General features: G+C 31.8%; 10 protein-coding genes, 2 long non-coding RNA genes and 2 pseudogenes across 16 annotated transcripts; 6 read left to right on the top strand and 8 right to left on the bottom strand.

Annotated features, from left to right (window-relative positions):
• Positions 1–1,510: 1,510 nt before the first annotated feature.
• On the top strand, positions 1,511–2,104 carry LOC114398306. The gene is made up of 3 exons (XR_003663573.1): positions 1,511–1,566; positions 1,707–1,758; positions 1,853–2,104. It is a non-coding gene; the product is annotated as an uncharacterized LOC114398306 (long non-coding RNA).
• Positions 2,105–13,766: 11,662 nt separating this feature from the next.
• LOC114398489 (probable receptor-like protein kinase At5g59700) lies at positions 13,767–16,432 on the bottom strand. The gene is made up of 2 exons (XM_028360694.1): positions 14,689–16,432; positions 13,767–14,526 (listed from the first exon to the last, which is right to left on the bottom strand). The coding sequence occupies exons 1-2, from the start codon at positions 15,336–15,338 to the stop codon at positions 13,767–13,769; spliced, it is 1,410 nt and encodes a 469-aa protein (XP_028216495.1). The 5' UTR covers positions 15,339–16,432.
• A 7,132-nt stretch (positions 16,433–23,564) lies between these two features.
• On the bottom strand, positions 23,565–25,497 carry LOC114398305 (reticulon-like protein B17). The gene is made up of 6 exons (XM_028360488.1): positions 25,274–25,497; positions 25,029–25,182; positions 24,872–24,946; positions 24,643–24,784; positions 23,965–24,100; positions 23,565–23,631 (listed from the first exon to the last, which is right to left on the bottom strand). Exons 2-5 carry the CDS (start codon positions 25,118–25,120, stop codon positions 24,035–24,037), a joined length of 375 nt encoding a protein of 124 aa, XP_028216289.1. The 5' UTR covers positions 25,121–25,182; positions 25,274–25,497; the 3' UTR covers positions 23,565–23,631; positions 23,965–24,034.
• Positions 25,498–26,106: 609 nt separating this feature from the next.
• LOC114398490 lies at positions 26,107–32,742 on the bottom strand (annotated as a pseudogene).
• A 2,800-nt stretch (positions 32,743–35,542) lies between these two features.
• Positions 35,543–43,509, bottom strand: LOC114398952 (receptor-like protein kinase FERONIA). Its single transcript, XM_028361043.1, has 6 exons — positions 42,954–43,509; positions 42,338–42,520; positions 41,985–42,283; positions 41,737–41,953; positions 40,643–40,787; positions 35,543–38,359 (listed from the first exon to the last, which is right to left on the bottom strand). The coding sequence occupies exons 1-6, from the start codon at positions 43,063–43,065 to the stop codon at positions 35,755–35,757; spliced, it is 3,561 nt and encodes a 1,186-aa protein (XP_028216844.1). The 5' UTR covers positions 43,066–43,509; the 3' UTR covers positions 35,543–35,754.
• Positions 37,440–38,949, top strand: LOC114398953. Its single transcript, XR_003663618.1, has 2 exons — positions 37,440–37,556; positions 37,647–38,949. It is a non-coding gene; the product is annotated as an uncharacterized LOC114398953 (long non-coding RNA).
• Positions 43,510–63,232: 19,723 nt separating the features above from the next.
• LOC114398968 (uncharacterized protein C9orf85 homolog) lies at positions 63,233–65,624 on the top strand. Of its 2 annotated transcripts, XM_028361059.1 has the most exons (8): positions 63,233–63,445; positions 63,554–63,675; positions 63,807–63,859; positions 64,161–64,224; positions 64,383–64,425; positions 64,515–64,562; positions 64,997–65,048; positions 65,160–65,624. In XM_028361059.1, the coding sequence occupies exons 1-8, from the start codon at positions 63,353–63,355 to the stop codon at positions 65,360–65,362; spliced, it is 678 nt and encodes a 225-aa protein (XP_028216860.1). In that variant the 5' UTR covers positions 63,233–63,352; the 3' UTR covers positions 65,363–65,624. The 2 variants fall into 2 exon arrangements, with proteins under 2 accessions (XP_028216860.1, XP_028216859.1); XM_028361058.1 differs by having other exon boundaries at positions 63,236–63,445; positions 64,997–65,624.
• Positions 65,625–66,292: 668 nt separating this feature from the next.
• Positions 66,293–71,816, bottom strand: LOC114399510 (solute carrier family 25 member 44-like). 2 transcript variants are annotated; one of them, XM_028361708.1, is made up of 6 exons: positions 71,684–71,816; positions 70,454–70,800; positions 69,123–69,319; positions 68,485–68,623; positions 67,394–67,547; positions 66,293–66,646 (listed from the first exon to the last, which is right to left on the bottom strand). In XM_028361708.1, the coding sequence occupies exons 1-6, from the start codon at positions 71,715–71,717 to the stop codon at positions 66,612–66,614; spliced, it is 906 nt and encodes a 301-aa protein (XP_028217509.1). In that variant the 5' UTR covers positions 71,718–71,816; the 3' UTR covers positions 66,293–66,611. The 2 variants fall into 2 exon arrangements, with proteins under 2 accessions (XP_028217509.1, XP_028217508.1); XM_028361707.1 differs by having other exon boundaries at positions 70,454–70,835.
• Positions 71,817–73,216: 1,400 nt separating this feature from the next.
• Positions 73,217–74,323, top strand: LOC114398491 (annotated as a pseudogene).
• A 9,878-nt stretch (positions 74,324–84,201) lies between these two features.
• Positions 84,202–88,841, top strand: LOC114399175 (protein COBRA-like). Its single transcript, XM_028361304.1, has 6 exons — positions 84,202–84,446; positions 85,440–85,519; positions 86,180–86,636; positions 87,071–87,230; positions 87,322–87,608; positions 88,183–88,841. The coding sequence occupies exons 1-6, from the start codon at positions 84,356–84,358 to the stop codon at positions 88,470–88,472; spliced, it is 1,365 nt and encodes a 454-aa protein (XP_028217105.1). The 5' UTR covers positions 84,202–84,355; the 3' UTR covers positions 88,473–88,841.
• A 273-nt stretch (positions 88,842–89,114) lies between these two features.
• On the bottom strand, positions 89,115–92,194 carry LOC114398452 (COBRA-like protein 4). The gene is made up of 6 exons (XM_028360648.1): positions 91,950–92,194; positions 91,770–91,849; positions 90,764–91,220; positions 90,524–90,671; positions 89,908–90,185; positions 89,115–89,652 (listed from the first exon to the last, which is right to left on the bottom strand). Exons 1-6 carry the CDS (start codon positions 91,999–92,001, stop codon positions 89,372–89,374), a joined length of 1,296 nt encoding a protein of 431 aa, XP_028216449.1. The 5' UTR covers positions 92,002–92,194; the 3' UTR covers positions 89,115–89,371.
• A 5,302-nt stretch (positions 92,195–97,496) lies between these two features.
• On the top strand, positions 97,497–104,686 carry LOC114400326 (probable tRNA (guanine(26)-N(2))-dimethyltransferase 2). Of its 3 annotated transcripts, none has more exons than XM_028362742.1 (13): positions 97,497–97,860; positions 98,270–98,617; positions 98,804–98,891; positions 99,086–99,207; positions 99,299–99,438; positions 99,516–99,588; positions 100,268–100,356; positions 100,485–100,590; positions 101,983–102,195; positions 102,304–102,498; positions 102,720–102,797; positions 103,952–104,147; positions 104,664–104,686. In XM_028362742.1, exons 1-13 carry the CDS (start codon positions 97,570–97,572, stop codon positions 104,669–104,671), a joined length of 1,947 nt encoding a protein of 648 aa, XP_028218543.1. In that variant the 5' UTR covers positions 97,497–97,569; the 3' UTR covers positions 104,672–104,686. The 3 variants fall into 3 exon arrangements, with proteins under 3 accessions (XP_028218543.1, XP_028218542.1, XP_028218541.1); XM_028362741.1 differs by lacking the exon at positions 104,664–104,686 and adding an exon at positions 104,289–104,538 and having other exon boundaries at positions 103,952–104,197; XM_028362740.1 differs by lacking the exon at positions 104,664–104,686 and adding an exon at positions 104,289–104,538.
• Positions 104,687–117,341: 12,655 nt separating this feature from the next.
• On the bottom strand, positions 117,342–120,773 carry LOC114399212 (probable UDP-arabinopyranose mutase 2). The gene is made up of 4 exons (XM_028361347.1): positions 120,054–120,773; positions 118,774–119,024; positions 118,491–118,659; positions 117,342–117,976 (listed from the first exon to the last, which is right to left on the bottom strand). Exons 1-4 carry the CDS (start codon positions 120,375–120,377, stop codon positions 117,647–117,649), a joined length of 1,074 nt encoding a protein of 357 aa, XP_028217148.1. The 5' UTR covers positions 120,378–120,773; the 3' UTR covers positions 117,342–117,646.
• Positions 120,774–129,034: 8,261 nt separating this feature from the next.
• On the bottom strand, positions 129,035–132,940 carry LOC114399240 (cytochrome P450 85A-like). The gene is made up of 9 exons (XM_028361382.1): positions 132,670–132,940; positions 131,694–132,015; positions 131,419–131,568; positions 130,946–131,191; positions 130,759–130,845; positions 130,516–130,594; positions 129,915–130,021; positions 129,687–129,811; positions 129,035–129,252 (listed from the first exon to the last, which is right to left on the bottom strand). The coding sequence occupies exons 1-9, from the start codon at positions 132,861–132,863 to the stop codon at positions 129,165–129,167; spliced, it is 1,398 nt and encodes a 465-aa protein (XP_028217183.1). The 5' UTR covers positions 132,864–132,940; the 3' UTR covers positions 129,035–129,164.
• Between the last annotated feature and the right edge of the window lie 11,239 nt (positions 132,941–144,179).

Below are 144,179 nucleotides of genomic sequence, written 5' to 3' on the forward strand. Positions count from 1 at the left end.
ACATTAAGTTATAATCTTAAAGGAACACAACTTTTTTATCCTCCGATTCTTCCTGGTGCTGTTTATGTATCTTATGTTGTGTAAGGTTGTTATTGGGCTATGGTGGCTGCTATTTTCTCCTTGATCTTGTTGAGTGAGGAAAATGGTGTGATTCATTCTTAAGGTTAGGTTTGGATGTAGTTGCTGGTCTGAGTTAATCTTTTAATATTTCTTTGTTTAATATTATCTAGGACACTGATTTTTCCTCCTTTGTTGTATTTTCCCCTTTTTTATATCTTTTTTCATTTCTTCAACTAAATCAAATTCAATATCTTATGCATACTGTAGCACTACACTCTACACTTAGTGTTTTCTTTCTATTTGGCTCCTTAACCTTGTGGCCACTGCCTCTGCTTCACTCACATTGATGTGGCTTTTCAGGTTACACTACTAAAAAAAGGCTTTTTACGACACCTAATTTACGACGGTTGTACAAGGAACCACTTTAGAAAGTGGTGCAGTGGTATTTTTGTAATTATTGTATAACAAATCGCATTTTACTACGCACATTCTAAGGCGGTTATTGAAAACCACCTTAGAATGTTATGCGTTATAAAATTTATGCCACTTTTTAGTAAAAAACCGTCGTAATTGTAAAATTGTAAAATAAAAAAAGCAAAACCGCGCACTGTTGCTTACCTAGCGCCACACTCCAGTCCTCCCCTCCAAACCCTCCCCGCCACACACAAAACCTAAAGCGTAGATTACTCACTCGGCAAAAGAGAAGCGTGGATGGTTAATTTGGACGGTGGGTGCTTCATCGATGGTAGTGACCTGTGCGTATTGTGTCATACCATGGATCCTCCAAGGAAGAAGAAAAAAGGACGATACGACATTGCAGAGGAGGCTCGTAACAAGGAACACCCGGTTCCAATAGGCCACGATGTCGCTGTCTTGGATCTGAAAACGCCATAAGATCTGGAACGCATGCTCCTCCTTCTGACTCACCTGGAATGCGAACTGCACGTTCACGGACTACGCCAGCTCGGCGAGTCTCAGCCCGATCTCACAGAGATTGTCGCAGTTTTCCATCGAGGAAGTCCCACGCCGGTGAGCCTCAGCAGTGGCGGTTTGTCGGGACGGAGTGCCAGTGCCTGTATCAGCACTGGCCACTAGAGCCCTTGCACGAGGTTGAAGTCGATGACATGGACGCAATCGTAGCCGTTGAAGGCCTCTAAGATTGTTTGGTTCACGGTGAAGTGTGCGAACTTCAAGTAAGGACACGCTTCGTGGTAGTTGTGGTAGAGAATGTCGTTCTCGTAGGTGGATGATGACGTTGGAAGCGTGTTCGAGATGCGGCGGCATAAGGCATCGAACCACTAGCGAGTTCTTCTTCTTCGCAAAATTCATATGCGAACAAGGGTTTGATCTCTCTTTCTCTCTCTCTCTCTCTCTTTCTTACTTGTTTATTTAATTTTGTGTAATTTTACGAGGTTGAATTTGAGTTGATGTGCATTTTTTGTGTGTTTTGTGCAGAGGTAGGAATTCACGCTCCTGCATTCTCGGACCGTTAGGATTCCAATTGTGGTTTGTGAATTTCTTCTGTGTTGTTTGAATTTGTAATCGGTGATGAACCCGTTTGTTTAGGGTTTGGCATGATTTTAGGTTTGTGTTTGATAACTCAGTTTTTGTGTGATGCTAATTCTCTTACTTATGTGCTTGGGCAGCCTAAATATATCTTGTATTCTGCGAAGAAGAAGCTGAGAGAGGTTGAAGATGGTATGAGCATATTTTGGTTCTTTACGTGTCCTCATTGTTAGTTTTCTTTAGGAGAATATGTGGATCAAAAAAACCTTTTTATTTTGATTGGCAGGGAGGAGATGATTTTGATTAGAATGCTGATGATGAGCTTGAAATTGAGAACTATAACTCTTCATCTTCATGTTTAACCCTTCCTAATGGGGATGTTGGAGAGGTAAACTTTTAGACACTTTATTCTTTTTCTTTGTGTTCTGAGTGGTTGAATATTAAGAATTCAGAGGATATATAACAAGAAAGTTTAAGATAATGCAAATACTTTGTCTTTGACAAGAAAGTTTAAGAATTCAGAGGATATATAACAAGAAAGTCAAGCTCATATTTAAACGCCAAACTCACTCAGTATTTTTCTGAGATAGGAAAAGATAAAAATAGGCTTAATATATTTTTTCCTGATCACAAACTTTATTGGTGAATTAAGAATGCTCTACCCGATTTGCCTTCCTTTTCCTCTGCTATTCAAATTAAGGTCAATCTTCTTTTTCTCATATTGGTGCTAATAGATCATTAAATTCATGATCATGACTGATAGTTTTTTCCTCTTATACGGTTAAAAATTTGACATACTAAAACCTTTGTTTATACCTATCTAGTTTCTGTTATAAACTTATTCATTTCCCTCTGGAAATCCTTGTTTCATTCTTTTGTATTACAAAATCAATGTTGTTTATGGTGGTGACGATGATGATATATAAATAGTCAATTAAACTTAACCTATCTATAATTAGTTTATTATGTTTAATAAGCTGTAATGTAATACATTTATATTTAACCTTTCTTCTCATCTTTAAGTTTAGGTTGTTTGGTTATCACAGTTAAAAAGATGAAAAAGCAATGACAGCTTTAGAAGAATGACAGAAAAGGAATCTAGTCGATGACATTAATAACTCTTTCTCTATGAAAACTAATTTAAGCGGCCACACTATTGATGCTCTATCACATGAAAAAGCAAGTGAACTTGTTCTTAAAAAGGTACAGGATCGGTTTTAGAAATGTGAAGCATATTATTTTAGTCTCACTACTGTTTCACTGTCTATGCTGTGTTTATGACTTCATATATGTAGTCACCTTCTTTATAATCTTTCATGTACAGCCAAATAAGACAAGTTCTACTCTTGAAGGTGAGAAAAATCATATGTTTGATTGATGTACCTTCCTTCAGATAACATCTACTATTAAATTTTTGGTTTCCTAAACGTCCATAACTTTGTCCAGTCAACATTCAATGCATTAACTATGGACAAAGTTAAAGGTATGAATCCTTCAATTCTCTTACTTTGCTTCAAACTCACAGTACTGAAATACTATTATTATCAGCTTTACTATGCCTGAAATGAATATACTTCTTTCTCATAACAAAAAAAAAGATAGACAGGATTCATCATGCCTTTTCAGAAACTGTTTTTCCTTCGCCACCCTTCAAAAGGGTGCTACTTAATAAGGATGAACCTCTCATAGATTCATGTAAGCTCCAAAAAATTTGAACTGTTATTTTGGGGTGTCTATAAATGAATGAGAACAGGATTGATTCATGTGTAGGACGGATTCAACAAAGCTATGGTCTAAAAGGTGATTCTATAAATGAATGAGAACATGATTGATTCATGTGTAGGACGGATTCAACAAAGCTATGGTCTAAATGGTGATTGGAACAGAGAAGGTCTGAGTCTATGGATAATATTGACTTTGCTTTGTTACAATCCTACTTGAATAGTCAAATCAGAGTGATTCCTTTTCCCAATGAGGTAACAGGTAAAAGCCCAATTTTTTTGTGAGTTTTCTCTTTCTATATATATCAGTGGAATTCTCACACAGAAGTTATGTACGACTTCTTATACACTTTTTTTTTTTTTTTTTACCAAGATTGCTATTTGTCTTTACAATGATTTTTTGGAACTAAAATTTATCCCTCTCTCTACTATTTTATTTGTGACCATGGATAGTTATGTTTCATCCTTGTTTTGGTTGGTATGTTAAGACACATTTGATCCTTTTTTTACCTATTTTATTGGAAATATGGTTGGGTGTATATCTTATAATTGTTTTCTTGGACCGGAGTAGGATTTTATTTTCTGGGTAAGAATGTATGTTATGCCATAGCCTAAGCCATTGGTTTGTTAATCAATTTGATAACTTGATATATTTTAGCTCCAATTTCTTTAGGATACTCAAGTTGTGTAGATGCAACATCTATGATGGATGGTACTGGAATAATGCTGGAAATAGCGATCACCCAACTTTTTCATGCATCAAGTTTGGCATATTTTTTCATCTTGTAACTAGTAAATATTCAATATTATCATGTCTTATTTACTGTAACTAGTAAAAATTCCTCAACAATTATCTATGTCTTATTTATTATCATTTCACTTGAATAAATTAATATTATTCAATATTTTATTTTATCGAAACAAAATTTATTTTTTCTTTTATTTTACATTTATATTGTATGTCTCTGTGTTCCCCCGTAAGGATACTAATACTAGTTACTCATAAAACTTGTAAAGTTGTAATACTTCGTCTTTTGATAAAACTTGGTTTATAAAAAAAGAAAAAGAAAGTTTGTTTTAATTTATAAAAGTGTAAATCTTTTAGTGGCAGCCAATATTGACTTTTGATCCTTGTGGCTATTATTTGTGCAGTTTAAGTTCTTGGTCATCTCCTTTGCTTGTTCCCCAAATATAGTAGCCGCTGCAACTTTTTTTTTGTAAGAGTATATATAATAATTTTTTTTTTTTTGTTCCCATAACAAATTTACTGTATTCCTATAAGATAATTATTTTATAAATCGATGAAAAAAGTTATAAAAAATAAAAGAGAGAATAAATTGGTATTAATTTTATAATTTTTTCTTTTTAATTTTTTAAAATTTGACAATGAAAAATCAATAATATTTTTTACAATATTAAAATGTGTAAAAATAATTATAATCTATAAAAGTATAGATATTTTGAATTTTTTTGTTATGATATATGTATTTTGTAAAAAAATAATAATTTTTTCTATGAAATTATTGCAAACATTTTTTGTCTTCACTAAATAAAATTTTTGCATCTGTCTATATATGAATTATTATAATTTTTTATATTAGCTTTAGTTCTTATAGATAAAAAATATAAATTAATTAAATTATTAGTCTTTTCTTAATTTTCATTGGTATATGTAATGATTGGTTTATTTTTCTATATGTTAAGGTTGATTGCTTTGACCTAGCCTGTTTTGAATTTCATTTTGTCCACTTTCTTGTATTGTTTCATGCATGGAGTTTTTAAATTATGATTTGTCATCCAATCCATAATTGCATTTTAATGTTTGATAATTTTAGTACGTACTAAGTTGGATATCAATTTTAGTACCTGGATATCAATTTTAATGTCTGATAAATTTTCACTTTCAATGTCCTTTTCAAAACGGTTATTACGAAATAACCGTGTTTGAAAATTTATACTTTTGACATTTAAAGACGGTTATTATGAAATAACCGTTTTTTTAAAAGTTTCTTCTTTTTGACATTTAAAGACGGTTATTAAAAAAAACCATTTTTGAAAGGTTTCTTCGTTCGACATTCAAAGACAGTTATTTCATAATAACCGTTTTTGACAGATTTTTTTATTTTCACATTCAAAAATAGTTATTACGAAATAACCGTCTTTGAATATAAACGTTGACACAACATACAAAGACGATTATTATGAAATAACCATCTTTGAAAGATTTTTGATTTTCACATTCAAAGACTGTTATTAGCTAATAACCGTCTTTGAAAGATTCGTACATTCAAAGACGATTATTATAATAACCATCGTAAAAACTGATTTTGTTTTAACGACGTTTTAAATAACGACGGTTGATAATCATCGTTAAATGCACTTATTAATCATTGTAAAAAGCCTTTTTTTAGTAGTGTTATTAGATTAGGTATCTTTTTTCATTTCACTCACATTGATCTGCCTCTGACTGGGCCCATGTAGTAATTTCAATTTAATTTGGGCCCATCTATTAGGGATTGAGCAATACTGCAAGAATTATGATGAAACCATAAATTTTACCTTTTTAGGTTAATTTAGGATGTTTTCATTTGAAGGTACTAATATAATATTTATTTAAGAGGTTGACATCTTCTATCATATTATCAACTACAATTATGTGTATCAAAATTAAAAAAAAGTTATACATATTTAAACAATTTTAAAAATGCTAGATAAGATAAGAATGATATTAAGATTGATGTTGTTATTTCATTTTGTTTTTTTCTCTCAAGAAAGTGAGGTAGAGGAACACTCACTTTTTTGCATCAATTTCTAATTCCACTCTTTACTCTTCTACACTCACTTTTTAATTTCTCTGTAGGGTACTGGTCTTTCTCCTAAGGAAATTGAGATATGCGACTTTTTTGGAGGTGACATTGCTTCCTTGAATGTTACTGTAGCTGCTTCCATTGTTGTCCATAATTTTGGAGGTTTCTTTTCCCCCTCATTAGTTTGTATTAAAATAAGGATTGACTTATTTTATTTATAATTTGCCCTTCTTTGTTGCTTATGCCAACCCTATTTCCATTAGTAGGTTAAACTATTTATTTCATCCTTATATTTCTTTTCCCATTTTAAGTTTTAGTCTCTATATGAGAATCTGCAAGTTTATGCATGTCTAACTAAGTTCTGGTCTCCTTCACTAATATGGGAAAACTTTCCTACAGTATAAAATGGCTACGAAAATTTTCTGGGTGATAAAGGTTGTTTCTTTTTGTTGAATGCCCTATTTGGAAAGGAAACCAAAACAATTGTGTTTATTGATTGTGCATGCACTTTGTATTTGCGGCCACCTCATTCTATCTACCTCTTGCCTGAGTACGTGATCATCAATTGAGAATTTATTTATGTGAAGGACCAATTATCTCTTAAAAAGTTAAACATTGGAGAAGGTCTAGGAATGATTTTATATCTCTTAAAAATGTTTGAAATAAAGGTTGGTTTCAAACAATATATTGATCACTCCAGCCTCATTCAATCCATTCGTATTCGCGACCTTGCATTCAACCTTTGATTTTACATCAATGTAGATGCACTTTGTTACATCTCCTTGCACTTCATATCTTTTGTTTTCTCTAGTGTTGACTCAGATGTGAATAAAAGGTTTAGGATACCATAGCAGTATAAAATTGACCTTAGGGAACAGAACATTGTTGTTACAAAATGAAAAGAAGGAATACCTACCTCTCCATGTTCCCGAATATTATTTATCAATGAATTAATGAGTATTGAGGTGGTTGTTTATGTGCTAAGCATCTTTAGTGTGTAATTTTTTTTGTTACCTTGTCTGATATGTTTGCTCGATTGTGAGTACTGACTTATAGAGAGTCTTGTATCTTTTACTGTATAAAGGTCACTGATGTAAATTGATTCTCATTCTTTTACCATACTTCACCTATTGATGGAAAATTCTTTCTGGGTCTCGCAGGTTATCTTCACGAGTAAGTGAAAGAAGTTGTGATGAAATTGTTTTGAAAGAAGCAGTTGTGGAACTTGAGTTCTATTTCAGCTAAGCTGACTGAGGATATTATTGTGGAGGAAGAAGTTGAACCGGAATTCAATCCAGAACCTAGATGTTTCGATGATCCTTTGTCGGAATCTGCGAATAACCTTTACCTTAGCTATCGTGAGCCTTTGAAGAGAAAGACTTCTTTGGAGTTGTTATGAAACATCATAGACAGTCGAGGCCGCTGCATTCCTGGTATTCTGAAAAAGATTTGTTGAAGAAGTGGAGAATTTGAGCCATGTAGAGGCTTCAAAGATTGTATTTATTCTCTGGAAGCGTCACATGTATTACAAGGCGTTGCAGGTGCTTTATGCATTTTTCTCTTATATTGCTTATCCATGTTTTCTTCAAATTTCATGAGTGGATTAATAATGGTAAATAAAAATGCTAGGATGGGGAATTATTCTACTATTATTCTTTTAACGTGCTTGTTAAACCAAGACGTTTATATGTATTAAAATGATTTTAATGATAAACTTCTGGGGTCAAGTGTCTTCTTGGAGTTCAATATGCTTAGAATAACGAATTTGTTTTGTTTTTCTTCATTTAGGGGTTTGAGAGACTTGATGGTATTTTTGCCAATGACTGCATTTTCTATTTAATACATTGTATTGGATTTCATACTACACATAAAATACATGCCTTGTCAAATAGCTTAAGTTTGTGAAAGAATTGATTCTTGACTTTATATTATAGCATCTACTAGTAGCTGTCAGGAATTCAATTCTTGCCACCTTCATTATTTTGAATAAAAGTTGATTTAGCATAAGACAGGGTGGGACTTCAAGCCCAAAAGTCTTTCTTGTACAGGGATCTGTTAGAGGCATGGCAAAATTCATGTGCTTTCTCCCAACAACTTAATACTTTTGAGATAGTTGGTATATAACATGCTATATTTACATTTTTCATGCATACAACCTATTACACTTTGTCACAATTGGAATTGGTAGCTTTTATGGTCTGCATAGCTATGAATAATTATTTGTGCCCATTAAAAAGGGAATCAGGTTACTTGTAAAAGGGACAAGAACAAAATTTGTCTAGTTTTGTAATGGTTCTACACATGATTCAATACATTTACAATTATATTGTGATACTACCTTCAATAAATAAGATTTGCAGAATTAGTTGTAGGTTGGCGCATTGTGTTTCCGATTCTACTTTATGATTTATATTATTAATCCCTTTAATAGGCTAAAAATATGATTTTTTTTTTGTAATTTTTTTCAATTTGATTGACGAATAACTTGTAGGATCTCTTGAATGAAATAGTGTTGAAGCAATAGTATCTTAGTGTTTGGTCATCTTTGTATTTGGTGTTGCCATGCTGGAGCTATCATTTTGTCTCAAATATATCCTGTTTTAAAGGGCATTCATTTTATACTAATAATAGGATACTGATGGTAAATTTAGCTGTAGGGGTTAAGAGAGAAGAAGAGAAGCTTACTTTTTTATTTTTAAATTGAGAAAGCAATAAAAGGTTTATAAAAATGAATTAAGGGTTATTGAAGGGTTACAAACATGAACACTCATATTTTATTCCTTTTGCTTTTGAAAAAAAGAAAAAACTCAAATATGAGAGTATTTACTTAGAATGAAAGTTTTACCTTCTGTTCCCGTTTCTCTCTAACTATTCCATCCAAACATATCCATGGTGTCTTTGCTATCTAGTTGTATGTTGGAGCTTTCAGTTTTTTTACCTTAAATAATATTATATTAATGCCTGTTATAGAAGGCAAATTTTTGTTGACCAATCGAATACGCTTAAGTAATAATACTTGAACTTACACTTGTCATGTTAATATACGTAGTTTTGCTGGATTTTATTATAATAAAATCACTTGTCATGTTTTAATATACGTAAGTTCAAGTATTAAGTAATAATACTTGAACTTACACTTTATTTAGTGAAGGTAAAATGTATAAAGTGTTTAATATATGTATTTTAAAATAATTGAATGTGTTTAAATGAATAATTACGTACTATTACTTAACTGGTATTTTTAGAACAAAAGTATTCTATTGTTCTTCCATTAGAATTAGAGGATCATATTGTTAAGAAAAATGTTATTTATATAATAAGTTGTAAAACAAATTTTACAATTAATAATAATAATAATAATAATAATAATAATAATAATAATAATAGTGTTACATGAATTCTTATGTTTCATATTTAAAAAATTAAAATCAAATTTTTACATATTTAGAGAAATTAACATCATTTTTCAATACAACATTAACAAAATTAAATTCAAACAATAAATCCAGTCCCAGATAAATTATAGGGTAACTGTAATTGTTTATTTATTTTAATTTAAAAATAACTAAAATATTATAATTTAAATTGGGAGATGATATTTGTCTTCTAAAGATTAGTCTATGTATTTGGTTGGACAATTTCTTATTAATATTATTGTCAGTAAATAAATATTTATTAAAAATTTCAAATATTATTTATATATTTAAAAATATTATCTGGTTGGGTTGTGACATAGTTGCCAACACGCTTGTAGTTGCACACAAAAAATATTATTTGTACCTGTTTCTGTTTGTTTCACCTGCACATAGCTGTAGGGTCAAATTTATAGCAACACTTTTTTGACTCTTGGTACCATACACATACACTGTCCAACTTGCGTGCAGTACATGGTGAAGGAGGGTCTCTTAACATATGTTACAAAAATTGGCCAATTGATCATGTAAATGCAATAATGTTCACTTTTTTATATAAAGTGTAGATCGAGTGTTACACTTGGACAAGTGGAGTATACCTAGCTTATGCTTATTTGGTGATCTCACTATGGCTGTGTCGGAGCAACACACAACCTATGTTTACCCAAATAATAAAGTGTCCCCTAATAGATAAATACATAGAATACAGCCCTGACATAAGTAAAAGGGACATCACAATCGTATTTTGTAACCACAAATTTAAGGGCCTCTCATCCTACCCCTTTACATGGATTTTCTTCCATCATAGTATGTAATTTAGATCTCATATTTAATATGGTATACTTCCCAAGAGAGGTAATAGTATCAATAACAAATCTTATGACCACCAACATGATGTGACATGATTGACAGATAACCTTGTCACTCAACTCAAGCATGTGGTTATGAATTTGATCCCTAGGTTTGTCTGCATTTACCTTAGCAAGCATTGCAAGTTTATTGGTAAATGAGAAAATATTAATTTTCAATAAGACCTGTTTCGAAATGTCATTCTATTTGTGGTTTTATTCTTTTCTATTATTTTGACAGGCATTATGTAGAAGGATTGAAGCTGGTCTTCAACAGTTTATTGCTCTTCCACGGGATTCCTACCTTCAGGTATAAGTTTCTATTTGTTTCCCATGTTCCATTTTGTACTATCCATGGGATTCCTACCTTTAAGTATAAGTTTCTATTTGTTTCCCATGTTTCATTTTTTATTTCAGGGTTATTTCAATAACATATATGAGTACCTTAGAGTAGGACCACATTGCTATTTTGTTGTAAAGGATTACAACTACAGGTTGGTTAATTTTATTGTTCTTACTGTACTTTCTATAGCTATTAATTGATGTAATTGTCTTTTAAGAAGTATCAATTAATTGTATTGTCTGAACTTTTGAACTAATTTCCTGTGAGTCTCTTGTACACTTTGGAATCCAAAGACACAAACCAGCTATGCTCCAATATTAGCCACTATGATTCAAATTCTCTTTTAAATGAGGTAATTCAATGGTGAAGTTCTTCAACAAATGATTATTATTGTCAACCTTGTTATGCACTTGTTCTTACTTTACTTGCATGTGCAAGACATTTTATAATGAGAAGCACACATGTCTCCAACAATGGTGGTATGAAGTGGTGAGAAGGGTGAAAGTGATACACCAGGAAATCAATGTTAGAAAGGAGTGATAAACCACTACAAAAAGTTGTATAGAAACTAAATTTTACAGTTTTCTTCATTGGGACTGAAATTTAAAATCAAGACAATTGTATTAGATACCGGTTTAACTATTGTAATATACATCTTCTGATGACTCTCACAAAATGATTGCTTTAGTGGTACATCCCGTGTATATTTTTTTAGTTACCGTTAGCTTTTGGAAAACTATATTCCACCATCTTTATGGAAGGTTCATTCCAACTCTAAACATTTGCTTCTAACAAAGAAACACAGACAGTAAGGCAGTTAAATCAACTAAAGTATCTGAACTACCTTAATTTGTTACACAATCTAACTGATTTTTGTTATGATATTTAGTTCTGCATAGTATTGTAGTTTCTAAATTCTTTTTTATTTTTGCCAGTTTAGGCAGGTTTTATTGAGAGATCTCGTGATGGAAGGCCTGCATAAAACTAGCTGAGGGGACTCAACAAGTCACTTATAGAAGGCTTGCATGGGTCTGTCCGACGCTTGTATCACCACATATGGAGCATTTCATGCAATCTTGGCGCACTGCTTTGTCAATGTAAGAAAATGTTTAGAAATTCATAGATGATTTTGCAATTTTTGGTGCATGATAAATTTTGTGAATAAATTACTCATCATTATAGAAGTTTGTCTTCAACATAAGATGAGAAATTGGTTTTAGTGTTGTTTCCTTGGGAGTGTGATCAATTCAGTTTCAATGGAGGTGGCTAAGATAAAAGATGAATGTTTTGCTTTCGAAAAAAAAGATGGAGAATATTTGATTGAGTGGCCTCAAAAGCATTTGAGATTCATAATGACATTGTGTTCTATTTCTCTGAAACTTGACTTTGGGTCATGTTGAATAGAATTTACAATAAAACAGTGCAATATACTGCAACCATTAATTACTATTGAAATCCCATATCCATTATAGATATGACTAAAGTAGAGCTTATTTAGATGATTTTATTTTGGTCCCTTTAATGTTAGTGACATAGTTTCATTGCATTGAGTTATTAGAAGTTTACAACAATATTGGGTTGAAGAGTAAGAAAGTTGTGTTATGTTTGACTCACATTCATGGAATGATGCTATGATAACATCAATGCATTCATGATATCAACTTTTTAGCATACTATTTATTTATGCTCTTGAGTGCCTCAAGTGTGCCTCTGGGGTGTAAAAAAAAACTCCTACCTTCTAAGACTTGAAAGCATACATTCTAAGACGGTTATTACATTAGAACCGTCTTAGAAAGTCTGTCAGACCCTACTTTCTAATACGGTCCTCATGTAATAACCGTCTTAGAATGTCTGCTCTTCTAAGACGATTCTTAAACAACTGTCATAGAATGTCAGCTTTTTAAGACAGTTATGATGTAACAACCATCTTAGAAAATTCACGTTTTTGATGATGATGTTTTTTAGAATCATCATTAATTGAAATTCACTTTTAACGACAATTGAAAACCGTCGTTGAAAGCCCAATTTAACTGTTGTTAAAAAGCTTTATTGTAGTAGTGAATGGTGGGAAAGAAATTCACATTGTATATACCTATTGGAAGAGCAAGGAGTATAATTGACAGGGCTTTGGTATCATGTGAATGATTTTGAGAACAAATTACATTAAACTTTTTTTTTTTGGAGTACAAAAGAGAACAAAGTAGTATGTGTAAACCTGTAAGTGAAAATTGTAGCAAACCTTTGGTGTTTATAGTTGTTTTTGGAAGATTGAAAACTATTTTAAGGTTTGCATTGAGCATAGAAATTTAAACAAATCATTATTCCACGTCATTGCTCTACTTTCCAACCTCCAAGGCCTCCACCTACAATGATAAACCTTTTATTTTTTAATACCATAATCCTTGCATATTCATATAAAGTGACTACTAGTTTGAGATAAAGATGACCAAATTAGGTGTAACATATTAAACAACCTTTTTAGTTAGTAAAAAAAGCTAGAAGTTAGCTAATATGTCATGCCGAACATAGTCTTAATCAACATGAATAACAATATCCAACTAATTGTCACTAATTTCCTCTTTCTTCATTAATTCATTCAATAAGGTAACAATACCAGCGTTTTCACATTGCTTTGCACTAGGTATAGCAATCAAATTCGAACCTATAGATACTGATCCAACTTGATTTTGACGGGAAAAAAAACACACTTGGGGCCGAGCTTGATTTTCCCAACCTATGAAAGCGTAGTTAGAGTTAGATTTAAGTATATAAACTCGATATTTGTTATTAATTAACCTTCATATATTATTTGCATTTTAATATAATTACTAATCTAATAGATAATTTATTTAAAAATACATAAGTAAATATGTACCATATCGGGCCCACGAGAGCTCGGACGTGGTAGTAATCGGCCTCCATTACCTGGTACTGCTCTTAGTAGGTGTCGTGGAAGGTTATCATGTCCAAGCTATTGTCTCATGGGAGGAGACACTAGAAGAAGGTAAGTAATATTCTATCCTTACTACGCTCTTGACTTATACTGATTTGAGCGTCAGAGTCATTTATTAGGTATTCACCCCCACCATCAGCAAAGGAGCCGATATGCACAAAGAGAAAAAAAGAGACAAATCAGAGCAGGTCGAGAGACATTGAACCTGGTAAGAACAAAATATATTTTTGAAAAAGGTGAATTTGATTCCTAGTGAGTTTTTGTTAACCCCAAAAGAGTACATGTCAGACTTCTCTGTCAAACGCTGTCGGTTACAATACTTTGGGTCTAAATACCCAAAACTGCCCTTAACAACTATGACTATATGGGCCTTTGACATACTCGTAGGCCTAATGCTTGAAAACCCAAAGTCCGAAACCTTGGTCACCCACTTGTCATCCAACAAGATATTTGTAGTTTTCTCGTCGTGGTGGATGATCATGTGCTTCATGCCTGCGTAAAGATAATGCAACCCGCGAGCGATGCCAATACAAATTTGCAAACGTTGCTTCCATGAGAGAGGGGGGTTATCACTGTTGTAGAGATGGTCACGGAGGTTGCCACGTGCCATGAAGTCGTAGACGATGATCATTTCTGTGTTATCATTGCAGTAGCCAAGAAGAGTGGTGAGATGAAGGTGGTGGAGCTGCAAGAGCATCTCGATCTCGCTCATGAACTCATGCACACCCTGCTTGGAACCCGGTTTGAGGTGCTTGATGGCGACTGTGGTGGAACCGCTGTTGATGTAGCCCTTGTACACATGGCCGAATCCCCCGATTCCAACAATGAAGGCATCGACAAAGTTGTTGGTGGCGGCCTTGATCTTGACGAGGGAGAATCAATGGTAGAGATTAGGCGACTGCAAATAATTGTGTTTGTTGATTGAATTGGTCGTTGAGAACAAGATAGATTTGGAAATCGTCCACATGAAGATCAAGAAAGCAACATAGGAGATGGAAAATACGTCGGCTACCCCCAACACGATGAAATCAGATAGCTAAGTTTTGTCAATGTTGTTGCTCTTTCCCTCAGTTACGATGTGTTGTGGCTTACTGATTTTGAAGATCTCGAGGTCGTTCAAGAATAAGTCATTGTGTTTCCTATGATTATCACTTTCATAAGGGAAAATTTGGAGTGAGAGATTAAACTTTTTCTGAGCATCATTCCCATGAATTAAAATGATGTAATCTTTGTACAAAGGGAGACCTTTAATTTTGGTTTTTGACTCCATCTCATAACGTCCTTCACATTTCCTATGTAAATGGAGAACATCAATCCTTTCATTGATATCATGAATATTTGGGCCAAGTTCACAAAAGTGGAGCCTGACCATGTGGCAGCAGCCAAAAATGGGGAACTCCAAAGTTAACTTGGGACTTTTGTTCAGAGTGGTGTTTATGCTCATGTCACGTGTTGTTCTGTACAGTTCCTTGGGTGCCATGTAATATGGATTCACTGTTATGTTCCTACCACTATTGTCAAGTGGTAGATTATCCTTTAGATTTTGTGTCATTAAATAATTTTCATCGTGACCAGTGTAGACCCTGAACAAACCAGTATTGTTTCGTGTTGAGATTTCTTTCCCTCCTACATTGATTCTATGCTCCGTCTCAAGGGCATAGCTCGGGTTGACCAAAGTCAATTCCATTTCATTTGCTGACGTGTAATGCAGATTGTTTGGCACATAAAATATCTCAATTTTGTTGACAAAAGCATAGGAGTTTGGTTGCGATGGAATGAAGCTGAGGTTTAGAGAGGCGTTGAAACCATCGAGGAAGGTGAGTTCATTAGATTGGAAGGTGAATTCACTGCATAAGGATGAAATATCATAAAAATTTAATACATATGCATATGAAGGAACTTAGAGGTTATTATTGTTGTTTATCAGTAGTTTTATGGGATCTCATTTTGAAGTATTCTACTAATATTCTCACACTTGACAAAAAGTACTTGAGATTTTTGTTGTGTCATTGTTGTTTTTTTTTTTGCCAACATCTCTTTTATTAAACTCCTTAGATTGTCTAACTTAAGGTTTTCTTCCTTGCTCATGTCTTTGTCTGATATTAGGTAATCTCCTCTTGCAATGCATTTATAATATTTTTTTCCAAATTGTCACACACTATACAAGGAGCATATATGTTTGAGAATTTTTTTTTATTAGATTATGCAACAAAAGATAGCAAAGAGTACTTTATGATTTGCAGTTGTCACCCTTCCCCATTTCAGTTGTGTTTTTTGCAACATCCTACTCGTGCAAGTATATAATAAAATATTACAAACAAATATTAATATAATTTTACTTGCGATTTTGCAGCATTCTACTCATGCAAATTGTTATTTTGGCCATAGAGAATAAGCAACCTCATGTTTACAACCTCCTGAATAAGAGGAATTTAATTAAGGAACAAGAGTTCATTTGAAGAAACAAGATCATTTAAAGACAGACAGAGAAAACGAGAAAGTATGGGAAATTTAGCCAAGAAAATAAAAAAAGAAAGAAAATGGATGCAATTTAAAGGCAGAAAGAGAAAGTACGAAAGATTAATATAATATTACAAGCTTTTTGTAGCATTCTATTCATGCAAAATGCTATTTACAATGATAATTATGGTACCTTGTTATTCTGGATGACATGGGAGTGAGCAATTGATGGGAGATACTTAATTAAAATCAAAGATAAAAAGATTCATCAAAAAGTGTATACTAAAATGAGATATCCCGATTGTAATAGTTATAGATGAGGATGTTCTATATTTCCCATGCATAAAAAAAATATGAGAATGTTCTGCTGGTTGTTTGTTTAGTTTTCGTCGACCGTAGGTCCTCCTCTTTTTGCAAATAAATAAATAAATAAATAAATATTTTGTATTTACCAACTAGATTATTTTGTATGAGAATATTTTGTTTGATAAGAATCTAACGACGAACCTACTAATTAGATTCAAACATAATAACTGAATATTTTGTATTTACCAACTAGTGAATATTACTACATAAAAAAAGAAAAAAAAGAACAAAAGTGTACTTTTTGTATATTATAATTCTGGAAAAGGGTAATTGGTCTAAAATTTCAAGGTACTTCAAAAAGGTACTCACAATCTCCAACTGAGATCACAAAACATGCTTCCTAGTTCCTAGTTCCTTCCTGCACAAAACCTCCAACATAAGTGTACACATCAAATTTGTCTGATAACCATATATCCAGTAAGATGTAGAAGTAAAGCTTTATGGTGAATCAAAGGTGATTCAAAGGTGTTTTGATGATAACAAAAGATGATGACAAAGGTGATGACAAAAAGCTCAAAGATCAATTAAAGAACAACTCAAGTGAATCAATGATCAATCAAAGAACAACTCAAGTGAATCAAGAACAATTCAAGAGTTCAAGATAAGAATCAAGAAGAATTCAAGACTCAAGAAGAAAGTTTAGAGTCAAGAATCAAGATTCAAGGTTCAAGATCTCAAGAATCAAGATCAAGATTCAAGACTTAAGATTCAAGAATCAAGAGAAGGCTTAATCAAGATAAGTATGAAAAGATTTTTCTCAAAAATTGAATAGCACATGGTTTTTCTCAAAACATGTTTACCAAAGAGTTTTTACTCTCTGGTAATCGATTACCAGATTGTTGTAATCGATTACCAGTAGCAAAATGGATTTGAAAAAGTTTTTAAATTGAATTTGCAACGTTCCAATTAATTTCAAAAAGTTGTAATCAATTACAATGTTTTGGTATTCGATTACCAGTGTCTTTGAATGTTGAAATTCAAATTCAAATGTGAAGAGTCACATCCTTTCACACAAAAGCTTTGTGTAATCGATTACACTAATTTGGTAATCGATTACCAGTGTTTGTTTCTGAATAAATCAAAAGATCTAACTCTTCAAAAGGTTTTTGACTTTTTCAAATTGGTTTTAAGTTTTTCTAAAAGTTATAACTCTTCTAAATGGTCCTCTTGGCCAGACATGAAGAGTCTATAAAAGCAAGACTTTGTTTTGCATTTTAAATAAATCTTTCTAAGATATCTTGAACACTTTTCCAATTCATTCAAACAATCCTTTACAAGCCTTGAATCTCTTTGAACTTCTTCTTCTTCTTTGTACCAAAAGCTCTCTTAAGTTTTCTGGTTTTCTAAACCTTGAAAACTTGTGCTATTCATCTTCTTCATTCTCTTCTCCCTTTGCCAAAAAGAATTCGCCAAGGACTAACCGCCTGAATTCTTTTTGTGTCTCTCTTCTCCCTTTTCCAAAAGAACAAAGGACTAACAGCCTGAATTCTTTTGTGTCTCCCTTCTCCCTTGTCAAAGAATTCAAAACGACACAGTCTGAGAATTCTTTTGATTCTTCCCTTTCCCTTATACAAAAGTGTTCAAAGGACTAATCGCCTGAGAATTCTTTTGTATCCCCATTCACAAAGTATCAAAGGTTTAACCGCCTGAGATCTTTGTCTTAACACATTGGAGGGTACATCCTTTGTGGTACAAGTAGAGGGTAACATCTACTTGGGTTTGACTGAGAACAAGAAAGGGTACATCTCTTGTGGATCAGTTCTAGTGGAGGGTACATTCACTAGGGTTTCAAAGAGAACAAGGGAGGGTACATCCCTTGTGGATCTTTGCTTGTAAAAGGATTTTTACAAGGTTGAAAGAAATCTCAAGGACCGCTGGTCGCTTGGGGACTGGATGTAGGCACGGGTTGTTGCCGAACCAGTATAAAAACTCTTTTGTGTTTGTCTTCTTCTTCACTACTCTTTTACTTTCCGCTGTGCATTTAATTTCCGCTTTTACTTTCTGTTAAGTTTCTCTTCTACTCCTCATTCTCTTAACAATTTAGTAAAAGCCTTAACAATTTAGGAATAATTAATTCAACCCCCCCTTCTTAATTATTCTGAGGCCACTCGATCCAACATAAGATGATACTCTGGCCTGTTATCTAGAGTATTTACTGTCCATTGTTACTACTACTCAAGGTACGCTTTCCCTTTGGTGCATTTCATAAGCATCAATGATGAGAAAAAAAGATACATATATAAATTGTGACCATATCGAGCATTAGTAGTAATATAGTAAGTCTTCTATAATCTAATTGTTTTTCTGACATTTGTAGAGTGTTGGATTAATTCCATTTTCTCACAATGGCTTTTCTTGCATTATTTCGGAGAAACCAGAGCAATGTATGATGACAGGAAACACCAGATACCATGATGATAGGAAGTATGCTGTCATTTCCCTCTTGGACGGGCAAACCGCTAATTTTGAATATCTCGAGACCATTCAAGAAAGGGCTAAAGTATTCGGTATCCCAACCACTTTCTCAATATCATTATTGGGAATCAAAATGGCATACTCTTATTTTGTACACAGCCAGACCTTTCTATTTCTGGCTCTAGCTCATAACATCAGCACCACTCTTGGCCAACTGGCTTGCTATGTAAATGAAGAACACCCTATCACCAATTTCATAAACATGCGGATCAAGCTCGCAAAAGTGAAGCCTTAGCATGTGGGTGCAGCCAGAATCAACGGAGAACTCCTAACTTAGGTTTCTGATTTTGTTCAGAATGGCAATTGGGATCCTGTCACGAGCTATACTGTAAAATTCTTTGGGTGCCACGTAATCAGGATTCACGGTTATATTCTTCTTAGCATCCATGTCACCTGGTAGATTATTTTAAGATTTTGTGTAATTAAATAATCTTCATCGTGAACAAGCTAGTTCCTAATCAAACTAGTGTTGGGTGCCACGTAATCTGGATTCACTGTTGTGTTCCTACCACCATCGTCAAGGGGTAGATTATCATTTAGATTTTGTGTCATTAAATAATTTTCATCATGACCACCAGCCTAACCCTTGAACAAACTAGTATTGTTTCATGCTGAGATTTCTTTCCCTCACTACTACAATAATGGTCTTTTAAGTCGGTTATTTCAGATCTTTCACGACGGTTTTGAACCGTCTTTAAATCTGACATCGTAATATGATAATACACTTATAGTGACGATTTTTGAACCATCGTAGAAAGTAACATTTTCTAGGACGGTTATTGAATAATCATCTTAGAATTTAGTAGATACAAAGGCGGGTTTACGTACTACACCGCCTTAGTATCTACTATTTTTTACGACGGTTATTAATAATCGTTTTAGAATGTAGTAAATACTAAGACGGTTTTCAGTCCACCCGTCTTAATATGGTGTAGTCAACATACAACTTCTAAGACGGTTGTTCAATAACCATCTTAGAAAGTTCAACATTCTAAAACGGTTTTTTTAGAACCATCGTAATATGTTTTAGAAACTATAATGGTTATAAAAATATCCGTCTTAAAATAGCGTTTTTGATGTTGGCATTCTACAACGGTTATTTTTACAACCGTCTTAGTTTCTCACCAAACCATCTTTCACATATTCCTCACCCTCACCAAACCACTGAAGCAAAAAGAGGCAAGAAAATGAGTTGATATGCACAACAAACTAATAAAGGTGAAATCAATATGCACAGAATGAAAGAATACCAATAAAATAAACTGCTACTGAAACAAAAAAAAACTAGTATTTAGCAACTACTTGTACATTGAACAGAATCAATAGGTAGAGGATCTACACAACAAGCAAACAGTTTCCTGGAAAAGAAAGGCAGCCTAACACACCAAACAAACAATTCTCAAATATATTTGCTGCTACATAAGATGATGACATCAAAGATAGCAAACAGAACCACAAAGCACGTAGAATGATGGCCTATTTTATGGAATTAATGTATATTGCTGGTATCACAATACATATGTACATTATTGACACTAACACGTCATCGGAGCATACAAAACATGTTATTGTAAAAATAACCATCAATTACACAACCAAATTCACATCACTTATTTAAACATCATTATAATTAATTACAATCAATTATATATTTATATATATAAAAACAATAAAACAAAATTTTCTACCTACATGTTAATTGAAGCAGCCCTCACACTTAACATCCTACAACAAATAATCAAAACTTGAGAAAAATAATTGATATGAACTACTACTTCATCTGCTCTTCATTTCAAAAGGTAACATGAGTGATCTTTCGTGTTTCTAAGTTTTCATCAATGATTAAAAATACATTATAACAAAATATTTATAATAAATAATTTTAACATTTTAAATCAGTGAAAGTAAATTAATTTCTAGTATAAATTTTAATATTGTCAATAAACTAAAAGTTTAATAAGTACGTTATGTGAGTTAAAAAAATTTTACACCATTAACTCATGAAAAGTTATCTTTTCAGATATTTATTATAAAAATTCACAAAATTAAATTTATCATATATATCAAATTATAATTAAATAATAATGTAAAATATTGTTATGCATAAGTACATATATATTATTTATTCTGAACATGAAGCAATTTATCAATAAAATGTTCTTTTCCTCCTAACCTTTCATCCCACTCATTTGTGACATTTAAATTCAAGGAAGTAATATTTGGCAATTAAATATTTCTTGTACAGTAATTCTTTTGTTAGAATTTCTTGTGCAGTAATAGCTTATACAAACAAAAATGGTTTTTAGATACTATAAAATTTATTTGGCATCCATCATGTGTTTGGTTATGCAAAAGAGAAGAGAAAAGAAAAAAAATAGCGAAATAAAAAGATATTTAAAAAAAAAAAAGAGTCATAAAATTTCATGATGGTACATAGCAAGAGATTTTCATGCTCTGGGAGCTCCTACAATTTCCCATATTTACTATATTTATACCGTTAAACATGATAACAACTACTTTATAATTATCATCGATTGCACCAAAAGCTAAAATTGTTATTTGCAAATCTCGTACCAACCTAGTTAATTGACAATTTCTTGCAAATAATGATTGGTAATGGATTTTACTTGAATTCGTTATGCAAGTACATTAAGCCCATAGATTTCCGCAGCTCAAATGTTGGCAATCGCACCAGCATCATATAGACCATTTGAAGCTATAATCTAATCTCAAAGACACATTAAGAAAAACAGAACAAAATTATTCTCTACTTTAGAGAAAGTCTGAAGATGATGTTAAAAAATTTATAATACACATATTTTATTTAATATCATTTTAACTATAGGTACAAAATTAATGATGCACTATACATATAGAGAATAGAGAAAAAAATTATGAATATACTGCATATATAATTATTGAATAGTGTACTGTAGGGTTAGGTTAACACAGATAAAATGACTTCATGATGGGAGGGATTAAATGGATAACCATTGCATAGATAGAAATTGATTTAATAACTTTTTAAGTATAGAAATCAAATTAAGAATTCGTTATATATATTACATGGACTAAATATGTGTGTTAAACCAAAACCTTATTTATTCGTGCCCATGTTACAATGTTGCTGCTCCAGAGTTTTGTCTCTTTCTCCAATGTATCTAAAAGACAAATAATAGGATTTTTTTTCTTTAGGTTCATAATATGCAATTGACTTATAAATATTTGAATTCACGAGTTTGCACAAAAAAAGTACCTATGTCTAAATATATAAGTATGATAGTTAACATGATCTAATGTTTTCAAGAGAGATAAAGAGAAATTATAAGTATTAATGAAATGTTGATAATGATGAGGTACCTATGTCTAAATATCTAAAATTAATTATTTTATCTATTTAATTTTTTTCTCATATAGTATTACCTTTGTACTTAATGTAGTTATATATATTTTTAATTTATGAAAAAATATTTGATATATATTATAATATATTAATTTCTTTAATATTTTTTGCATGCAAATTTTTTTTTTTATAAAATTATATAATTTTTTTCCTTGACCCCCCTGGAACCAAATTTTTGGCTCAACCCCGGCAAGTGTACATGTAGATTAACTACAAACAAGAAATAGATTAATTCCATATTTAGCTCTCTATATAACTTTTTACGTCATTCTATAGTCTTAAATGAAATTGGTGCCAAAAATAGACCTCAATTTCCAATGGAACAATATGTTTGATCTCCAGCAAGCTCCATTTTTTTGCAGAAAAAGATAAATAGACAGAAATAAGCACAAATTCACAGTGAAAAGTGTTGCAAAGTTTCACCTGACATGGAGCATCACCAGGTCTAAAGTACAGTAGGCATTCAAAAGGAAGTCCATCTCGGCCAGCTCGACCACTTTCCTGTCAAGAAAAGTTACATAAAAACCATCCCTTGGCTTTCTTTCAACTGCCAGCTTAAGCATTTAAGATCAATGGTTCTTTGTATTAATTATTAAAACGTCTATGCAACCCCCATTTATCTTCATTAAATGGATTTTTAGCACAAGGTTTGGGAAGCATGGGCTTTATCCATTTATGATTTTTATGCAACCAGTAGAGACAACTCAAACAAGAAAAACATTTCAGTTTAGGGAACATCAGCTGAACCCAAAATCATTATATAACAAGAAACCAAGTAAAGAATCATTGTTTATGTGCCTTTAATTTTCCTTTACCACCTTATTTTCTATCTTTCTACTAAAAATAAATAAACTTCAGAGAACAGGGTGAATAACAACAATTAGCCAACAATTCGTGTGCACTATATTATCATAATCATAGTCAAAATTTCAGTTTACATCTTCACATAAAAATTAACATTGAGCAAATTTTGATTTAATTGTCCAAGAAAATCTTTAAGAAAAATACAGATGAATCAGTACACAATACTGAAAGAATACAGTTGAAACAACCAGCTCACTAGAGCTGGTCAAAGTAGGCATCACACAATCAAAGTCAGTAGTGAACAAGAAAGGAAAAAGAAGGCTCACAAGTTTCCCAATAGCTTCATAGCTAGGTGAAAGCAATTTAGCCAATAAGTTGTTCTTTAGTTCTCGACTAGGAACAAAATCATCAGACTTATAGCATGCATAACTTCTTCCTCATCATCCAAAGATAAATGCCACTTGTCTAAACCCTACAGCAACAAGCATGACTTAGGCTAAAAGTGAATCCATAGTTCAGCCAGATATTTGAGAAAGATATCATATACCATGCACCAAAAGGATTTCATATACTAACTTGGAAATTTAGATAAATTATATAAAAAAATCAAATCCATTAATGCCTATGAACATTAAGATGCTGAGTATCTTTAGCCATGTACATATTTCATAGCTGGTAACACAAATTTCAAACATGTAGACAGAAAATATGATAACAGAAATTCATGCACACTATGCATAATAGAACTTAATACATGATATTATCATCCAGATATTTACTCCATTGCAAGAATAGAGTAACCCACCTCTCCTATCCACATTAAAATTTCCAAATTTGAAGGTTCATAAATTACTACAGAAGCATCTTTGCAGACTTTACGCAAGGCAGATGCACAAGCATTCGAAGATAGAGGTTCTGAAATCCCAATAGCAAGAAATAATATGAAAGTAGAAAGGTTTGTAGCACATGAATATGTGAATACTGAGAATTTTCAATTATCAACAAAGTTATTTAAGCTTTAATTAAACAAATCTTAAACCCCGATCAAATATATCTATTAACAAGAATGAGCTAAGGTAATTAAAATAATAAAACATGGTGAAAAAATAATAAATCAATTAATCATGAATACCATGCAAAAATGGAGTTTTGTAGTACTCACAGCAAGGCTCATGCTTGTTGAAAGAAACATGGCAAAAAAACTAATTAATCAATTAATCTCTTATCGCTTACTATCATTCTTAGCTTGTTTTATTTGTTCTTGAACGTTTTGCATCAGTTCACATAAAACCTATAAATTACTTCAATATAAGGTGCTATTGAATTAGTTGAAAAGTACAAAAGTGTTTACAATTACATAGAATCAATTAGTCTCTTATCGCTTAGTATCATTCTCAACTTGTTTTATTTGTTCTTGAACGTTTTGCATCAGTTCACATAAAACCTATAAATTCTATATCTAAAATAGAACTTAGATGATTACTTTGAGGGTCATGGATGGTTCTCCTGAGAACAACGCTCTCATCCTTGAAATTGCAAAATTCAGAGCAGGAAGAATTAATTTCGCAAGACACAAAATGTCATCCTCTGCCAGCTTGATTTCCCTCTTTTCTTCAACCTCATTTCTGAAACACAAAGACCAAAGTCACAAAATACGCAAGAAAGAGCTTGAAGCATAACACCACCTATGAATCTCGAACTAAAAATCGTACCTTTGACAAATCGAATTCGAGAAAAATGAAACACCTGATAAGAGAATCCCCAATTGCGACAAGGCCGACAAAACACTGAAAATTAAAATAAAAAAAAACTCAGATTTTTTCTCCATGTAGGTGAAAATAAAAAAACAAAAACGCATAAAGTACTGACCTAAAGTTGAGTCCTTGAGTAAAGCATGAAGACAAGAGACAAAGAGAACAAAAACCAAACCAAAAGGTTGACTTTGATGCATCCTTCCACATGATCAAATCACTCACCACCTGTCCAACATGGTCCAAATCACCACCATTCTCTTCTTCACTCTCTGAAAACAAAACCACCCAGAAATAATAAAAACTTATGATCAAACATAGAGAAGCCAAACGGATTAGAGAGAAAATGGTAAAAATGCATACTTGGAGATGGGGTTGAAGGTGGAACGGAGTTAGGTTTCTCCTTCTTAGTTCGCGTGGTTTGTCTTCTCGTTCTGGGTTTTTCGTCCTCTTCCACAATGGTTGAATCTTTTTCTTCTCGAATCTCGAGCTCGGAGCGCCACCGCGATTTGCGAGGGTTCCTTGGGGACGCCGTTTGGGGTGCTCTGGTTTTGCAGTGACGTCGTACCCCGGCGGAATCCGGTAATTTTTAATTTTTAAGTTCTTGCTTTGATGATTTTATGAAAACCATTCATACTTGGGGGGTTAAGGAGAGGGGGAAGCAAAAAAAAAAAAAGAAACCCTAGAAGTAGAAACGGCAATGACTCACGAGGATGGGCTTTTAGGGTTAGTGAGAGAAAACGAAGAGGCGTGCAGAAGAAGAGTGATTTTTGGGAAATAATAATGCGCTTGTTTTTTTTTCCCAATCACGACGGTCTTTACCTAAAACTTGTCGCATACTTTATTGCATACAACATTCTAAGGTGGTTTTCAATAACCGTCTTAGAATGTGCATCGTAAAATGTAATTTCTTTTACAATAATTACTAAAATGTCACCGCACCACCTTCTAAATCGATTCTATAATAACCGTCGTAGATCACGTGTCATAAAAAGTGTTTTTTTTAGTAGTGCCTTCTACATTGATTCTATACTCTGTCTCAAGGGTGGAGCTGGGGATAACTAGAATCAATCCCACTTCATTTGCTGATATGTAATACAGATTGTTTGGCACAAAAAGTATCTCAATTCCGTTGACAAAAGCATAGGTGTTTGGTTGCAAAAGAGTGACGCTGAAGTTTAGCCTCTCATCGTCGTTCATGTGGACCACGTATTCTTTGAAGATGGTTTCTGTGTTTCGGCATTTAGAGAGGCATTGAAACCATTGAGGAAGGTGAATTCGTTGGATTGGAAGGTCAAGGATGCGTCGTTGCGGGAAAAGGAAAGGTAGTAATTAGCCAGGTAGAAGAAGAGGCGAATGAATTTGGAGCCTGCAGTGACGGGGAAGGAGTAGTTCAATTAGGAATGGGACAAGCGTGCAATGGTGAAGGGGACTTGAACTTTTTCATAATATTTGAATATTTATACAATATTTATAACATGGAGTTTGCAATTTACCTCAATTAATTTCAAGCTTAAAATTCAACAACAATATGATATCTCATATCCAGAGAGTATTTTAGGGAATCTAAATTTTTTACATTTTGGAAACTACTTTTCAAAATGTAAATTTTTTAACACCATTGGAAAGTATTTTTTTTGTAACATTAAATTTTTTGCACTTCTGAAAAATATTTTCCATAATGTGTTAAAATTATAAAAAGTACTTCCTGGAAGCCAATTTCTAGAAGAAGAAAAAAGGGAACACCAATTGTCTTTACGTTGCTCTGCGTTCAGTGTGTATTGATATGATATACTCACTTTCTCAATTTCTTTAAAAGAAATGCTAGCAAACAAAAAATGAAAATATCATATTCTAGAAGCATTTGTAGGAATATGAATCTCGTGAATGCATCAGCACTCCAATCACAGACCACAATGATATGACGAATCTTCCAAGTGAAGCAATTACCAATATCATGCCCAATTTGCCAATGGAGTCACTCCTCCAATTAAGGAGAAGTCAAATTTTCATAACGGAAAAAGCACAACCAAGCACTTGGTTTATTTGCAACTACAACATCACCATGAACTATCCTAAACAATACAAAGGTTGTTAAAAATTGACTTTCAGAAAGTATTTTCCATAAGGTTACAATTTTAAATCTTCTGTGTAAGTATTTTTTGGAATATGTTAAAAAATTTACTTCCAAAAAGTAATTTATGAAATGTGTTAAAAATTTAATATTATGAAAAGTACTTTCCAAAAAAAGGATGTTTTTGAAAGAATATAGAAAAGGAAGGTACATAATAACAATTGCCACCAAATACTCTGTTAAAACATCTACCATGTATAGTTTTTTAGATGAATTGTTTAACATGATTTTGTGAGGTCTTACAATTCCATATAAATTTAAACACTCTACATGAAATTTTACTCCAATGCTAAGGTTTTTGAAGTTAGTGATTAACTTAATTTTATGGGTCCTATTATGCTTAAAAATATTCAATTTAAGGTATAATTTTTTTTAAGCAACGGTTGCTTATGTAAGCAACAGTGTATAAGCAATGTCATGTCATATGCTCTAGTGAAAAAAATGTTAAGTAACATTGTTTAAAGTTAAACAATTCATGTAAGTACTCCCATTGGAGATGCTCTTATTAGAACCGGATCGCATAATCCATGCATATTGGGCCAATTAACACTCTTTGATAAATCAACCCACACAAAGAAAAATAATATACATAAAAGGGCAGTTTTAAAAATGCACTCCCTAAACAATTGTAACATTTTGTATTTTAAGTAACTCTTCCTTTCTTAAGTTATAGATTTCCTTAAACTATTTGTCACTAATTTCCTCTTTTTTCATTAATTCACTCGGTAAGGTAACAATACCAGCATTCTTGCATTGCTCTACATTCTCTTGCAGTTGCAGTGCAAAGTCCAGCTCCAAAATGACGTCATTCATGGAAGAAGGCCTCTGCATCCCATCCTCTGACAAACAACTCACCCCAATCTTGCAGAACTTTCTGAAGCACTCAAGTGCAATCTTCCCCTTCAACATGGGGTCCACAATCAGAGCCATAGTCCCAATTTGTTAACAACATCTGGCCCAATTAGCAAGTGATACTTGTTGCATCTCCATGGTATGGATCTGAGGCGGTCAAGTGCATAGTATCTCAAGCAGCGCTACTCCAAAAGAGTATACATCAGGCTTCTCAGTCAAACGGTAGCATATATAATACTCTGAATCCAAATACCCAAAGTTGCCTTTCACAATGGTGTTGATATGGGCCTCGAATGTGCCCGTGGGCCCAATACTTGAAAGCCCAAAGTCAGAAACCTTGGCCACCCACTTGTCATCCAACAAGATGTTCTTGGTTTTCATGTTGTGGTGGATGATCATGTGTTTTGCGCTTGAGTGAAGATAATGCAACCCACGTGTTGTCCCAATGCAAATCTGCAAGCATTGCTTCCATAAGAGAGAAGGGTTATTGGTGTTGTAGAGATGTTCGTGTAGGTTGCCATGTGCCATGAATTCATAGACGATGGTCATTTTCGTGTTATCGCAATAGCCGACAAAAATGGTGATATGATGGGGGCAGAGCTGTGATAGCATCTCGATCTCATTCTTGAATTCGCAAGCCCCCTATTGTGAACCCAGTTTGAGACGCTTGATGACAACAGGAGTGGAACCGCTATCAATGTAGCCCTTGTACACATGGCCAAATCCCCCGACATTGGCGATGAAGGCTTTGTTGAAGTAGTTGGTGGAACCATTGATTTTGATGAGGGAGAAGCGGCGGCAAAGATGGGACGGTTGCAATGATTGTGTGTGTTGGTTGTCTTGGTGGTTGAGAAAGAGAATGGAGCACACTTGGAAATTGCCCTCGAGAAGATGAATATAATGACAAGACAAATTATTATTGTTTTGGTGCTTCTGCTACCCTTGGGGGAGGGTATGAAGCTCTGTAGTTTTGAAGATATCAGGGTTATATTGTCACTGTAAAGAATATTGTAGCTAATGATTTTGAAAATCTTGAGACCGTTCAAGAATGGGCCGTTGTATTTTTATCCTTTGCACTTTTATCAGGTTGCAGCTAAAGTGAGAGATTAACCTTTTTCTGAATATCATTCGTAGAAATCATAATGATGTAGTCTCTGTGCACAGCCAGACTTTTTTGTTTTTGACTCCATTTCATAACAGAGCTATCACCAGCTAACTCAGTTCCTATGTAAATGATGAACATCCTCTCACCAATGTCATTAATATTCAGGTCAAGCTCACAAAAGTGGAGCTTGACCATGTAAACAGAGAAAGAATGAATGGGGAACTCCCAAGTCAAATTAAGGCTTTTGTTCAAATTGGTATTCCTGCACATGCCATGGGATGTTTTGTAAATTTCCTTTGGTGCCACATATTTAGGATTCACGGTTATGTTCATCTTACCATCCATGTCACCCATTAGATTGTCCCATAGATTTTGTGTCACTAAATATTGTTCATCATGACCAGCCCAATTCCTGAAGAGTCTCATTTTGTGGAGAAATTCCTTGTCCTTCTCTCTGTCACACCCTCTATCCCAACATGCATATAATTGGAAAAAAAACATATATAAAACATGGAATCTAATTAAATCAATTTTATTCAATAAAATCGTATGTAAATTCACGTGGGTAAAAGGTTCACATTCGCTTTATTATTACCAAACAATTTTTTTTTCAAAAATATTTCCAGCTTAAAACAAGGTCATTCAAGTTTACAAAGAAAAAACTCAAGTTAAGCAGCAGAATCAAATAAAGTAAAATGGTATGTTTGGAACATCATGCAATTAAAACAAAAACTCATGCCCCAATGTCATATTCTATCAGACCATTGTGTCTTGGCATTCTCCAACACAAGGTTCCTTAAAGTAATTCACCTAACCATTTGTTCTCATGAACACAAAGTTCGAAATCATCATAGGATTCAAACACAATAACACACGGGACGTAAGTTATCACATTCATAAACAGGTATAGATAAACGAAGGCGTATATATATAGTATAAATATCACAAGCTCAACTTAACATGATTCGCATCATTTCACCACTCATTGCATAACATTACTTGTCCCAAGTATTTAATCACAAACTCACATTCCACACCTCCACATTAATCACGTGTTCAGAAAAACACATCTCAAGTACAACACTATGTCTCACACTCATACAATTCATTACCCACCATCACATAGCAAGTCATAATGATCATTACACAGATGTTATGCAACAGATACACTAAAACTCAATACTAAATGTAATGTGTTATCATGTCAGTGAAAAACAATACTAAGGCGCCTAGGAGTACATAACAAGACATGTCACACAATGGGTATGTCAGATTACTCTTACTAAGTGAAATCATAATGTTATTAGTTAAGGTCACTCTATTTTATGAGAATGCTCTAACCATATGGGATCAACATAGGCTTAAAGGAGCACTCAAACCAAGTGTATTTACCTCCAAGGCCTAGGCTCCGAAGAATCTGTTAGGGTCTCACCTTCCTGATTTAGGTTTAACCCCTAAAATAACTTTTGCATGCAAACACTGCTTATGAATTATACAATACCCATGATCTTACACTTATTTTCAAACACGTTTAACATAATGTGTTACAATTTAACACCTCTGGTTCTTAACTTGGAACCCTACATTTTTTTAACACCTCATGCATTGCGCTATCATTTAACACCTCAGGTTCCTAACTTGGAACCCTACACTTTCCTTGTAACACCTCACGCATAAACACTTTTCTCAAGGTAAACACTAGTCGGATTATTGTATAATTCATAACTCAAAGCACAAGTAATATCACATCAAGTATTAACAACAAACTTATTCACAACCATATCTGATGTCCACAATTTAACACCTTCCAACGTCACAATCCACCATCACATGTTCACGTGTATCTCACAAATTAACATATGCTTAACTTGTTACTTATACTCAATCTCAATCACAATTCATAATATACAAATAGTATTACATATATAAACACACACAATATATAAATAACTAAACACACAAAAATTTTAATCATGAATTTACAAAGTGAAATATAATCAAACAAAACTGCACCAAAAATTCTCTAAAACTTTCAAAGAACCTTATAGTTGAATAGACTTTGGCCAATTTTAAAGAATAACAATATGAAACAATATATAAACTCATACTAAATATTAAAATTAAAATAATAATCGAGAATGTAATTTTGTTAGCCAGTTCTAATTCCAAATTATAATATCAATTTCAAACTATAAATAAAAAGACCCCTAAAAAGCACGAAAAGGGTAAAAAAATACAAAATCAATATCTCTCTCTTGCGATAAATCTCTTACTTAATTTCATCAATTCACGCTTATTAGAAAAGGTCCAATTTCTAGGTTTCACTCAACATAAGAATATATTAATTTTCCAACAATTTCGCATCGAAACATCAATTAGTCTATCAAACACATTCAACTCGTGAATAAAAAAATAAGAACAAAATTGAAATTCATAAAACATCCCAAAATAACCTAAAATTTATCCTCTGGGGATTCCTACACATGTTCATTTGAATCCCCAAACGTGAGTAACTCATCTCTTACCTCTAAGCAGGCTCACGTGTGTAATCCGACAGTGGTAGCAATGTCTTTAGTGGTTTCCTAAGATTCCTCAAGTTTTTTTCCTAGTTGTTCTCTTAGGGTTTTCCAGCGTTAGAGAGAAGGAAAAGGAATTGGAGCCTCAATTTCACTGTCTCCATGCGATGGACATTTCTCTCTTTACAAACATTATTTTAGAAATCCTAATAGTGAAAATGTGTAAAATTGAGTTCTAAAGGTGGTGTCCAAATTTCAAGGCAATCCAACGGTTAATGAATCCGGAATTGTAATTCTATTGCGACAGATTTGAGTGTATACGGGAAAAGGAGAGAGTTTGGGGAGAGGAAGAATGGAGAACAAATTTGGGAGGAAAAGAGTGTAGGAACGTATCCTAAATGTAAAAATTGACCTAATATGTCTCTATTTATAACTAGGATATCATGAACTTGTTATTTATTTTATTTTTCTTTATTTTATTAAAAAAGAACTTTATTTTATTCTGTCATTAAATAAATAAGCAATTAAAGCATTCTTTTATCTTCTAAAACATCATTTTACTCTATTCTATTTATTTTCTAATACTATGAAACTCTTATTTTAATTTAACTAAAAATTCTTTTCTCTCATTTATTTAATTTCTAAAAATTCTATTAATTTTTAAATAAAAATTTTTATTTATTTTACAAAAAAAACGGGATGTTACACTCTCATTTTGATTCTATACTCTGGCTCGAGCAATGTAGACCAATTCATCACCTCCTAGGGATTTGAATTTTGTGTAGTTTCCTGACATGTAATACAGATCACTTGGAATGGACAATATTTCAATTCCGTTGATGAAAGCGTTCGAGTTTGGATGTGATGGAGTGGAGCTGAGGGTCAGCATCTCATCGTAATTCACTTGTATCACATACTCTCTGAAAATGCTTTCCGTGTTTTCAGCTTCGGTTTCCATAGAGCTGTCAATACTGTCAAGGAGGATGAGTTGGACTGAACAGTGAAGGGGTGCCTCAGTGCAGGGAAAGGAAGGATAAGAAGCAGGGTGGAAGAAGAGGCGAACGAATTTAGGGCCAGAGGTGACGGGGAAGTAGTAGTTCAAAGATGTTCTAGTTGCACCACAGCTGATGGTGAAATGTTCCAGTGGCCTGTATTTGTATGCTTGGAGGTGTATGGAGAGGAAGAGAATGGTGACTGCTATGCAGGTGACACTATTGAACCTCATGGTTAGTGGCAAGACCCTTCAAGTCAGAGTAGTTGTGAAGATTTATTGTAATTGCTAGCTCGTAGTTGCTAGGAAGTCCAGGAGAAAGGAACCTTGAGAGTGTTTGCTGATCAAAGTAGTGGCATGTATACGTAGTTAATGATGGTTTAGTAGACATAGTTCCTTTTGGCATCCTAATTTGGGGGAGGGAGGGTTCCCTCATGCCCTACTGTTACTCTAAAGTCTAGGGGAATATTAGTTTATCATTTTATTTTATAAAATAAAAGTTTAAATATATTTTTTATCCTTAATAAATATTCGATTTTTATGTTTTTTTAATATATTTTTGTTTTGCATTGAATTTTTAATATAATAATATTTTTGTTTTGGTCTTTGACACTTATTTTTAGTTTATGATAAATTAATGAAATTTGTGTTTGCTCGATCCCAGGTAATTTTTTTTCATTTGCTATTAGTTGGAACTAAAGAAAAAATCATTAATTTATGAAAAAACAAACATAAAATTTGTTATTTATCATGGACTAGAACAAAATATCAAGGACCATAAATAAAAACATGTTATATTAAAGACTCGACACAAAACTGAAATATATTAGGAAATAAACACAAAAAATAGAGTATTTATTATGGATCATAAGCATATTTAAACCTAAAATAAAATAGAAATTCTAATGCAGCATAATGCTGGTATTATAATTAGAATTAACAACCCTATAATAGAGGGAAGGAAATGTGGATTGTGATGAAGAATAAGTATTGGATTCTAAGGCATGGCAAGAGCATTCCAATGTCCCAAACGAGAGGCCTCATTGTTTCCTCCATGGTTTGGTTGCCTTTGATCTTTTCTTCCTTTTAAATCATATCCAATTTTTTTAGTTACTGATGGGTTGCGTTGACAAACTTGGATGGCAGGAAAATGGGAAGTGAAAGATGGGGAAAAGCCTTTTTCCCCCCTTAAATTAAATCTTAAAAGTCAGATTTATCATGCATATAAATTCTGTATTCACTACATATAGATATTTATTCTCTGGTATGATGCCACTGCTGATGACTTTATAGATGTCACTGTAGGCAGTGAAGTGCATATGCTGTGAACAAGATTTATCATATCTATGCTGTGACCAATTGATTATATCACACTTGATGAACTGAAGATCTTGGATAAGCTATATCATTACTGCTCAATCAGGTAATTCTTTAAATCAAATCCTTCTTCCAGTAAAAAAATAAAAAATAAGAAAAATTGTACATCCTTGTGTGAAGGCACTTAGAGGATATTATATGTCTTGTTTATCAGTATGGTTTTGGTATTTGATTTTGGATTATTCTCAGGATATCCTCTGTTTGATTTTGGATTATCAGTATTTTTTGTTCTTATCTCTATTTTCAATGTACTGTGAATCTGTGATGTCCTCTCCTGTGTACTAATGACTAATGATATTGAAGGAAAAATTCAAATATGAAAGGGTAGACAAGGTCGACAAGAGTATTCATGATACTCTTGGTTCAACTGATCTATGGTGGTTGTAAAGACATGCATTTTTTTGGCTTAAATTAGCCTTTCTAGTTAACTGTACAAAGTCACTTCCTATCATGTATTTGTTGTTTGCAGATTTTTCAATTCTTCAAAACATGAGTTTGAACATGACACAAATTAATAAAAGAAAAAAAAGTTAACTGTTCAAACACTATCATTTGAATTCTCTTTATGCGGAAACTTTCAGTAATGAGATTGTATGTCAAGCGTGGGACTACTACTCAGATGCATTTGCAGAGATAAATCTATTGGAAAGAGTTCACACTCATTTCAACACATAAATGAGTCTAGTTGCATTTATGTACTGTTTAACTAGAGCATTATATTTTTCATGTTATGGTAGAGTTAACATGGATTCACGGAAAGAATCACGTTCAAAACTTCATCAATAAGGCAAAAAGAACATGATGTTGTGAAGAATTTGGAGCTGCAAAGTAAAACAATGATTTATCATAATGGATGTAGCCTGCAAATGGGACTCAGGAAGGGACTGAAGTTTAGTGTCACCATTTAGATTTAGATACTGCAAGTGTTTCATTAATTTTCATGTTACCAATGCTATTTCGTAAAAGCTTTAACAGTACACGCAAGTCAATATTTCTCAAGTTACAAGAGAAGTGTTCTAAGCTTTTGTAACTAGAGAAATTGACTTAGATCTATTGTAAGGTCTTGATCCCAAAATGGCACATGCCTCAAGCTTTTAGACATGCTTGTAGCATCAGATTTAACCATCGAGATTGTGCAATAGATCATGCATTCTGCAGTCTGCACTTCACTATTTTAGCTTTGTGATTTTCACACACGGTACCATATCAAAATAGCCCTTGACATAAATTCATTAATCTGAAAATGTTGTTAGACTGAAAAGTCAATGCCATAACTGAATTTTAATTTCACCTTAAAGAGTTAATATTTATGACTAAAAGCTATTTCTTCAGGTTAATTACCTCAAGGCGCTGGGTATACCAATGGTACGCATCATCAAGGAGTGTTGATTTCTCACTCATCCTAATTCTTAAATTCTCATATAGAATTGAGATTATAATCATATTAGAAAGGAGATAGCTGGGGAACAACGTATACAAATCAAATAGGAATAGAGAAGTGGAGAATGAGATGGGGACCTATGGAATTGAGATTAGAATCAAATTGAAAAATATTGATATCACTATTTTATGTGTTGGCACTTTTGATGCCATTGGAGAGACATCAATATCATGCAACTTCTAGGAAGTTAAAAGGCTTGCCACAAAATATAATACATGCTCATTCAAAGGTATATACTACCACCAAAGAAAAATAGGAAAACTTGATTGAGTTGCAGCATGTGTTTTTAAATCAAATTACAAGTTTCTTTTAAGAGAGGGAAAACTGAAAAGATTTAATTATTTGAGATTAATAGCTTACCTGCTGTCATCATAAGTTATCAATTATAAAAAGAAATCTACGGACTATTATTTACAATTTGTTATTTGTTACAATTTGTTTTTGCCCATGCCCCTCAACCAAGCAAGTATATCAATCCCTGCATAGCTATGCTCTTCGCTGGAACTACTTGTACTCACATTCACACTCACTGCACTACTACTCTTGTTAATATTAAACGTATCATCACTAATTTCCTCTCTTTTCTCATTAACTTCTTCAGTAATAACAATACCATCATTTTCGCGTTGCTCTGCACTCTCTTGTAGCTGGAGTGCAAACTCCAGCATCCAAACGACGTCGTTCATCGATGGCCTCTGCCTCCCATCCTCTAACAAACAACTCATTCCAGTCTCACAAAACTTCTTAAAGCACTCAGGCGCGATCTTCCCCTTCAATGTGGGGTCCACAATCCGAGACATAGTCCCACTTTGGTTACAGCACCTCACCCAATTAGCAAGTGACACCTGTTCTATCTGTGCACTATGGATTAGAGGTGGCCGAGCGCACAGTATCTCAAACAACACTACACCAAAAGAGTACACATCAGACTTCTCTGTCAAACGGTAGCGTTTGTAATATTCCGGGTCTAAATACCCAAAGCTTCCCCTCACAACAGTGCTGACATGAGACTTGTCCACGCCCGTGGGTCCAATTCTGGAAAGCCCAAAGTCTGAAACCTTGACCACCCATTTATCATCCAATAAGATATTGGTGGTTTTTACATCACGGTGGATGATCATGTGTTTCGCGCCTGTGTGAAGATAATCCAGCCCAAGCGCTGCCCCAATGCAAATCTGCAACCGTTGCTTCCACGAGAGAGGGGGCTTATCGGTGTTGTAGAGATGGTCACGTAGATTGCCACGTCTCACGAAATCATAGACCAAGATCATTTCCTTATTATCGTTGCAGTAGCCGATGAGAGAGACGAGATTGAGGTGACGGAGTTGCGAAAGCATGTCGATTTCATTCAAAAACTCACGTGCCCCTTGCTGTGAACCCGGTTTGAGGCGCTTGATGGCAACGGGGGTAAAACTGTCATCGATGTAGCCCTTGTAGACATGGCCGAATCCTCCCACGCCGATGATGAAGACTTCGTCAAAGTTTTGGGTGGCGGCTTTGATCTCGATGAGGGAGAAGCGGCGGCAGAGATCGGATGGCAGAGAGTAGTTCTGCTTGTTGGTTGACCTATCCTTGGTCTTCATAGCAGTGGTTCTCTTGCGCCACAAAATTACAACAAAAAGAATGACAACGGATATCAAAACAACCCCAGATACCAACCCTGCAATGACACCAATTATGGTCATTTGGCTCCCGCTGCTGCTGTTTCCCTTTGGGGCGGGTATGTTGTTGTGTGGAGTCAGAACTGGGTCTGGATTAGGTCCAGCAAGGTTGTTTGACTTGGCTTCGCTGATTTTGAATATCTCGAGACCGTTCAAGAACGCATCTCTATATAATGTTTTATCATCAGTTTGAGGATGCATTTGGAGCAACAGATTAACCTTTTTCTGATTATTATTCTTGGGAATCAAAACCGCATAGTTTTGATGCACAGGGAGACCTTTCTGTTTCTGGGTCCATTCCATAACATCAGCATTGTCTTCTGCCAACTGGCTCGCTATGTAAATTAAGAACACCCTGTCCTTGATGTCACTAATATTTGGATCGAGCTCGCAAAAGTGGAGCCTGATCATGTAAGTAAAACCAGAGTCAACGGGGAACTCCCAAGTCAGGTTGCTGATTATGTTCAGAGTGGTGTTTGTGCCCATGTTACGCGCTGTTCTGTATAGTTCCTTGGGTGCCACATGATCAGGATTCACCGTTATGTTCATCTTTCCATCCGTGTTAGCTGGTAGATCATTATTCTCTGGATTTTGCTTAATTAAATAATCTTGTTCATCACCAGCCCATTTCCTCAACAAACCGGTGTCGTTTTGTGCAGAGATTTCTTGCCCTCCGGCTTTGATTCTATACTCTGTTTGCAAGGCAAAGCTGGTTCTGAGGGTGTACTGCATGTTTCTTCCCACGAACTTGAATCCAACTGCATCCACTGTCGCTGATGTGTAATAAAGATCAGTTGGCATGGAAAGTACCTCAATTCCATTGATGAAAGCGTAGGAGTATGGTTTCGACGGAGTGAAGCTAAGGAGCAGAATCCCACCATCGTTGACGTTGACCACATATTCTCCGAAGATGGTTTCCGTTTTTCCTGCATCCGCATTTAGAGAGGTGTTAAAACCTTTTAAGAGGGTGAATTGGTTGGATTGAACGGTGAAAGAGGCATCAGTGCGAGGAAAGGAGGGGTAGTCGGCAGGATAGAAGAAGAGGCGAACAAATTTGGGGCCAGCGGTGACGGGGAAGGAGTAATTGAATTGAGAACGAGACAAGCGTACTGAGGTGTAGGGGACTTGTTTGACAGAAGGAGATTGTGTTGTTGCTTCAGTTGAAACGGTGTCATCTTGACCACCAGATAAGTACTTTTTGTGTATGTCCCCTGTCCATGTCCTTTCACCGTCGAAGGATGTCCCGGTGGTGCCGCAACTGATGCTGAAGTTGTCTTCCGGAGTGTACGCTTGGATGTGTGTGGAGAAGAGGAGAAAGAGGAATAATGCTACAGAGTTGATACTGAGGAACCTCATGGTTTTCGGTGAGACACTACAAGTCAGTAAAGTTGTAAATGATTTTTATTATTATTAGCTTGTAGTTGCTAGGAAGCATGGGATAAAGGAACATTCAGAGTGTTTCTTAGTCAAAGACTATTTGAGTGCAGTTGTGGAGGTGGTACTGAGGCACCTCATGGTAAGTGTTAAGACCCTTCAATTCAGTGCGGTTGTGAAGACTTATTCATTGCCAAGTCTTAGTTGCTAGGAAGGCCCGGAGAAAGAAACGTTCATTGTTTGTTAGTGAAAGACTATTTGAGAAAAGTCAAGTGTCAAAACAGGGGAAATAAAATATAGAAGACGGTGATGATGACTTTGTCGAAGGGCTATTTGGGTGATGAAATTGGCATTGTGCTTGGAGAGAGTGAGGTGGGTTGGTGGTTAAAATTAGAGTTAGTTTAGGCAGTGCATGGTGGAGGGCAAAACCGGAAACATGAAAACCAAATCAAACAAATATAACAATTGGTGGTTTTGGATATTTGACGAAACAATCATGTGATTCTAACTAAATTGAGGAATATAGGGGTTGACTAAGATTAATGTTTGCAATCTCTATACGTAAATGATATGATACTTACCTGGGAAGTACTAGTTCACACACACACAAAAAAAAAAAAAAAAATCTGGAAAATTCTTAATGCATGGCACCCATGCCTCCTCACCTTGCAGATACTTGACCAAAACAATATGATACAAAAATAAAGTAGAACTAACTATAACATTATGTTACTGCAAAACTCAACCACAACATCATTTGCTAGTGGCTGATCCACGTCAAAGAATCTTGCAAAACTGTTACTCTGTGTTTGGATGCTAGGGAGAAAAGAATATTCAGATTGTTTTTTCGTAAAAGATGAATGACGAGTTGAGAGAAATATTTACAATTTAATCATATTTTTATCTTGTTAGAGTTTTGATGTTATAAGTTAATTAACTAGCTATCTATTAGTTGATAGTGACTTGGTTTGAATATAAACAGTATCTTACAGTGGTTGATAAAGTGACATGTGAATTAAGTGGTTTCATTCTTCTTTTTACATAATTGATCTTGGATGCAATACAAAAGCTCTTTTGAGTAGATTATACTTTAGTAACTTAATTTGCAATAAGAAGAAATTTTCTTTAACCTCTTTATTATATATATCATGTTGAATATTGTGACAGACTGAAGTATTTTAGATTTTATAGTCATTTTCTGATTTGAAATTCTTTGTTTTACAGGTTTCTGTCCTGTTACTATTATCGTCCATGTTATGTTTGTATTCTTCTATTCTCTCTTTTGCATTTTGATTCCATTTTTTTTTACTGATTTGACATTGTTTTGGGACAAAGGTTATGTGATTTATTGACATTTTGTTATATTTTGTCTTGAAAGCAAAATGAAGCTTGCTCTGTTTGGTGCTCATAATGTTAACTAACACATGGCAATGGGTTGCTGTTACATTATTTGTAACCTTTGTTGTTGTCTTCCGGAGAAGTTATATGAATAAATTTGATTTTTTTGTGTTTCATATTCGTTATGTGTGTATATCTTTTCTTCTAAATGTATTATTCTCTTCAATTGTCTTCTAAATCACAGACTCCAATATCAGTCACATGAAAAATAATTGAGATCCACTGCATTTTTTTCTGAATAAATTTGAAGAATAAATAAGGATTGTGGGACATTCATCACTAGCATCACAATAGTTAAAGTAGGCTTAAACTCATATGTGCACTGGTAACAATGTGCCCTCACATATTTACATGTTTGCAACGTGCTTGTGTGTGCTTGTATCAGAATCTAATAATTTGTCTTTAAGAAATAGATCATCATATGGGTAGAGAGGAGAGAACCACTATGAGTCATACACAGATAAGCAATTGTTGTAGTTTCAAGGCTGTTATATTTTGATTTATTTGGAGCTGCTTATGTTATTGTCTTATTTCTCATTTATTATTTTGTCTTTGGTTGTTGTAAATGGTTTTAAATGCTAAATGATGAGCTGGCTGAAGTGAATAAGACAATGGTGGATAATTAACTAACTGACTATATATACACAAAGAGAGAATGTTTTTAAATTTATTTCTAATTTTTTCAGCAATCAAGTGTAACATAACTCCCGATAAAATAATAGGAATTTTAAGCAATTAAGAATGGAGCTGTAAGTTATTGGACGGGGAAATGCTACAGTAACTGAACAAGTAACACAGGCTGATAGCAAAAATGTTAATTCCAGACAACAACGTATTATAATTATCATTATAACTATAGCTATGCTCTCCGCTAAATACCCACTTATCATCCAACAGGATGTTGGTGGTTTTCAAGTCATGGTGGATGATTGTGTGCTTCGCACCTGTGTGGAGATAATGCAGCCTGCATGTGATGCCGATGCAAATCTGCAAGCGTTGCTTCCACAAGAGATGTGCGTTATTGGTGTCTTAGAGATGTTGGCAGAGGGTGCCACACGCCATGAAATCATAGTCAAGGATCATTAAATTGGATAAATTAAGCTGTTATACATCTCTATTCGTAATGCAATTTACTATTTTAGTTCTGCAAAGGAATTTGAAAGAGAAAAATAGATAAATTAGGTTCTTTCATGCGGGGACCAAAGTTAGAGTATACTAGTAGATACATGTATAAATTGAAATAATTAAAATTAAAATTATATCAAAGAGTGACTCAGGTAGGCTAAGTTCTCAATATGCTCATCTTCTAAATTTTCTTCTACAATAATATTAGATTTTCTTATCTTTTTTGTCTTTAATTAATCAATTTCATTTCTTGTTTAAACTTTCCTCTTGTTTGATTTAATTTTCTGTCAATTTAAATTAATGTTTTTCAACAACTTTTCCAAATCTTTTTCTTAATCCAATATTCATCTACATAAGTACAAACAAAGTCTATGTGATTGTGATATTCAGACTTGTGTTTTAACTTTATTACTTGTGGGATATTAGTTGTTAGTAGTTGGTAGTTGGTTGATATTAGCTATGTTAGTAGTTGGTAGTTGGTTATGGTTGTTAGTAGTTACTTAGCCATGTAACTGACTTCTAGTTATGGTTGTTAGTAGATAGTTAGGATTGTAACTAACTACTTCCTCTCTGTATAAAAGTTGTACCAATAACCAAACCAATAAGTGGCAATAATTCACTAAAAATTGTTTTCCAAATTCATTTCTTCTTCCTCTACTTCTGCTCTTCTTCCTTCATGCTTCCATTCGAATTTTTGAATGTTGGTGGTTTTCAAGTCGTGGTGGATGATTGTGTGCTTCGCACCTGTATGGAGATAATGCAGCCCGCATGTGATGCCGATTCGAATTTGCAAGCATTGTGTCCACAAGAGATGTGCGTTATTGGTGTCTTAGAGATGTTGGCGGGGGGTGCCACACGCCATGAAATCATAGTCAAGGATCATTTCATAGTTCTCATTGCAGTACCCGATGAGGAACACAAGATGAAGGTGGCAGAGCTGTGAGAGCATCTCAATCTTGTTCATGATATCATTTGCACCCTGCTGTGAATCTAGTTTGAGGTGTTTGATAGTGACTGGGGTGAAACCGCCTTCAAAGTAGCCCTTGTACACCTTTTTCTGAGTATTATTCTAGGGAACCACAACGGCATAATCTTTATACGCGGAGAAACCTTTTCTGTTTCTGTGTCCATCTCATAACATCAGCGCGATCATCAACCAAGTGGCTTGCTATGTAAATGAAGAACACCCTGTCACCGTCTATATCAAGATTGGGGTCAAGCTCCCAAAAGTGAAACCTGAGCACGTAAGTGAAGCCAGCATCAACGGGAAACTCCCAAGTCAGGTTGCTGATTATGTTCAGAGTGGTGTTTGTGCCCATGTTATGGGCTGTTCTGTACAGTTCCTTGGGCGCCACATGATCAGGATTCACGGTTATGTTCATCTTACCATCCGTGTTAGCTGGTAGATCATTATTCTGTGGATTTTGCTTAATTAATTAATCTTCTTTATCACCAGCCCATTTCCTGAACAAACCGGTGTCGCTTTGTGGAGAGATTTCGTGCCCTCGGACTTGAATTCTATACACCGTCTCCAGTGCAGCAATGCTTTCAATGCTGAACAGCATGTCGTGTCCCACAAGCGTGAATACAGTGTCAATTGCTGACATGTAATACAGATCGGTTGGCAGGGAAACTGCTTCAATTCCATTGATGAAAGCATAGGATCAGTTTGGTTGAGACGGAGAGAAGCTGAGGATAAGCCTCTGATCATTATCCACATAGACAACATATTCTCTGAAGATGGTTTCCTTGTTTGCAGCATCAGCGTTGAAAGAGGCATTGAAACCATCAAGGAGGATGAATTGGTTGGATTGAACAGTAAAGGATTTGTTGGTGCGGGGAAAAGAAGGGTAGTCAACAGGGTAGAAGAAGAGGCGAAGGAATTAGGGGCCTGAGGTGATTGGGAAAGGGTAGTTGAATCGAGAACGGGACAAGCGAGCTTTGGTGTAGGGGACTTATTGATAGTAGGAGATTGGGTTGTTGCATTAGCAGTAACGATGCCATCTTGGACAGATAAAAGCTTGAGTCTGTGTTCCCTGTCCATGTCCTTTCCCAGCCGGAAGATTTACTGGTGGTGCCACAACTGATGGTGAAACAGTCCACTGGGTTGTATGCTTTGAGGTGTGTGAAGATGGGGGAAAGGAGGAAGAGTGTTAAGGAGGTGATACCGAGGAACGTCATGCTTTGCGGTGAGAAACTGCAAATCAGTGAAGTTGTGAAGACTTATTCTGATCATTTTTTTTTTTCACCTACTATGATCATTGTTGTAGTAGTTGCTAGGAAGCACCGGAGAAAGGAACATTCAGAGTGTTTGTTAGTGAAAGACGACTGCGACAAGTCAAATGGCAAATATGTGCAGTTGACTTATTTCTAAATATTTTAAATTTCGACAAACTCGTCTGATTCATCTACGTATTAACAAATAATGTACTATTTTCCATACAATTCTATTTGGTATCCTAGCTACTTTGGATTTTCTCCCAATAAGGAGTGATGGAAGAGCAGCAGGGGGTCATTAGTTTGAATAAGCCATGCGTATATGTTATTGTCTTTGTTGTCTTTGGCTGTTATGTCCTTCAGATGACCAGAATCATATGTATATACGTTTTAATGTATTTCAATTAAAATATATTGACTGAAAATTTTCTAGTTTTTTTTATTGTCTTTTCTTCATAATATTTTTCCTCTTTGATGAATTAAATTCATTTCCTGACTGGAGATTAAAAAAAAGAGCCACCAAATCTGAGTTTTAGGAAGATAAAGATGGAGTCAATTCCACCTAAATTGCCACAAACATACATCTGGAACTTGAGACTGCGAAAGCTATACACAGTGAATACAGAATTCACAACGCAACTCTCAAATATGATGCCCTGTATGCCAATGAAAAATCATAAAAAGTTTGTACATTCTTATGTAAAGGCACTTAGAGGTTATATGTCAAAAAATTCGGAATGCAGTGGAAAACTATTGTATTATACTATTATTGGAAGGCACTTCCAGTTTCCCACATAACTTACGATGAAAAATTGGATAACTATTGTACATCCTTAATTGTGTGGAAAAATTGGAATGATATAGTGTTCAAATATGGAAAACTGGAAGTTGATGGGCTATTGGATTACATAAGGTTCAAATAGTGATCTTTGTTACGGGTGCAAATCAAAGGATTCTCATGCACTCTCTTCGAATGGATTAATAATCCTCTGTTATGTTTGAATGGTATTGCAAGGTGCTAAGGCTGTCGAAACTATTCCACTGTTAGTTGTTATTCACGTTGTAGGGTGGGTATGTAGGTGCCTCGGGTAGTCAGCAAATAAACAATTGGCTTAGGGATGCTCTGTCTTCTGGTTTTAGTTGTATTTGTGTTCTGTTGTACTATCTTTGTTCAGGTTAGGGCATTTTCTTTCATTTTTTTTTAACTTAAATATGTTTTTGATCCCTAATAAAAATTTAATTTTGTATTTAATTTTTAATAAATTTTTGTTTTGCGATGATAAAACAACCATTTTTTTTTATTCTTGATACTTATTTTTAACCCTTAATAAATTAATAAATTTTGTATTTGTTTTATGATAAATATTTCTTATTTGTTATTAATACATACTAAAATAAAATTTATTAATTTATTAGGAAGCAAACATAAAATTTTTTAATTTATCCAAGACTAAAACAAAATATTAAGGATAAAAAATAAAAATATTATTTTATTAGGGACTCAATACAAACCAAAAATTTATTAGAGGACAAACACAAAAATAAAATATTTATTAGAGATAAAAAATATATTTAAGTTTTTTTTTTTTTACAAAGTGTTGGGGGAGAGTCTTAATATATTATTCTTAGCCTATCAAAAAATTCTACACATGCTAATTGTTATTTGCAATGATGAGTTATTGTGGATGACTGTAATTATACTAATAATAATTATGTATGTTATATTGCGGGGTAAGTAATTATTTTGGTCCTAAATGGATGACAATTTAATATATTAAAAGTGTAAATAATTTTACATTTTCAATCAATTATAAATTATCATAGATTTTTGAAAAAAAATATATATTATAAAAGTTAATAATTTTTTATTATATCAACTAAAAAATATCTTTGGGTTAATACTATATAATTTTGTATATGATAATTCTGGCAAGGGTAATTGATTTAAAATTTCAAGGTACTTCAATTGGTACTATCACAATCTCCACCTGAGATCACAAAACATGCTTCCTAGCTTCCTGCACAAAACCTCCAACATAAGTCTACACATCAGTTTTGTGTGATATATAACCATCCAGAAAGATGATACCTTGGTCTGTTAAGTTCCACGTATTCCAAACTAACCTCCATGTTCTCCCTTGCAATTGTGATCTTTGCTCTAATTTCTTATTTTGATTGTTGAAATGGTCGACATCAATTTTCAAAGTAAAACATTTCTCGATCTCTACAAATGTGCTTTGACGACGTAAAATCCAACACCCATTTTGTTTTAGCAACTTCATCATTTGATGTCAAAAACAAGTCATCTACATCTTCAACACTTTTTACTACATTAGCTTGGAAGTTGGGGTCATCTTTATTCACATCTCTTAATTTCTTCAAGTCTTCCTTCATTTGTTTGCATCTCACTTACACATGATCATTCTCACCGCAATAGTAACGTTACATGTTACTCATATCTCGTTGATGACGCAATTATGATTTTGATCTTTCTCTTGCTCCATCATGTCTCCTTGAATGATTCTTCTTTCGCTTAGACTCCACTATGACTAGTGAATGGTGTTCATCATCAACATTTTCAGTTCTCATCATTCTCTCATTTTCTCTAAGAACGACGGTCATCTTATCCAACTTCAAAGTTGATCTTTCCACAAGCAACGTTTGAACCAAAGCTTCCCACTAGCAGGACCAAAGTTAAGATTCAGAATCAGCTACACCACCCAAAAGTTATTAAGTTCTCCCTCAACTCAACTCTTGGTGGTTTTGGCATTGAATCCCTTGGGGACTTCTTGCAAAACTCAAAATCTGCCACTAGGCACCAAATTCAGGGCCAAAAGAATGTTGCTTGATTTCACTGTATGGAGTATGATAGGTATGTTGGTTCCAAAATAGATGTAGTGTATGTAGTACACGAGCCACCCCAATGCAGATGTGGAGTCTTCGTTTCCATGACAAGGGAACAACAACATTGCTATTGTTGGTGTCATGCAAACAATCATAGAGGCTTCCATTAGGGACATAATCATACACACACAACAAGCTTGTCATTTTGTGCTCACAGAAATTAGTTTGAAATACATGGAGCTGGAGGAGCATCGTCCTATTACAGTACTGGATGGTTATCAGAGAAATTGATCTGATGTTTACTTGTTTGGTGTGGTTATATTGGAGGCTTAGTGCTGCTATGCTGGAAAGAAATGTGTTTTTTTTTTACTCTTTTGGAAGATTGCTACGGTACCTTGTCAAAGAAATATGTTCAAGGTCTATAATAAATTATTGAATTTTTGTACTTAATCCTTAAATAATATTTGGTTGTTTTGACTTTCCAATATATTTAAACTTTTATTTTGAATTTTCAATATATTAAAACTTTTATTTTAAGTCTATGTCAACAGTTATGTGATGTCAATCTTTAAAGTAACACATCATCACTCAATTAATGAAAAGAACTCAAAACAAAAGTTTTAATATATCAAAAACTCAATAACAAAAAAAATTATTTGGAATCCAGAACAAAAATTCGATCATTTATTATAAACTTAAACATAATATTAAGTCTTTCCCAATTTTTGTAAATATTCAAGTTTGTTCTTATATCACGCTAAAGTATCAAAAGGATCTAGTTTAATTAGTTGAATAGAGTTTGTAAGTATTATAAATTTTTTTATACTGACATAGTGTCATACAGATAAAAAAAACAAATCAAGTTTTATTAGTTACAAAGAAAATTTGTCTCTACTTAGAGCAAGTGCTCTACATAACACTGTCAAACAAGAAAGTAAAAGAATTGCATTGACACAATTAAGTTAGCACACTACAAGAAAAATGACCTATACCTACAGACAAAAATTGTCACTATAAATAAAAAATTCGTAGGTAAATGTATGATAGACTTTGTCCTACAGACGTTTCTTCCGTCAACTTTGAGGGGGTGTGTAATGACGGCTAATTGTCTGTCACTATAGGTTTTACCTACTATGTATAGTGTGTAGGTAAAAGTCATTAACTTCTACTTACATCTCCTAACTGTAGGTAAAAGTCTTTAATATGTATCTATCATCTTCAATTGTAGGTAAATGTTTAGATCTTAGAGAGAGCTTAGAACATACATAATAGAATGTGGGCAGTGCAGCAACCCAACGATCCTTCTAGCTCCAACTCCAACTAGCTTTGCCAAGTAGTTCATAATTACCTAGGCCTTGGCTAGAGCAGGCCCTCCACTATTTTTCATAAGATATTCATATGATTTTAATTAGAACCAAGGTGAAACATGGTAATGTGACTACTACTCATGATTAAGATTAACCTACCTGATGAGATAAGGCATATGCCATGGTTCTTTCCCTCTTGACTGCTGCTTCTACTACTCATGAGGTTTGCCAATTGGATAGCACCATATTACTAAAGACACCAATAGCAATCACCTTTGCAAGCATCAAATGGAACTCAGCTCATCCACAAAAATTAGACACAAATTTCAATTCTTACTAGAAAAATCATTGTCTATCTCTTTGTTGCTGGATATGTAAAATACTTAATTGTAATTTGTAAGTAATAACATACTGACAGACAACAGTTATTGTGTGTACAAACTTACTTGTGCTATGATTCATCTTGTATGAATGCATGAAGTGCCTCAACTGCTAGGGAGAATGACATAATCAAAATAAATAGTTGTCTACACAAGCAACAGAACAAGAAAATTCAAGATGTTAGTGCATATGATGTAATGTACCAAACAGGAGAAAATATTGAATTAAGTTTGCCATAGTTAATTCAAAACAATGTCATACATAATTCTTTTAGCCTCATACAAGCAGTCATTTAAAGACTCAACATTGTAAAATTCAAACCAGAATGTCATGTATTATCCCTTCTTTAACAAACTAAATTGCCTTGGTAAAATATATATATCTTTGGGCAACTCAATATAGTTAAACATGCCAATTCAGAATTTTTTTTTTACCATTTATTATGCAATATCATTTAGCATTTTACAAGATTTTTATGAAAAATAGTTCTACATAAATATAAAAATTATGTTTTGTGGATATTTACATTCGGGATAAAAATTACATGTCAAGTTGTCAAAAACCTCTCAAAAGGAATCAGACCTGATTTGTAATCAACTGTAACACTATAATCTCTACAACTTACTTTTACTTCGGTTCCAGCCAACATATATATCAGCCAATAGACCAACATATATATCAACCAATATATATATCTGCCAATAGACCATAATAGGTTGGACTTAAGTGCCTAATATTTTAGTGAAGTTAAAATGTTTAGATTATGAAAAATGTAAAGTTGATAAGTTTTTATTTTAAAAAGGTATTTGCTAATTATATAAACAAATTGAAACTGAACTTGAATATTTTAATAAGAAAGATTTCAGATTTGAGATGGAAAAGAATGTGACTAAAATAGGAGACATTGAAGATAGCAATTATAGATGCTTCACAACACTAACAAAGGTGCCTAAAAAAATACCAATACCAGGAGAGAGAAAAAACAAACATAAAGAAAGAAATAGTAATTAGCTCTACTCAGCAGGCAAATATCATAAAAGAATGAAATAGTTGTTTTCCATCATCAGTGAAAAAACCGCACTTGCTCCGACAGTTTTTTTGTTCTGTACATTGTATCCATACACGATAATATAATTGATTAATAACAATGGATTTTCTTCCCAAAATTGGAATGACAGACATATATACATTGAATCGTGTTTCATTTGGCATTATATTATTTGACAATTTTCAAATAAAATGGCACTGCAACTTGTAGTAGGCTCCTGCAACCATATTTGCTAGAAAATTTGAGTGGAATAAAGATAACAATAACATTTTTTTTAGGGAAAGAGAACAAGAACATAAAATCATTTAATTGTAACTACATAATAAGCATAAGGTGAGAATAATTGGTAAACGGGTCAGCTCATGCTGTTTAAGATTTGTTACAAGTGATCCATATTTTAATTGGTCCACATTGTAATGGATTAGGCTAGAATACAAAATAAATTATTTTTATTTTCTTAATTTATGCCTGCTAGTATTCTTTATATTGATTATTACAAATATTTACTTATTTATTAACTCATATAAACTATTTTAATTTCATTCTATCATTTTTCTATTTAATATGTCATATCCTCCTCATTTTCACATCTTTTTGTAAATATAAATTTTTAATATATAATAAAAAATAAAAATGTGGACAGACATGTGTTTGTCTCTCCACTAGTTTAATAGGAAAAAAAAATCATTAGAGCAACAAAACTAATTAAATATAAAAATTAGACACCAATTTTAACAAACAGAACAAGATTGCAATACAAGCTGATTGTAATTTCAGATGTTTGGTTTTGTTTTTCTTTCGTCCAACTAAAAAAACACAAGCGGATTGTAGCCAGCCCGGCCCACTAGTCTCCTATCAAAGTTTCAGTTGTTTTAAAACGACGACGCATATTTTAGAATTCTACCTTTCGTATTGATTCAAACTGTATACTATATTTTAGACAAGTGCTTATTACTTTGACGTTTAGCTCTCATTGAAGGTTTTACTTTTAAATCTTAATTTACAATTCAAACATTTATTAGTTAACATAGAAAATATGAGATTCGAATACATGCATGTTAATTACTTGAAAATCCTAACATTCAAATAATCCCAAATTTCCAAAGAAGGATACAGGTTTGACAACATCTCTAAACAATTATTTTAAAAGTGTCAAGTCATAAAACATAGTTTAGTTTGACACTAGTTTTAATTTAGCTTAAATTTAGTTCGGCAAAAAATTAAACCAATTTAAATTGAAAAAAATATGTATAATTAAATGAATGATTTCTTTAAGTATATTTTCCCCAATATCAATGAATGTTTCGCTCTTTATTATTAGAAGATATTTATTAGTTCAACAAATAATGTGAGCAACACCCCAAGATTCACTCATTTCATTCTTCTCTATTTTCGCCACCAATAATTCCAATTGCAAAAAGGCAACTTGGCATCCACAGACTCACACAAACATACATATTTGAAAACAGCAAGGTGACAGTTTTGTAAATTAAAAGTGAAAACTGAAAAGGAAAAAAAAGTAAACAAAATGAACTCAATAGCCTTTGGTTTGAAATATCTAAAGAAAAAAAAGAAACAAAATAACATCTGATTACTAATATTTGTTGGATTAAGTAAGGAGTCTAACCTGTATAGTTCTGAGTTTCTGTACACATTGATGAAGTTGACCTTAAGAGATGCTTCTATGCCTGCTGATGTAACTTCCAACATCCAGGTTGCAGGATTATAACCTTCTTTGATCTTAGGAACTCCTTGAATAGCCTACATCAATCATGCACTATAGTGAATATGCTAAGTTCCCAATGCTACAGAAGCATCATATGTTATATGTGTTAATCTTGTTTACACTAAATTCGCCTCATAGTACAGAATCAGATCAGAACAGTGGTGGCCTAATGGACCAGCATATATTTGCTCCCCTGCCAACTTCAAAAGTAACATCCATTAATGTAGTCTTACCGGCACCACTTACACCCATCAGAGCTGTTAGTACTCTTAGCCTAAAGACACCACTAACACCCTTCAAAAGTTCTCGACGTTCCTCAAAAACTCCTTGCTTTTTCATTTCCTACAATCAAATAAACACTCAAATATATTTTAAATATAATCAATACCATACAAATAGAAAGATTACATTTTTAAAAAAAATGTGTAAAGTAGCTGTGGCATGTCTAAAGAATATTTGATCTCATCAAATGTGAGAGATAGAGGTTGAAAAGGAAGAACCATACCCTTCCTTCCACTTTTGTTAGCTTTATCATCGCAGCGAACAAGCTAAACCATTATATATAGAGAGAGAGGTCATATTGCTTGATCCAATTTACGATGTCTTTTAATTCCTTCGTATTTCTTATCGCTCTCAAATTCTAATAAACCTTGCTAGACATAATTTCTCTTCACGTCTACAACTTTATTGAAATCTCCATTAATTTACCAATAATTAATGTTAACTAATCAGCGAGAAGAAGGCAATGGTTCTCCAGTATTTTGTCTCCTTAGCAAATCAAAGTTCCATTAAAATATAGACAGAAGACAAACATACGCAATAATACATTTTGGAAAGGCAAACCTAGAACAATAATTCAAGGAATCATATTACCTGATCTAATTTACATTATCTTAAATTTTTTACATTCGTATGGCTTAGATTGCAACAATTAATAAACGCACCACACCTACAACTTGATCGACTTTTCCTTTGATTTACTAAAAGTCTAAACTAAATAGAAAAAAAAAAAGACAATGATTCTAAGGATTGTGTCTTCTTAACAAATCAAAGATCCATTAAAAAACATACACAGTACATTACAGAAGCGTGGACCTAAAACAATAATTCAAGGAATCTTGTTGGGACAACATGTAGATAACAAAAGAAATTTTATACAAAAGAATTAGAACCAGTAAACAAAATGTGCATCTGCCAAAGGGCACTGGTAAAGCAGAGTCGCTAGATGCTTGCATATAGGATATATGATACAATTTTGGTATCTCGTTTATGTTAGAATTAATGTCTCATGTGAGAGGTATATGACTTAGTAGGGACTAATAAATAAATAATTAACGATTAAGGGTTAAATTATAATTGGGCTTAATAGGAGAAGTTTCTAGGGTTAACTGCTACTTGATGGGAGTAGTGGTTATAAAAGGGGCTTAATACCCACTAACGTGAAATAAGGTCCCCTTCCTGACCAGAAAGTGCTCTTTTCTCACCCATAGCCATCACGAACGGAGAGAGACAGAAAAGAAAGGCCAAAGGAAGTGAAATCTTATTTCTCTACTCTTTCAAGGAAATCAAAGTGCACTAGAGAGAAGTTCCTGAAGAGAAAGGTACAAGTCTTCCTATGGAGAAAGGTACACATCATTATCTATTGTTGTTTATTGATTGGCTCCTTGAAAGAGGGGAGAAATAAGATTTCACTTCCTTTGGCCTTTCTTTTCTGTCTCTCTCCGTTTGTGATGGCTATGGGTGAGAAAATAGCACTTTCTGGTCAGGAAGGGGACCTTATTTCACGTTAGTGGGTATTAAGCCCTTTTTATAACCACTACTCCCATCAAGTAACAGTTAACCCTAGAAACTTCTCCTATTAAGCCCAATTACAATTTAGCCCTTAATCGTTAATTATTTATTTATTAGTCCCTACTAAGTCATATGCCTCTCACATGAGACATTAATTCTAACATTCTCCTACTTGGCTCATGTGACATTAATAAACATTATAGACTAAATAAATAAATAGATTAACTAACATAATGCGCATTAAAAATTGACTAAATTGTTCTATACATTGGGTACATCATAATTTCATGATTAAGAATAAGAACCAATTCGAGTCATGGCGGTTGTACATCATCTAATCGACATAGTCCCTTCCATGTACTACAAATTAGTCTTCTCCTTAATATGACCATTAGTTAGGAGTACATAATTGGTCCAACATAATGTCTTCATTCAAGACAAAACCTGTTAACATTACTTTAACACAAACATGCATGCAAACATAGAGAACAGGTAATCAGAAACATCATAATTGAGCTCAGAGTGTCAGCAAAATTACATAAGGTGAATTACACTTAATGATCATCAATAACAATAATGCTCATACTTTCAACATGTTCTATAAATGTCTTGGGCGGTAATCCCTTTGTCAAAGGGTCAGCTATCATAAGCTTTGTGCTAATATGTTCTATTGACACAATTTGTTTTTGAAATTCTTCTTTCACGACAAAGTACCTCAATTTCATATGCTTAGCACCCTTAGAGTACTTGTCGTTCTTACAAAAAATATTGCTGCGAAGTTATCACAATACATTTTCAGCGGCCTAGCAATACTGTCGACAATTCCAAGCCCTGAAATAAAGTTCCGCAGCCAATTAGCCTGAATTGTAGCCTCAAAACATACTACAAATTCAGCTCTCAGATGCAACAACAACTCATGCACACAAAATTACTTTCATTTGTTTTCGTTCCATATCATTTCTAAGACATTGTGTGAGACTAACTTTGTCTCATTTCTAAATGAGAATAGGCGATGTTAAACACCTTTCCATCTTGAATCTCTCTAGCACTTTATCGATATATATACTTTCTGAGATAAGCCTAACAATCCTTGTGATCTATTATGGAATATTTCTATCCCTATCATATAACTTACCTCACCCATATCTTTCACTTCAAAGTTTCTAGAGAGAAATTTCTTAGTCTCGTGAAGAAGACCAAGATCGTTTGTTGCAAGCAAGATATCATCAATATACAAAATTAGAAAATAACCTTACTCCCACTGACCTTCAGATACATACATTGATAAACAGTATTTTCCTTAAATCTAAAGGAAATAATGGTATCATTAAACCTCAAATACCATTGGCAGGAAACTTGCTTTAAGACTGTATATTGATTTCTTTAGTATGCACACCATATGTTCATTTCCTTCAACTGAGAACCCCATTGGTTGGTCCATACAAACTTTCTCCTCTAAATCTCCTTTCAGAAAGGCGGTTTTCACATCTATTTGATGTAGCTCCAAGTCATAACGGGCTACTAATGTCATGATAATCCTGAAAGAATCCTTTCGAGACCAGTAAAATGTCTCTTTATAATCAATGTCATCTTTCTGAGTAAATTCCTTAGCAACAAGTCTAGCCTTGTAACGTTCAAGGTTGTCATGAGAGTCACGTTTAGTCTTGAAGACCCACTTACAACCTACTCCCTTACAACCCTTTGGTAATTCTACAAGGTCCTAAACACCATTATGTTCCATGGAATTTATCTCTTCTTTCATGGCATTTAACCACTTCTCAGAATTATCACAACTTATAGCTTGTGAAAACGAAACTCGATCATTATCATTAATGCTTAAGTTTGTTTCTGTTTCATGTAAGTATACCACATAATCATTCGAAATAGTTGGTCTTCTTTCTCTTTGAGACTTCCTTAATGCTACTTCCTGTGGTTCTTCCACAATGGGTTCATTATGTATCATGGGCTCATCATTGTGTTGTACTTCTTCAGTATTGTTTGTAGCAATAACTGAAGTAGTAATCACCTTACTGCTAGAGGCAAAAGCTAAAGGAACTTGCACTCTAACTTCTTTAATTTCCATTTCTCGTGGAACTGTACTCCCACTGATTTCACCGTTTTCAATGAACCTTGCATTTCCAGTTTCGACAATTCTCGTACTATGATTAGGACAATAAAACATATACCCCTTTGACTTTTCTGGATAACCAATGAAATTTCCACTGATTGTTCTTGCATCCAATTTTCTTTCTTGCGGATTATAAATCCTTATTTCTGCCTGACAACCCCAAACATGCAGGTGCCTCATACTAGGTGTCCTATTTGTCCACAGCTCAAAAGGTGTCTTTGGAACTGCCTTATTAGGAACCCTGTTCAACAAATACATGGCAGTTTTCAAGGCATACATCCACAAAGATACGGGTAAAGTCTAATTGATTAACATACTCCTAACCATATTCATTAAAGTTCTATTACGCATTTCTGATACACCATTTTGTTGTGGTGTACCGGGAATTATGTATTGCACACAAATGCACGTTTCTGAACAAGCTTAGCAAATGGACCTGGGTGTTGCCCAGTTTCATCATATCTTCCGTAATACTCATCACCTCTATCATATCTAATAATTTTCACATTTATGTCTAATTGCCCTTTTATTTCATTGTAGTAAATTTCTAAGGCATCCATTGCCTAAGAAATCTCGGGCAGTAAGTAGACATAACCGTAACGTGAATAATCATCAATAATGGTGATAAAGTATCTTTCCTTTCCGAAAGAACTAACATCTAAAGGTCCACAAATATCAGCATGCACAATTTCAAGAAGCTGAGTGCTTCTTGTAGCTCATTTTTTTGTATGTTTTGATTGTTTTCCCTTAATACAACCCACACAAATATTTAGATCCGTAAAATCTAGATAAGGAAGAATTTCATTCTTTATTAATCTTTCCATCCTTTCTCTAGAAATGTGACCTAAACGTTTATGCCACAAGAAAGCAGATCGTTCATTCACTAAACTATGTTTAGTGCCAACATTATGATGTAGAGTTAAAACAGTTTCAGCATACAAACTGTCTATTTCCAATTTATATAAACCATCACAAGAATACCAGTACCAATGAGATGATTATGCTTAAATAAATTGAAATATCCATTACCAAAATTAAAAGAGTATGCAGTAACTTCAAGTTTAGATAATGAAACTAAATTCCTAGATAAACTAGGTACATAAGGAGTTTCCAGTAAATCTAAACGATGTCCAGTGTTGCGTTTTAAACAATAAGTTTCAACTATTTCCACTGGAGCTTTCACTTCATTCTCTATGAAAATGAACTTCTCATTTGGGCTTATGGTTTGGATTGTAAGGAATCTCTGCATAGTATTAGAAACATGAGTTGTACATCTAGAATCAATCCACCATGTATTATGGGGAACTTCAGTTAAGTTTGATTCAAAACATACAAGAGCATTGAGCTCACCTTTCTTTTCGAACCAAGACTTACGCTTTGGGCAATCTTTCTGGAAGTGTCCAGATTTTCCACAAAAATGACAATTATTGTTCTTTGATGCTTTCTTCTGGATTTGCACAGGACCGTCCTTGATCTTTAATGGTCCTTTGCCTTTATCATGTTTCTTTACAAATCTTTTTCCAGCTCCTTGATTCCCTCGGTGGCTTACATAATGGATTGAGTGACTTCCTTGATTCTTAAGCCTCGTTTCTTCCTGAACTAACATACTGTGCAATTCATGCACATTCCATTTATCTTTCATGGTATTATAGTTCATTTAGAACAGGCCAAACTCAGACGATAATGAGTTTAGAATAAATTGAACAAGAAAGTTCTCATTCACAGCCATTATATTCCCAAGGTCTTAAGTCTTGTTGTAATGTTTGTCATCTCAATGACATGTTCATACATAGTACGTGAACCATCAAACTTCATGGTGGTCAATGTACTCATTAATGTCCCAGCAACAGACTTATCAGCTGTTTGAGAGCGCCCTCCCACTAATCACATAAACTTTTTAGCACTTTCGATTTTAGGGAGAGTTGTCTTAATACTGTCTGCAACAGTCATTCTCATCAACATTAGGCTGAGTCTGTTAGATCTTTTCCAAGTTTTATAATGAACTTTCTCTTCATTGCTACTAACATCAATAATAGTAACAAACTTCTCTTCCAACATACCAAGATCATAATCCAAAACACCGAGGTGAAATTGGACTTGCTCATTTCAGTCAGAGAAGTTAAGCCCATTAAAATTGGCTCAGATGATACATAAGAATCCAATGAATTCAAAACATGTATTGCATAATAAAATTCACATAAGTGTTTTGAGACATAAAATACATGTCATACATATGATTCATTCAGATAACAGTCAATGTATATTGATGTTCTCCTTTGGGTGATACATCAACACACAACATACAAACATAATGATGCTAATAAAATTTTAACATTAATTGACAATTAAATATGCACCAATTAGTAATATCTATTTCCTTTGGGTATATAAATAAAACTAATGATACACACAAATCGCCTACAATAATATTCATTAATTATAAGAACAACTAATCAACCTTTGGGCAATCCATAAATGCCTTATAACAATGAATTTCAATTACCCATAAGCCAACAGTCATATAATTTAACATCCATTATTCTATGAGTAATTGAAATAATCCTTAATTTGGAATTAAATAACCTTACAAATTTGGCCACTTTGGTGACTAACAAATTTAACATACATTTAATTCCAACCAAATATATATGGCCTGCACATACTTATTGCTATTAACAATTCATAGCCATTCCATTAATTCCATTCTAGGCCATAAAATAATTTTCACATTTATTATAAGACATAAACTTTCAATCCTTCAATAATGTTCAACAATAACATTCGAAAGAAAAAGAAGGCAGGTGGGATTGCAAATAACAAACAAAGATTGCAAATAGCAATTTTCATAATATTCATTCATCCTGCAAGATATTTGGTACGCGTACGTTTTCCTTTTTGAAAGCATTATAATTCAAAGCAATCCTACGTACGCTGCGCAGCTTCTAAAAAAATATAGGAATTAAAGATAACCTATTGTTACAGCCACGCAGCTTTTCAAAATAAAACAATTCGGGATGGCGGAAATTTTTTTTGCTTTTCATTCCCTTTCTCCAAAATGTAATTTCCAAAAATTCTACAGCTTTCATGGCTTTCCTTCTCATGAAATTTTATATATCTAGAATTTCATACTTTGCAGCGGAAAATATAATTAACACGAAAGGCACGTTATCAAAACATGTAATTGAAAATACATGTAACATAAATTAAAAATCCCTAAATTTCATAATTAGGATTTATGCATAATTGGGAGAAATTAAATCATTCTTGGAGAATCATAAATTGCATAACACATGCTCTGATACCACAAGTAAAAAAATTCTTAAGGGTTTCCTAGACTATCAATTATAGAAAACCAACAGGATCTTGAAATCTATGGTTCTCACAAACAATCAATAAACAACAATAGATAATGATGTGTACCTTTCTCCATAGGAAGACTTGTACCTTTCTCTTCAGGAACTTCTCTCCAGTGCACTTTGATTTCCTTGAAAGAGGAGAGAAATAAGATTTCACTTCCTTTGGCCTTTCTTTTCTGTCTCTCTCCGATCGTGATGGCTATGGGTGAGAAAAGAGCACTTTCTGGTCAGGAAGGGGACCTTATTTCACGTTAGTGGGTATTAAGCCCCTTTTATAACCACTACTCCCATCAAGTAGCAGTTAACCCTAGAAACTTCTCCTATTAAGCCCAATTACAATTTAGTCCTTAATCATTAATTATTTATTTATTAGTCCCTACTAAGTCATATGCCTCTCACATGAGACATTAATTCTAACAGTTTAATGTCATGGAAATTTGTTAATATCCTTTGCAGGAAGCAGCATGCTCATCTGTGGATGGAAAGCAGCTGTTAGAGCCATCAAAAACAGCTTCAGATCCCTTTCTCGGGAAATTTTATGAACGTATGACGGTTTGCTTCAACAGCAAATGCATGATCATTTTAGGTACCTATATGACAAGGAAAATCTTTTTCCGATTAGGGGAATAAATTAATTGGTTGTTTTTCTTGTTTTCACCCAGGTAGTTTATGGAGGTATAAGCATTATTCTTAGATATGCAAGCACTTTTTTATGGCTTAGGTAGGTGTGTGGAGGTGCCAGTGCCAAGCTATTCAGTATAAAAGCATTATCTGAATATGTTTATCTTCATTATTGTTTTTTTTATCGATTCTCTTAGTGTAGGTGAGTTTATTTGATTTGATTGTCTCCAGATGTTTGTATACCTTTTGATTCAACTATGACAATTGATTGGTGTATATATATGCATGATTTGGATGGTAAGTGTGTTCTTGGCTATGATGAGGTGAAAATGGCTTTAATGGCTAAGGATCTTGTAGTCGATCGAGGGTGATACCGCCATCGAAGAGTACATAACTGGTTCAGCCAATGAATTCAGTGACGCATGGCAAATCAAAGTGGTCTAGTGGACCCTTTAGTGAAGCTCTTTGGTAGTGCCCATGAGAAGCTTTTTCTTCTTTTGCTTAAGTTTTTTTACGCTAAAACTTTGAATGCATGACTTCGGTAATAGTCTTTTCCTCTTACGCAAAGTGAGGATGAGGATTAACAGTTCTTTGATCACATCGATATCACCAAAGCGATGATCAAAATGATGATCAAAGCAATGACAAGGGTGTTGGCAAGCCAATGACACCTCCATTGTAATATTGCCAACCTAGGTGTTCAGTAGACTTGAACTTTGACCACCTACCACACTATATTGATTGACACCATTTTGTTCATCAACAACATAATGTACAATCACCAATCGGTGCACTCGAGGTTGGCATGACCTTCGATGAAAAAGCACAATGTATTCGAGCAGTTAAAGAATACAACATCATAAATCATTTTGATTGCGGAACAATTTACTCTGACCTGAGAAGGCTAAACTTCGTGTAAATTACATGAAAATGGTTGTACATGGAGTTTGGGTGCATGCAATTCAAAGAGGCATAACAAATGGATTATCAAGAGTATTAGAGGTCATCACACTTGTCTCGTGCCAATGCTCAGACAAGATCGTCATCAGCTCGACAAACACGTCATAGCACAAGTAGATGTTTAAACATAATGGCTTTGCATATTGCAAACCCATTGTAGAAGGGGAGACAACTTCAACTTGGGGTTTTTTTCTAAAGAATTTGAGAAGACATGTTACTCTGCAAATTAACATTTCTCTCATTTCAGACCGACACCCCTCAATTATAAGTGCCTACAACAACCCAAGTAACTTATGGGTCCAGGACACATCCCATTTCTTTTGCCTACGCCACATTGCACAAAACTTTCTTCGCGGTAACTCAAACTACAAACATTTAAAGAAACCACTCATGTTGGCTGGTAAGAATCTATTATATTTATTCGTTAAACTTTTCTTTCAATCAAATTTTATAACATAATAGATTGATTGAATATTTACAGGTTATGCATACACGGAGAAGATGCATTGGCAACATCTTGGGGATATCCGTGCGAATAAGCCAAGTACAGCTGAATGACTTGATCAATTACCGAAATAAAAATGGGTACAATGCTTCGATGAGGGGAAACGTTGTTTGAGTCTGTTAATTTCATGTTCAAAAACACAAGACATTTGCCGATGTCATCGCTGGTTGAGGAGACGTATTTCAAGATCGCACAACTCTTTGCTAATAAAGGTCGACAAACTCAGGAATGATCAACTCCCGCTCACAGTATTCTAAAGTTGTCTTCGATGCTGCAATGAATAGTGGTCAACAAGAATCTAATACACATATTGTAAATGAATTCGATAGACACAATCACACTTTTATTATAACAGAGACTCAATCCCCACTTCAAACACCAAGACCACCGGGAAGGTTTAGAGTAATGTTACAATCCCAAAAGTGTGATTGTGGTGAATATCAAGCTAAACACTTACCGTGTTCTCATGTCATGACTGCCCTGTAAATCTGTCAATGTTAATCCCATGACCTATGTGCCGATGTTATTCACTTTACAACACATTTTGCACATCTACGAAAACTCCTTTGGTTTACTGCCACACGAATCAATGTGACAAGAATATGAAAGAGATCAATGGGGTCCTGATCCAAAGAGAAAGAGGACTACAACCCGTTTCAACTCGCATTCTTACTGAGATGGAGGAAGACGAAAATGAACGAGCAAGTAGAAAAAAATGTGGACTTTGCCGGCAACATGGTCATAACAGAAACAATTGTCCTAACATATCCTCATCTTAAGTTTTTTCCTTAGCCAAATGTAATTGTTTAAATATTTTATTGATAATGCAGTATAATATTCTTCTATAAATAAATTGTTAAAACCTTTAGTTTTATCATTTTTAATTAAATCTAATGACATAAACAAACTAATTATATTTAGTAAAATAATTATATTAAAAATTTTAAAATTTTTACTAAAATAAATATATTATTATACAAAATTCAAATTTTAAAACAAATATTCACCAAAAAAATATCTTAAATAAATTAAATAATGTAACAAAAATAATTAAATTTAATAATATCATTTTCTTAATAACAAAATTAATTTAATCAACCCTTCAAAAATTAATTTAATAAATAAGTAATTTTAAAATCAATTAAAAATAATTTTATATAAAATAATATTTAAATTTTATTAAATTTTAATTTATAAAAAAAAAAGATCAAGAAGGGAAGTCGGGGTGGCCAAACCCGACTTTCGTGAAGCATCCCTCAACTAGTGTAGTTTGGGAAAAAAAATATCAAAGTGGTGTATATTGGGTATTTTGAGGAGAGAGAGGGTGCATGTTGGTAAAAAAAAAAACCCTTCTTTTTCACCTTTCTCTCTTTCGCCCTCTTCCTTTTCTTCCTCAAACAATTTCGTCCTCCTTCCTCCAAGACCTTTTCACCAGAACCCCTACCCCAATCCCAAACACACCATCCATATAAGGCAAAGAAAACCCAAATTTGAGAAAAGATCTGTCAGTGAAGGGAGCGTGGAGAAGATCGCACATTAAAGCCAAATTTGTAGGCTTGCTAACAATGGTGGCCTAGGGATCGTAGTTGGAAGTCGCAACGATGGTGCGACAATGGTTGTGGCGCACTCTAGTTAGGAACTTGGTTGTGGCTAACCTCGAACCTTCTCAAACCAAAACGATGATGAAGCTAAACTTACCCAATAGGAAGAACAATGTCGTTGTGTTGCTGCAGCCCACCTCGATCCCCTTCAAATTGCAAATCCACCTTTTGTTGGAAGTGGTGAAGCTCATCGAGAACGTGCTCACTAGAACCGTGGAGTCGTGGTTCTTCCTTTTGTCTTCATTGCAACAAGTGGACTTGGCCAACAACACCTTCATGGGGTGCAGATCTTGAGGCCACTCACGGTGCATTGGGGAGGCAGCAGCAGCAGTGGCAACAACAACCTCATCACGCTAAACTTGGGGTTTAACAGAATTTGAGGCTATGCACCCGCAAATCTCAACGAGTATCCTTCGTTGTCCTTCTTATCAATTTGGTACAACACACTACGTGGTGCGATCCAATTGGAGAACAGATAGATCAAGTCCATGAAGAGGTTGTTCCTCGACGAAGGTTGAGATCTATTTCTTTATTAAAAAAGAATGAGATATGTTTTGGAAGATGAAGATTAAATGGAGAAGAAGGTAGGTGAAGGGGTTGGTAGATGACTTAGAAGAGGGTTTTGAATGTTTAATTTATTTAATTTTACTTTAATCGATTCTGGTGATTTTTAACCTTCAAAAATTTTTAATTTGATTTTGAAACAAATATTAATGATTTTTGAGCCGCCACAAACCACATTATTAAATATTTAACGAACACTTCATCACTTAACTGAAAGTCGAGATTTAAAATAAAAATTTTCAAATATCAGGGAACAAATATAAAGGAAAAATTTATCAGGGATCAAACACAAAATTTGGATATATATCAAGAATCAAAAACATATTTAAGTTTTTTATAAATATGATCCGTCAAATTCTTCCCAATAGATGAATGCATGTAATGGCTTTTTAATGTGATGGTTTCTCTCCAAATCTTTTCAGCTATGATCTTTTGTCGCAAATCATTTATTCTTTCACTTTTTATTTTTAGTTTGTTTTAAAAAAAATGTATTTATAGTAATTTTGATAGACTAGTTAGGGTGTCAATGTAATGATTATTTTAAAATTGGTTTGGACAATCTTGGAGACATTGGCCTTTATTTTGTAAAAATTTCTATTATAGATAACTTTTAGAAATCTAATTTGATTATTTGTAGAAATTAAAAAAATGATCTCATAATTTACATAGTCAATTGTTATTGATAAGAAAGAAACTTATCTTTTTAAACTCAAGTTTGAGCATTGGGGTGGTAAAATTCAACTGGATCCCTCAATTATTAAAAAATTTAATTGAATCCCTTAATTATTAAAAAAAATCAATTAGGTCCTCTAATTGTTTAAAAACACTACAATCTTTTCATTTTCATCAACTACGTTACTTTGCTTGTTTTAAACTAACAAAAATGATAAGATTATAGTGTTTTTAAACAATTAGAGAATCCTATTGCACTTTTTAATAATTGAAGAATCCAATTAAACTTTTTAATAATTGATGAACCCAATTGAATTTTTAACTATAATTAAGAAATCAATTATATAATTAAGTCCAACAACAACAATAATAATAATAATATAGGGTGTAAAAGAGGTTTAACTTATAACACAATCATGGGGTGTATATAAAAGAGGTTAAAAGGGTATAATTGGCAATAAAAAATTTAATGAGAAGGAAGGGGTGAATTTAGTAAAAAGGAGCAGTACTTAACAAGACCCGGATATCTCAGCCCGCAATAGACCAGTCCATTGGACCCGAATTGACTGTTTATAGTTTATACATGTAAGTACCATCAGTGATTACCTCAGTAAACATGCAATTAGCCAATTACCCCCACTAAACATGTTTTTAGCCGCAGTTAAAAAGTGATTAGTGGTTCAGGAATGTCTAATAGTAAACGCCGCTTGTGAATAGCAGAAAGAAGCAGTTGTAGTTGTTGCAAAGATGAGTAGTAGCGGCGCCAAGAGGAGCGGTCCCCCAAAGCACCAGAACAAGTACGCTTGGAAACCCAACGCTGGTCGCAAAATCAACGAAACTGTCTGTAACACAAACCACGCCATAATTCTATCATTTTGATCAAACCAATAATCATATAAAAAAAAGAACATTTTGAATATTATTAATTGTTATTATTCACATGCGCAGGAAGTTGGAGGAAGATTCAGACCCCTCTCTGAGATCACTGGGGTGTGCCCTCGTTGCAAGGATCAAATCGAATGGAAACGACGTTATGGAAAGTACAAGCCTCTTCTTCAACCAGCCAAATGGTACTATTTTCTTCTTTTTTTAAAAAAAAAAAAAAAAAAAAGTTCTCATCTTTATTTCATGAATTAGATTAGATTAGATTGAATTGTTATCTTTTAGCTTTTCGATGATTAATTTTTTAATTGGGTTGCAGTCAGAGATGTTCCAAGCGTGCTGTACGTCAAGCTTACCATAGCTTGTGTCCTGGTTAGTATCACACTTGATTTATTTTGCTTTTTTGTTTTTATTTTTAGGGTTTTGGTAAGTGGGTGGTTTTGAAATTGGTGCAATGCGGGAAAAAGAATAGATTTTTGGAGTGTGGAGGTGGAAAGAGGAAAAGGGTATGTGTTAAATTTGTTGGAACTTGAGAGTGAGCACATGATGTTTGTGAAAAGTGCTCTGAGGGATGTATGGAATAATACCATGATAAAATTAGTTGAGAACTGAGAATGGAATTTGCCTTTTGTTTATGAGTGTTGCTCATTCATTGGCTTTACTGTCGGTGTAGGTTGTGCCAAGGAGCATGGTGTATGCGCAAAGTGTTGTTGCAATACGAAGCAAATAGTTGGAAGGTTGTCTTTCTCACATTTGATGGAGCATTCAGTTTTTTGTTTGTATTTGTAATGACACAAGTTTTGTGCTAAATGTACACCAGTTAGAATTTGCTGACTCCAACACTCGTCAAAAGAAAAGATGAATCTGTATTGATGTGTAATTTTGTTTCTTGTAGGGATATATCAGAAGTTGAGGCTGAGCAAAAGATGCTAGAGGAGGTTTCTTTTTTCTATGCCCTTCCCGAATGTTACGCTTGTTCTTCTATGCAAAGCAGAAACTCGTAATAATACTAGTATTTTTGTTGCAGGCCATTAAGAACTCTCGGGAGAGAGAAAGGAGATCCTTATTGCGTGCTGTAAGATACTAAAACTAAGGCTATTCATTTTTTTCACTGCCTATCCTGCTTCTCTTTATTCCCTAACATAATCGGTCTAATCAATTTACACCTGACAGCATTTCAAACAAAACATAGATTTGTATGTTTCTATAGAACATTTCATTTGAAAATCACATCACCAAGTTGAGTTTATTACACAATGCTGGTTTATGAAGTTTCTTGTAGAACCTGCTGTTGATGCATTGCATATATATTTAATCACATAATTTCTTTTGAGTTTATATTGGTATTCTAAAGATAAGCCAAATTCTATATAAATGATGGTGTAAGCCTGTAATGCATGATTCATTCAGCATTTATGGCAAGGCATTGTATATATTGTGTTTGTTATACTGTCCTGTTCCGCAAACATGCATGTTGTTGATAATTCTTCTTTCTACTATTGCTATCAGATGAACAAAGACAAAACTAAGAGTTCAAATAGTGTCCCAACAGATACTAAAGGTAACAAAGTTGGACAATTATTTCCAAATGCATCACTCGAAGACTATGCCATACTGAATAGAGTAAACGTGGAGCATGATGATGGTGCAATTTGTAATGATAAATATGTAGATAACGAGGGTGAAGTTTGTGAAGATGAAGATAACAGTGATGATGAAGATAACAGTGATAATGAAGATTGTGATGAAGATGGTAACAGTGAGAATGAAGATTGTGATGATGAAGATGGTAACAATGAGAACGAAGATTGTGATGAGAATGATGACAAAAATGATGAAAACATTCCTGATCATACCAATGCCAAAAATGAATGATTCAGGACATGAGTATTTCAGTTTCCTTTAGAAGTTCAAATTACAATTCTGATTTCTTTGCAGACTGTTTTCGGCGTATTTGGGGTTGAATGCAAATTTTGGTTAAGTTGTATCTTTAGTTTGTTCGCCTATGGGTGGGTGCCTCTTGTTTCATTGTATTTAACTTTTGAAGTATAATCTTTGTTATTAATTTTTTATCCACTCAATGCTACCTGATTCCTGCTCTGTTCTGCCGAGCATGCCCATCAGTTTATTATTAAGTTATTAGCTTCATTTTGAGCCACATGGATCTACTTACCGAACCCAAAAAAAAAAACATCTTAATATTGGGATACTCTTAATGATTGAGTTGTTTTAGGCTATGTTGGTTAAAATTTTAAATTTAAGGGCATTTGAGAGAGCTTATTTAAGTTTATAAGCTTATGTCCTTTCTATAAGTTCTTTTTAGCATATTTCGGTAAGCTTTAGAAGTGCGGCAAAATATACTTTTTTAAATTATTTCAACAAGTTTCTCTGTCATGCTTGTGAATAAATCCTTAATCCAATGGCATACTTGATTATGCTTTAAAAAGGTTAAATGTGTTTTCAGTTCATGTAAATGTTTTCTTGGTTCTTTGTTAATGAAAATGTGTTAGGTGTTGTTCTTGTTCTTCACAAAAAATCCTGCCCTATTGGTTTCTTGTTTATGAAAAGAAATAACGATCACAAATGTCACATTTTTTATAGATACTAATAACACATTATTTACCATGACTAAAATCATATGATAATTAGATGACAACTTTTGCCAACTTTCAATAAGAAAACTGTCAAAGATTATCTTACACACTTTGAAATTGTTAAGAACTAGAAAAAGTATTTTTGAAGGTTAAACACTAAAGTATACGCGGTCGGTGGAGAAAAATCTGAGACAAGCACACATTTAGCGTGGGCAGAAAAAAAAAATCTGATTGTAACTTTTTGCCTCCTATTGTACATTATCGATAACAATGTTGGAAAAGAATACACCTATATCCGATTTAATCATCGAAAAGAATGAAACTAATTTTCTAATACGAAAAATTCCATATCTATGTATGCAACGATTATTTCCTAGATGAACAATCAGTTAACATAACTGTCTGCTTAAAGTTCAAAACCTTTTAAGCAGCAAATCTGATTATGTCCAGCAGCAAATCTAGGGCTCAATTGCCATTGTGATTTATGAGCATATTCTTTCCAAATTTGAAAAAGACTGCCAGTGTACAGATCAATTGCCTCCTCCATCTTTTGCACACAAGCGCTCTGAGTGGAGCATTGAAAAAATTTCAAAACGAGTTAAAATATTTTCATATAGAATAGAAAAGGTACTATAATACAAGATTAAAAAGTGTCAAACTCGTTTAACAGACAAAATCATGACACAAACCAAATAACAAGTCTACGGTATCTTAAATAAAAAAGAAAACAAAATAAATTATCTTCAAAAAGGACAAAAACTATACATTTATTTTTTGCATAATTCTCCCTTGAGTGTCCATAAATTTAAATAAATAACGGTCCAAGGTTTGACTAAAATAACACTAATCACTAGGAAAAATTCAATTCACAAAGGTTTCGGATTCTTAAAATTGTGGCTTAAGAAAACGACCATCCCTTGTGAAAACTTCAGATGATATTTCAGTCATACTTAATTTCAGTGAGTCAACTGCCTGCAGCCTAGAGTGCACCATAAAAAAGTAGGAGATAGTCTAAAAGTAAAAATTCTTATTTGGCATGCAGATAACATTAAGATGTAAATGCATCGTAGACAGTGTATAACATACATAACAATATCATATAAGCAGTGCCACAAGATTTACCAGCAGAATTGACTACTTAGCATCCATAATTCAGAACTATGATGGTGGCAATATAAAATCAATAAATAACTAAAACAAGGATTATTAGAGTTAACAAAAAATTACATAGTTATTTCAATATTTAAATACACCAAACCAGTATAAACAAACAGGATTATCAACACAATGAAATCAGAGAGCAAGTTCTTACTCAGATATTCATAAGCCAATATCATTGAAGTACCCCATGCTGACGTGCTGAAAAGTCTTGGACCTAATCCTCTATATACACCTTTCCAACCATCCTCAGCGATCAAATCTTTAACAACTTGTTTTACAGGGATTTTCTTTTCAAGTCCCAGCACCTGTACAGCAAGCCATTGAGTCAGGAAAATTTATTAGGCAGTGGCAAATTAAATGAATATGAATGAGATTCAGCATGGAAAATGCAATCACAATATGATATAATAATCATAAAATGATATTCCAATTCTTCCCCTTTGCATTGTCATCTTTCTAAAAAATGAGAACTTCAACAATCACCAAAACTTACTGGAGTAATACATATATTACTATCTTTGCATCCATAATATCAAAGGCTAGTTAAAAATCATATATGGCATTTATTAGGCAACACTATTTCAAAAATTTTAATAAATTCAAATTTTGTAAATCTGAATAAACTGGTTTATAAAAAAGACACTAAATATTTTGAAAAAAGTTAAAATCACCGAAAAAGTTGCATTTGTCAAAAATTCATACTAATACACAACTTTTTTAATTTTTATGTAAAATATTATAATCCACTAAATAAGGAAAGTAATCGTAATAGATAATCTAAAATATTCTAAGATGCAATTAAGATATTTTTGGATATTTCCATATTTTCTAACCCAGATGATAGAGTCCAATTAAGTCAAAATGAGTAAATTTTAAACTTGATTTATGGAGAAAAGCTATAGAGTCAAAGGGATTTTGGTTAAGAAGAAAGCAAACTATATGGAACACAAATTTAAGATGCAACAGTATTTTGGAGGTGACAATCAAGTATCAACCACACTAAAAGTTGAATGGTTTAGTCATTTAGGTATCTTGGGTCCATCTTATGAAGTACCAGGGTGACTGATGGCAGATGTCAAGCATATAATTAAAGCTAGATAGATGAAAAGAATAGCACAAGCAATTTTTATGTTTCTTGTGAATTTATCAAATAGAAGAATTAGCATCCACACTACACTGATGACCAAAGAATACAAACTCGTGCAATAGAAAAAAACGTGTGTTCAACAAGGTTATGAATACCTGTAATCGTGTCTTGATAGTATCCAATGGGTTTGTAATGCAGGATGCAGTAGCACCAGCAATGATCCCTCCAGTAGCCTGAGCAAAAATAATCTTTGGTAGACTAGGAGTATATTCCTCACTGTTATCTCCCAAGAATCTGCCAAAGCAATCAGTGAAAATGATACTTAATACCAGATAGTACGACAAAAAAATGCAGAAATAAAATATTAGTATGATGTACTGAAAGTTGACATAATCTAGGATAACAACAAACGTAAAGGATCTTTATCAGATGTTTTGCAGTTTTACCATGTCCTTGGAATACAACAAATATACACATCTTTAACTTAAAATGAGCTAATTTTGAAATCAGTACATTTATTATAATGAACATTTACATAGATGATAAAACAGAACCTAACTAATTGATAGATTGCAAAAATTTACAAGTTCTTTCAATACACTCATATTACTAATAGCATAGTACCCTAATGGTGTTGGTTAAACATCAGAAAGGAAAATATGTCAAGTTAAACATACAATTTTCTATGGATATTCAGTTTTTCTAACCATTTGATAAAGTATAATATAAAGGAAAAGGTAATGCAACAATAAACCAGCTTTAAGACTGCAGAACAAGCATCATCATGTCTCACCTCCATAAGTAGCGTTGACTTGAACCATAGCTTGCCCACCATACAACATTAGATGGTACATAAGTCATGACAGATAGACCAAATCCTCTATATAATCCCCTGATGCCATCAGACCTTAACACCTTACGAGCAACATCCAAACCCCCACTATATTGGGCATGGCCTGATAATCCTTGCACCATCAACTTTTGGCTAACCTAATATCATTCAATGTAAAGGTAGTTAGAGTTGGCATATAAGATGAAATTATATGAAAATTTAGATAAGAAAGGAGAAAATCGCCATACTAATTAAATTGAATGATAATGGAAACTAAGAATAACAAGATATTAAATTGATACACAGTACTATAATGTGATACATACAACATACAAAGTGTCATACTAATATTAGGTTCCAAATCCTACCTACCTAAGTAGATAAAGAAAAATATGGAAACCACCTCTAAGAAATCATTTATCTATTAAGGATTCTAAGAAATTTTTATAACATATAATAATGATATTAAGAAATATTTTCCAGATGTTCTATTAAGGATTCATTTATCTATATTTCAATAAAACAAAAAATGTTTTATCAAAAGTAAGAAAAAAAAAACATGATAAAATATTTTTTCTCATTCATCTGAACATGTCATTAACACCCTTCCGAAAAGAAGCAATATATGTATGGACAAAATAAATTGAAAGCATATAAATTGTTACTTGCTAGTAATTAAATCAGGTGTCATGCTCCAATAAAAAAAACAGAATACAATGTAAGTCAGCAGATAAAGCACAATACTACAAAACCTTTCTTTCAATCCTTAAAACATTTCTGATACATGAAGTTTATGGAACTAAACAAGTTGGAGTTTGACTAAAACATAAGTGTACAAAATAGTGTTTAATTTTATTTTTTTAGTATAGAAATAGTGATTAAACATAAAAGAATATAACTAATACAACTTACAAAACCATATGCAAAAATAAGTACAAAAACACTTTTAGAGCTAAAATAAAATTGAATTGCAACAGACATCTAAAAGAACATCAGTGTATATATTCCAAGTTTCAAGTTAAAAACAAACTTAAAAGATTGTTGGCCAGCTTGCACTGTCTAACTATAACAAACTTAAAAGATTGTTGGCCAGCTTGCACTGTCTAACTATAACTAACTTAACAGATGTACGAATGTACCACAATAAGTACAAGTATCATATACAGCCATCAGTAAGTCCAAAAGAAGATAATTTTAAATGAAAAAAAAAAAGAAGATAATTTTAAATTTGAGTATAAAACTACAGACACATGTGCTCAGCAGCTCAGGTTAGGCCAATTAGATTTTCATACCACATCAATTGGAACAAATAGAGTTTGTGACAAAAATGATGATGCCATGCCTGCAATTCCATTTGCTATGGCAGCCTGAGTAGTTTCAGATAGTCTAAACGGCTCCACCACCCTGAAGGAAGCCACCTTGGTTGTCTCTAAGGCAGTGAGGAATATGATTCTGGTAGGAATCGCTCCAATGATAACTGTACCAAACCCTTTATACAAACCAGGGATGCCATCCGTTTTAAGTAAACCTTTCACAACAGAAAACGCACTTCTCTCCAAAGTATCCTTTGAGGCAACCTGCAGCCTAGTTTTCACAACAGAAACCGGGTAGAGTGCCGCTGTAACACCCGTGAAGAGTCCTGCTCCCACAACAAAGAACTTCTTTTTATCTAGCCTACAAAAATAAGTGGAACTCACTAAATATATAGAACTTCAAGACACCAAGTTCATCATCCATAAAACACATTCCTAACAAATAAATCCAATATATCTAGAATAAACCACCATTTTCATCCTTAAACTATTACCCTCTTTCCTAAGAAGTCCCTAAACTAATAAAATTATTTAAGTAACAGTGTAATAGCCCTGAAGTATTGAACATTCATTACATTATTCCCTCAGTTAATATATTTCAGTAAAACTCAAGGACCAATTTAAAGGATTTTTTAAATATTTGAAGGACTACTTAACATGATTTTTAATACTTTCAGAACTACTTAAGCAGTTTTTTTTTCTTTCTTTTCTAGGGACCACTTAGGAAAGAGAGTAATAATTCAGGTATGAAATTAATGGTTTACTTTACTTACTATAACTTCAATCTCCGCGAAGACCCAGTTTCCACAAATGAAAGATTCATTGAACATATCGTAATATACAAGAAAAGAAAAAAGGTTCTTGAGTAGGAAAATGAGAGCAACGATCCAATACAAGCAGCGCAACACAACGAAGAATCTAGAATCTTGAATCTTGGTAGTTCAAATACGTCTTCGAATCGAGCAAGCATCAACACTTAACACTACATTTCAAGCTCGCAAGCATTACCTCTCAAACAGTTATTAACACATTTTCATGTATATCACTTCGAATTCGAGTTCGTTTCATTCAGGATATATACACAGAATCTTTAAATCTTTAAGCAATAGTTTTTAGTCCACACTCAATATGAACGCGAACGAAGTTGGATTACGCAAACGAAAAGCTAAATCAGAAACGAAGATAAGATGGAGGAGGAAGTGAAGAAACCTGTCCCAGTTAATCTCGGAGGAGGCCATTGCATGGATCGCTTGGAGCTAGCTGCGGACTTCGAATATCGAAGAGAAAGCGAAGCGAAGAAAGAACGAAACTGAGAAGAAAGAACTAGACGAAATGAAACTCAAGAAATGAAAGCAAAGAACCTTCTGTATTTAAATATGAAAAAATTACATATAATATATTGAATGCTTGTATTTTGTTTTTCGCTAAAATGTAATTTTCTTTTTCTTATTTTTTTTAATGTGTAATTTTAGTTTTTATTTTTTTAATTGAAATATTTTGTTTTTTATTTTTAAAATATATGTGATTTTAATTCTTTTTAATTAAAATATTTTATCTTTTACTTTTAAAAAATATGTGATTTTAGTCTTTTTTATTAATTTTTTACTTGACTATGCACTTTTTTAAATTTTTTTTTATAAAGAATTTAAATTTTTTAAATTTTAAAACAGAATTTTAAATAATTAAAAATGTGAAATTTTAATTTCCTTCTGAAACGTAAGAAATTAAAATTCTTCTTCTATAGACTTTAATCTCCCTTGAACCAACAGTTCCCCCATCCCCTTCAAACCCCACACCCTCCATTGTCGTCGTTTCACGCGACTCCACGTGTCCTCTCCCACCTCCCTCACCCTTCCCCCAACAGTGATAACTGTTTGGGATAAAATAATGAAGGAATTGTTAATTTTTCTCTTTCATTTCTTTCGTTTTGTGTGAAGAATTAAAATTTTAACATCATTTAAGTTTTTATACAGAAAGTGTTAAAAGTTTGTGAATTTATCGTGCTTGGAAAATGATCGCGTGCTAAGCGCGAGAATATCGTCATACTCGTCAAACGTGGCAATCATGCTTAGCGCGAAGGATGCGTGAAAACCAAGTTGAGTTGCACTTGTAAAAGAAGGAGAAAGAAGAAGGAAAAAACACACAAAAAAATTCAAGAGAATACAATTCATTATCGAAGACAAAGGTCAAAAGTAGGAGAAGCAATCATTATGAGCCACTCATTCCCTCCATTCCCTTTCTTAATTACCCCCTTTCTAAATATTACTCTCTTGCAATTGTAAAACTCCTCATGTGACAATTAGAGGCTAAAAACTCTTTTTGTTGGGAGCTTAGCAGCCAATTGTGTAATTTCTCTTCCTATCAATCTATGAATATTACTTTGTCATTATCCTTTTTTGTGCTTAATTTTATTGTTTGTGGCTTGATCATCCATTTGCATGGTAAGTTTTAGGGATATCTTTGAGAATTGTTATTCTCTAATAGAACTGGGAAAGGATATCTAAGGGTGTGTTTGGTTTGCATTTTCATTTTTTGTTTTCATTTCATGTTTTCATTTTCTGAAAACTGTTTTCATTTTCAAAATATTAGAATTCTGAAAATATGTTTGGTTTGACTTCTTGTTTTCTGTTTTCATAAAATAAAAATACTGAAAATTTATGATATATTGACTTCTTGTCTTTTTGTATTTTTAAATTTGCTTAAAATTACATTCATTGTCACTGCAATTTCATTTTACCCGAAATGAGGTTTCTGTTCTCAACTGAAAACACTAAAAACGAGAATTTATTGTTTTCATTTTCTAGTTGTTTTCTGTTTTCATTTTCACTGAAAATGTTTTTAGAAATCCAACCAAACACATTTTCATCACCGTTTTCTGTTTTTAGTGAAAATGAAAACAGAAAACAACCAAACCAAACACCCCCTAAATAATTCATCACGAGGGATAGATTGATTTTATTTAACTTGTTATACATCTCCATTCTTAATGCAATTTAATTATTTTATCTCTTAAAGGGATTTAGGAGAGAAAATAAATAAATTAGATTCTTTCACTTGAGAGATCATGATTAGAGTATATGAGTAAATGCGAGTGAAAATTAGAATAAACATAAATAGACAAAAATCATTAACATTATATCAAGAGTAGCTCTGGTAGGCTAAGCCCCCAACATTCTCATCTTCTGAATTAACTTCTGTAATAATATTGGTTTCTCTCATCTTTTTTGTTTTAATTAATTAATTCTTTTTTATGTTTTTTTTTCTATCTTGTTTAATTTAAATTAATTTCCCGCCGATCTATTTTACTGTTCTTTTCACGACCTTTTAAACCAAATTATTTATTGCTTGAAAATTATATATTCACCTACCTAAGTACAAACAAAGTCTTTGTAGACTCGACACTCGGACTTTCGTTTTACTTTACTACTTGGGACAATTTGGTGTACTTGTCAATTAAATCAACAGTGAGACCATATTCTTTGTCGGTGGGGCCAGTACCGCGACCTCGCAGCGAACCTCCTCCCCGATTTCACCCTCTTTTGGCTCCCCCTGACCCTTGTTGCGGTATCACGCGCCATGTACATGTGCTACAGGTTCACCAACCTTCGTGTGACCATGATCTCAGACCTGACGGGGCAGGACCACAAGGACTTCAGCTACAATGTGATCAAGGATGTACAGGTCATGTCGAGCTTCATTGGAGAGTGGGGTGACGTTGTCATAACGCTCAAGGATGGCACCAAGGTCGATCTCAGGAGTGTCCCCAAGTTCAGAGAGATTGCCAAGTACTGCCTCACCATGACTCAAAACTCCCTCGTCTTGAATGAAACTGGACCCAAAGGCTTTTAGGTCCAAACACAAAATTTTGAAAATGAAGAAATTTAATTTCTTTATCCAAAAATAGAATTTTAAAAAATGAAAGAATCTCAATTGAAGCATTTGAAATTCTTAGAATTTTAAATTTTCTTATCCAACCATACTCTAAGGGAATTAAAATCACAAATTTGAGAAAATAAAGGAACAAAAATGACATTTTAGGAAGGTATGGAGTGTCCCTTCCCCCTAATATACATAAGAAATATATGTTTTTTTCTTCTTTTAACATAACCTTATATATAGATCTATGTTTATGTAAATTTTTGGATAAATATTACTTTTGGTCTTTTATGTTTTAATGTTTTGGTACATTCACAAAAAAAGAAAGAAAGGAGCAAATAAAACTTTTGAAAACATAAAATACTAAAATAAAACTTTTAAAACATAATATACCAAAGAAAACAAAACACTAAAACATAATGGATCAAAAGTGACATTAAGTCTTTCTTTTAGGAGCCACAGTCAACTGTGATTACAAGAGTTTCTGTCCTTTTCTAAATTATTCTCATCGTGTTGGAGAGCCCAGAGGATGAAAAAAACCCTAATATTAGAGCAGAAGATCATGCAAGCGAAGATGAAAGGAAGACCACAACAAGAGATTGAATCAAATGTAACAAAGGGAGTGAAAAGGGGGAAGAAGTTTAATGAAAGGGAGGAGGGTGTCTTGTAGCCGTGAGAGGAGTGTATTCTTGTGTGGGGAGTGTGCAACGATGTGAGGGTAACAATAAGGTTTGGAAGAAAAAGGTCATTTAAGTAATTGACTTTTAAAAAGGGAAAAGGGAGTGTGTACTTAGAAAAAAATGGGAGTGAATATAGCAAATTCTTATAAAAAAAACTAAATCAATTATTTTTAAGTGAGTTGTTGTTAGTCCCCAACAGTTTTGCTAGTCACCCCCACCAACATTTTTAGTTTCCAAAAATACCCTTCCCCACTTTGTATAGCAGCAACATACTTTCGCTACACTTGGGTGCAAAAAATATTGTGCAATAGAAGTTGTACATTACACAATGGAATTGTACTTTTGTTGTGTAAGTTTTAATTCCAAAAACATTGCACAATGGAATCATGATTCTGTTGTGCAAGTGGGGGTGCGAAAAAATGAACAATGGAAATATGATTCTGTTGTAGTTGTACATTTTTTTCCGCCCCTATAGTGCAATAGAAGTATGATTATGTTACATAGTTATTATGTTGTACCATTTTTTTTCTAAAACGGAAATATGCTTTTGTTGCATATTGTATAGTGGAATCATAATTTTGTTTCATTGTTTGATAGAGACAAACTTAAGTAGTAAAACAAATTTAATAGTTTTGCATAGTTGTTGCATTATAACATCCCTCATGACTCTTGGTTAAGTCCCCCTAAGAGTCACATATGTCATCTGAATTATGAATGGATAACATCTTCAATGTACATGAATGGACTTCGAGGGAATGGATCCATAGATACTGATTAATCTAGCAAGCTCACATGCATAGGGTAGACCGTCAGTAACTATAAGTGTTCAACCACAAATAGAATTGTTAGTACCTACGTTGTCAAACCGTTTCAACACATAGAAAATTGTGTCTCATGCTTCTCTTGATACAAAGTCTCAAATGTTCCTATATATTGGGGTATTAAACCTTTGCTCAACCCCATTTATATTTTTTTCAAATGAATCCTTAATCATCGTATGTTGCAATATAAGCATGTTATTCATTGCATTCCAACAATTACACAAATCTCTCATGCTATCACGAAGCAACATCTTCAATCTCGCATGTGTTCCTTCAACCCTATTATGCAACAAATTGTAATGCCAAAAAAGACTTAAATGTTAAAAATAACCAATAATGTCAAACTAATTAAACAATTCATCGAATTTGTGTACCTATTTGTTGTTGTGTTTCCAAGATGTATAACCCGATTGGCCCATGCTTGTACAAACTTCTCCTTAAAAGGAGTCAACCATGTATTATGGACATAACCAACAAATACTATAAAACATGCGCACAAGTTAGCAAACCTTTTCAAGCATTCATTATATGATTCTTCATTTAAAGATTGCAACAATAGTTCCCTAGCATTCATGACATTTTTCCACTCTTCAGCCTTACCCACGTGCCTTTTCATTTTGCCGTGACATTCTTTGTAATGTGGAATAAATATAACGAGTTGGTTGAAAAAGGAAACATAATCTCCAATGCATTCATTAAAGCAAGATCCCTACCAGTGATAATAACTTGAGGCAACATGTTAGTCGTCATTTACGACTAACTTTTGTATTGAAAAGTTTTATGAAATTTATGTCTTTTCCCCAATTTATGGTTCTTTTTGTAGGTTTGTACATATTTTTATGTTTAGTTTAATTTTTGCTTAGTAGATACTCCCTTTATTCTGAATTAATGTGGTTCAACTTCAGTTTCAGGTGAAAAGATGAAGAATAAAAAGGTTGAAGCAATTGGTGTCTTGCTAAGCAAGGCATATGCGCTTAGCGAGTAACATCCGCTAAGCGGGACACTCAGCTCGCTTAGCAAGTTGGGAGAATCTGGAAGAGAATATGCAAAGCATGCACGCACTCAGCGTGCCATCAGCTCGCCCAGCGAGTCATCTATCTCTTCTAGTGCTCAATGTGCCTGGCTCGCTAAGCCAAAATTCACTAACTCTCGCTTAGCGCAAAAATGGCGCTAAGCGAGCCTTCAAGGACAAAAAGCCCTTAAAAGCTAAAGTTGGCGAAAAAAGAAGAGAGCTTTTAGGAAGAAAGCAATAGAGATATACATAAGAGACGCAGAAGAGGAAAACAGGGCAAGGAAGCACCAAAAACCTCAGCTTTCAAGAGGATTCTAGGTTTTAGAGTGATTTCTAGGTTCCTAGAGGTGGAGGAGACATCCCCACCATTGTGTAATCTGAATTTTGCTTCCAAAACCCCCTATTGTAGCTTAAAGGTGATAACTTGTCATGGAAGGCTAAAACTCTTGTTGGGAATTTCTGCTGAGCCTTGATGTAAAATTCTTTACTATCTATTTAAAATTGTTTTTATGTGTTCATTGCTTCTATCTGCATTTAATTCTTACATGCTTGTGGACTGATCACCCATGTGTGTGTAAAGTTAGGATTTTTAGCATTGGAAAGTGTTTTAAATCCTTAGAACTTGATAGGGCAGACTAGAGAACTGTATGTCTGGACACAGAGTGCAGGGATTTAGTTTCCAATATGATGTAATCTTAATGCAATTCATTTAGGCTAAGTTCGACGAGGGATCCGAGAACGAGGTTTAAATAGAATTAGCTCATTCATGCGAGGAATCGTGGTTTGGGGTAGTTGCCCTCAGCATAGAACACAGAAACAACCTTAAATAGAGAAAAATACCTAATTACATCAAGTTACTCAGTAGAAGGACCCAACATTTTAATCATCTGTTTATCTCTCACATTTAGGTAGTTAATTTTGTAGTTAACTTTAGGGTTATAGAAAATATCTTTGCTTATTTCTATTTCCTGGTTTTATACAAATGTCTACTTATTGAATGAACGCTTTTTTGAATGAAACAAACTCTCTGTGATTCGATACCCGGTTCTTACCGTTTTATATTACTTGTGACTCAGTACACTTGCTGATAAATTTCGCAGTAGTGCAGACTGTCAAGGGAACACAACACATTATCTTTTACAAACAATCATTTCACCTCACTTAAAGGCCATTCAAAATCATTTGTTCTATTAGAACTTAAATTAGCAAAGGTAACAGAGAAAGTCATGTTTGTTGAAGTGATACCAACAATTTTCAATAGCAGAATACGATATTTGTTTCTCTTGTAAATTGTATCACAAATCAACAGTGTTGGAAATGAATTCACGAGTTTGATAGAATCTGGATGTGTCATAATATATCTCTTACAACATCTTCATTGTCTAGTTGTTTGAACTAGTAAACTATTCATCACATTGTATTTCTGTTCTTGGAACCCTTTGGTCGCAATGATATATTTCTTATGTTCATTGTATATGATTTTGATGGTGTTGATATTTTTCTGATTTTGATCTTTGATTATCAACAAAATTTGATCAGGCTTCACCATGTTTTTGGTCAATTGGTTAACCATAGTTTTTTTTCACTGCTTAAACTAACATCATATACACAACTAAGCAATGTTTTCATCAATTTATGGTTATGAAAACCAAAAAGTACAATAAGCTTCCACTCTATGGTTCTTACAAACCTCCCATTTAATTTAAAAGTGTACACACATTTTTTGCTTCCAGTGGTCTTGCACACTAACTTGTCTTAGTATTGTTTGTACTTTTTTCTCCCATTTTCGCAACCCAATACAACATATGCTTTTCTTACTTCTTACTTTTGAATCACAATCACAAACCCATGATCCTTTACCACACGTCGAGTCCAATTTAATAAATCACCGCACTCTTGAAAATCCTAAAAGAATAAAAAAAAATTATTCAGTAGCAAAACAAAGGCTTCACAAAACACAAACATATAAAAGTCATGAAATATGCATCATTAGTCATGAAATAACTGGAAAAAGTCAGGATAGTTAGGATGTGAATGCATATCAATGTCATCACCACCCAGATTTTCATCATTATCATTAGCCTCTACTTCATATGCTTGGTCGGGTTGGTAAAAGAAACCTTGGCTTCCATCATCCATATTTTCCCATTCAGTTGACATTGTAACGTCATCAAATGTAATAGTATTCCAATCAATTGACATACAAAATTAAGAAAAAATTGGTCTTTAAAAAAATTGCTGCAAAATTTTCAACACAATGGAATCAATGAAATCTTGATTCCATTATGTTGCATAAATTACAACATAACAAAATCTTGATTCCATTTTGAGGCAATTTTCCAACACAACGGAATCACAATTTTGTTAAAATATCAAGTAAAAAAGTAAAATACTTGATATAGAGACAAGTTTGGATTGTTTGAATATAGAGACAATTTTCCAACACAACAGAATCATGATTTCGTTAAAGATTTTTTGGGTACAAATTTTGGTAAAGTTATGAATTTGATATAGAGACAAGTTTGGATTGTTTGAATATATTCTTCATAGGTATTGGTCAAGGATCATATTTGATGAAGAATTGGTGATGGTAGCTCCATAAATGTTTGGACCCAACCTTGGATGCGAGCATCAACAAGCCCATATATCACTTCATCTACCCCCCTCAGCCTTAAGGATCTCAAAGTCAGTTCTCTCACCAACCACCAACAACGATGTTGGTGTCAAGATGTGCTACAACAAATTTTCAATGACAATGACCAAATAAATGTTTTTGCCCTGCCCTTGATGAACAATGAAGTCCATGATAAAATCATATGGAGATTAAATGCAAATAATGAGTACAACGTCAAATCAGCTTACCACCATCTCTTGGAAATAATAGTCCAAAATGACCACTTAAAGGTAGTTGGAAATTCAAACCTCGTCTGGAAATTACAAGTTCCACCCAAGGTAAAGTATTTCTTATGGTGTGTTCTTAGAAACTGTCTTCCTATTCATGTTAGGCTCCAAACTAAGGGAGTCATGTGCCATTCTACTTGTTACTATTATGACAATTTCGAGAATGATTTCACATTTTCTTCGGTTGTGGAAATGCCCAAAACACATGGGAAGCTACTGGCTTTGGAGTTTAATTGAGCCAGAATTCTACCAAGTTGATTTCACAAGCAAGCTAATCTTCAAGCTCTTGGAAACCAACAATTCCAATCTCCAATCAATAATTGTTATGGTTTTGTGGTGTATTTGGAGAAGATGGAACAAAAGCTATGGAATGAGGTAGACACTACTCCAAACATCTCAATCTCTCTCGCTGTGCAATTCCTCCTCAAATGGAGCCACAATTGAAAGACCTCTCAACCACCGAGAGCAATTCAAACATTTGATGCACACTCGTGATGGACAAAACCGCAAAAGGAGTACCTAAAGCTCAATGTAGATGCGACACTCTTCACCAATGAGAACAAGTCTGGTATTGGTCTATTTGTATGCAATGAGGAAGGAACATTTTTTAAAGCAAAAACAATGCAAGATTCAGGAAGACCAGAAGCAAAGAAAGCGGAAGCATGAGCCTTGCTCAATGCTATAAAATAGACACAAGAGTTAAACATCTCAAAGGTTATTTTTGAGATTGACTATAAGACATTGGTTGGTAATTTGCAAATAAATCAATATGGTTCTTCTGAATATCACATGATACTTATTAAATGTAGAACAAGGATGATAGTTATTTCAAATTCAATGTTGAGTTATGCTAGGAGATAAGCAAACTAAGTAGCTCATTCCCTTACAAGAACTTCTCAATTTAATGCTCGTATTCATGAGTATGATTGTATTCCAAATTATATCTTGTCTTTGATTCATAATAAAATAAAATAATCTTGCTTCTCTTTAAAAAAAAAATCATTCTTTTATTATAAAAAATGTGAAATTACTTGACACATAGAAGCTAAAGGTTAATATCTTAACTATAATTACTCATCTTGAATTAAAAATTATATCTAACCAAAAAATTAAATGAAGTTACAGAACAATAACAAATGAGACAAAATTTTCAAAAATAAAATAAAAAATATCAAGTAAAATATAAATAAACTAAACATAAAAAAACTTAATGTACTTGAAGATTTAATAGACATAGATACTTTAATTCTTATATCCTATCAAAATTTTGACATAATTTTTCCTATTTTTCAATTTTCTTCACCCAGTAGTAACAAATCCCAGACTCAGCCATTGCTGATAAGCTCATCAAGGGGCCCCTGTTGAGGGAGCACCACTATGCAGCTATTGTTAATTAACCGTATTAAAACCATGTTGAATATGGATTGGCAAGTGCAGATTGCCCATGTGTTTCTGGAAATTAACTAATGTTGTGACTGATTGTTTGGCAGCCAAGGGTCATGCCATCCCTATAGAATTGCACATTTTGGAATTTCCTCCAGTAGAACTATACGGTTTGGGCTTAACTCATTTCAGCTTTATTTTGTTTTGAAAATAGCATTTTAAATTTGATTAAATGAATGAGTAAGTCAGAAAATGATTTTTCCTGATGATTGAATTAAATGAATAGCAAATTAAAAATATCTTATTTTACAAACAATGTATTAACCAATCCCCTACTCTCTGCTTAGTGGGAATTTAGGTAGTATGTATGAGAAGTTATGTTAATAGGTTGATCTTCATTATCACCATGGTAAAAAAAATGTATGTGTTATAAACCGTAAGCATACATACATTTGTATTCAAATATTTTCAAAATGCTCGAGTTAAGTTTTTCTTTTTTTTTTAAAAAAAAATACTTGTTTAGATAAAAAAAATCAGAAAAATCTAAGATTTGATTTTTGAACTAAAATAATACACAGATAAGGAAAAGAAATACCTTTAATGATATGAGGCTATGTCTAGGTCTTATAGAATTCACCTTGATTTAGACATAAAAAAAAAATGACGTTGATTTAGGTCTTGGAGAATTGATCTTCGCTATTTTTTCTCTCTTTTATAACCATAATTCTTACCTAAGAATATGTCCAATCTTGAAAACTTGCTTAAAGCACATGAATTATGAATGTTTGCGATTGGCTGCAACGTTCACCAGAATATAATTAAGTTTCTAAATCTTTTTAGACTTCCGTCAACAACATCCGTTCAGCCAACTCTATGAAAAACTTTCATCATTAACACTAAGTACTCTATGGTGAATTTTTTTATCTACATAATAACTCGTTCTCAATTAAAAATTCTTTAAAGAGATTTTAGTAGGTTTCAGGACTCACTTAATTTGAAATATTCTTAACGCATACTAAATTTAAAGACTGTTTATATATACATATTAAATTGGGCGATGAAATATATGTAGAAAAATAAAAATAGGGAGATATATATGAAATGCAAATATATACATTAGGTCAATGCATATGGTCATATGGGTGTGAGTTAAGACGTGGGAGTACGTGGATTACTCATGGTCATGTACTCATGTACGTGACGTAACATGAGACTCATGAAAGAGAGTGTGCGAGGTAATGACCTTCACTTGAGGATGATGATCGAATTAATCCTGTAAAGTATAAGGTTGGTTATATTATATACAAGGTTAGTTACTTTAGATAATTTTTTAAGTATTCATAATAGGAAAAAATAAAAAAAAATTAAATAAATTTAAATTTTTATAAGTTAAAATTAATTAATTAATTTTATTTTTTATAGAAAATATTTTATTTAAATTTTTAAAATTTATATGTATAAATTGATTTTAATTGATAAAAAAGTCTGATTCATTTAATTTTATTTTCTTTTTATATAAGTATTTATACAAAAGTTTATTTAAATAAAGCAACAAAAATTGATTTATATGTACTTTCAGTATAAAATTCTTTTACGGACATTTAATAAAATTTACTGTACCATATTAATGAATAAGATGGTATAAAAAAAAGTAGATTTTTATCGAACTTATAAGAGAAAAAAATATCTAAAATTTATTTGGAGTGTAAAATAATTTTATATTATAATTTAATTATAAATTATTATTTGTATGATTATTTTTAAAATAATTTTATAAAATTAATAAATTTACCATTCATTATGATTTATGATTAGAAGAGAATGTAAGATTATTTTATATTATAAACATATAATATTTTTTCTTCTAAAAAATATAAATTTTTTTGTGTTCATTCCTTATGTAATAAGTAATGTCTAAACGTGCAACTAAAGTTAAAAGTTTAGATCGAAAGTGATGCGCACTTGGATTATATATAAGCTCTCCCTGAGCTTCCACCTCTTCATAGAGTCTGGTCCCAATTGCTAACTTGTTTGAACAAGACTCAAGTCAAGAGTTTGACGCAAGTAATCAGCGTCTGTAAAGCCATTTTTTTCAAACGCACTTTTCGCAATTTATTTTGAATGTAATTAACTTAGCTGTCTGTCCACGTCCCATTCCACCGTATGCCTAATGCCTGCGTTTGCTTCCGTGTATCTTAAGAAGGAAGATTTTGGAAGATAAAGAAAATTATATGTTTTATGTAAATAATATTTTTTTAATATAACAGATTTTACAATGAAAATAAATTATTATTATTATTTAAAATTTTAATATATATATATATATTCACTTGATGTAAATTGTAATCCTATTGGATTAAAAAGATATTCACAATATTCTAAGTTTTCAACAATTTATAGTTTATATATAAGGTTAGAAATTGGAATAGGAGGCTCAGCACCCTATTTTTTGGCATGGTTACCAAGATTTAAGTTTTGAAATTCCAAAAGTATTTTTCAGTTTTCTACAGTAATTTTTAAATTATTTATAATACACTCTTACTATAAAATATTTTTATGTTATTATCTACATATAAAGACCATTGAATGTTTTAATATACATATTTTTATACTTATTTTATCTTTATAACTATATTCATGATTATTATTTTATCCCTATAATAACTATTATTTTCAAAAATCGCTCACTAATTTCAGTTAATTTTCTTTTATTTAAAAAAAGCAATTAAGCATAATTATCTATTTCTCCATTTATATTAAAAATGATAAAAATGATCGATCAGATTTTTTAATATATTATAAATTAATCACATATAAAGTTAGTAAATAGTTCGTATTAATAATTAATAATATGATAAATAAGTTAAGTATTTATAAAATACAAGTATATACCTATAAATCATAAAATTATTTAAACAAACAAAAAGTGCAAAGTGGGCTGAAATTTCTAGAAGTTGCATTCCTTTGCTCTTAAACAGTGGGATTTCAAAGCCCACGATATGTCAATACACACAACACTTGCCAACTGGACACAATAAAACAGTCATCAGCTTCGGCCGCGTAATTTTTTTCCACACACAGACTCTGTCTCTCTCTTCTCTGTTCTTTCTCTTTTTGTTCACTTTCACTCTCTTCTCTCTCATACACACAAACACAACAACATCAACAATTCCGAACACCCCAAACATTCCCTTTGTTCCTAAGAAAAATGTTTTTCCGTTTCAGCTCCCCCTTCGCGATCCGATCCTTCCTCAAATCCCCTCCATGCATTCTGCTTTTCGTTCTCTTCTCTTTCACAGGTTCCTGCATTCATGCGTGCCTTTTTCTCGTTAAAGTTTTCGAATTTTTGTTTGTTCTATGTTTTCCTTTGATGGGGTGTCGTTTTTTTTTTTTACTTTGTTGGGCGCGGAATTGTTCGCGTTGTTTTTGGTTTGTGTTTTTTTCCTTTTTGCATGGCGTGGACATCACGGCGTGTTGAATTGGAACGAGTGTTTGAGATTGATGGCACGCTTTGTTGCGTGATGCATGGTGATGGGTTTTTGTTTTCTAAAATTTTGAAAATGGGTTAATGGCGTTTTTAGTTTCTGAAAAATGGGTTTAGTTTCTGATTTTTAAAACCATAAATTTTCGTCTCTGTATTTGTGAAATGCCAAATTTTTGTCCCTAAAATCGTACGTTTTTGTTGCTTTGGGACTAAAGTTTTATGGTTTTAAAAGTGGTGGCTAAACCCAAGATGGCGCATTTTTCATGAACTAAAACCACTGTTAGTTCTTTTGAAAATTTTGATCTTTTCGTGTTGTTGGTGGCTTTTCGTGTTGTTGATGATGCCAGTGATTTTAGTGGGGCGTTTGGATTCCTTTGTTTTTTCTTGCTTGCTTATCTAATTTTTGGTACCATGGAATGAAATTGATATTCTGATTATCTGTCTTGATATATAAAATTCTGGGTAAAAATTGATATGACATTGAATTTGCATGGTATCAAGTGAGTTTTTTTATCATGGTGATTGAATATGTAACAGTGAAGTAGTACGATTTCGTGAACTAGTTATTGACTTGTAGAAATTTTTGCTTGTTTGCTTTCTTTGTTCATTGCTTTAGCAAGTCCAGAAATTTGTGTATCTCTCATAATTTCTATCGTACTTTTCATATGTATCACCACTTACTTTGTTGTTTAATAATGCCCAGTATGTTATAAGAAGCCTTAGGGGTTCATTGATTACTTTGCCAAACCCCTCTCCCCTTCATATATTAATTTTAATTTAATTTTGAGTTTTTCTGTTTATCTTTCAGAAGCTTATGATCCACTTGATCCATATGGAAATATCACAATCAAATGGGATATCATAAGTTGGACCCCTGATGGTTATGTTGTAAGTACTTTCTTTTACAGTTTCACCTATTAATATCTGAAGCAAATCATCTGATTTACAATTAAACATGATGGTCGTAAATGTTTTTGGCTCTTTTTTCTCTCTACTAGTTAGGCACAACTTTTGTGATGGATCTGCATGTTCACACCAGTTGCATCTCATATGTTCTATATCTATTCTTGCTTGGATAATATAACTTGCTTAAAGGTTTGAAATACAAAATCATTTTGTTCCTAGAGAAATGAAAGCAGTAAGTTCTCAGACACATTCTTTATTATAAAGAGAAATTCATGTGAGTTGAGACCCCTTAAAATTGTGTGGGTCCCACTTTCTATTTAATGGGATACAGTGCCACATGAATTTCATTCAATTCAATAGTAAAGAAAGTGTAGTTACTTGTTAGTATTGTTCTTATTCCAATCAGGAATATGACAGGGTTTGAATTTCAAATTACACTTCACTTGGAGCCATTTTTTATACAATATTCAAATCTGTGCTTAGCATTTAGTACTTCATATGTAAGTTGTAAAATTATTGAATAAACTCAAGTATATAGATGAGTGTATTTATATTAGTGACTAGAGCCATTTAAAATAAATTGAGTTTATTTTTGTTCAATCATTAGTTATTTCGATGCCTAAGAAATAATTGAATGGGCAGGCTGTTGTTACAATGAACAACTTTCAACAATATCGCCATATCTCGGAGCCTGGGTGGTCGCTTGGATGGACATGGGCGAAGAAGGAGGTAATATGGAGCATGGTGGGAGGGCAGACCACTGAACAAGGGGATTGTTCAAAATATAAAGGAAACATCCCACATTGCTGTAAAAAGAACCCTGTAGTTGTCGATTTACTTCCCGGAACACCTTACAACCAACAAATTGCAAACTGCTGCAAAGGCGGTGTACTCAGCTCGTGGGCACAGGATCAATCCAAGGCGGTTTCAGCATTTCAAGTCAGTGTGGGTAGTGCTGGTACCACTAACAAAACTGTCAAACTGCCAAAAGACTTCACACTGAAAGCGCCAGGACCCGGTTACACATGTGGGCCGGCAACAATTGTGAAACCAACTCTATTTATACAACCAGACAAAAGGAGAGTGACACAAGCACTCAGTAAGTTAATGAAATTTTATGTTCATTTCCACACTTGTCAGTATAATTATCTACTTGTAGTTTTTGTTAGTGCTAAAATCTGGTATTCTGGTAATGTTTTAAATCTGGTCTATGATCCTACTCCATAAGTACTTCTAAGAGAAGAAAATAAGAAAGTAAAATGAATTGCATTTCTCTTACAAGCTAAAATCAACTTACGCACTTAACTTTTATAAAAACTCTCTTATCTATCTTCTCCTAAAGTTGAGGTGCATAAATTGATTTTAACTTATGGGAAAACCTCAATTAATGTTGCCTTTTTGCTTCCTTTTCCTATAAGTACTTATGGAGAAGTTTATCCGAAAAGGGTCCAAGTTAACAGTTGTTCTGAGTTTTTAGTTCCTACTAGCAAGATCCATCAACTTAGTTTGACCCATTGCTCTGATTTATGGCAGTGACATGGAATGTAACATGCACATATTCACAATTTCTTGCTCAGAGAACACCCAGTTGCTGCGTCTCGCTTTCATCTTTCTATAACGATACTGTTGTACCCTGCACTACATGTGCATGTGGCTGCCAGGGCAACTCATCTCAATTAGGGGAATGTGTAGAGTAGGTTTTTAATACTCAGGACACTGATTTTTTCCTAAACAGAAAGAAATGTTATATACTTACATTTGTCCTTTTTTTTGTGTCATTACAGTCCGGACTCGTCACCACATTTGCAATCAGTTGTTTCCAACCCTGGACCTGGAAAGAGTAGTATTACACCTTTGGTTCGATGTACTCGTCATATGTGCCCAATCCGAGTTCACTGGCATGTTAAGCTTAACTACAAGGAGTACTGGCGTGTCAAGGTCACTGTTACTAATTTCAATTACGGGATGAATTATTCTAATTGGAATTTGGTTGTTCAACATCCAAATTTCGACAATCTGACCCAACTTTTCAGTTTCAACTACAAATCAATTACTCCCTACGGATCAATAAGTAAGTGTGGCCTTTCAAGGACTTGCAATGTTAGAGATATAAAATGCTGATGGTTATTTAACTTAGTTGAATATAGTGTGTGACAACCACTCCAAGATTATGAAGGGGTTGTCGAATTTTTCGAGTAATAAATTTATTTATTACTGTCCCTAGGTAACAAATTAAGAGTCCAACTTCTTGAGAGTGAGATTACCTTCTATTGTAATCTCTTCTTTAAGATGTCTGGCTTCACTGGTGACTAACACTTCATTTGCAATTTTTTTGTTCCCAAATTTCTATTGTATGTACTTGCAAACTCTTTTGAATTGTTATATATATCTTTATAATTTTATATTTTTTTCAAAAAAAATTACCTGAATTAATTATGTATACATCCCTTGTAATTTTAAACAATTTTCTTTTAATTTATATTTTAAAATTTTTACCTACCTTTGCAATACAAAATACTTGTTAATGACATTCTAAACTTCCTTGTCATAAACTGTATGAGCAACATATTCTTATTTTCACCATAAATAACATGTATTTTTGTAGAGGCGCCAAAATGATTATTGATCTAAGTTACTTTTAACAGATGATACAGCAATGCTTTGGGGAGTTAAGTTCTACAATGATTTTCTCATGCAAGCTGGCCCTCTTGGTAATGTACAATCAGAACTACTATTCAGAAAGGATAAATCAACTTTCACTTTTGACAAGGGTTGGGCCTTCCCTCGGAGAGTCTATTTCAATGGCGACGTTTGTGTGATGCCGCCACCCGATTCTTATCCATGGTTACCTAATGCTGGTTCCAAGCAAGAGGTTTCCCTGCTTGCTTTGGTGATGTCCTCTTTGGTAGCCTTGGTATTATATGCATATGCTTAAAGTTTCTAATAATGCCACACTCATCAAAAGTCTTCAGTGTGACAAGTTTTGACTCAATTTTGGGACACCAATTTGGAATTTGAACCAAGCCAGGGTAGGATATCCAGTGACAATTCAAGAGTAGCTCAGTTCTCCTATGATTTTGTTTTTCTAATTTTCAGCATACGAGGAAATTGAATTTGCTAATATATTGTTATTTCTGTCTGTTATAAAATGTAATAATGTATTTATTGGTTTTAGATCCATAGTTACAGACATGGTGTTGTAAGTATAAGAAATATATAAAGGTACACAATGATGTAATTCATAAAAGCATGACTGTATTAGACATGAGAATCGTTTATTGATTTATTCTTTCCAGCCACCTAATTACATTATGAGCGTTTATAATCTGACATGTTAGGTAAAATATTTATATTTAGTCTCATGTTGAGAATCAAGAGATTGATTCTGAATCTGAAATTGATTGAGTTAAAATACCATAAAAGTCAGTTTTTGAGTTGGATCTAATGTTAAATATTGGGTTTTATTATTTTGAATAAAAACATTTAAATATTAATCTCTTTTCTTTAAAATCATTTTTAATCAAAATTAATTGTGTAAATGCTTATTCAAATACATAGTAAATGTTGTCCAAATAAATAGAATAAAAGATATATGAATTATTCATTATGGCATTGGAGTAATAGCATCATCAATCTATGATTCAGACAAAATCACTGTTGAGATTTACATATTAGCATCCCCTTTGGTGCTCACATGTCAGATAAAACACAGCCATGAGATTTGGCTTAGTGTTTCCAAAGAATTTGAGTATTCATGCCTATTGTCACGTTACCATTAAGAAGGTATACATGGTTTCAAAAATTTCACAAAATTCTGACACAATATGCACCAATTCACCAAACTGCAAGCAAGAAGAACAATAACAACATGAACGCAGGGAAGTTAAGTAGGCTTGCAGGAGCAGAGTTAGGGAGAAAAGGGTAGGTGTCAGGTGGTGGCAGCATGCATTCATCACCATTAAAGTAAACCTTGCGAGGAAATGCCCAACCCTGCTTGAATGTGAATGCATCCTTGTCCTTCTGAAGAAGCAACTCTGATTGAACATTCCCAGTTGGTCCAGCTTCCATTAGAAGATCATTGAAGTACTTCATGCCATAGAACATGCCAGTATCATCTGCATGCACAATAACAACATGCTTTAATAGTCATTCTTAAAAGTTGTTGAATTAATTAGCATTGAAACCGGTGCACTGCACGAATTTTGAAAAGAAAAAAAAAACAGTAAAATAATGAATAACAAATTGAGTAATTTAATAAAATAAATGAAAAAATTCAAAAAACTGTCCAGCCGACATGTGGCGATGGCCAGACAGTTTTAATAATATTATTGATAATAGAAGCTTGAGAAGATTTATTTGGTGGCACTCACTTATGGATCCATAGGGAAGAAGTGGCTTGTAATTGAAACTGAAAACTTGTGTGAGATTGTTGAGATTTGGATGCTGAACAGCAAGAGACCAAAGGGAGTGATTCATTCTGTAATTGAAGTTTGTTATGGCAACCTTGACTCGCCAATAGTCCTTATAGTTAGTCTTCACATGCCAGTGGACCCTGATTGGACACATGTGATGAGTGCACTGCAGCAATGGTTCATTGTCTTTCTTTGGAGTGTGAACCCCCACCATGCTGAGAATTTTGGAGTTTCCCCTGCATACCATACCAACAGTGATTAAAGTTAATGGAATTTCTCTCTTAGATTATAGAACAATTTATATTAACACTCTCTGAGATTTTTTGAGATTGTACATGACCCTCTTGCTATTTTAATGTTTCCATCAAATCCCTTATAGGAGTACATAAGGTAATGTATTTCTTGGATAAAAAAGGGTGTCACTATAATATTTTTCAAACAATTAAGAAAGGTTAGTATAAGGGTAAAAAAGGAAGGAAAATTAGGAAAAATTTGACGAAATCTCAGAGAACGTCAATGTAATTTACTCTAGAATATATGTTAAGGTCATCAATTTGCTATATATCAGACTTACTTGACACAATGCTTCTTGTTCTGGCAGCCACATGCACAAGAGGGACAAGGGGTAATGGTTTCATTGTAAAAGGATGACAAAGATACACAACAACTTGGGTTCTTTCTTGCCAGAAACTGTGAGTATGTGCAGGTAACATTCCATGTCACTGCATAAGAGAAAAAAAAAACGAGACTTTAAGATTTGTTGAAGATGAAGTTAATGAGCAAAAATTGAAAATTTTCAAGTTAGAAAACTTACTTAGTGCTTGAGTCTTGCGGCGCTTGTCAGGCGTAAGAAAATTGGTGGAAGGAACAATCTTTGCAGGGCCACAAGTGTAGCCTGGTCCTGGAGCAAAGAGAGTGAAGTTCTTGGGAAGTTTAACTGTCTTGTTTGAGGTACCAGCTTGGCCTACACTCACTTGGAAGGAAGAGATAGCTTGTGAAGGATCTTGGCCCCATGCTGCCACTACTCCACCCTTGCAGCAGTTTGAGAATTGCTGGTTGTAAGGTACACCAGGGAGAAGGTCCACAACTGTGGGAATTTTCTTGCAGCAATGAGGTATGTTGCCTTTGAACTTAGAGCAATCTCCTTGTTCTGTGGTTTGAGCTCCTATCATGGACCAAATGACTTCTTTCTTTGCCCATGTCCATCCCAAGGTCCATCCAGGATTCATGATGTGCCGAAACATTTGGAAGTTGTGCATTGTTACCACAGCCTGATGGAAAATACAAATAGCACAAGTCAGTTGATTTCATACATGGCTGCAGGATTTGATTTGATATCTAATAGTTACATATTTTGGTAGTTTTTTTTGTTTAATATTTGATTTAGTTTCATTCATGCATTTTACTGTTGTGCAATAAATTTCAATGCTAGCTAACAATATTGTGACATTCTATTTGATCTTTCTTGGCATCAATGACAACCATGTCTAGCTATTTGTTGGAATTTTGTGTGACTTAGTCTTAGTGCGTGTTTAGATTCAAGCTGACTCTTTCAGAACCACTTTGAAATGTCAGATAATGTGATTTTAGGTAAATGTTCACATGTTTAGTTTTACATTGAAGAATTGATTTTGAGTTGAAATAACTTTAAGTAACTTTTGCATTGAATAAAAAAATTCATCTTAATTTTCCTACTAACTTGCTTTTAGAATAAAAACATCCAAACATAAGTCACATAATTTCAAAATCAATTTTTGCATATGGACACCTAAACACACACTTAAAAAAAAGAAACAAGTAGAAATGCACTTTGTGCTTACCACATAGCCATCTGGTGTCCAAGACATTACATCCCATTTGATTGTTACGTTTCCGTTTGGATCCAAAGGATCATAAGCAACTATGATACAAAATAAATCAAAAAATTAGCAGAATGTGCATAATGCAAGTGTAAGTGAAATTTAAACAAAATCAGCAGGTAGTGAAGCTTTGTATATCACCTGCACAAGAGAATAACACAAGAACACAAAGAGCTGAGACGACAAGCCTCATTGTCTGAATATGTGTTTGATGTTACCAACTGCTACAATTGGCTCCAAGACACCTTCAGTGACAAAAGTTTTTAAGATCTAGAGTTGTTAAGTAGCAAAATGCTATATGGCATTGATAAATGTATAATAATATTATAGAAGATCCTTCCAGGGAATTCTCTAGGGGTTCTAGTTATGTCTCACCTAATGGTTGTTATGAACCTACACATTTTTATTGCTATATATCACCGTCTCATACTTGAGATTTCTGTTTAAGTTTCCCTTTCTTAAAGCTACCGCTACAGACCAGAACAGACATGTGACAATGAACATAACATAACACTTCAACGGTTGTGTTTGAAAGGGAAAGAAAATTCCTTAATCAAGGAACTTGACACAGTGAACATAGAAACAAGGTTTTTTCAAAGAAAGGGAAGACTTTTTTGAAAGTATATTTTTTCCTTTTGTCGTTTGCAAGTGCAATTTTCTCATTTATTTCAAAATTCTCTAATAGTGACTGTTGATTGGAACACAGAAAGGGTTGAATAAATTTGGTTAGAGACGAAATAAAATGGTTTTCTTATACCTAAGGATGTGAGATGCATAATTATGGGTAGATATTTTCTGGGCTAAGTTGTATAAATTCTAAGATTGTCACATTTCTTAAATTTAAGATTTCATATCAGGACGAATTTTAAGGTGAATCACCTTTTTATGTTTATGGTCTAATTTAAAAATTTGAACTAGCCTAAATATATTAAGAAGTTCCTTTTAAAATAAAATCTAGATGAAAATAACATATCTTTAAATTAATAAACCTAAACTAATATGTAAGTCCGTTTAAGTTTTTAATTAAATTAAAAATATATAATTTTAAAATATTATTATTTATTTAAATAGATTGACCTATTAAACCTAAAATGCATTTTGAATAACTTAAAATTTAACTTTCTTAACTAAATGGTTTTAAAAAAAAAATATTAATGTCAGATTTATGCAGTAAATATATCTCATATGAAAAATAATAATATTAATAACCCGTGTATATATATATATAAAAATAAATAAAGGGGGTCTAACCTGATGAGTGAAAAAAGAAGAAGAAAGGGGTCTAACCTAGTGGAGGATTCACATTATAATCAAGGGATGCAAAATGCATGCCATCATTTTTTAAAAGTTATATTAAATATGTATATTTTATTTCCTTAATTTTGTATATTTTAGTTTTTATTCTTAATTTTTACTTCTTTAATAATAATTATTAATTTTTTATTTTTTAAATATATTGCTCCCTAATTTAAGATCCTAAATTCGCCACTCATTAATCCATCTATACCCTTTTGCATATGCATAATTAATGAAAAGGCATCTAATAATTAAAGGCTCTTCCCTCATCTATTTAATGCATCTCAAAAGTTACTTATGATAAAAATGTGAAATTATACCCCTCGTGTGAGCACTACTTGGTCATATTAGATTAATATATGTTCCTGCACTGGAACTTACCAACCAGTTTTGTGATCGTAATCTTTATGGTCTTGCTTGCTTTTTGTCTCTGCTCTGAGTCAGAAATGAGTTTGAAGGAAGCAAGCAACGTTGGGACCGTTAGTGAATCCTTTTCCAATATATATATATATAGGACACCCTAACCACTTCATGTATCTGTAAGACCTCCAAATGTGAATGCTTCAATAGTAAATTTTCTCAAGTACCATACCACTATTTTTCAGTCTTTTGCCACTTGGCTTATAGCTCTCAATTTCTTTGTTCATGAAATTTTGATACGCAACTTTACAAATTAACTTCTGTATAATATATGTGTGTCTCGGTTCTATCATTCCTCTTTTCACATCAATTTTTCAAAACTATTGATATAAAATGTATTTCTTATAGTAGTGTATCCCAATGTAAAATTCTATTTAATTTATTAGTTCTAAGAATGTATATGATTTAAATAAAATGATTATTTAATAATTTTATCATTAATAAATATTTATTTGTTTTTAAAAAACATTACATTTAAATCCTATAACTATTTTATTAAATTTATTCCAGTTTAAATAGTATTTAACTTATCAATATTATATGAATGTAGATAATTTTTGTTTTCAATTAAAAGATTTACTTGTAACTTTTTTTTTCTTCTAATTTTGCAATAATGGCTAATGTGAAAAAATTTAAACTGATTTAATTATATTATTCTTAATCTAAATTAATTATAGGAATAAAAAATAATCATAGACTAACCTAAACAAGCAAGGATGTGAAAAACAGAAAGAAAGAAAAAACTAAACATATACAACAATCAATAGAATTGGACTATTTTGTCTAAGCTTATTTCTTAAATAAAATGAACAATTTGTAAGGTTCTTTGATGTGTTTGCCTAAACTATTTTTACTTACTTAAAATAAGTGATTTTTGTTGTTCCTAAAAAGCAAATTTCATATGCTTCTAAAAAAAACACTCATTAAAAAAATTAAGTTTAGTTTTTTGATCTAACAACTAAATTGGTTTGGTCTAAATTTTTGAATTTTTGGAACACTCAAATTTGTGAAGAATGGCAACGACCTAAGGTTTCTCTTTCTCTGGCGGCGGTTTGAATGGTTCTGGCTCAAGAAAAGATCCTCCCGATGGTGGAGGTGGTGGAAATCCACCAATTCGAAAGTCCTTTCACAATTTGGTGGTTGGTCCGAGATAACTTCCTAGTCCACGTCCTAAAGTGAATCTTATATTCAACAAAATTTAAACTAGCAAGCTAAGGATTAAGTATAAGGGAGGCAATCCCATGAATATTCCTCCTAATGTGAGGAAGTTGCAAAAACTAATGATGAGTTACACAATGATTAGTTAGTTGTTAAAATGAGATCTCCAAAGAATACTGTTAAAAAAAACAAAACGAAAGAATATTTGGAAGGTAAGGTTATCAAACTCGAGGGTGTAAACTTGTAAGACTTTGATAAACTCTACTTGTCAACTCAACCGGTAGACTTGTAAACGTCTATTTTATATAAAAATAATAACAAAATATTTATAAATAACATATCAATTAAACATTTCAACAATATAATAAAATAAAATAATAAATCATAAATTTCACAATAAATCATTTTAACTCGTAGACTTGTAGTAATGGTAGATCATTTTCATTAAGGATTTGATGTCATTAGAGAACAAGGATTTGATGTTATTAAAAGTGATTTTTTTATTCGAGAACAACACATTAAATGAAGGTATGTTGAATATTAAATACACAGAAAACAACCCAAAATGACTTATATTTTGATATAATTTTTTTAACTTGCTGACTCGGTGGTAAACTCAAGAATCTACCTAATTTACTTAGAATTTATAAAATCTATTACAAATAGAGTTTACACACGAGTCAACTTGCAAAAGGTAAGTGAACTCATAAACTCGTAAAAATTAGCAAGTTAATTCAAGAGTTTGATAATCATATTTCTTAGTAATGTGTAAATGTTCATCTAAGTCATATATCTCACTTTGTTATGTATAATTAGAATAGACCAAATTAATATGATAAACTAATAGAAGGATCAATTTGGTCAAATAAAGATAATTTAAAGGATTAAATTGATTTTTTTTTAAAAAAAATTAAGGACAAAACTAAAACCTAAAATATAGATAAAAATCAAAAATATATTTTACCTTTTTTTTTGTTAGAGATCTCATATATCTTTTATGAGAGATAATTATGATAAAGCCAAATAATAGAGATATAGTCAAAATTAGATGATAGTGTGACTAATTATAAAAATTAAAGTTTATCTAAATATATATAATCATATTAAATTTCGTATAAAATATTCATAATTATGTGCTTTTTTAAAAAATAGTTCAAGAATATATAATATAAATTAACTATATCTACACATAAGACAAACTATATATTCTTTTTTAAGGACCTAAGATTACAAATGTCTATGGCTAGATTCACACGCCAATAAAGACCTTTATAAATTCATAATAAAAATTTATATATATGTTAACCATTAATTTTTACAAAATGGTTTTATTAATTGTTATAAAAAAAACTAATAAATCAAAATGAATTATGTTACTCATTTGAGTATTTTTACAAGAATGAAAGTCAACAACAACTAAAGATTATTTAGTTTTTAGATTGTTAGAAAGTAAAACAAAAGAATGTTGTGGTTTGAAAATAATAATTATCCTAAAAGTTATTTGGAGTAGACTTTTGGTATTCGATTTATCTTCTCAAGATTTATTTGATTATGTGTCTAGATCCATTCACTCGAAGCAAGAAGCACATAAGAGGCTAAAAAGCAATGCCAATAACAACAAAAACCAGAGGAATAAGCAAAGAAAATATATAAAGAATAATAACATGAAAAAATTGCATTTTTCAAAGTTTAAGTTGTTAATTCGTTATGTAATATTTATAAACTTGTCTCATTTGCAAAGGTTAATAACAAGTAGTCTTTTACATTAATTCAATTGATTTAATCATTCCATTAAATCTCAAATTAATTGATATATATATATATATATATTAATTGATTCAAATTAATTAATTATTAAAAAATATATTCATCATTATCTTAATAATTCCATTAAATATTAAATTAATTGATATGATAAATATATTAATTAATTGATTCAAAAATATATATTCAATATATTTTTTATTAAATAATATTTATATTTATATATTATATATATGCGTGAGTGGATGAGATTTTATCTTATCATATATTTTCATTTTTTTAACACACTTTCTTTTCTTATGTTCTCATTTCTTATTTGATTATAAATTTTCTCATTTTATTGCCTCTTAACTTTCTTTGCTTACCCTAGGTTTTGATTTGTATTTTTCTCCTATAAAATTAACTTTTTCTTCCTAGAATTAGCTCTTCTATATATATAATCATTATGATCATGTAATATATATCCTTTTCTATTTTTTTATATCATTTGTTATGGAGGTTATTAATTTTGATTGGAAATCGACAATATTTCAATAATGATAATTTTTTAAAACATGTGCATATAAAAAAATTAAATATTTATTAACATATATTATTAGAATTTAAACTAAATAATTAATAATATATTAAAAATTCAAAATAATATAAAAATCATCATAAATTATAAGAAATAAATTTAATACTAATGCGAGACACTAAACGCTAGACTAGTTTTAGTTAAAAGAAAGTAGGGAATCACACTATAATCAAGGAACATAATTGTCTAGAAAAAAATGTGTATACGATAGAATATTAATATATATATTTTTTATATATTGTTATAAATTATTATAAAAATTAATAAATTTATTAACGAAAATTTACATTACAAGATGAGTAGTTACTACATGTAATATATTACTCTTTTAATAATATTTTTTTTTTATAAAACAGACTTGTTATTTCTGTAATTTATTTATTGTTTTCAGTAATTTATTTGACTTTGACCTGAAGCGGTCAGTGAAGAGCTGATAGGGTTTAAGGGGAAAAAAATAACTGTTTAGCCAAAGAAAAATTGAAAAAATTGGCAATAGGGTTTTCAGTTACCCCCGTTTTGAAAGCCATGTATATATAAACCATTGCTATGCTCGTTACGCACTCCCACGTTCTAAAACTGCAATCGAAGCTCGATACAGCAGCAACTAGAATTGGAATAAACCCTATTTCTCTTTTCAAGGGTTTTTGGTCTTTTTTCTGCTCCAAAACCGTAGAACAAAAAGCAGAGGAGAGGGAGAAGGAGCAGACCCTGAATTTGTTTTTGCATGATATAGGCAGAACAATGTCTTCAGATCTCAGTGATTATAAAATCATCAAGGAAGGAGAAGCTGAGATTCTTATGCACGCAAAGAATGAAGTCTTCTATAACAAAACTCAGGTGATAAAGTTTGCCTTTTTATTTTTTTATTGGGTTTTGCTTTGAAATTATGCTTTTGCTGAAAAACCCAGTTGAAGTTTAGTTTTCCCCCTTTAATCAGATATAGGTTGCGTTTGCTTGTTTCATGATGGAAAAAATGTTGAAAGTTGAATAGTGGGATGATGTTAGAATTAGAACTTTTATAATTTATTTGAGATGGTGGCGGTTATTGATGCCTCAGTGCTTGAAAGTTGAATTATTAAGATGTTCACTGGTTGGGTTTTATCTCCTAGAGTCATTATTCATTCTCGTGTGTTATGTTTATGAGTAATTTCTCTGTTTTTTCTTAAAAAAAATTTTGGGGTGTGAGCAGAATATTAAACATTTGTTGTGTTAGACTGATCCTTTGTTCCTTCTTTATAATTATTAGGTCAATAACAGGGATATATCAATCGCTGTTTTGAGAACATTTATATCGAAGCGGAAGCAAGAGCATGAGGCCTACTTGTCCAAAAGAACAAAAGGGGCACAAAAGGTATCTGAAAATGGTGATTCTTCTGAATTGGTTAAGGAGGAAGTACCTGACTCAACTGCACCAGAAGATCATAAATCTAATGGGGAATGCGAAGTAGAGGAAGAGATATCTCCAGAAGAACAGTGCAGCACTATGGAAGAAGATTCGGTTAATGTCACTGAAGAATGCAGCACTACAGAGGGGCAAATCAATGTTTCAGAAGGAAAAGGAAAGAGGGAACTGAAGCCCCCAAGAGTTCTCGAGGTTTTGCATAGTTGTTAGATTTCATTTATACAGCTATTTCATGTCATCTTGATGTCATCGTCGTCATCATCATCATCATTGTGAAATTGTCCATTCAATATTGATTTAAATTTTAATATTTTCTCTGAAGTTTGAACAGAGCAAGTATAATGCGTATGTTATAATTGCTCTATTGCCTGCACCCAGGCCTTGTCTGCTTCTGGTCTAAGGTCTCTTAGATATGCTCGTGAAGTAGAAGGAATTGGTCAGGTTATTGCTGTGGACAATGATAAAGGTGCTTCACGGGTCTTTCAGTTTATATTGTCTTTGAATTTTAATCTCTGGTTTTAAACATGGAAAGTTCTGCCTTTGTATGGTTGGTCTGCTCTTTGGGTACTTACAATTGCTACTATTTGTTTTGAGATTAGTGTACTTCGATTTTTAAGCTTATGCATCTGCATGCTTAGTACAAATTTTTGCTTTTGGCAGCTTCTGTTGAAGCTTGTAGAAGGAACATCAAATTCAATGGTTCAGTTGCAGCTTCAAAAGTGGAGTCTCATCTTGCTGATGCTCGTGTATATATGCTAACCCATGCTAAAGAGTTTGATGTGGTAAGTGGATGCTACTCTTATGAACTTGCGTTCACCTTTAAATATAAGGAAAATGCATTTTTCATGATCTTTACATCTGCTGTTTTTTCAGGTTGATCTTGATCCTTATGGTTCACCTTCAATGTTTCTGGATTCAGCAGTTCAATCTGTTGTTGATGGAGGTATGCTGATGTGTACTGCAACAGACATGGCTGTGCTCTGTGGGGGAAATGGGGAGGTCTGCTATTCAAAGTAATGTTCATACTCTTATTGGCTATCATTTTGTTTGATTGGTGGACTGAACTTCTAACAATTGCTATTCATACTAGATATGGATCATACCCATTGAGAGGGAAATATTGCCATGAAATGGCTTTGAGGATCGTGCTGGCTTGCATTGAGGTATGTATGCATAATGCAGAAGCTCTTTTCAAGGAAAATAGATATAAATTATATAGTTTAGATAAATTGTTGTTGAGAGGTGTCTTGATTATCTCATCAGCATGAAATCATACTAATATTTGGGAATTATTTGGGTTATCTGATATTTGGTATCTAGCTACTTGTGCAATGATATAATGAACGTAAGCTTTTGATGATATACATTATCATGTAAGAAGAAAAATATGAAACAAGCTTTTCCATATGTTAAAATTAGCTTATACACACCTTAAAAATCAGCTTTTGGAAAAATATGAGAGATTCTACAAATTAACTTGTGCATAATATAATCTTGTCCTATTGGAGAAGTTGATTTCATTTTTCCTTATTTTCTTCTCCTATAAGTGCTTTAAAATTAAATCAGTTTGGCAAAAAACATAAGCTATCTTATTCTTGATGCCCATGTCATGTTTACTAGCTATGGAATTTGCTTGAATGAGAGTATTTTACTATTTTCATGTCCACTAGTCATGTTGGTGATGGAACTATGGATTTCCCCCTCCAATAAGACTGAGTGAATTAATGCAATAGAGGAATCACAAGAAGTGATAAGGCTATATTGTGTTAAAGATCAACAATTGAATATTATCAATATTTTTAAAGTATACATGTAATTTGCTTTGCTGTTCTTAAATTGCAGAGTCATGCTAATCGGTATAAGCGGTATATCGTTCCTGTGTTATCTGTTCAGATGGATTTTTATCTTCGTGTTTTTGTTCGCATATATACGTAAGTCCTCTAGTTTCATTATCATGTCTTTTAATAAATGTCTTGTTAGTTTCTTTGTGAATTAGTGATTCTGTGACATTATATCATTTCCTTTGATTCTGACTGAAAGAAGAAATGATTGGTTGCAGTTCTGCCAGTGCTATGAAAAACACCCCCCTAAAGCTTTCATATGTTTATCAGTGCACTGGTTGTGATTCTTTCCACCTACAGCCCATTGGAAGAACCATTTCCAAGGTGTGTATCCTGTTCTAGTCTATTTTAGGTTCCATTTCTACAGATCAGTACATTGACAATCATTTTTTTGTATCTGTAATGTAAGAAAATAATTAGAAAACAAAATAATTAATTCTTGGATTATGCTCGTGGGATGATTTAATTCCTGGGATCATTTGTTTTAATATTTCATCTAACTTCAACCTTGTGAATTGTTTTTAATGGATTTGGGGGGGGGGGGGGGGGGGAGGATGAAATGCTGTGCTGTGGTCACTGATTTTTTTTATCCTTCTATGGTGAGGAAAAACTGTTTCTGTATTTGATTTGGATTTGACTCCTCTAAAGTGAGTAAGGAATAAAGTTTTTTTTGTGAAAAGGATAAAGTAAGTAATATCATTCGTTGATGAGAAAATCATTGGTTAATATCCAAACACTTCTATGATTTGTTATGCATATGCATGTAATATTGACTTTTAATTTTCTCATCAATGACTGATATTACTTTTCACTCTCACTTTAGGGGAGCTGGATCCCCATATGTTTTATCCATTTGTCTCTTTTTTGTGCTTTAGATGAACACGAGTAACAACATAACAAATTAAAGCTAAAAGCTCTATCTTTAGGCGGCACTTAACTCATTTAGATTTACTATAGGTGTTATTTCTTTGCAAAGTATAACATGTAATATGGGGTTGTGGTGGATAATCAATTCTTTTATGATGCTTGAAAGTGTTACTTTTACTATTAAATTAGTATTTTTAAAGTTGTGTATTAAGTTTAGTGCTGGCAGAGTTTGCCAGGATCACAATAGGAAACAAAACATGAGTACTTGGGATTCAAATTGAAAATTATTTCTGCTATTCTTTTCTAGTTAATCAGCAGGCTCCTCTGAGAGCATTTCCCTGGACAACACATAACTAGGAAAGAAATAAAACTACACCGAGGAACCAAAATAGATTTAAGGGATAAATAAACTGACCTCTGAGGTTAGAGCTAATTACATGGAAAATCAGATTTACCTTATTTTATCATATATTTCTTACACTCTGACACCCTTTTTCTAAAGAAATTACACATACCTCCCCTTTTATGTATGAACCATACTCAAAATCCCCTTAAAAAAACAAACAAGGGAGGTCGGCTTAATTTTCTAAACAAGGAAAAGTTAAGTGTAAAATCTAAAGCTAACATCATGCCATGTCTGTCTAATTATTCCTAAATTTAATTGTTCTAGTTCTAGATCAAGTGTTTTGAGGGTTTGGGGTTATGCTCTTTGCAGTAGACCAAAGGGTTGGTATGTTGTACTCCTTTTAAGCCTGCATGGTTGTTTAAGTCTATTGCTTTAGTTTCATTTACTATAAAATCTAATGGTGTCTTAAGGGGAGGAACTTATTGTTGTTTTTACCTTTTCAGAATACTAGTGTCAGATATTTGCCTGGCTTTGGTCCTGTTGTTCCTCAAGAATGCCGTGATTGTGGGAAAAAATTCAATATGGGGGGCCCTATATGGTCTGCCCCTATCCACGACCAAGAATGGGTGGCTGCTATTCTAGCAGATGTGAAATCTATGAAAGACAGATATCCAGCTTATGATCGCATTTCAGCTGTGTTGACTACAATATCAGAGGTGTGTGTGTTTCCATGTCTTTTAGTATTTTATGACACATTACACAACGTTTTATGTTATGATTGGCTACCCAATTCTTCCAATATTAAATGAGTATATTCTTTGCAGGAATTGCCAGATGTTCCCCTCTTTTTGAGTCTGCACAACCTCTGTGCAACCCTCAAATGCACTTCTCCATCAGCAATTATTTTCCGTTCTGCAGTGATCAATGCAGGCTATCGTATATCTGGAACTCATGTTAATCCATTGGGACTTAAATCAGATGCACCCATGGATGTTATTTGGGATATAATGCGCTGCTGGGTAAGGGATCACCCATGGTTAAAACTTGTTCATTTTATGTTTGCAGCAGAATCTGATTTTTCTGATGTCTATGTATGGTTGGCACTTGTACATAAAATGCATTGCCCCATTTAATGAAACTGACTAGAACTTATTTGTTTCATAATGCTTGGGTAAAACGGGTAATTACAAAGAATGATTTGCATTTTTACTTTGTTCACTGATTCCCTCTCTCACTACAGGTAAAAAATCATCCTGTGAAGCCTCAACCAGCAGATCAACCAGGAAGCATCATACTTGCAAAGGAACCTGTTCTTCAGGTATATTAAGTACCATTAAAGTTTTGGTCTCGTGCAAGATGTAGGGCCATTCCCCTTCCCCTTATCACACCCCACCTATATTCTGTGCAATTGGGTGGCTACTGGCTATTTAATCAAGTTTTGGAGGATTATATGTTACTAAGACGTGTGTGCATGCATGATGTGTGGTGGAGGAGTTAAAAGGGATAGAAAGAGGGTTAGAATTGTAATGACAGGGTGTCTCTGATAGGTATGGCTTGTTAAACAGCGAACTAGTCACCTGTCTTGAGTGAACCAATGCTAAGTTGAAAGCTTATGCTTTTAAAAACTTTTGGTTGGTTAAACTTAGTATTATGCATCACTAAGCTGCACAAACATATTCCACTAAGTTATCTGTTGGGTAATCAACGCTCTCACAAATAAAATTATCCACTCCCATAAAGGATTGTGAGAACACAACAAAGATTACACCGTAAGAAAAATAATTACAAACACAAAAATTTAACGTGGTTCGGCACCTTTGCCTACGTTCACGAAACCGTCTCAAAAGTATTTCACTATCACAAAAATGATTACAAGATTGTAACACACCCCAAATAATGTATCACTCTACAAACCCGAATACCCCACTCAATGGTTACAAGAAATGATAGCACTCTTACACAAAGACACTTTTCTCTCAACAAAGTGACTTTGGTTCACAATCTCTCTTCATGTATTGTGTTTTTCCACTAATTCTCTTCTCTATTTATAATGAAAATTGTTACCAACTATAATAAATAATCTCTCTAAGAAGTTGAAACAAAAATAACTTTTAATACATCCATTCAACTAAGGTTCATCTAATAAAATGTAATATTTTACTTTGTATTTAAACCACCTAAACTTTAGTGATAAAAAAATTCAATTCCCAATGTTTATGCACCTTATCTTTTGGCTTGCAACACTACATTATCAAATGTATTTTAATTAAAACCATGAAATCAGAAGATAAGAAAAATTATGTGTAATTTATATATCCATCGTTGTTTTAGTTATATAATAGGGCTTTTGGGCCATGATGATTGCCATGAACTTGGATATGATCTTGGTCCAGATTTTGGCATTTGGCTTGGCCTATGATAAGGTGTAGTGATGATAGTGACTAAAACTTTTCTTGTATATGTTCTTTTCAGGCTAATTTTGCTCGAGCTGTAGCATCTCTTAGCAAGGCACAAGCTAAGAAGGTTGCGCGCTTTCTTCCAAATCCTGAAAGACACTGGGGTCCAAAACTTAGGGCAGGACGTCAAATTACAAGCAAGCATGTCTCTCTTTTGGGTCCTGAAGCAATTAATGGAGCTCTCAATCAGGAAGACGATGAAGAACCTAAAAGTAAGAAGCCAAAGACCGAAGATAGTGTCACTTCTTAGTTCACAAATGAGGTTTTGAAATTAATTTTCATCAATCTAGAGGTCATGGAATTCCATGCTTGTGGTTACTAAAGAATCCATTTGTCTTCACTAAATTTTGCAGAGTGGCGAGTAAAAGTAGAAAATGTGCTTGTTTCTCAATTAACAACTAGGTAAATTGCTGAGGGAAGATTAAGGCACTTTGCATCAAATTAGATATCAGAATCTGGCATTTTATTTTTTGGGATTATGGAAATTGTATCGTGTGGAATAATATTTATTTTCGGTGACTTTGTATTTGGTGTTTCTTATAATCGAAGTTCCAATTTCTGAGCAAAAAGTCAGACAATAAAATAAAAAGGAAATTAAAAACATGGATCATGTTTAGCTCTCTACATGTCTAAGCCTCTCACTGTCTTGTATGAAGCTCTTGAAGTACTATATGCGCATACCGTAGAAAAATGATACTTTTTTCTGGCTAACAAATTTGAGTATGCAGGTTCTTGAAGGACGTTCAAAATATTTGGGTACTTTGGTGGACCTTACCTATACTGGCTGTATACATTGGTAAAAATTCAACTCTCATGTCAAAGATATCGTTAAGATAAAATATATAATCAAAGGATAATCTTTATTCTATGAATTATTTTTTGGATTGAGTTAGGGTCTAAACTCATTTTAATCAAAATATTTGCAAAACAAATTAGTCACTAAATGGATGCAAGTGAAAGAGGTCAGCAATATATGTTGTGCATTGAATCATTTTTTTTTTATAACCCTCACCAAGAATTACTGGTATTTGAGATTGTTAAGAGATCAGATTTGATGTATAATAATAACACGATTACTGTTTACTAGCTTATCTTACATCTAAATTTCTTAAAGTTTAAGTTGGTGGGGATGGTTCTGTTTATATCGTGGACCACATGTTTTCAAATTTTCAATATGGTTTCTCATTTTGACCCTACAAAGCATTGTTAGATGTAAAATCTAATACCCGGATGCGTATAAGAATTGGAAAGCAATACGTATAGACAGTACTCTCCCTGATTTAAAATAAGTGTTTTTTTGAAAGGAAAATATTCTAAAATAAGTGTTGTATTTAATTTTTAATGTAATATTAATTATTTTTTATTAATATCCCTAATAAGTGTTATTTTAATTTTTAAAGGTTAATTTTGTAAAATTATTATTCTCTTGTCATTTATTTATTAGTTTTTTTTTATCTTTGTAAAACAATCTAAAATGATAACCTAAGATGACATTTATTTTAAGGGAAAGGAAATAAGATCGTAAGCCTATAATCCTACAACAATTGAACTCTTGAAAAATGAAATTTAGTATAAAATTCCATTAAGATTCTAGAATAGCATAGGAGGAGGCTATTCTGTTTACATAGTTATTTCCCTCTCTGTAAAAATATGTAACCAAAAAATGCATTTGTTTGGTCAAATTCTATACAATTCTCCCATCTATTCAGAAGGCACCAAGGAACACAATGTTCTTTATTTAATATTTTAAAAAATGATTGTAAATGATTAAAAAGAATTTGTGTACTGCTTTTAAACATCAAAAATAGTTAATAGCGTGTTTGGGTGGGCGTTGAACGTGGAGTCACCCTGAAGAAAATATTTCTTTCTTCTGCGTTGTGAATTTAGGCAAAAATGTGGATCTTGAATGCAGATCCAAACACTTTATAGTTATTTGGATAATAATAAAATATATACTTTTTTAATATTATATAATATATTGAGAAATAATCTATATGCAATTTAAGAGAAATGAGTTAGTTGAGATTTTAAATCAACATAAAAAACTTATATTTCATTTCTTATAAGATAAAAATTTATAATAAATAATTGAATAATAACGATTATACATAAAATTTTGTATATGATCTTTTTTTTTTATTTTAAAAATATTTAGAACAAAAAAATTTGAAAAAAATATAGAGAAAAAGTCTCAAAGAATATTTTGCACTGATTTTAACATAGTTTCAATTGATTTTGGTCTATTTTTAATTGAATTTTGACTAAATTATATAGATACTTTTTGAAGTTTTTGAGATAGTACATAGCTTTCTGTTTTTTTTAACGTTTATAATAATCTCTTCTATTGGAATATATGGTATAACATTTTTCAAACAATCAATACATATCAATGTAATAATTTTAGGGAATGTTAAATATAATTTATTTTTAATTTTTTATCCTATCAATTTTGAGGATTGCCAGTAATATTTTCTCTAACACCTTTCTTCAAAGACTCTATAATTTATTAAAATTTATTAAATGAGAAACGAAACCTATTAATATTGATAATTTCTAATAAATTTTAACCAATCATAATAAATGTATCAAACAAGAAAATGTCAAAAAAATGTCACTAAAACTGTTGTCAATAATTTTTTCATTGTTTGTTACTAAAACTGTTGTCCGTCCATCCTATTAACATTTCTCTCTAACTTTTTTCTTTTGAGACTCTTTACATAATTAATCAGAATTTATTAAAAGTCATTAATTTTGATAAGTTCAATAGTTAGCATAAACAAGATGTAACTTAGTTGGTTTAGTACGATATTCGAGTTGTAAATATTTGAACTTGTCTTTAATCAAATGAATAAAAAAAAAGATAAATAATCAATTTTGTCTCTAAATGTCACTACTAGAAAATAAGGTTTTAACATCGGTTATTTAAGACTTTCAACATCGGTTATTAATTGATGTTGAAAGTACCGATGTGGAAAGTAGTATCATTAACATCGGTTTTTCAAAACCGATGTTAACTAATAAATACAACATCGGTTATTTAAATAAGCGATGTTATATGATACGAATTATGAAAAAAAAAATTATAAATCTATAAATTAACATCGGTTTTTTAAAAAATTGATGTTGTAAGTGACATTTAACATCGGTTTTTTAAAAAACTGATGTTGTAAGTGACATTTAACATCGGTTTTTTAAAAAACTGATGTTGTAAGTGACATTCAACATCGGTTTTTTAAAAAACTGATGTTAAATGTCACTTACAACATCAGTTTTTTAAAAAACCGATGTTAAATGTGACATGTGACATCGGTTTTTTAAAAACTGATGTTGTAAGTAACATTTCACATCAGTTTTTTAAAAATCTGATGTTGTAAGTGATATTTAACATCGGTTATTTAAATAGGCGATGTTATATAATATGAATTATGAAGAAAAAAAGTTATAAATCTATAAATCAACATCGATTTTTAAAAAATTGATGTTGTTAGTGACATGTAACATCGGTTTTTAAAATAACCGATGTTAAATGTGATATTTGACATCGGTTTTTAAAAAACTGATGTTGTAGGTGACATTTCACATCGGTTTTTAAAAAAACTGATGTGAAATGTTACTTATAACATCAATTTTTTTAAAAACCGATGTTAAAAAATGTTGAGGTAAGTGACATTTAACATCAGTTTTTAAAAAAACTGATGTTGTAAGTAACATTTCACATCACTTTATATGATTTTTATAATAGATAATTTTGTTTAGTTTCTTAATTAATGTGCAAGTACACTTAGTTAACAAGACTGTTTCTATTAGTATTTTTAGATTCTTACTAGTATTAGTTACTTTTATTGGGATAAAAAAAATTATTGAGATGTTTATGGTAACATAATGTACAATTACGAATTGAGTACTAGTAATGTTTTAGAAATAATAGATATATTTATATTAAATTTAATATGGAATCATCACGATGGATTATTATATTTATCCATCTTGATTGATATTAAATAAGTGGAACTTATTTTACATTTATTTAAAAAATAGATGGTATAACTTTTTAAAGTACATAGGATTTAGCGACAAATAAATGTTTTCTTAAAAAAAAATAGTACGTTTCATATTCTACAGGTATGAATATTTTAAAATAATTAAAATGATTGGTAATTTAAAATAAAAAAATAGATATAATTAAGAAAAAATGCTGTCTAACTTTTATGTTTATAAAACTTGAATCTAAAATTTATTTTACAAATATCAAACTGTTATAACTTAAACAGCTAAACCAACAAACTTTTTAACACACCGTATGGAAAGTTAAACTTTTGATTGATATTGGTAGTGAAATATTAAATAATAATTTTAATATTGAAAATAAAGTTTGTTAACCTTGTAGTTCTACTGGTTCCCTTTCCAGTTTCCACGACATGGAGTTGGTAATTTGTTATTTTGTTTCTCAATTATGTGCGGATTAAACTCTAAACAGCGGGTGGTGACAAACCGACACCCTGCCAACTTCATTTTGACGAATGATATGCCTTTTAAAAAATATTAATTTTATATTTTTTATACTCTATTTGAATTTTAAAAAATTATTATATTTTTTATATTTCAGTAAATATATATGTATCTTTAACGTTTTTTTCTAAAATATGTATCTTTTTGACGGCATGTATTTAATATTATGCAAGAATCATATCTTAAATTAATTTTTAGAATTTTTTTATAAATAACAATGATTTTATATTTATTCTGAAATATGTCCATTGAAATAAATTATTTTATCGGTCATAGAGATCTGACTAAACAATTATTTTTTTTTGTCTTTTCTTGGTTGAATAGTTATTATATATTTTTATGTTTAATTTTTACGAATAAAAAAAATTAATCAATCCGACCCTACACTTACTTGGATAGTAGTCACACACTACATTTGGACATTTGCAGTAGATCGATCTTTGACAAAAAAAAGTTACGCAAGATTTTAATTTCTATAAAGAAACCATATAATTTTGTTGATTAAATAATAATAAAATTAAATTTACGAAATTCATTTTAAAAATTTAGTTTAATTTTTAAATGTTTACCTTTTGAATTTATAATTGTTTCTTAATTATTATATATTTTTAATTAAAATATAATTAATAACGCAATATATGATTTTTTTAAAATATATAAAAATTAAAAAAAAATTTATATTAACATCGGTTTTTTGGAAAACCGATGTTAACATATCATATGTTAACATCGGTTTTTCAAAAACCGATGTTAACTAATGATGTTAACATCGGTTTTCCAAAAAACCGATGTTAACATGTATGCATTAACATCGGTTTTTTGGAAAACCGATGTTAACATATTACACGTTAACATCGGTTTTTCAAAAATCGATGTTAACGTGTATGCATTAACATCGGTTTTTTGGAAAACCGATGTTAACATATTATACCTTAACATCGGTTTTTGAAAAACCGATGTTAACAAATGATGTTAACATCGGTTTTCCAAAAAACCGATGTTAACATCATTAGTTAACATCGGTTTTTTGGAAAACCGATGTTAAGAATAATACTTTATTTACAAATATGCCACCGCGTTTAACTTAACATCGGTTTTGTAAAAAACCGATGTTAATAAGCCGATGTTAAAACTACTTTTTGTAATAGTGTGTGTAGAGCACTGACAAATTCGTCTCAAAAGATAAAAATTCAACAACAAATTTATCCATCCGTTAACTTTGGTCCATTATTGTTAATGAAAGGACTTACGTGACACAGAGGAAGGAACGAAAATGTCACAAAAATGATTGTCAATATAATTGTTTAATAGATTGAACCAAAATGTAAGTTTTCATTGGACCAAAATGTCAGTAGGTTTCCATTAAACTAATTTGTCACACCCCAAATTTCATTTCATTTAAGGATAAAATATAATTTAATATTCATCTCTTACCCATTTGTGATTGGAAAATTTGTAATGATTGGTACATTATTACAATGTTTATCTTGGTATACTAGTAGAATATTTATTTTGAAAATTTTTTATTGTGACCGCATTAGGTAGTGACAAAATCAAATTGAGTCTCATTTCTTGTAAGGATTAACTTAATAATTAAGCATTTTTGTTTTAGTCTCATATTTTGGATAATGTATTATCACATTAGAAATTTAAGAACAAATGACATATTATGTTTATTAATAAATATTATGTTTATTATTACGTTTGTTCTAACATATGTTTGCTTTCCTATTTTTTTAAGTATTCATTGTAATATTATGCTGATAAAAAGGGGAAAAATGAAGATTAAATTATATTTTACCTTTAAATAAAATGAAATTTGAGATCTGACAAATTAGTCAAATGAAAATTTATTGACAGTTTGGTCTAATAAAACTTACTAATATTTAAGTTTAAGCTATTCAGCATTGATGCTGACAAATATTTCTGTGACATTTTCATTCCTCTATGTCACATAGTCTCTTGTGACATTTTCGTTCCTCTGTGTCACATAGTTTCTTTCATTAATGGTAATATATAAAAATTAACAAATGAATGGATTTATTATACATTTTTACTTTGGGAAACTAAATTTTGAATTTTAATCTTTTGGAGATAAATTTATCCGTATTCTTACACATTCAAAAATAAAAATGATCATTTATCCTTAAAAAAAAATATCTCACACCGACGACACTGCTGTTAAAAGTAACTGTTCAATAGTGCATGTCAGCAAGACATAAAACAAACTTGTGTTGTGTCTCCTCCCCAGCCTCAAAAAATTCACCAACAGGGTCGCAGAGGAGTAAAACAACAGCAACTCACGAAATAGTGGTACATGCAGTGCGTATCTATGGTCCCAAAAACTATGGACAAAAAATAATACGGATTTCACCACATACAGACACCTAAGGGGCACAAATCCCAACGTGACAATAAATTTTCCATTGCTAAACTGAATCACAGAGTCTTTGTACAGGACACAAGTGATTACGAACTTTGAATTGTATCTATCCAATGGAACAAAACATACAGCTAGGTAATGTCATGCGGTACAAATTTTTACATTAAAACCAATGTCACAACCTTCCAATTCACCTACAAGACTTGGCTACGTGTCTGTTGCAGCTACACTATAATAAATGTTTGCTTAGTCATGTTAAAGCAAAGAAGATTAAAGCTGAGTTTGTTTAAGTTTATTTTTTTAATAAAATAGGTAATTTTATATTTTTTATGTGTTTATTTAAATTATTTTTGATAAAAAAATAGTTTCTTTTTCTTATTTTGAGAAAAAAAATCTTATCTACTTATTAAATAAATATTTTTTAAAAAGCATTTATTTAATAATTTTAAGTTTAAACAAATTGGTGCTCATTAAATGTTTGAGAAACTGTTTGGGTGGTCAAAAGGACGTTTGTCCATTTGATTGGCATGAGGACACACGTCACCACACAATAAATTTGAACTCAAACATATTATTGATAGTAAATTTTGCATTTTTTCCGTCAACAAGCAATTCATAGAAATTTGGGGAAAAAGACAATTCTTTTCTTAGAGTTCTATATCTTCTCAATAGGTCATTTATCATGGATCAATGTGTTAAATTTTTAATATTTAGGATCTAAAATATAAGATTATAAGTATAATCGACCAAATTAATAATACGTATTAAATAAAAGAAAATGTAATAAAAAGAAGAAAGAAACATTGAAAGAAGGTGTTATAAGATGAAGGAGATATCCAAAGGAAAAAATGTTATTGAAAAAGTTTATTTTACTGAAGAAAAATGAAATGATTGAGAACATTACATTAATGAGTGTCACATAAACTTAGGATATAAAAGTGTTTAGAAGTCTCAATTCTTATTATAGAATACAAGTTTTAATCATCGTATAAATTATAACTACCCGTAATCATTACAAATTTTCCTTAAATCTTCATGTCGATTTCGATTTTTACCATTGATGTTTGATCTTCATCTTTTGATAATTAAAATATTAAAAGATCAATTTTCGATACAATAAAAAAAATGATGGTGTTAACGCATATCCAGAGTTGATGCAATTCTAATTGTATTTTATTATTAAGAGTTTTTGGTTTATAACTTCTAAGGTATAAGAATGTTGTAATGGGTTATAGTAAAATTGATGAAATGCCAAAGTTCACTTGCTAGTAATCAAACAACTACAACAATATCAATATCAAAAGCCTTATCTCGCGGTAACCAAACAACGAATAACAAAAAATTTTGACATTACAACATTTATTCTACCAAAATACCAGATATGAATGAGTTGATTGATATATTTCTTGCAAATTTTCGCTCCTCAAGTAGATTTATGATTCCAATTTCTCTGCAGTTCTTAAAACTAGTTGTAATTTTTCATATATTAGTTGAATAAATATTCAATATACTGACATAGCGCCCAGTTTTTACATTGTTGTCTAATCATAAATAATAATATGGATAAGTTTATTAACTTTATGATAATTATCTTCAAAGTCACATTAATATTCATACTGATATTGATTTTTTGATTGATTGGCAGAAAGAGTTTTTCCACACTGACCGCATATAAAAATTAAACTCCAATTGGATTTGTGAATGAATATCATGCAGGTTTTCACGATACCAAAAAGGTTACTTAATGAGCATGGATTGAATCAAGTCAAAAGAACAAGATTAAGTAAATCTAAGATAAGAACTTAGTAAATTTGTTTAAAGAATCTCAATTTGATTGCTTTAGTTTGGCCTCAACATCTTTAATATCAAACATTCTTTTATCAAAGGCTAAATCAGTTCAAAAAGATATTTTTGAACTGGTAATCGATTACCAAACTGTGTGAATATATTTTTTTACTAACGGCACAAAATTGTTTGAATTTTGATCTATGTAATCGATTATCAGAATCCTGTAATCGATTACCAATAAAGAGATTTAAAAAAACCCTTTGAAAAGTCATGAATCTTCATAAATATAATCGTGTAATCGATTACCAGAATCCTATAATCAATTACTAATGAGAAAATTTCAAAAAAGATTTTTGAACACATCTCTTCAAACCATTTTGAAAAGGCACAATGAGCCTATATATATGTGTGTCTGACTTCGAAAAGTAAAGAGAGATTTGAAAAAGAGAACTTAATTGTCAAATGCTCTCTAAATAACTATTGGCCAAATACTTGCAAATCAATTGAGTATTCTTGTAAGATCTTCAATTTGTATTATCATTTCTAAAAGAGAGAAATTCTTTTGTACATTCTAAAAATATTGTTGTGATCAAGAGATTGTTTGTCTTTTGACTTGTGAGAATCCTGAACACAATGGAGAGGAATCCCATGGTGTGTTCAGAAATTGTAAAGAGTTTACAAAGATAGTGAAAAATCTCAAGTAGGTTGCTTGAGGATTGGACGTAGGCACGGGAAGTGGCCGAACCAGGATAAAACGAGTTTGTAATTCTCTCTTCCCTTATCTCAGTTATTTTATTGTAGTTTACTCTATCTTGCGCATTTAAAAAATATTATTAAATTGATTGTTTCTTTTTCTGCATTCTAAGTCTATCATATATCATTTAAAAGGGGGCTAAAATTTGTTACTGGGAAAATTTTAAAACTTAATTCACCTCCCTCTCAAGTTATTGAGGTCACTTGTCCAACAAGTGGTATCAAAGCAGGATTCTTGTCTAAATTTTAAAAACTTCAAGAATAATTATGATCTCATCTAACTTTCCATTTCCTGAGGAAAATTCTATTAATAGGTCTCTTATTTTCAATGGTGATGATTATCACTATTGGAAAACCCATATGCAGATCTTTATAGAAGCCATAGATTTAAATATATGGAAAGCCATTGAAATTGGTCCCTTCATTCCTACAATGATAGTGAGAAATATAACTATAAAAAAACCTAGAGAACAATGGGATGAAGATGAAAGAAAAAGAGTTCAATATAATTTAAAAGCCAAGAATATAATTACTTATGCATTAGGCATGTATGAGTATTTTAGAGTTTCAAATTGTAAAAATGCAAAAGAAATGTGGGATACATTACAAGTTACACATGAAGGCACAACTGATGTTAAGAGATCTAGATTAAACACTTTCACACATGAATATGAACTGTTTAGAATGAATCAAAATGAGACCATACAAGATATGCAAAAGAGATTTACACATATAGCTAATCATCTTGCATCATTAGGAAAAATATTTCCTAATGATGATCTCATTAACAAAGTGTTGAGATGTTTAAGCAGGCAATGGCAACCAAAAGTAACAGCAATTGCAAAATCAAAAGATCTCACCAACATGTCTCTTGCCACTCTCTTTGGGAAACTTCAAGAACATGAAATGGAAATTATGAGACTCTATCAACATGAAGAGAATGGCAAAAAGAAGAAAGGAATTTCACTCAAAGCCTCATCTTCTTCTATTCATGAGGAAAATGACAAAGAAGACTTAAATGAAAAGAACTTAGAAGAAGATGATGATTTCAGTCTCTTTGTAAAGAGATTCAATAAATTCCTGAGAAACAAAGGAAATCAAAGGAGATCAAACTTCAATCCAAAGAAGAAAGGAGAAGATTCCTCTTTAGTTCCAAAATGCTATGAATGTGATCAACCTAGGTGCCTGAGATTTGATTGTCCTATCTTTAAAAGAATAATGGAAAAATCCGACAAGAAAACTTTCAAAGATAAGAAAGAAAAGAAATCATATATCACTTGAGAAGATAATGACATGGATTCATCAAGTGATTCAAAAAATAAAATCATAAATCTAAGCCTCATGGACAAAGACCATGAAAGCAAAGAAGAGGTAACATCTTCTAACTATGATTTATCTATTTCTTTTGATGAACTCCAAGATGCATTCAATGATTTGCATAAAGAATCTATCAAACTTGCCAAATTAGATTCATATTCTAAGAAAATCATTTCAAGTTTAGAAAAGGAAATTTTGAAATTAAATGTAGAGTTAGAAAATCTTAAATTTGAAGTTAAAACATTAAGATTAGTAGATAAAAACCAATCTTCTACAAAATGCTTAATACAAGAAAACAATAAAGCATCTCATTCATGTGAATGTTGTGATAAATTTAAAGAAGAAATTTTAGATTTAAAAATTGCTTTTGCCAAATTTACTCTTGGTAAAAATAATTTACATATTATATTAGGCAAACAAAGATGTGTTTTTGATAAAGCTAGATTAGGATATAATCCTGAAAATCAACGAAAGATGTATAAAAATTTCTTTGCCTCCACTCAAAAGATTAGTTCTCCCTTCTTAACATGCTTTTACTATGGTAAGAAAGGTCATAGTGAATCAACATGTTATATTAGAAAGAATGGTAGTAGCATTGATAAAATGGTATGGGTTCCAAAAGGATCCTTAATCAAAACTGACATTCAAGGACCCAAGAAAATTTAGGTACCAAAACCAGAATATGATTATATGAATGAAGGACTCCTTGAAGTAAAGTTGGTACATTGATAGCGGTTGCTCCAAACACATGACGGGAGATGCATCAAAGTTTATTCATATTTTTCCCAAAAATAGTGGGCATGTGACCTATGGAGACAACAACAAAGGTAAAATTCTTGGAGTTGGAAAAATAAGTACGAATTCTTCTAACTCCATAGAAAATGTTTTACTTGTTGATGGTCTTAAACATAGTTTATTAAATGTTCGTCAATTATGTGATAAAGGCTTTTTGGTATCTTTTGATTCTCATAATTGCTTTTGATGAGACTAACTCTTTTAGGCCAAGAAATGGTACTGCTCTATTAATTTATTATAAATTGTTGAATGTTTTTCTTCTCTCTGCTCATGATTTGTTTTTGATGTTGACAAAGAAAGAGAGATAGATAAAAGATAAGATAGTAAAGGGAATTATCTATTTTTTTGAGACAGTTTTTTATATATGAAATCTTCAACTGTTTCGTATAAGCAATCATTATAAAATTAAGGGGGAGTGAACGACACAAATAGATATTCTTTTTACTCCTTACCTAAAGATGATTGTCATCATCAAAAAGGAAGAGAATGTGAATGAATATCATGCAGGTTTTGATGATACCAAAGTATTACCTAAATATGGTTGTCATTATAAAAAAGGGGGAGAATGTGAATGAATATCATGCATGTTTTGATGATGCCAAATTATTACCTAAAAATGGTTGTCATCATCAAAATAGGAGAGAATGCGAATGAATATCATGCAGGTTTTGATGATGCCAAAAAGGTTACTTGATGAGCATGGATTGAATCAAGTCAAAAGAACAAGATCAAGTAAATCTAAGATAAGAACTTAGTAAATTTGTTTAAAGAATCTCAATTTGATTGCTTTAGTTTGGCCTCAACATCTATAGTATCAAACACTCTTTTATCAAAGGCTAAATCATTTCAAAAAGATATTTTTGAACTGGTAGTCGATTACTAGACTGTGTGATCGATTACCAGAGAGTTTGCAAAGATATTTTTAACTAACGTCACAAAACTGTTTGAATTTTGATCTGTGTAATCGATTACTAAAATCTTGTAATTGATTACCAGTGAAGAGATTTAAAAAAAACCTTTGAAAAGTCATGACTCTTCAAAAATATAACTGAGTAATCGATTACCAAAATCCTGTAATTGATTACCAGTGAGAAAATTTCAGAAAAACTTTTTGAAAAGACACATATTTTCAAATCATTTTGAAAAAGCACAATAAGCCTATATGTATATGTGTCTGACTTCGAAAAGTAAAGAGATTTTAAAAAGATAACTTAATTGTCAAATGCTCTCTAAACAACTATTGGTCAAACACTTGCAAATCAATTGAGTATTCTTCTAAGATCTTCAGTTTGTATTATCATCTTTAAAAGAGAGAAATTCTCCTGTACATTCTAAAAACATTGTTGTGATCAAGAGATTGTTCGTCTCATGACTTGTGAAAATTCTGAATACAAGGGAGAGGAATCCAAGGTGTGTTCAAAAGTTGTAAAGAGTTTACAAAGATAGTGAAAAATCTCAAGTGGGTTGCATAAGGACTGAACGTAGACATGAAAAGTGGTCGAACCTGGATAAAACGAGTTTGCAATTCTCTCTTCCCTTATCTCGGTTATTTTATTGTAGTTTACTCTGTCTTGAGCATTTAAAAGAACATTATTAAATTGATTGTTTCTTCTTCTTCTTCTGCATTCTGAGCCTACCATATATCATTTAAAAGGGGGTTAAAATCTGTTACTGAGAAAATTTTAAAAATTAATTCACCCCCCCTTAAGTTATTGAGGTCACTTGTCCAACAGGATTTGTTTTTTCTTCTCAAAAGATGGAGACCATTATTATAAATTTTGGTGTTTATAAATTTACACTAGCATATGATGAAAAGGAAATGATTTGAGAGGCAGAAACATTACGAAAGAAAAACCAAACATTCTGAACACACCAGTTCGAAAATTTGATCACTATTAATCTATAATGAGCCATACATTAATATTCTTCATGTAACACTTGCTTCACATGAAACTCAGTGCTTGCAAGTGATATGGTCCTCCAGTTAGGTCTAATAAGGGACAAAAATCACAAGAAAACAATGACCTAGACCATTGTACTTTATTCTTTCTAAGCTCAAAGCATGAAGGTTAAAAAAAAATAGAATTACAGCTAACAATGCTGCAAACCACTTGTATATAAATAGTTCCACTTTTTCTAGCTCAGTGGTTGTTAACAAAGGTTGGTTTATGCTTTGTCATTAGCCTTAGATGCTCCTTCAGGGTTTAGCTCATCCCAAGCTTCAATCCAAGTGACCATGGCATCGGCGAGCTTGTCGAAGTAAGGATCTATCTTTGATAGCTTTTCCTTGACTTGCTTGGAGAGCTCAATGTAGCACTTTTGAACAGTGGTGCATTCTTTTGGAAGAACAACATTCTGGAAGAATGGAATAATGTCTTCCTGCCAGAATATGCCTTTGTACTCTTTCCTGAGGTTAACAAATGGGTTACTGGCCTTGCTGTGATAGATATAGGGCAGACCAGTCTTGACTCCTAGCCCCAAATGATCAGTGATCACCTGAAGCATGATCATGAAAATGTCTCAATTGTTTTTTTTTCTATAAAATTCATATAACTATTAAGGGTTTGAAAAAATTTATTTACAACTTGTTTGGACTTATCTCATGACATAATCACTTGTGCAAACTTGTCTAGAATAACATATATGGAAACAAACTTATTTCCATTTTGATTATAAAAGCAACTTATGCATAAGTAGTCACATAACAAGTACTGATTCAATAAGTGTCTGGTTAGCTTATTATAAACACAACTTATGCACAAGTACTTACATAACATATATGAAAAAATATCTAATTTCTGCTTTGATTATAAACACAACTTATGCATCTATAAGTACTTACATAACAAGTACTGATTCAATAAGAAGAAATGATCGCTTAATTTTACCAAGTTTCTAAGAGAACTTACAGGAAAACGATTATCAATCCAAATTTAAGCATTGTCCAATATTAACTGTTTCTATAAGATTGTGTTGATGTTATAGTGAAAAATAAAACAAAGAAGTGGACCTTGCAGCACCATCCAGCCCACATGTCATCATAGCGTCCGATTGGTTGACCATCTCCCATAAGACCAAAGTACATGGCTGGTCCAATGAGATCACGATCGAATGCCAAGTTCATTCCACACATGGGGAATAAAGTGCCCTTTGGTATGCTCAGAACAGCATCCACATACCTTATACACAAAGGCAATGGTCACAATCAAATTTGTATAGGCCTATAACTTATAATTTTTGTTAGCTAGAAGGTTCATAAAGAGTGTTAATATGTTATGTTATATAGTGCATACCTAGTGTTCCTCTCAAGAGGCTTCACAAGCTGTGTAGGAGCATCATAGTCTGGGATGTTGAGCCAAAGTCCATGAGAAATAGCAGTTGGCACACCTTCACGAAGACTGAAAGGGTATCCACGAACATAATCTGCACCTTCTCTGAAGGGGTCATAAAGGGTATTGAAGAACAAGGGAGTGGATGGACACAAAAGATTTTTAATATGCTGCTCAAGTGCATTGATCGCTTTTCCTGATGGATCATTGGCAACCTAAGTCACAAAATAAAAATGATTAAACATTGAATCATATGATTAAAAAAAAAAAAAACAGAAGTAGCAGCAAGAGTTATATACTAATGAAAAATTATATAGTATAGACATGTGATTATAAAATCATTAGATAAATCCTATGCCCACAGCAGATATATGGCTGCAGGGAACCTCTGAATTCCACAAGTTGCAGATGATTCTATCTACATTATTTTATTTACAATGTATTAGAAATATATCCAACACTGCTGACACGTGAATAAAATAGATAAAAGACAAAATTAAAAACACTACCGAATACGGACAAATGTAAAAGCTTTGCAGTAAAATTTACACCCTAACAGACAGACATGTAAATAGGAAACCATTCTTAAAACTTCTAAATCTCATGGTACAGAGGAGCAAAATAATATCTTTCTAACAAACCAAACACTTTGAAGAAGATTACTATGACATTAACCATAAAAACATGGATTTAACTCATGCAATGGCCAAAAAAACTAAAAAACAGAACCAGCACCAGTTACACATTGAAACCAATTGGAGAATAACAATGACCCAGCAGAATAACAGGATCCAAAATCTACAAGGCACAGGATAGAATCTGCAACCAATGTCATTACATGGAGGCATGCAATTAAGCACTCAATTAAAAGAAATCACATCAAGATCTCACCGAACATTGAACAAATAAACAAAATACAAAACATCAATGCAGTTTCTTAGGTGTTTTTGTATTGTTTTTTTTTTTATCAAAATTTGAGTTTCACTTCGGTAATTTACGCTGACATTTAATGTAGGCTTTTATTATGAGAATTATCGAGGTGAAACTCTGATTCTGATAATTCTAATTGGAGAAAAAAAAATACTAAAATCACTTTTATTATGAGAGTTATCGAGGTAAAACTCTAATTCTGATAATTCTGATTGCAGAATGACACTAAAAAACACTTAAAAGAATTGCATGTAAGTTTTGTCCATTAACAAAATTGAGTTCCCCCAAGAAAGGCAAAAAAAGAAAAAACTCACAAAGCAGTCATCATCAATGGTGTAGATGTACTTCTTCTTGGACACCATGTAGCCAAAACAGCGGCACGCGGAGTCCTTGAAGGAGATGCAAGAGGCCCTTGGACCCAAAAGCTTGTTGATGTCATTGCGGTTGTAGAGCTCATAGTCAAAGCCAGGAGGAACCTTGATGGTTTTGGTGGGGTCACCATCTTGAACAATGATCAAATGGTAAGGCTGAAAGAATGGCCTCCACATCTCAAGAAAGTCAAGGTTCCTTATGGTTGGAATCACAATGTCAAGCTCATCTTTCAGTGGAGGTGGTGGTGCCACAGAAGCATCAGCCATTGCAACAACTACAACAAAGTTAAGGTTTCAAAGAGAGAAAAAGAGAGAGGGTGTGTGTGTGTGTGAAGAAGAGAAGAGAAAGAGTGAGGCTTTTGAAGGGAAAGAGAGGGAGTTTGTATAGGAGTATTGAGGGTGATCGAGACAGTAGGGAGTAACACGTGCAGTGCCTAAGATATCGGCACTAGTTTTGGGGTGTAAACTTTAAAGGGTTGATGTGTCTGAATGTTTAAGGAATTTAAGGTAACATTGACTTCTTCAAAAGGTGTTGTTGCCCGCAAGATGTGGTAAGTTTTGTGGATGGGAGAGAGAGAGCAACATCAATGCTGCACCAGGAAACTGAAAACAAAGAACAAGATTCACGTTCATGTTGTATTTGTATCGGTTAGAGTTGTGTTTTGGTTGTGATTTATCATGAATGTGCGTAAGCGTAACTGTGTGTATATAATAATAAGGAAGGGGCATTTTTTTAAGGTGAGTTTCATTCGTTAAAAAATAAGAGATTCAAAGTATAAAATCATTGGTTGAATGTTTGATTTAAAAAAATAATTGAGAGACACTATAAAATAAAGAATGATGAATTGAACAAATATCGAAACTTATAATTTACTGAAATTTCATACAACTTTATGTGTTTGATAAAAGTAAAAATATAATATTATAGATATTTTTTTATTTTTCATTATCTAACACTTTTTTTCTTTTTTTATATGGGCTTTTTCTTCTAAACATCCCCCAAACGTCATAGCCGTCATAATATATGATAAATTATTATTAGCTTACTTATGTATTTTTTTAATTTATTTTAAATTTTTTTTTAATTTATAATATGATACTTATAAGATATAGTTAATAATATATCAATATAATTTATAAATTGTAAATTTTTTATAACAAGCTCTAAAATATATCATAATATTAATAAAGTATGATAATAAATTTTGTTAAATAATAAAATAATTTAAAAAGTTTTAAAATCTTATTTTATATCTTTTTTTAGTACAAATCAAACATTACACAATATGAATCAATTATTTATCCAATATTATTCTATCAATCTTGTCTTTTTAGCAAAATAAATGCCTGAATCATTCTCATTATGATTAAAAATTAGTTACATATCTTTTAAAGTTAAAGCTGCAAATGAGCGTTGAGAAAAACTGAAAATCATCAAATTCTTAATTCGCTTGGTTTATATGTAGGGAAAAAATGTTTAGGCTGTTTTTGAGGATGAAACTGCCAATGGATGCAACTTATGAATTTTGTATTTACATGCCTATTAATTACATGGTTAAAATGTATTTGGTTTGTTATTTTCTCAAATTTACTATTTTAGTTTTTTATTTTTTAATTAAGACATTTGATTTTTATGCTTTAGAAAGTTTGTGATTTTAATCTCTTATTTTTTAATTAAGACTTTCTGTTCCTCACTTTTCAAAAATTTATAATTTTAATCATTGTGATTAATTTCAAACGTTGATTTATGTAATATCTAAACATTGATTTATGTACATGGTCAAGTTTGAAATTAATAAAGAGGACTAAAATCGTAGATTTTTTAAAAGTGGTAGATAAAATGATTTAACTTAAAAATAAGAGACTAAAATCATGGATTTTTTTTTAAAAAAATATGAGACAAAATGTCTCATTAAAAAATAGGAGACTAAAATTGTGAATTAGAAAAAAGAGGGGACAAAAATTACATTTTAGCCTAATTACGTTAAATGAAAAAAAAAATATGGAGGATGAAACTTCAATTTAGTTCCAATGGTTTGTTATTTTAAGATACCATTATTTAGTTTTTTTTTCTTTACCATTGGAAGAGATTTACGCGTAATGTTGGATTCTTGAAAAAAATTAAGCTTTGTTTGCTGTAATTTAAGTAACACTTAGCTTTTTGAATTCTTTATCTCCTCTGTCCCTCATAATGTATATAATTTTAAATAATCCTTAAATTGTAAGAAAATATTTTTTTAATCATAAGCAATTGGTGCTTATATTGCTTATAGAAGCCGTCAAAGTTTAATTTTAAACAATTCAACAAGATAAGTAGATCTTCTTCAATGCTAAAAATAACTAAGCAATTGTATCTTAAAATAAAAAACTTGTTAAGCAACGAATATTGGAAATAATTTGAGCAACAATTGCTTATAATTAAAAAAATATTTTCTTACCTCGATTAAAATAATTAGACTTCAATGTTAGTTGAAACAAAACTAAGTGTAAATAAAAAAGTATAAAAGTGTGGGTTATTTAAGGATACCTTAAAATTACATGGTTAGAACACAATGTGTATGAAGTTGCTTAAATATATTATGGCATTATGAAGACTAAGTAAAAAACGATAAAAAAAAAATCAATGAATTACTTAAATTATACAAATTGAAGATGTTCTAAGCTAAAAAAAAAATAATTAAAAACTTGAGTATAAGCTAAAAAAATAATTAAAAACTTGAGTAAAAGTTTTGATCTTTGAATTTATTATTTGGTAAAAGCCAACAAGCACTCTTCAAACACTAATTAAAAAAATATGAGAAATATATCTATTGTGACGGCCAGTGCATTTGCAATGTAAATTACTAAATTTCAATAATAAAAAAATTGTTTATGTTTCTGAACTCATCATCACAATGTAATTGGTTCAAGTGATTTATTTTATTAGATTAGTTACCATATTACTGACGCGGACCCATTTGAAGCGGCTCCAAATCTAGTTGAATTTGTATAAAAGGGCACGTAAACTAGTAATAATTATGATGTTGGTAAGAATTTTAGGTATGTCTGTTTTCTATTTTTTGAAAATCATTTTTATTTTAAAAATAAAACAAATAAAGTTCGTTTGGCAATAGTAATTTTTGAAATTTAGTTTTAGCAATAATATTTTTTTTGTTTTAAAAAAAACAAAAAAATCTTCAAATTATTTTAATTTTTTATTTTTTACCTTCATATTTCCGTTTCTTATATTCTTTTTTACATTATCTTATTTTCTTTCCTAACCCCTATTACTTAAAAATATTTTTTAAATTATTTTATAAAATACTTTTCAAAAACTAAACTAAAAAAAAAAACAAAATCAAATACAGTACATCTTTAATCAGATTCAAGTTTCGAGTATTTTCATGCAGAGAGAATTGCGGAAGATCAAATTGGAAAGCGTATGAGATTAGCAACATCACCTTCTTAAACTTCAAAATATCAGGATCTTCATAAATTTGGTTACAAGTGAATGGGGAACTTCCTTTTCAAGAAAAATAAATAAAAAATGAACGACCTCATGGCATATTTCAAGCATTGCAATATATATTATGTAAGAATTTGAATTCTAAGCAATGCAATGTGAGAACCCAGAAGGGGAAAGACAAGAATTAAATTCATATGTGTGTTAATGTCTCGTAGTTGACACCTTTTAACGACTTTAACAACATCAGAAGATACTTAAGTCAAACAAATAAATTAGCAGCATTTAAATATTATTTTCAATTCCTGAAATCTTGTTTACCATTAATAAGGCACTATGACCTGAATTTTATTTCTTATTATAAAATAAGGACGTCTCTGAAATCCGGGAAGGAAATGTGAGTCCCTTTGGGAGAGTAAAAAAAAAAAAAAGAAGACATACCAATAGACCGTAAGATATTAGTGTCTAGTATTAAATATCTTTCATTGTATTCATTTGTCAATATTATGAATAATATTTTAGTTTGTGGAATGCATAGGATAAATAGGATTGTTTTATATAATTAAAATCTATAATAAATAAATATTATATTAAAATTTATAATAAATAAAATATGGAACATATAAACTATTTAAATTTATGATAAAAAAATATAGTGTGATATAAGATTATTTTTAACTATTATTTTTATTTTAAAAATATTAAAATTTAATTTAAAATAAAGATAAAAAATATATTGAAAGAGATAAAAAGTTAAAAAAAAAATAATTCTCAACATACTTTCATCTCCTTAAAGATAATTATTCCAAGTTATACTATAGAAGATTGATTGAGAGTGCATACCTATTGAATTTGTGCCCAAGGAAAGTACTAATTAACTTTTAAGATTTCTTTTACATTAATTAGGTATTAGGAAAGCCTGGAGCAGTATGCGTAGAGAATAGAGATGCACAAACACAAAAAAATCAGAATGCACAAGTTGCTGGATATATGTAAAAGATTGCGAATGAGGCTTGAGAAAATATTGTGGGCTAGCCAGTGGCCATGGATTGGCCTAAGTGACAGTTTGGCAGTTTGTGTTGCTTTTTTTTTTTAATGATAAAACAATAGGTTAAAGTAGAAGACTTATATATGTTAGAGAAGTTCACTAACATAACCAAGAATTAACTTATATATTTAATTTTTATAAAAGTCTTGTTTAAATTTTTTAAAACTTCTAAAGTATATAAGTTAAAAAATTAATTAATTTTATCTTTTTATTTTCTTTTGGTATAACGCCTAATAGAGTTATATAATGTCTATCAATGAGTCATGCCAGAACTCAAGCCTTAACTTTATAAGAGTGGAATGTTGACTAAGTGAATCAATATTAATGAACCATTGTACCGTGATTTGCATTACTTTATTTTGATATAAAAAAACGTTGAATATAAAGATTTCATCAAGTATTTTTTAAAAAATTATTATTATTTCTTTATAAATCAAACTTGAGGTTAATATATCGACGATATTAATCATTTGAAAAAAAGATATTTCTCTAAGTTTATTATTATTTTTATCTCTGTTAATAACGTACAAGACTACAAATCTCTGTATTACTACAAAAAGAATTTCATATACTAAAGAAAAAACTGGTTAGACTTATTCTAATTGACATGATTTTTATTTAACATAAACTAAGCAAACATTACAGTGATGCATCATATATTGAAATAATATTAATAGTGTTCTTTTTTTTATATGTACAAATTGAATATAATATTAAAATATTTATAATATTTACACACTATACTCCATCAATAATCAATTGAAATTGATCCATTGACATATTAATAGTACTTTCCATTGATCTCAATCAACTTAAGTGGATCAAAATAATCCTAATGATTATTTGCATTGTGATTAATGTGAATTTTTAATCACTAAACTACTAATCATGAATTATTATACTATATACAACATGTTTATATTTTTAAAATTATTTTTTATATTCTTTAACCAAGTGATTAAGTACAAGTGGTTAATATGTTAAAGTTAAGATTAAATTATTTGATTATTACCTGAGTTAAATCTTTGATAGAAATAATTCTTGATCAGACTTTATTTACATCTCGATTGAACTCTAGATTAATCAAGACTATTTTCCTTTGATGAACCGAAGAATTAAAACAAAAAAAATTATAATATGACATAGCCATATCTCATTCTATTTTTCATGTATACCTAATAATTTCGCTATATCAACATACTTTGAATCATCACCTTCTAAGACTTACCATATTGAATACTTGTGTTCGGTTATGCGGTGACTTATAATACATGAATAGTTTAGCATGGGATATTAATTGTTGCTTTAACATCAACAAAAAAAAATTAATTGATTTTTTGTTTATACTCTTACTTTTTCCAAACCTAGTATTATACCCATTCTTGAAACAAAGTCAATGAACATAAATGATTAATGTGTAAAAGTTAATGTTAAATTGTTCGAGTGCTATCTGAGTTTGATCATTAGCGGATATAATTATTGGTTAAGTTTTACTTATCTTTCGGCCAAATTCCGAATTAGTCAGGATCTCTTCCCCCTAATGAATGAAAGGGTTAAGGAAAAAAAAAATACCCATTCTTGATTTCTTTCACCAAACCTACTTATTGTCCCTATCTAATTAACCTACCACCTAGCCTTCGAATATTTGAAATTCATTTGCAAATTGGTGCTTTTGGAAACACATTAAGGATTTTTTTATCAGTAAATGTTAGTTATTAATTTTTGTTGACAAAAAGATTCAAACACATGATCTATTTCCTTTTTCCTTCACCCTTTATCCTCAAATTAATTTTATACCTCCCACGTTAAGGAGGTGATACAAATAAAACAACACAATATAGTTAGATTCTTACAACATACCCTTTTTTGGATATTATTTGATGGTCAATACACAATGTTGGTAATTTTCTACTATATGGTGTTTGATATGCATAAATAATAATAGACAATACCATGTTAAAATTTCTACAATATCTTTGTATGACAACAACATTAACGAATTGATTATAGCGGTCATAAAAGTGGCAGTGGAAGTCATAGTAATGACTAATGAAGATGATGGTGGAGGTGGTGACAACATTGAATAGAGGTGGTGAATGGTGATTGTAGTTTTCACGTGGGAAAAAGGTTAATATACTGAGAGAATTAAAGAGTTAGAATTTATTTATTTGTTTTTAATATTGTCTATTAGAAAAACGTATTGCGTTGAAGTACAATTTTCAAAGCCCAACCTAGAAATTGTAGTAAATGGGTGGGAGCTGTTTGTTTCTGTGCTTCCCAAGTTGTTTCTTGCAATTTTTGGAAATATTTGTTGAGCTTTTAGATTCATCATTTCAAAAGTAAAAAAAAAAATACATTTTAGAATATAATTTTATATTCTAAATTGATCATTCTAGAAAACACAAAAAGGGAGTGCAGGAAGCAATGGTCATGGGTCAGTTTACATTGGGTATGATACAAAAGCAAAACCCAGCTCGAAAAGCCCAATACAAGATTCTCAATTCTCATCATAATATTGAACTTGGTAAGAATTGACTGGTTGAGGCACCAAAAGAAAAATGTTAGAAATATTTTTATATTTTCCTCCAATTAATCACAAACCATCGGATATTATAAATTTATTAATTTTTATAATAATTACTTTAAAACTCATATTAATGATAATTTTTATTATTATTTGTTAGTGTAAATTTTATTACTTTGTCCATGTATAGCCATTAAATCCATTTTTATTTCTTTATTTTCTAATACACTATTTGTTATTATTAGTTAAAGTTTCTAAACATTTTATCAAATAAAGTAAACCTCACTCTTTTTTTTAATATACTCTAGGGATTTCAATTAATAATGATGCTTTAAAAATTAAGAATATCTCAAGGGTCAAAGAGTGTAATGTAAATGATTTTTTAAAATTAAAATAATGAAATAATAAGTGATGGCAAACTTTTTTTTTTAAGTATATGTTTAGTTTAACATATTTTAGAGCCATAATAGTTTATTTTTTATCAACTTCAAGACTACTTTTGAAGCTAATGCGTCGTTTACTTTAGCAAAAGGGAGGAATGGTTATCGATGGAATACAAACATGATATTTTGAAATTCTTCTATCATTTGGAAGTCGATGAAGTCTGAAAGGGAGGAAGGATTTATGTGTGGGTCTCGTGTGAAAAAGTGGCTCATCCAAAAATTGAATGGAAAATAGAAGGATTTGTTGCAAAACATTTCTCAATTTAGAATGTTTTAATAAGCCAATTTTAGAAATCTGTTAAGCAGACCTCTATTTCTCAGTTTTCAATTGATTACTCTTCAGTTTTGAAAAACATCATGATGGCTATTTTTCATTTTGTTTTGGTCAACACAGTGATATATAAGTCTCTCTCTCAATAATAATTTGTTTGATCTGACACAGAGTATGAAGTTCAGGAGACCATTGGAAACTTTTTGAATTACTATAAAGTTTCATGTTTAAAAGTGCCAAAATTGAGAAGTAGTAGAAATTGTCAATCCCACGGGGTAATCTGTATTTGTGGTGTGGTGCCTGCTCCTAGCTGATGTTCCAGTAGAACCTAACTCAGATGAATTACTATAGTATTTTTTTTTTTGAATAATAAAATCAATTCCTCAAGGATATAATAGCATTAATATTAGTAGAATATATATGTTTAATTGTCAAATTGGTCGTAAGGATGTGTTGTTTTGTCAATTGGTTCTAGAAATCCATGGACTATAAACGTAATCTTCATTATTCAAGAGGCAGCATGCCCGATGCTATATTTTTAAGGATTGATTTATTATGTATTCATTTTTTGTTCCTATGTGGCTTTGTCTAGGATTCTGAATTCCTAATAATGCAAAAAACATTATATAAATTGAAATCTATCTAGGATTCTGAATTTCATGCCCTACTTTGAGCATGGGCCTCGAAATCACAGCCCAAAGTCTTCCGGCCTGTGGGGCCAATCTTGATGCGAGCATCCTTTTAAAATGGAAAATATCATCCTAGATCGAGGCACATGTATTTACAATTTTGGTGGGATAAATTTTGAACTATTGAATACAATTAAAGAGTTAAATGTGTGTTTGAATTAACTATTCATTTATAGGTTTTATATTAACAAGTTTTTCATAAATAATTAAAAGTATTTTAATTTATTATTTCAACATTTTTTGTGATCAATAAATTTATTTATTGAATTAGGTTGAGTAAAACAAAATTTAAAAATGGGCCAATAATTTTGGATTTTTGGTATTTAATTTAGATATTCAGTTCACAAGAATTGTTTGGTCCTTAATGTATTTTTTTTTATGAAAATAGTAATCAATGGGCTGGCCTATTTGACTCATGGCCCATTATATTAGACATTTTTCGGTCTACAATTAAATTGAGATGAACCCAAATGGGTCAAAAGTTCAATTAAGAAGATACAAAACAAAGAAAGGAAGAGGAAGAAGAAAATTTAATTTCTTTCTTTTACTAAATATATTTGTTAGATAATTGTCATACACACATACCCTACAATCTGTTACATCTCATCTCATTACTGTACATACAGTCACGGCCTAGTTAGTAAGATGTCACCCTTATGTGCAGTCCATTAGGTGCCTCAACTCTAGGAAATTTCATTACTTTATCTCCTCCTACTTCTTCCCACCTGCAATCAACATTAAATATATAAGATGTCAGAAACAGCTTCAAACTTGTATAAAATTTCTAAACAGACAAATTAATGCTTAATAATGGATAATAATAATCTGTCTAGATGTATGTGAGGTATATATGGCGAATCCAGTTCAGTCAAAAGTAGTTAGTGTAAATAATAGTTCCTTTTAAATTTTTACTTATTCTTTGTGCCTAGCAAATATTTAATTGAGTAGTGTATATATCGACATTACACCGTTTCTCAATCAAAATCTGTTATATAGTAAGTTTTTATTTTTACTTTTTATAATAACTATTTTAAAAGTTATATTTATCATGACTTTTTATTTGTTGATAATGTAAAGTTTTTTTATACCAACAAATGATAAAAATTAAACTCTATTTTAATTTTATAAGGTCTAGATGTTGAATAGGTAAATTAGTCACCTGTATCTAGTTACAAAGTAGTGTAAGAAAGTGGAAATTTCGGTTATTCCCAACTCTTTTCCTGGACACTGTCGGGTGCCTCCTCCAAATATGAAGAAGTAGTTCTTTGATTCTAAACTCTTGTCCTGCAATTTGCAATTAAAGGTTATGATAAATAGGATGATATTGTGCTAAAGGACTTTTTTTTATGCATAATCAAAATAAAGAGGAAGAGGTTGTTGGACTAACCATCCATCTCCATGGGTTGAATGTTAGTGGATCAGGATATAGAAAAGGGTCATAATTGATCTCTCTTGTATACACATATATTCTCCATCCTTTGGGGATCAAATAGCCTGAAAATTAATAACAACTTGGATTATTAACACTGTTAATTGCAACAAGAAGGTGGTGTTGACATTTATGGTGAATAGTGAAATACTTGCGTGCTAGTGCAAAACCCGTTAAGGACCCCTACCCCCTTCATTCATTCTTACTTTTATTTTTATTTTTTATATCCTTTCTTTTTGCTAACGCATTTAATTTAATGCTAAAAGGCAAAAGAAAAGTTGGGAGGAAAGGTACCTCCTTATCTGGAAAAACTTGTTTTATAGTGGAATTGTCTTCGTGTGGTTGTTGAATTGATGGCCAAATTTGCCAGGTGTCTATATTATTATCACTATCTTAGGGATACATTTCTCTTCAAATTACAATTTTACATTTTTTATATTGATGTTGTAGAAGTGACCAAAGAAAAAAAAGAAGCCCTAAAAGTCAAAAAACAACTTCTTGAGCCCAAAAACACAACAAAAGCTAAAGGAACCTAAATATAACACCTATTGAAACCCACCGTTTAGTTCCATGTCTTGAGTGGTTTTCCTTAGGACCCCATTAACTATTGTGGCCAATCTAGAGGTCTCAAAAATCACCTGCAAAATGTACAAGAGCTTGATCAAATCTTCTTGTCAATCATTAGAAAAAAAGCTAATTTTTTTTTAAGTTTTTTTAAACCAATTCAAAACATCACACACTAAATATGGACACCTCGAAAAAACAACTAAATAATGTAACCGAGATGGCACACAATTCTTACCGCGCGAGTGAACCTCATTGACTTGAGATCATTGCAGTCAAGTGGTTCATCTGGCTTTTTCCTCTCTCTTATGGCCAAATGTTCTTTCTGTAACAAATATTCCACACGACTTAGCACATAAAACATAAGAAATTATAAGTGTAACTATTAATCATACCTAAGGAACCAAGAGAGTTTTTTCACTTACTCTGAGTTCCTCAAGAGCTTTGGGATGGTCATGGAGGTACTTGACTGCCATCATTGATGTAGTTGAAACAGTTTCATAGCCAGAATACATGATTGTAATCACTAGATCAATGATTTCTTCATCACTTAGTTTGTATCTACTTTCATCTCTTCCCATCAAGCAACCAAGCATGTCATGGTAGGTTTCATGTGATGCTCTTCTTTCCTCTAAGAGCTTACTCAGAATGTTCACTATAGTCTTCCTTGCCTGCAAGAAACAGTGAATTAAATAAGCCTATGACAAAGTCTTCTTATTATATGAAGTAGTTATAAATTATAATAAGCACAACAACGAAATAGATCATTCATCTTCAATTTCCATGCAAACTAACATGAGAAAAGATAGTGGTTTCAAATTCTCCCACTAACAAAAACTAACAATTAATAACTAATATTTGCGGATTAAAAAAAATGGGTAAAGATCAATGATCACACCTGGAATCCACTGTGGTAATTTGTGCCAGGAAGATCAATAGGGAGAGAAAGGGTTCCTAGAACTAGCTTAAAGAACTCTGCCATGAATGAGTCAGATAATGAGCCAGATTCCATGCCAGCAATCTGCTTCAGAGATGATAAGAAGGCCATCTGTTTCAAATGTTTTGAGAGTTTGGAAAAAGTTACGTTAGGAACTTGAATTGTAATATAAGTTTTTTTCTTTTCCATTTTGGTTCATGAATTTTGATTGATGAACAACACAAACAATTACAAACCTCTTTGGTTTTCTCTTGAATGTTGATGACTTTGTCACCCCAGTTGCTAAGGTGGGCTCTCATGAACTGATCAATTTTTGGCAAAAGCTGATCTCTGATCAAGGTGGGGCTAATGATGGAAAGCAGTGCTCCTCTCATGTACTTGTGAGTGGAGCCATGAACAGCTGCAATGTTGCATTTGCCTAAGATATCTAACATGGATTGAGGGTAACCAGGAACAAGCCCTTTTGCCTCATTCATTAGGATGTATCTGTTAAGCTCTGGATCCATGGAAACAATGGTAGGACAACCCAGTATGTGGGATTTGAAAAAACTGCCATACCTGCCATTTTTTTGTTTTTGACAAAAGGTAAAAAAAATAAAAGTTAACAATCATTACTAATGAGGGTAAAAGTACATGCATGAACAGTGCTTACATCACACCCGATTTAACTAATTTAAGAAACATCATTAAGTTTTAGAAAGAAAAAAAAAAAGATTTGTCAAATAGGCATCATGATGATGATGTGAGCTAGCAAGCCATTAATTATTTCTTTATGGAGAACAAAGTACCATTAAACCAAACCTATTAGCTTATTCCTCCTTGATCTTCATTTCCATTTATCCTTCTCCAATTCCCTTCTTTCTCCACCCCCCTACCCTCCCTAAAACAAGGTTTCATTTTGTTTTTATGCTTACTAACTCTTGAATCGGAATATGCTAGGCCTAGTACCTACCCAGCAAACACCCCCAACAAGTTAAACAAAACAAGAGTGGCATGCAAGGGGTGGAGTTAAAACTTAAAACAGGTTTCAATCTTGAAACTGATGAAAGAAAGAACATGAAAAACTAACACCAGAAGCAAAGTGTGTTGCCAAAGCAACTTTTTTTTTCCCACTTGTGCAAGTGAACATGATGAAGACTGCTTGGACACACACACACACAACTAAATATTATGAGGAAAACCATGTGATGATGATGCAGTTAAGTTAGTTACCTTGCTCTCTGGGTTTTCATGAAGTTTGGACCCTGCTTAAGAAACTCAGTTGTCTCCCCAAAAAGTGGCCAACCCATTGTGCCAGGAGGCAAACCTTTCTTCCTGTACCTTACTTCATTCCACCTCAAGAGAGCAGAGCAAAAACAGAGCACCAAGACAACACCTACTACTACAATTGCCATCAAGAAAGCCATTGGTGCTCCCACTCCAAAACCCCAACCCACAGAGACTTCAAAAAGAAGGTACAGTCTCTTGTGTTGTAGTTACCTAAAGAGTGCACACAAGCACACATATATAGGCCCTTAGAGCTTGGCTACCATTTGCAATAAAAATAAGAATTAACCATAAAGACAAAAAAACCGCACTCTATAATAAGTTAGTAGCATTACCTTATTCTAAGCCTTTGGTGATAAAAATTAAAAACAACTATTAACACATGAATTTGAAGAATAAATAATATATTTACTTTTTAGGCTCTGGTGTTATCATAAATTAACATGTAGTTTGATACAAACTATTAAGTATAATAAGATTTTTAATTGCTATATTATTGATATAGAGTATTCGTTATTGTTAATAAATTTTCATTAAAAATTTAACTGATTATCTTTATAGAATTTTTTTTAATTACATTTTTTTTGTTCATAAGATCTTATTTAAGGGAATTAAATATATTAACACTCTGGATAATGATTTGTTAGTATGAGATATAAAAGGTTAATTGATTTTTACAATAACTATAAAATTTTTTTAATACATACCTATTAAGTTTGAATTATGGAAATATATATATAAAAAGTGGGGATTGCCTTTTATGAAGGATTTCGGGGATGTGAACAACTTAAATACAACAGACATATGCAGTCTCCAATGATTTATAGATAAAATATTTACACCCCCATTTAGCCCTTCGAGATTTGAAGCTGGAAATTTTTGTTGCTTTTATAATTTGAGGATAATTAAATGAGTAAGTGTAAACTACTTCCTGCTTCAGTCCTTTGGTATTATTAAGTGTAGAGTTTCTCGAGGATACTCTTAAAGGAATTTTAAGGAATATATAATTTAGTATTCAAATGTATCATTATGTATACATATGTGACAAGTTTAAGTTATGATAAAATTAGATGTAATTATTTAGCTTTATTTTTTAATGTTGTACATCACTGATGTGTGTATTAAATCATTAAGAAATTATGTAATTTATCCTGAAGGTATAGAAGGGGAAAAAGTGGAAATAGTTTAAAGAAAAGCCACATGCATAGCACTCCATTGGACCTAAAGGAAAAGTTGGTCATAGCCAGCCCCGGTCCTTCACATGTCTGTCAATAAGATCTGGTCATGGAATTGCATAATCCCACTACAAGACAGTCTCCTTGTGTTACCATGTGAATATGTGCGGAGAGAGGGGTTTGGTTCTCCTTCCAAGTCCTAAATACTAACTGCAAGTTTGAATCTTAAAAAACTGACTCTTGTTTCATTTTCAACCTATGGGATATTAATTCCTAGAAAAAACCACTCCACCGTGCCCTTGACTTTTTGCACTGCTGAGTCTTGTGGTCTTCCATAATGGGTGAATATAATTATTAAACAACAAAGATAAATCTCAATCATTCCCATGCAACAATTTTATTCCCCTTTTCCATGCATCATGCATTAGTGTGTGTATTTAATGAAAATAATGAGATTTGAATTTGAGGGTAATAATTCTTTTTTTTTTTACAAGTAAAAGACTTTATTATTACACAAAGTACAAGGAATACTCTAATCCAAATACATGATTTCCCACAACTATATCAACGACACAACTATATCAACGAGGAAGGGAGATATAAAGGATAACCGATCATTTTGGTCTCTTAAATTAATGATAAGTTAGTCTTTGAAAAAATAAAAATTTTGATTTATGGGATTCTTTTGTCATTAAACTATAATGTTTAAATATCAATTTAACATTTACTTATATTTTTTTGAGAATTAATTTGATGTTAAGTTATAAAATTTAAGGATTAATTTTTTATTAAGTTGTATGTGGAACGTAATTATCACATTTTTTTATACATTTAAGGATTAAATTAGAATTTTTATTTTTTAAGAGAATAAAATGTTATCCATTTACACATTATCAAAATAATTATTTGTCCAAGATATAAATTACATGGTCAATACACCAATTAGAAAAGTAATAATTAATACTATCCTATTTACTCTTAAACCTAGTCCTAAATATGACCTTGATCAAATCTAAAACTCCATTGAAATCAAAAGAAACATTTTAGAACACAATATTGTTGCCAATCCTTCAAGTAGATCAAATCACTATGTTAACCATCTTCTATTATATATAAAGATGATAAAGTTTCATTACCAAATTGGTTTGCTTGTGGTTTTTGCTTTTTGAATTGTACAAAATTGTTAAAATCATACAAGCAAGGGGAAAATAACGAGTGAATTGTGAGAGCAAAAGTTTTGGAATTTTATGAGATAATAAGATAAAGGACAGTGGAAAGTATGTTTCTTACCAATTTTATAATGACAACGTACGTGTCCATTTAACACCACTAGATAGTTCAGCTTTGCAGCAGAAAAAGATAAGTCTTTAATCACATCAGTGAAATTAATAGAATTGGATATTTATTATAAAAAAAATAGAATTTGATATTTGGATTTTTGGCACGGTTTAAAGCCTTTTCAGCAACTAACCCACAACTGCTGCATGAATTTAAAAAATGGATTTTTGTTCTTCTGTTTTGTTATATCGATTACACAAATATGCATGGTTGAGAAAGGCATACGAGGACGTCATTAAGCTTAGTGAACAAACTGATAAACTGTTTACAGTTTACAAAGTGAGGAAATTGTGTTACTTTACCATGACAAGATCATTTCAAAACCAAATCACCTTTCTCTGTTTTTTGTCCCTAGTCTTTTTAATTCAAACATTTCAGAAAAAACAAATAATGAAGAGAAAAACATCTTTCTAATCACTTGTCACTTTTTTAATTAAAAAAATAAAAGAAAAAGAACATGAAAGGGGTACACGTAAGTGATATCAATTCGATTATTTGAGCCATTGGACAATTTTTTATATTAGAAAATCCAATAATTAATGCCTTTTTATTATTTTTAATATAGATTAATATCCCTGAATGAAATTAATTAGGACAAACATCTGAATTATTTTCAACGATTCAAAATTAATTTTACCCAACTTAATTTAAAGCATACCTAAGAATATAAGCATCTATACAAAGTATTTTTCCTTATAATCTATGAAACTTTACATTTAAAGCAAAACTAATTCAAACAAGCACTATATATTTCTCTTTCAGATTGACCTTTAACTAATAATATCCCAAAAATTAGAAACATCACCAAAAAAGATTAAGCTAATTAAGGATGTGTTTGTGCCGTGTGCATGAACGTACGATTGGACATTAACCATACAAAAGAGTGGTGGTCAATCATAGTCATTCGATCTAGATGGGATGAATGCCCTGCCATACTGTTATCAAAACTGTCATTTTCATCTTAGCATAATTTTTTTTTATTAATTTTTCTTAAAAATCTTTTGTAGCAATCTTCACTATTCAGCACAGTTCAATCGCAATCAAATAAACATGATTCATTAAAAGCTTAAAACTTTTTATTTTTATTTTTTCCCCTTATATTTATTTGTTTGTGTTTTCTTCTCAAGGTGGAGATCATTCACTCATCAACATCCTCTAGCTAAAGTTTATTGTATATGAAGTATGAACACACTTTGCACTCACCATACAATTGAGTTCCCAAGGGCAACCTCCGTACAGTTTCAAGGTTGGTGTATATGATGATCATAAGTCTCATCAACATGTTTTATGATTTTAATGAGACATGCGTTTGGAGTGTGACTGATTTCTGTATATTATCTTCTCTTCCTTCATTTTGTTTTTTGACTTTGCCTCAAGGGAGAGGACTTGTCATCAAGTGGCACAAAAGGTGGATCGGATGGTGACAAAGAAGAAAAGTGTGGATCCACAGGCAGATCCGTAGATAGAGATTTGACATCAAACAACAAAATGCAGCCCTTGTTTTCAAGTATCCCATATGAAAAAAAAAAAAAAAAGTTACTATGATATACGTAATTCACTAATTACCATCCGTGATTTGAAACTGCCACTATTGAAATTTTTATGCACACAAAACTCATGGGTAATAGAAAAATGTTGGTAATAATATACTCTTTTAAATATATACATATTTTTATTAATTAAAATTTATTAAAAATTATAGAAATTATGAGTTAGAAAGTGTATTACAAGCTTAAGGTAGTCAACTTGGGATGTAAACTAAAGCTAGTATCATCAAGAGAAATAATTTCGTTCAAGCATATTAGGATTACTGTAAATGACAAACTCTCCAATTAAACATGATGTAAACCTAAACATGATTGGCAAACTAAAAAGGTTTTTTTTTTCTTCTCAAAAAGCAATTTTGTTCAAGCCCATTCAAATTGTTACAGATAAAACTCTTCACCTAAGCATGCATGATTGGTAAACTTAAAAAGTTTTTTTTGGTAAACTAAAAAAGTTTTTTGGGTCTAAAACTGTAGGACAGTAGGAGTGTGCAGACATCACATTACATATCCAATTAATTTGAATTGGTCAGGCGTAGGACCACTCTAAACAATAAATTTTTCCTATAAGTTTTTAATGCATCATGAAAAACTTGAACTTGAAAACGCCTTATTAACTTAGAACAGTCTCCTATGTATACATATATGTATGAGTAATATTCGAAATTTTTTTACGAATCCTTCTGATAATCTTCCTAAATACTAAATTGAACAAATATGAAATATATGTTATGTTGTTATGATAAATATGTAGTTTTTTATTTAATATTTTTTACTAAATATATTAAGGGAATATCAATTAAAATGTTTTAGGAAGGTATGTAATAAAACTAAAATATATATATTGACATGCATATCCATTGACATCTATATATGATTCGAATTTTTTTCATATCATTGATTAGTTTTTCACAGGACGAGTTTCTTACTTACAATGTTAGTTTTTTTATTCTTTCCAAATCTGAAATGAACATTGCAATAAACTATTGAATTTAGAGATCTCATATAGCAAACTTGAGGACAGGGAGATAAAGAGACAAATGGCATAACAGGGACCATTTTCTGGATCACATTAATTAAAGATCAAATAATTGAGTTGGGTACTGTCGAACCAATCATGGTAAACAAACTTTAAAAGAAAATGAAAAATATGAAACGAAAACAAGGAGTATAAGAAATGCCCTTATAAGAAAATATTAATTTTGAAAGCAAATTATATTAAAGAAGATATGAATATATCTATGTATTTGCATATGATAGGAACTAAGGTGGATCATGAAAATGATTCACGGAACTACAGATAGGATACATAGACGCACGTTAGGGTGGAAGAAAAGGTGTGTAATAATTGGTTTGGAGAGAGAGAGAGTGCCATAACAATGGATGCAAAAGAGAGTGAGAGAGGAATGTCTACCCACACGCACGCATGTAGCATATACCATTTCCTTTGCTTATTCTGTTCTCATTTATTTATTGATTAAACCAAAAAATTTTATGTACATTGAGACATCCAGTTTGCACGAGGGCCTCTATTTTGTTCTCTTGTGCTTTTTTTTCCTGCCAGAAATCGAATACCTTTTCCTTCTACCTTCTCCAATCACATTATTATTTTTCTCTAATAATTGCAATTGGGCATCTCTCTTCTCTCTCTCTAAAATGTATATATAATATATTATATTATATATCATATCATATATGCTTGCACATGTGCACACGTGAGTGGCTTTCCACGTAAACAAAAACTATTTAAATTCAAGGACAATTTCCGGTCCAACTTTAGACTTGGAGAAAGAGTCAACATTTTTACCCTAACTCCCTTAGGGTTTAACACAACCTTTTTAGGGTTTAACCCCTAGCTAGCTATTTTCTCGTTTTAGGTATGAGATTTTGTCGTTCGACCCTTTTGGTCAATTCTCGTGGGGTTGTCCTCTTCTTCTCAACATTGTTTGGCTGCTTATTTTGAACTTTCCCAATCATAGCTGGCTTGTCCTTGATATATACTAAATGTTATATATCCCATCTTTCACCACATTAATGGTATTGTAGTAAGAAACATTCATTGATCACTTTGTCTGAATAAAGCCAATGCATACCATTTTGATTACGGCTCCGTTTTTGGCTGATTCTATCGAATAGAGCTTGTCTTGAAGGTTCACAATTTTCGGTTCCTAGCTTGGTAGTTATTTTATAATGATATTTTCCTTTTACTATTATATAATTTCCCCTCCAAATTACAAGATGAATGATTGCATTTTTGTTTTGACACGGTCGTTCATGAACCACACCATTCAGTTTTTATCAAAATGCCAAGAGTCCTTGTGTTGTCCAACTTCTTAATTATCATGACCTAACCATATGTAGTGTAGCTTGAGTACAGTTTTTGCCGTTACTAATTCACATTTAAGGTGTGTTTGAAAACTTGTTTGATCTACGTTGAACAAAAGTTTTACACTTTCCGATGCATAGACGAAGAAACAAGGTGAGTGTTGGATTTACTTTGAACACAAATTTGATTGAATTCAACTAATTAATATCCAACCACACAGTAGTTAATTAATCATTTGATTGTATTCGCAAGATGGCACTACTCCAAAAGAGTGATTCAACATCGTTAAATCTAAGTCGGTTATGAAAAAATGAGGTAGAAAAACTTTTGGTGGCATTTTTGAAATTAAACCAAACTTTTATAAAGCGTTAACGATAGTTTTCGTTAACCACATTTGATATAAATGTTACGAAGGCGATTTTATGAAAATCGCCTTTGTTTTGTACCATTTAAAAACGGTTTCTCATAAAAATCGTAGTTGAGTCACTGTAATTTTAAAAAAACGCGTGACTCTTCAATTCCTCTCTCCTCGCCCTGCTCGCTTTCCTTTTTTCATTGTCTCTTTCATCTTTCCTAGGCTCTCGAGAAGACGCATCCACCGCCAAAACCAAACCCAATGTCCTCTCTCTCGCGTTGAATGTGAATTCCTCTCTCGCAGCTTCCAACCAGCACCGGCATGAAGCATTCCAGATTTTTATCCCAGATTTTTATGCACTATGTTGAGAAAACATGAATGTTTTTAATCATTTAAAATTTATTATTTTTGCATTTGATTAGATACATTCAAATGGAAAAATCATCTTCTCTTAACCAGCAATAAGAATACAGTTAATTCTTTCATTGTTTATTTACACATCATATATAAATTTCCACCCAAATTTAAGGAACGGTTTAACTGTTTAAGTGATTAGTAAGGTACACTCACAAAAAAGGTTAACATCAAATAAAGATTCTTGTACATGTAAAATCTTGTATAGGTGTATAAGACAATCAAATGCAATCTCTCCCTCCCCCTATGTGTGTGTTTTGTTAGCGGAAAATACTATACTTCTATTTGTTTTCACGTTTGTAAGCTTTATAAAAGTTGGTTTGCTCCACAGCTCCCATTGTAGCCTCTTTGTTTGTGTGACAAGATCAAAACAATATACACTCTATATAATAATTGACATAATAATGACATTCGGTAGTAACGATCGATAGGATAGAGCTCAACTTATTACTGCTCCCTTATTTACTCTCTATACATGTCGTCTTGTGAACATTGAAAAGGACATTACCAGGTAGCATGAAACGGATGTTCTAGCTTATGTAGGATCCTTTGAACAAACTGAGTGGCCTAAACCTAATTTAGTGTCAATAGTCTCAACTGCTTGTTTGTTGGGGCCATTCTAATATGGTTGCTATTATGATGGTGTCGAGATATCTTAGCAACCTTTGACTTTTCTTCAATGGCTTTGATATATTTTGGATAACTATTGCTTCTTATATATAAAATTTATCTTTATACAACACATTTTACGACTTAAAAGAAAGATATTTAAGAAGAAAAGAAAGAATTATCGGATAAAATAAGTCACGTAACGAAGAAGGATATATAACAAAAAAAAAAAAAAAATATAAAACATGTTGGAAAAAAATATTATATATAAAGAGAGATCAAATTATATCCATGTATTACACCAACTCCTAATAGTTAATAGGAAATGATCATATGTTTTATAATTTGAATATATATATATATATATATATATATATATATATATATATATATATATATATATATATTAACTTTAATAGTTTTTTTTATAATGAAACAATTAACTTCAACCATTCAATTAAATTATTGAATTTGATTTAATTGATTCTTTGATTTTTTAACTTTATATTTTAATTATTTATGAAAATTATTAACAGAATTATTATTTGTAAAATTTATGTCCTATAATAAATAAAAATATATAATAACATTAGTTTTAAAATATTTTATTATAGTCAATTAATTTTTTAACTTAAATTAATTTATTATTTGATTGATTTTTTATAATAATTATTAACAAATTAGTTCTTTTTTTCTAAACCACTAGGGGCGGTCTAGTGATGATGGTTTGGGGTATTATGTATGAGGTCTTAGATTCAAACCTCAAAACCATTGTAAAAAAAATTACATATCAAATATATGTAATGCCCCATTTTAATATATAAAATATATGTTATTATACATATTATTTAATTTTTTATTTTAATTATTTAGTTTAAAATATTTAATTAATTTATTACATACGATTATACAAACATGGTCATAATTTTTATTAAATTATTGTGTACATGTATATTATTTGATAGCAAAAAGAAATAATCTATTATCATTTTATGCAAATAATAGTTAAGAAACATGATAAATTAAAAAATAATAATTCAAACTATTTAATTAAGTTAAAAAAATAAATTAATTGGGTACAATAAAATATTTAAAAATTAATGTTATTATATATATATATATATATATATATATATATATTATAGGGAAAAAATTAAAAAAACAATTTGTTAATAATTTTATAAACAATTAAAGTAGAACATTAAATAAATCGTACAGTATATTAGTGCTATTAATTAAATAAATCGTAGAATCAATTAAATCAAATTCAGTAATTTAATTAATGATTAGAGATACTTGATTAATTGCATAAATATGTTAAAGTATATATATATATATATATATATATATATATATATATATATATATATATATATATATATATTATATCAGTACTCATATTTATATATGGCACATATCAAGTAAGAAAATAAATTTTATAAAAGAGAAAGAGGAGTAAATCAGAGTCATATAATCATTTACATGTGATTAATATTTAAAATCACATTTAGTAAAAAAAAACAATATTTGAAATCACGTAATCACTTAAAAGAAATTAACCATGTAACTTTTAAAAAAGCCTTATAACTTGTGATATTTTTAACTCGACAATTTAATAATAATAATAATAATAATATCTAAAAATCAATATTTATTCCTCTACTTTCATATAAAAATAAAATAGATCATCTCAAGCATCTCTTGCTTATATATTACGTAAATTAATTACTCCTATTATTAAGTTGGATCACAAAATTTGTGGATGATTTTTTTTTTTATTTGTGTTGTTTGGTTTATATGATTGCATTAAAATGGTAATATATTTACATATGAATCCTTTAATTAACTTCTTTTTTAGACTTGATTGAAATTTATTTTTCGTCTTATTTTTGTGCTAAAATAAGGAGATGTTATTTAATTCTTCTTTTCGGATGGATACACTTGTTCCTAGAATGCTTGAAGCAATTGTAGCTTATTGATTTTATCTAGCTATGATTTAAACATAATTTAAATATGTATTAGAATTTTATATTTCATTAAAATAGACTTCACCTAATTCCATGGAATAGAATCCTTTGGATCATATCTCCATGTGTATACATTCATAGCTACATGATATTTCATATACCATAAAAATTAAATGTTTAAATATATTTTCTGTTACTGTAATTTTTTTTTATTTTTATCCCTATAATTTTTGTTTTCATTTTAATCATTAAAAAATGTGTTTATTTTATTTTTTGTCTTTAAAAAAATGCTTTGAACAGTAAAATTAAAAGTGTTTTGAACAATGAAAAGTGTTATTTAAAGTGTCTTAAAGAAGAAAAACAAAACAAATACATTTTATAAGAAATAAAAGGGGAAAAAATTACAAGGACAAAAATGAAAAAAAAAGTTAAATTACAAAGACCAAAAAGGTATTTAAGCCAAAATTAAAATATACTGAAACACATGTATTATGAAGTACCATTATGGGTATTAATGTAAGACAAATAATTTTAATTCAAATCATAGCATAAACAATTGATTTCTCATCATGCCTACACTTGTGTCATTCTTAGCAAGTTTCACTTGGGAGAAAGCATTAATAAAGATGAAGTGGATCAAAAGATCACTAAAATAGGGGATTAAATAGTGCCACTTGATTGCCAACTTTTTTCTCTCAAAAGAGCATGCAACTTGTAAAGTTTCTTATTTATCTTTTAGCTTGTATGAAAATAATTGTATGGTAAAATACTTCAATTTGCTTAACTGTACAATTTCATAAGGTCATATTCTAACTACTATAGATTTTGTTTTTTCTCTTCTTGAGAAACATTGATGTTGCTTCTATTCTTTGAAAATCGTTTTGAGAAAACTTATGAATTATACCAATGATATACCTTTGTAAATATATCTTTTTTATATAAAAAAAAGAGTAAGAAAACAACAAATTAGAAGTAATAAAGAAAGATAAAGCACTTGTAGAATTTTTGTAAGCACAAGCACCAACTGTGTTATTCTTCTTTTTTGAAGACTCAACAGGCTCCTACAACCAGTATTCTCCAAGCACTTGTAGGCTTTTCTTGAGTATTCTTTTAAAAAAAATTCTCTAGGCTTTATCTCAGTATTCTCTAAGTTTCTGCAAGCTCTACTCAAGTATTATTTCAAAAAGTATCCGACAGTTTTGAATCCAAAGTAACAACTACTACTTGACCCACACAACATCTTGTTGTGCTCACTCTAAACCTTCAAAAGCAACAATCCCTTGATTGCTCTTCCGAGGTTTCGTATCCTAAATGGGTTGTGTTTAAGGACATGTACCTAATACACCTTTTAGGAAGAACTCATCAGTAAGTCTCCATTGAGAAAATGTTTACAAACACTTTATGGCTAAGTGGATTTGGATCTAAAGTCCTAGAGAGTCTATGCTAAGGAAGGCTAGTATTAGAAGTTAAAGATGTGTGTGTATGTGTGTACAATACGGCTTCTTGATATACCCTTTCTATCATAAGTTCCTTCCCAATAATGAGTTTCAACATCTTTTTGTCCTTGAATAGAACTTAAAGATGATTGTTGTTGCTTTCTTGAAAGGCTTGAAGATCAAGGAGATCCGTTATGTGTTGTCTCCATCAATACAATTGTTTCCTCCTTGTTTGTTAGTTAGAACAACTTGCACACAATTTAAATTCAAAATTTTTGTCATTGGTTCTTAT

This window comes from Glycine soja, chromosome 19, assembly GCF_004193775.1.
Source record: "Glycine soja cultivar W05 chromosome 19, ASM419377v2, whole genome shotgun sequence".
In the NCBI taxonomy this organism is placed as follows: domain Eukaryota; kingdom Viridiplantae; phylum Streptophyta; class Magnoliopsida; order Fabales; family Fabaceae; genus Glycine; species Glycine soja.

Coding starts and splice junctions, on each gene's coding strand:
- LOC114398489 (XM_028360694.1), bottom strand. CDS start 15,338: ATGGAATTGACTTTGGTCAACCCGAGCTATGCCCTTGAGACGGAGCAT. Junction 14,527..14,688: donor AACAACATTGACAAAACTTA/GCTATCTGATTT, acceptor CTACCATTGATT/CTCCCTCGTCAAGATCAAGG.
- LOC114398305 (XM_028360488.1), bottom strand. CDS start 25,120: ATGTGGAAGGATGCATCAAAGTCAACCTTTTGGTTTGGTTTTTGTTCT. Junction 24,947..25,028: donor ACTCAAGGACTCAACTTTAG/GTCAGTACTTTA, acceptor TTTAATTTTCAG/TGTTTTGTCGGCCTTGTCGC. Junction 24,785..24,871: donor TCGAATTCGATTTGTCAAAG/GTACGATTTTTA, acceptor TTTGTGTTTCAG/AAATGAGGTTGAAGAAAAGA.
- LOC114398952 (XM_028361043.1), bottom strand. CDS start 43,065: ATGACGTTCCTCGGTATCACCTCCTTAACACTCTTCCTCCTTTCCCCC. Junction 42,284..42,337: donor TTTGTTCAGGAAATGGGCTG/GTGATAAAGAAG, acceptor ATGATCTACCAG/CTAACACGGATGGTAAGATG. Junction 41,954..41,984: donor AACAGAAAAGGTTTCTCCGC/GTATAAAGATTA, acceptor GTGGTTCCCTAG/AATAATACTCAGAAAAAGGT.
- LOC114398968 (XM_028361058.1), top strand. CDS start 63,353: ATGAGTAGTAGCGGCGCCAAGAGGAGCGGTCCCCCAAAGCACCAGAAC. Junction 63,676..63,806: donor CTTCTTCAACCAGCCAAATG/GTACTATTTTCT, acceptor ATTGGGTTGCAG/TCAGAGATGTTCCAAGCGTG. Junction 63,860..64,160: donor TTACCATAGCTTGTGTCCTG/GTTAGTATCACA, acceptor CTGTCGGTGTAG/GTTGTGCCAAGGAGCATGGT.
- LOC114399510 (XM_028361707.1), bottom strand. CDS start 71,712: ATGGCCTCCTCCGAGATTAACTGGGACAG. Junction 70,836..71,683: donor TCCGAGATTAACTGGGACAG/GTTTCTTCACTT, acceptor TTATTTTTGTAG/GCTAGATAAAAAGAAGTTCT. Junction 67,548..68,484: donor CTATCAAGACACGATTACAG/GTATTCATAACC, acceptor CTTGCTGTACAG/GTGCTGGGACTTGAAAAGAA.
- LOC114399175 (XM_028361304.1), top strand. CDS start 84,356: ATGTTTTTCCGTTTCAGCTCCCCCTTCGCGATCCGATCCTTCCTCAAA. Junction 84,447..85,439: donor CGTTCTCTTCTCTTTCACAG/GTTCCTGCATTC, acceptor TTTATCTTTCAG/AAGCTTATGATCCACTTGAT. Junction 87,609..88,182: donor TACTCCCTACGGATCAATAA/GTAAGTGTGGCC, acceptor TACTTTTAACAG/ATGATACAGCAATGCTTTGG.
- LOC114398452 (XM_028360648.1), bottom strand. CDS start 92,001: ATGAGGCTTGTCGTCTCAGCTCTTTGTGTTCTTGTGTTATTCTCTTGT. Junction 91,850..91,949: donor TGTGTTATTCTCTTGTGCAG/GTGATATACAAA, acceptor TTTGTATCATAG/TTGCTTATGATCCTTTGGAT. Junction 90,186..90,523: donor AACAAGAAGCATTGTGTCAA/GTAAGTCTGATA, acceptor TATGGTATGCAG/GGGAAACTCCAAAATTCTCA.
- LOC114400326 (XM_028362740.1), top strand. CDS start 97,570: ATGCTCGTTACGCACTCCCACGTTCTAAAACTGCAATCGAAGCTCGAT. Junction 102,499..102,719: donor GGGATATAATGCGCTGCTGG/GTAAGGGATCAC, acceptor CTCTCACTACAG/GTAAAAAATCATCCTGTGAA. Junction 104,148..104,288: donor AGACGATGAAGAACCTAAAA/GTAAGAAGCCAA, acceptor TAAATTTTGCAG/AGTGGCGAGTAAAAGTAGAA.
- LOC114399212 (XM_028361347.1), bottom strand. CDS start 120,377: ATGGCTGATGCTTCTGTGGCACCACCACCTCCACTGAAAGATGAGCTT. Junction 119,025..120,053: donor CCATTGATGATGACTGCTTT/GTGAGTTTTTTC, acceptor TTTGTGACTTAG/GTTGCCAATGATCCATCAGG. Junction 118,660..118,773: donor CCTCTTGAGAGGAACACTAG/GTATGCACTATA, acceptor TTTGTGTATAAG/GTATGTGGATGCTGTTCTGA.
- LOC114399240 (XM_028361382.1), bottom strand. CDS start 132,863: ATGGCTTTCTTGATGGCAATTGTAGTAGTAGGTGTTGTCTTGGTGCTC. Junction 130,846..130,945: donor AAGCTCTTGAGGAACTCAGA/GTAAGTGAAAAA, acceptor TATTTGTTACAG/AAAGAACATTTGGCCATAAG. Junction 129,812..129,914: donor TCAACCCATGGAGATGGATG/GTTAGTCCAACA, acceptor TGCAAATTGCAG/GACAAGAGTTTAGAATCAAA.